We start from the raw sequence: 144,179 nt of genomic DNA on the forward strand, positions 1-144,179 counted from the left end.
TTTTCCAACTCTCAGTGGAGATGGTAGTGTGTGAGAGATTTCACTTTTCTCTTCCCTCTACTCTAAAAAGGACAGACACACAAACATCAAGACAGTGCCACCTGAACTCTAAGAAGGGGAGACAGCATGGAATGAGGGTTCTATGGTCACCTGCACAGAACAAGTCCATCTAAGAGGGAAGCTACTCCGTACGCCCTTACTCTTTCCTCACTTGAGGCAATGAATGTGGGTTTAATTTTACTACAGTTTCAATTGTTTTGAAGAAAAAAGCTGAAAATATGGATTTTTAGGTGCAGCGTCCTCGTGTTTAAAAGTTATTAGCGGACACAAAAATTAGCCAGGGGTGCTGACTAAACAAGTTTGTCGGCAAGCTTTGGCATGTGATTTGCAACCACCTAATTGTGTCTTAACTTTTAAGTGATATCTCTCTCCTAAATTCCTGACCTGGGTAATCAGTGAACTACTAGCCTTCTCTACTGAGACGTGTACAGTTCTCATATGTTCAACATATGTATTCAGCCACACCACGGTCTTCCCCGTAGACCCCCCTCTTCTGCCGTTACTGCATCCAGCCAACAACAAACCTACCCACTTGTTTGCTTCAGTTTGTAACTGAAGTTGCTCTTGACTTCTCTACCTTGCCACCCACACCTGATCAATATGCACATTTTATTAATTCTTTTTCTGTCAAATTATTCCTCATTTCTCCATCTTCACCGCCCCCACCATGCCCACTGCCACCATCTGTGGTGTGGTCTGTCACCTCCATCTGCGCGATGACTTCCTCACAGTTTTCCAGCATGCCATTTTGCCGTTGCTTAGTCTTCCGCCAGTATGATCTTTGAAACTGAAATCCGATCATGTAGCTTTCTAGCTTAAACATTTAGACTTCTGATGTTAGGATGGAGTTGAAAGTTTAACCTGGTTTTATGGCCTCCACGATCTGGCCCCCATTCAATCATTCACTTGACAAATATTTGTGGAGCACCTGGCAGACACATTTTAAGCTTCAACACCCAGCAGTGAAATAGACCAACATCTCTGCCTTCGTGTTGCTTTCTGAGTGTGACTCTGGAAGCACGGTTTATTGTACAAATACATTTATCAATTGATTTTCTATCCTTTATCTCACACTTAAGACCTATTATGGCCCAGGTAGTATTCTAGGTACTCAGGAAGCGAAGGCTAATAAGACACAGCCTCTGTGGTCTTTGCCCTAGTGCTATCATTTACACCTGGGACAGGAAAAAAAATATCTCCATGACCAACATTCCCATCACCAACAGTGGGCTGGTCTTCTAATATTTTCTTTTTCTATTTTGTTAGAAATGTTGGAAAATGTAGCTTTCATTAGTATGAGTCATTTCAAAAGTGTGAGTCTTTTTTTTTTAAAGGCAGTAAAAATTGATTTTATTTTTTTAATTTTTTAGTTTATTTTTTTTATTTTTTTTCTAAAGAATAATTTTTTTTTATTTACGAGGATAAGATCTGTAACACCAACAAGCATTGGTCTGCATCATATTATTTTGAATTGCCATTTTCAGCCTTAATGAGGTATAATTAACAAAAACTGTATAATCAAGGTATACAACTTGATATTTTGATATATATACATTGCAAAATGATCACCACAAACAAGCTAATTAACATATCTATTAGCAAATTTCAAGTATACAATACATATTATTTTTCAATATATGAAGTTTATTGTCAAATTGGTTTCCATACAACACCCAGTGCTCATCCCAAAAGGTGCCTTCCTCAATACCCATCACCCACCCTCCCCTCCCTCCCACCCCCCATCAACCCTCAGTTTGTTCTCAGTTTTTAACAGTCTCTTATGCTTTGGCTCTCTCCCACTCTAACCTCTTTTTTTTTTTCTTCTTCTTCTTCCCCTCCCCCATGGGTTTCTGTTAAGTTTCTCAGGATCCACAAAAGAGTGAAAACATATGGTATCTGTCTTTCTCTGTATGGCTTATTTCACTTAGCATAACACCCTCCATATCCATCCACGTTGCTACAAAGGGCCATATTTCATTCTTTCTCATTGCCATGTAGTACTCCATTGTGTATATAAACCACAATTTCTTTATCCATTCATCAGTTGATGGACATTTAGGCTCTTTCCATAATTTGGCTATTGTTGAGAGTGCTGCTATAAACATTGGGGTACAAGTGCCCCTATGCATCAGTACTCCTGTATCTCTTGGGTAAATTCCTAGCAGTGCTACTGCTGGGTCATAGGGTAAGTCTATTTTTAATTTTTTGAGGAAACTCCACACTGTTTTCCAGAGTGGCTGCACCAGTTTGCATTTCCACCAACAGTGCAAGAGGGTTCCCGTTTCTCCACATCCTCTCCAGCATCTATAGTCTCCTGATTTGTTCATTTTGGCCACTCTGACTGGCGTGAGGTGATATCTGAGTGTGGTTTTGATTTGTATTTCCCTGATGAGAAGCGACGTTGAGCATCTTTTCATGTGACTGTTGGCCATCCGGATGTCTTCTTTAGAGAAGTGTCTATTCATGTTTTCTGCTCATTTCTTCACTGGGTTATTTGTTTTTCGGGTGTGGAGTTTGGTGAACTCTTTATAGATTTTGGATACTAGCCCTTTGTCTGATATGTCATTTGCAAACATCTTTTCTCATTCCGTTGGTTGCCTTTTAGTTTTGTTGATTGTTTCCTTTGCTGTGCAGAAGTTCTTTATCTTCATGAGGTCCTAGAAGTTCATTTTTGCTTTTAATTCCCTTGCCTTTGGGGATGTGTCAGGTAAGAAATTGCTACGGCTGAGGTCAGAGGGTTTTTTTCCTGCTTTTTTCCTGCTTTCCTGCTTTTTCCTGCATTGAATGTGTAGATAGCTTTGGGTAGTCTTGACATTTTGACAATATTCTTCCAATCCATGAGCATGGGATGTTTTTCCATTTCTTTATATCTTCTTCAATTTCTTTCATAAGCTTTCTATAGTTTTCAGCATACAGATCTTGTACATCTTTGGTTAGATTTTATTCCTAGGTATTTTATGGTTCTTGGTGCAATTGTGAATGGGATCAGTTTCTTTATTTGTCTTTCTGTTGCTCCATTATTAGTGTATAAGAATGTAACTGATTTCTGTACATTGATTTTGTATCCTGCAACTTTGCTGAATTCATGTATCAGTTCTAGCAGACTTTTGGTGGAGTCTATCGGATTTTCCATGTATAATATCATGTCATCTGCAAAAAGTGAAAGCTTGACTTCATCTTTGCCAATTTTGATGCCTTTGATTTCCTTTTGTTGTCTGATTGCTGATGCTAGAACTTCCAACACCATGTTAAACAACAGCGGTGAGAGTGGACATCCCTGTTGTGTTCCTGATATCAGGGAAAAAGCTCTCAGTTTTTCCCCATTGAGGATGATGTTAGCTGTGGGATTCTCATAAATGGCTTTTATGACGTGAGTGAGTCTTTTGAGGTTTATTTAGGTTATGGAAATATAATCCTCTGCTGCCAATATGGAGATATTGTTCAGATTCGTAAAATGGCCTTGACTCCCCAAAGGGTGTTGTTTGACTAAAGGGATGAATAAAAGATTGAATCCATGAGTGCCACCTGAGCATCATGGCCAAAGAGCCATTGCTGCTCTTACTAGTGGAGAACACACATCAGACTTCTTTCAGCTCCACACTCTGCCCTGTGAGCCATCCACCCTTTCTTTCTTTTGGAATGTGAGATTCTTAAGCAAATTTTTCTGTATGCCTAGTATTGGAAAGACAGTGCTAAGCGAATCAGGATGATCATGAGCATTGGACGTAAGGAGGGAGGCAGATGAGGAAGAGATACTAAGACTGCTAAGTGCGTGTAGAGAGAGGGGGAAAGGCAGTTAGATCCAACCGAGGAGACTAGAACATGTGTATTTGACCTGGTGCCTACCAAACGTATAAAATTTCAACAGGCGGACAAAAAGAGAATTCCAGCTGGATGGACTATTCAGAGCAGATCTGAGCCGTGTGAAGTTATGTCCCATACTCAGGAGACAGCACCGTCTGTGAGATGCCTGCAAGGGCTGGGGAGGGTGTGGAAGTGGAAAGGCAGTGTGGGATCCAGGCCAGGCTGGGGTCAGATCATGTTACAGAGCCTGGAGAAGAAGGTCATAACGAGAAGTGAGAACAGGAGACACATTTGGGGATTCCTGGGTAGACAGCTTCAAGCAAATCAAAGTAGCCATTGTACATCTACAAGACCCTAGCTGCCAGCAGCTCTCCTGGCCTGCAGTCCTTAGGCGTGCAGTTTTTCTTTTTGAGTTACAGCATACTGCCAAATATCAATCCGGATAGAATAAACAGAAATATCCTTCTTGACAGAAGCCACTGACATGAATCATAGGGTAGTTCCCACGCATGATCTGTGTGGAGCATCCTGGTGGTCTGGCTGGTTGGAGGACTCCGTGGAGAAAGAAGGAGAACAAAGGAGTTAATTTGCTCCGTGAGGGTTCTAGGAGCACGGGCTTTGGCGGGTTTTAATAACAGAATTTACAGCTTTAATAAAACTGATAAAGTCTTTCTCACTTTTATACGTTGAAATATGATTTGATATTCACTGGAGATAAAGCTGATATAGTGAGAGTTTCCCCAGGGCTCCTGCTGGAAACTGAAATGGCATCATCTGTAATGAACCCAAGGATTCATCTTTGGATTAGGATCTGCATGAGTTGGAGAAGATGAGGAGTAGGTCGAGGGTTCAAGCATGAGGAGAACAAATATGAAATAGAGTTTAAGTCAGATGGCCATAAGCATTTCTTAGTTGCTCTTATGCATCTGAAAATCTGGAACAAAGTAAGAGAAGGGCTTAGAGGGGCCTTAGCTGGCCCACCTCCATCACTCACAGGCTGCAGGGACTCCCACGATACCTGACCCTGATTCTAATAGGGCTACATGTTCGTTTACTGAAAACAGGATATAAAACAATGTGCTATTTCATCTTCCGTATTTATCTCTCCCAGATCCAGCGAGAAGCAAATTTGCACATAATGACAGATCGCAGGCATCTAGCCCCAAATAGAGTGCCTGGTTGTGATCCATCATCATGACGTTTCAGCTTTAGCAAACATGGCTGCTCACAGAGGGACACAATCCCTGAGTGAAATTGGAGGGAGAGGTTTTTAGGAGCCATACATCAATAGAAGAAGGGATGAGGGAGCGTAATGATGGGATTCATCCTCCAGCAGTGGGCAGCTGCATGATTTCACCTCAAGCTCAATCAAAAGTCCTTTACATTGTATTTTTTTTTCTTTTCAATGAATATCCAAAGATCGTATATCTTTGTCACTTGGGAATCATATGGAGACTTACATCAGATGAAATCTAAGTTAGTGGTTGTTTCACCAAGATAGCCAAATCTTCCTTAAGGGATAAATCAGAGAAGGGGAGCATAGGGGATTTAATTTAATTAGTTGGCTATAAAATCAAAAGGAGTCGTTTTTGTTTGTTTGTTTTTTTGGTGTTGTTTTGAATTTTTGTCGGGGTTTGGATTATCACTGGATCAAATTTGGAGAGAGACCACACAAAAATTAGTTGTCATATACTTCAGTTATATTTTCAATCAAGGTAGAACCATTACAAAATCTTGCTATTGAAGAAAATATGAACAGATTCAAAATTTAGGCCATCTGTAAAGTGTTTATTTGACTAGCTTAAAAATAAAGACGTACATATTAAAGAATTAAGGCTGAAAGCTAAAAACTAAAAAGAAAACAGAAACATCAAAATTACAAGTGAGTAGAAAGTAATTGGAGAAAACACTTAAAATAAGGTATTTACTCTAGTCAGATCCTAACTGCCAAATTAGGTGAGTCAGTGGATATGCAAATGACTCAGGTCTCTAACACTCAATATCCCAATCGAGGTGCACCACCTGAGTCTTTAGCTTGAGTTGCTCAGATAACTGCTGAACCCTCTGGGGTACTCGCCACAGAGTTAGGAGAGAGAGTCAAACTTGAATCCAGTACTAGTGAAATCACCACCCCCCTCCCCAAGTTAAAAAGCTACTGGGAGGTGATCTAGAGTGCTCATTGGTTCATGCAAGAACACTGTGCCATCTGGTGAGGGGGATGGTCACTACATTTCTTCTTCAAGACACGTCATGCTGATTGATTAGTGGTTCTTTCCTATTGCTCCAGGAAGCAGTTAAATACAACCTCTCATTTTGGTAAAGTAAAAAATGAGGCATAGACAGTGTAAGCATTGATTTTATGCCATAAATGAAGACCACATTAACATGAGAGCTGTAACTTTTTCTGACTTTAGGCAAATAAATAAGCCCCCAAAGTGTTGTGCTGTTAGAATAGAAACTCCATTTGAACAACTACAGTTAAAAGGGAAGGATACTAGGTCTCTTGAGACTTTAAGAGCAGGCATTCTGCATGGCCTTTGGAGGGCCAGCATGAACTGGAGTGCTGTAGAGACCCGTGAAACCCCTCTGTGCATATATTTTATTCTCCTTTTGTTTCTGCAGATCACTTTTCTCTGTTTCCCAGTCCCCATGGTAGTTTCAAGTACATTAATGAAGGCCCAAGAGTTAAATACAAGGACTGGTTAAAGATATACTTAAGAAAATCCAGAAAGGTGACACAGGATTCTGGAGGTCAGTGGATGAGAGCAACCATAATGGAAGAGGTTAACATAAATTCATAAAAAGAACTTAAAACAGCACAATTAACCAAAACAACAAATATTACAAAATCCAGAGATGGGTAAGAGAAGGTGATTGCTTGCTGAATTTTAGCACTGAAATGTATGCAATCCTTTTTTTATTGTTTAATGCCTTAGGGATCTACTTTCACTGGAAGAGTTTAAGAGGGGACACTGTATCTCCAGGGAGAAACCAGACTTCATCTATGGTGAGGAAGCAGAGTGATTGATCTCTGATGAGTACTGTTCATAATTCTGCGATGCAAGCATTTGCGGAGACACTATGTGGGGTTTGCATAAGAATGCAAGTAAACAAGAGATTTCTACAGACAGTTGACCTTTCCCATCAATCTTTTTTTCTTTCTTCTTTTGTTTGATTCACTTTTATTATTAGGAGCAAAAAGTGAGCAGATTAGAATTTTATTTCCTTTCATAATTCATAAAAATGATAGACATGACTAAATAGTTTGGAAATTTTCCATTTCAACAGGTATCCTGTGTTGAACACAAGAATCTTCCATTCAGCCACATTATTATTGAATTTCCATTGGTTTTTCATCCAGAAGACATGTTTGAGTGATCTATATTGTACTGTGTGTGATCCTCAGTACTAATTAGCACAGACCATGCAGTGCTAACAGTGTCTGGCACTGTTCTAAGAGCCTCACCCACGTGACTTCATGTAATCTATATCCACATCCAGCCACATTGACATTGTTAGTTACCTGTTCTTTTGCTGAGGAAACTGAGGCACAGAGATATTAAACAATGAGGCCTGGGTCACACAGGAAGGAAGTTGGATGTGAATGTCAGCATGGAGTCTCCAAAGCCTTTTCCTTAACTTGGTTATCTTTCCAAAGGTCACAAATATAAATATCTACATTAAGGAGCAGTTTATGATACACACTGACAGAGTGGTTTTCCAAAAGTAGAGAAGGCATTGCTGATTTCCAGGTGTTTGACCTGGCCAAAAAAAAAGTTGAATGATGGAGAATTATGAATGTTGAACTTAACTGTTAGACAATGGGGACCCACTAAAGAATTAGAGATTTTGCAGCAAAGAGGGAAAACCAAAGGTTTGATGCTTTAGTGGGAAGACAATTTGGCAGCCCTGTGAGGGAGATGGTTTCATCGGGGAGAACTGGGCCCTGGGATCTAGGGTGTTAGGGCCAAGGTGAAAGACTTCAGGAATAATCTCGCAATTGTGTAGGTATACAGGATTTGGGCTTACACCAATATGATTTTAGGAGACATGGAAAAGATAAAAAAGATAAACCATAATACTTTCCCTTTTTCTCAGCTTTCTTTCCTTACCACGAGTACACTTAATTTTTCTGTTTTGTTTCCCTGAGAGAATTTCCCAGGGCAGCAAAATAGTCATGTTTTGCCTTTGATATCTGAGTGCTAATCAGATGTTCAATGGCTTTGTTCTGCTGTTTATGACTTGAAAGGTAACCATATGGGACAAATGAAAGCATGATCCTCAGTCTATACTCTGTTTATGGTAGATCCAGTACAGTAGCTTCAATGGCTACGTTTGAGGGACTCTGAATATTTAAACATAAGCAAAGCCTTTGAAGGCCTAGATAATGTTGATCAGTCTCTAGAAAATGACAGGGATTGACACACGCTCCCATGGATTTACATAACAGGGTAAGATGTATCTTAAGCTCTTTACACTTCTGCCCTTTATATTAGAGGGTTGCCCTCTTGAGGAAAGGTCTGATTCCTTTATATCCTTCAGTGCTTTGCATTTAGATGTGTATTGCTTGACTTTTTTTTGCCGGTAATTCTTACTAGGACCTGTTGGAGCATGTGGTTCTTTGTGTGTTTTTTGTTTTATTTTTTTCATAGACCTCAGATCATCTCTTTTTATTTTATTTTTTAAAGTTTATTTATTTTGAGACACAGAGCACAAGTGGGAGAGGGGCAGAGAGTGAGAGGGAGAGAGAGAATCCCAAGCAGGCTCTGCCTGACATGGGGCTTGATCTCACAAAGCATAAGATCATGACCTGAGCTGAAATTAAGAGTTGGACACTTAACTGACTAAGCCACTCAGGAACCACAGTCAGACTATCTCTTTTAAAAAATGAGTCATCCCTGGGGCCCCTGGGTGGCTCAGTTGGTTAAGCACCCAACTCTTGGTTTTGGCTCAGGTCATGGTATCACGGTTCGGATTGTGAATGTGAGAACTGTCAGTATTTCTACTGTCTGTGTGGAGCCTGCTTGGGATCCTCTCTCTCTCCCTCTCTCTCTGTCCCTCCCTTGCTTGCTCTTTCTCTCTCAAAAAATAAAAAATAAAAAATAAATGAGTTATCCCAACAACATACTAAGTGAACCAAGTCAGACATAAAAGGACAAATAATGAGTTTTTTCATTTGCAGAAGTTACTTAGTATAGTCAAATTCATAAAGACAGAAAGTAGAATAGTGGTTACCAGGGGCTGGGGTGGGTGAGGGGGAATGGGGATTGTTTAATGGATACAGAGTTCCAGATCATTCTATGGGACGATGGAAAATTTCTCAAAATGGCTAGTGGCGATGGCCACACAACAATGTAAATGTAGTTTATGTCACTGAAACTTACACTTAAAGATGGTTAAAGTGGCAAACTTTATATTGTATATATTTTATCATGACCAAAAAGAAAAAGAGTCATACTAACTTACCCTAGTTCCCCCTTTCAAGACTGATATGTTGGTGGCTATGTTCCAGGGAGCTCACTAATAATTCTATGTTGCTTGAAATTCCTTTTTTGAAATGTGCAATCTGAGAATTTATAAAAATGGGGCAGGCCCCATCACTTACTTCCATCCAGGTAAATAATTGATCCTGTTTGCCTAGTGGCATTTCACAAGCCATATTCTCTTGAAACTTAGATCTACAAGGTGTTAATAAATGTCACTGAAAAATAATTGAGGGAATTATAGAGCTTGAGAAGCTGTGAGTTAACAGTACTAAGAATCTTTCTTACTCTCAGACTTCTCTCAAATTTTAGCATACTAATGTGCATAAAGAATATTCGAGAGAGTAGCAGAGTATGCATATCTCCCCCCAAACTTCTGGCCACACACCTGTCTAATAACAGAAAATCTTTTGGGACTAGAATTCCTTGGATAACAGTTTGGGGGAATGGAGAGTGGCAGGATAAAGTCCAGCTATTTAGTATGGATTCCAACATCTTCCATGGCGATTCCACTAAAATTCCAACCTTCTACATCCCCACCCCCCACTCAGATAGTGCGTAGCCATGTTATACTTCTTGATTAGTGTAATTTGCACTCTTGGCTCCCATGTACTTGTTCAAGCTCAGTCTGGTATGCACTCCTCTCCTGTTTATCCTCCAGAGAAACTTGACCTCGTTCAAGTTTTTCTTGGCTTTCTAAGTGTGAAGGAGTTGCAAATGTCTTATTACATCTTTTGAAGCATTAATGCATACCTTAGCTACTTACGTGAGCAATTATGACATTTTACCTTTATTATTGCTAATTGTTCACAAGTCTCTCTTATCTACTACATGTTAAGTTTCATGAGTGCAAGGCAAGGCCATGTCTTATTCATCTTCGCATTTTCCCCACCCTGTTGTCATTCACGTCAAATAGGTATTCCCTATGTATATGTTTGCAAACTTGAATTTCATTACTTAGCAGTACCTATGGTGCATCAAACATCTGAACCAGGTTTAATTGGTAGGATTAAAAAAAAATATTAGTCACAGTTTCTGTTTGTTAGCAGATAGGAAACCAACACATGCAGAGCTGAAATAATTTTAGAAAAATTATAAAGTGAAATTGCTGATGCAAAAGGGGGAAAAGAAATAGAATACGTGGGTGAGGAAAAGCAAAACCTTAAAGACTAATGTAGGTGGCTGGGTTGAAGGATAGCACTTGAACTGAGTTTTAAAGGACGTGATGGACATGAATTAGTGGAGAGGACCAGAAGTGCTGCTTTCCTTTGCTGTCATCCTAATTTACATCATCAGCATCTTTATCAGAATTATTAAAACCCACCTTTCCTATCACCATTTTGTTATCAAAAAGCTGTCCATGGATGGTGCTGTCTGTTGACCTTTTCATATCTACCTGGTGTAACCGGGCTTCCTTGGCTAAGACGATGTCTATTTCTATAGTTTAGCATCTCACTGGTGAAGTTATTTTTTTCCTTTGATCCTGTGGATGGTGCGTAAGTGACAAAGGGAAATGACAGAGGTGTTTTTATACTTTAGCAAGTCATAGTATATTAACCACATGACGTAACTGTTGTTTTATGTATCATGACCTGAACCTTAATGCCATGTTGCCACCATATTCTGGTGGGAAAAAGACTCAGAGGCTTTTTCTGCTTTGGTATTATCTACTTAAATAATTCTGATTTTTAAGACTCCAAGAAAGTTGTCACAAGTCTTGCTTTATGGAAACCTACGGAAGGAGATGTTGCCTAACTGACGTCAGCCCTTGCTAATTACTTGGCAATCACTTGGCCTTCACAGGTACCATGGACGTTTCTGCCATTGCTGACAAATGGGAAGGGGCATGTAGTGACGTTCATTGTGCCACAGGCCGTCAACAGCAGGGAAAGACTGATTTGGCAGCTCCAGCGATGGAACTTCAAAAGGAAAAAATGTTGAAAAATTTAAGGTGCCTAGTTGGTTGAATTATATCACAGAAATAATGGGAACATTTAGGCCAGGCGAAAAAGAGACACATAACTGCATTTAAAGGATTGCCATATCATTCTACAAACCTCCAGCAGCCTACTTTCTCCAAACTGAGCATGCGGCTCTCTTACTAGGTGAAAGTCCAGCCGGGCATGTCTGCTTTCGTGAGCATTCAGCATGAGAAAGGCCAGCTCTCTTTAAGATTACAAACCACTAGGGGCGCCTAGGGGCTGGGTCAGTTGAGCATCCAACTTCCGCCGAGGTCATGATCTCACAATTTGTGGATTAGATCCCCGCCTCTGTGTGCCGACAGCGTGGAGCCCAGAGCCTGCTTCAGATTCTGTGTCTCTCTCCCCTTCCCCGCTTGCGCGCGCTCTCTCTCTCTCTCAAAATAAATAAACATTAAAAAAAAATTACAAACCACTAACATTTCCTTTCATTGGGATACTTCTTTTGAAAGAGATATTAAGCTGTTACATTTAACCAAATAGTACATGGGAAGGTGCTTTGTAAACAGTAATTTCCAGCAGCAATAACAGAAGAATATTTTATGCATTATAATATACTTCTAACACTCCATTCTATATGTGAATGCTCTTATTTTCATTATTTGAGGCAATTTCTCATCCTGGAATTTAGAGCTTACTTGCATTCGGTTTATAAGACAGATTTCCCATTATCATTTGATACAGGCGTGAGAGACGGGAGGAACATTTGTAAAAAATGTTAAATATGAACAAGGGGCAGTGGTGGTGGGTGATTGTGGTTATGGGAGTAGAAGGAGGTCATGATAGTAAGGCCTGTCCTGAGAATCAGTATCATTCAATTGCTTGAATTTCTGCTGCCATAGGAGCAAATGTCAATGCCTCATTTCAGAGGCGTAGCTTTGGACTACACTAATGGGCAAAATCACAGGGGAGAGGAAAGGAAACTGCAAGGGAGTAGCTGTAAACAAAACGATCGTTATTAAGTGAATCTGGCACTTTTGTTTTTGTTGCCCATATAAATAATGTTAGAAATAACTCTAACTTCAGACATAAATTTCAGTCTATTCTTGAGATTGTATCTTGAGATATTATTTGTTAAGCGGTTCTTTCCTCTAACTTCTTTCCCCCTGGTTAATCAGAGACTTCCATATTGCCCCAAGAAGTAGGAATATTGTAAAAGGAATAAAAAGAACTAGAAAGAGTCAGTGTTCAGTTTCCTTGACTTTCAATACAGGGCTTTGAGATTCAAAAGGGAAAACCTAAACCATTTAAGGAACAATTTACACCTGGAAGTAGAATGAATGAGGAAGTAGAAAATGAGATTATGCTTGACTAGGGTCGCCTCTACCCTGCCCCCTGGTGGGAAGATAGAGGAATGACACAGGAATAGTTCGGGAGATTTCGATTAAAGACTTGGGCAATTTTGGAAACCAAATCATTGATTCTTTGCTGAGGGAGTCTTGCATGCAACCTGTATGAAGGAGGTACGACAGTGGCCTATCTTGTCCCTGAGGGTCCTTTTAATATTAGCTGTCTACATATTGCTCCCTTGTCAGTTTGCAGAAGGATTTCAGGCTGTACCTAAACTGCCCCATGTAGATAGATACCATCCTACCCCGACCTCTTTAAATAACCCATTACAAATTCTCAAGTTGACTAATATGCCTAAGGGAATACAGCCAGTCTATTGCTAGTATTCACCCCAAACATACAGTTAGGATTCAAACTCAGACTATTTAATGCAAGGAACGAGCTCCATTTAACCACTAGGAATTACAGAGAGATCCAAGGAACTGAGTCATAAGAACTGTCATCAGAGGATGCCGAAACTGTGACAAGTTACCTCTGAATTGGGCAGCCTGCTGCTTAGAAGGACACTTTCCACTAGTCATAATCTTGTGAAAAATAAAAACAAATCTTTATTTTATTTATATTTAGAATGGCTTTTTATAGATGTTAATGATCATAAACTCGTGTCTTATTTGTACCCTACTCAAGAAATGATCAACAACCTTCTGTCTTTTGTTTTTTTCTGAGGTTAAGTTTTTTTTCACTTATAAAATTAAATAAAACACTACTATACAGGGTTACGAGGATTAAATTGGGTAACATGTCAAATGTCGAAGCACTTAGCACAGTGTCTGACACATACAAGACCTAGAAAACTTTAGTGATTGTCTTAGAAAAAAAGAAAAAGAAAAAGAAAAAATGTTCTAGGGCTATTTTTATGTATTAACCACATAAAAAGGTCAGGTGCCAAAATAAAATATGTATCATTTCTATTTAATGGCTCTACGTCTTAATTTCCCTGGGAGATTTACCCAAAGGCACTTTTTCCCTGATATTATGATTCTGTTGAGATCTTGAGGAGGGATTTCAGTGATTTCACTGATGCAAATGAAATAAGAAGCAGGGGAGCCCATTTTCATGATCCTTTGTAAACTTCATTCTGCATGAGCTAGGGTATGTGCATATCATCCTGTCCCAAACATACCCTAAGTCTTTGTCCCCATGACGGCCAGAGCCAGAGCTCAATGCCTATCTTTGAGGAGACTGTGTTTTGAGTCTCCCAAACCCACATATCTGATTTCTTTAAGATTGGTATACCTCTGTACAATCTTTCTTCTGAAGAACTCATGGCATTATCATTAGAGAATGTTATCCCATTTCTTTCTTTGGTTTGCAGAATAGAGGAGAAACCGTTATTGGATGTTATACAGGTTATTTAGCAAAATCCTGGTCTCTCTAAAGGGTAGCTCGGAGTTCACATAGGAGGAAGTTTGATGCTACGCAAAGGGGCATCTCTGGTGACGAAGAGGGCCATTGTATGTATTTTTTTTTTTTTTTTTTTTTTTGCTTAATTGGGATAATCACTTTTCATTACCTGCTGCTTAATTCAATGTTTCTAAAATTCAAGGCCCATATTAATCTCATTTAACACAATAGCAACATTCATTAGAAAACATTTCTTATTTAGTCTTGATGGGCTCTTCACAATTGTCATATTATAGATAATGTAGTAGGGATAATTTTGTTTCAATGCCTAGACCTATAGTCCCATCATTTTTGTTGTTATTGGTGCAGATAATAAACTGCTATTAAATCCCAATATTCTAAAAGATTGCTAAAATAACTGAGCATCTGTTAGTTTGAGCTTTTTTCCTCCAGGGCAGCAATTTGAATTTTTTGTAAGCTAGCTTTTGCTTGGTTATTTGTGTTTGTTGAGGCAGGAGTATTTAAATCTTGATACAACTTTTTTTTTCTTCATGTGAAGGAACTCCAAAACAGTTTATATTCTCTTTCCACCTCCCATCTGCCCTGCCTTAGGCACCTAAAAAGATTCTGGTAAGGAAAACTAGAATCTTCTTTACTTTGTTGTAAGAGGCAAGAGACAAGCCTTCTGGGGGAAGAGAAGGGCTTGGCATTGATAATATTTTCCCAGTCTTTTGGCTTAAGCCCTCCTAAAATAAATAATTCAAAATGTTAGGGATGTTTCAGTGCATATCAATCCAAGGTGCGGAAGGGTGTGTCTGGTCTTTGCACAGCCAACAGCTAATCAAAGACTTGCTTATCATAAATGTATTCATGTAGGAAATAAGAACCTGATCTGTTTAAATCTTACAGAGCATATAAGACCCAGTTCACAGCTTTGAGTAAAATTCCTGACTCCCTTTGATAAGATTGTGGGGACAAATGTGAAATATTTTTAGAAAAGTAGAAATAGGGGCGCCTGGGTGGCGCAGTCGGTTAAGCGTCCGACTTCAGCCAGGTCACGATCTCGCGGTCCGTGAGTTTGAGCCCCGCGTCGGGCTCTGGGCTGATGGCTCGGAGCCTGGAGCCTGTTTCCAATTCTGTGTCTCCCTCTCTCTCTGCCCCTCCCCCGTTCATGCGCTGTCTCTCTCTGTCCCAAAAATAAATAAAAAACGTTGGAAAAAAAAAATTAAAAAAAAAAAAAAGAAAAGAAAAGTAGAAACATCGTAAAGACTGCAGGTACTTCACTGGTGTGTTTCTGGAATTTTCTGTCAATAGCATTGCTAGAATTAATTGATTATATACAGCTACATTGCTGTCCCCTCAATTCATCTGCACACATGTTACAATCACCTGTCTTGATAGAAACAAGCAATTGCTTCAGGATTGTTTTCTATACCAGTGTTTAGTAGAACTACTCTACCGGTTAGAATATTTCCTTACTCTTTGAATTTTGAGGAAACCATACATTATACTTTATTTTACCCAGAATGTCTCAAAAAAGTGAAACAGGTCATCTTCATAGTTTCTTGTTGTCTCTTTTTTTTTTTAATTTTTTTTTAACGTTTATTTATTTTTGAGACAGAGAGAGACAAAGCATGAACGGGGGAGGGTCAGAGAGAGGGAGACACAGAATCTGAAACAGGCTCCAGGCTCTGAGCTGTCAGCACAGAGCCTGACGTGGGGCTCGAACTCACGGACCGCGAGATCATGACCTGAGCCAAAGTCGGCCGCTCAACCGACTGAGCCACCCAGGCGCCCCTCTTGTTGTCTCTTAAGGTTTACAAAGTGGAGGAATTCATATGACTTGGATGAAATGTGCAGCTATTGGTTTTGAGGAGTTTGTTAAGTGCTGGTTTTATCCTCCAGTTTATTTGGGGATCTATTTATTTCATATAGAGGAAAGGAAAGTGGATTAGGGCACTGGTATAGGAATAGAAGAAATTGTAATTTTTCTCCTCTCAAGTGTTGAATGTTTTGTATACATTTTCAATGGTATGCACCTTCCTAGTATTTCTCTGTCAGTTATATATCTTTTACACTCTTATAATGTAGCCTGCAAATCTCCTCATGCAAACACAGAACTCAATGAGTGAAAATGCTAACCACCCGAGGGCCAGGGGCTGAGAGGTGGGAATTAATTTGTCTTTACGTTTCCTCATATTGAACTTTACTAGATGGACCGTGCTGACCCTTGCTCTTATTAATTCATTGACCTTACATTATCCCATAAAAAATTACTTAAGGAAATTTTTATTTGAGAATTTGAGGATGTTATATGACTGTCAAAAGCAAATTATACAATTTCTCCTTCTCTAACATTTATGCTTTCTTGCAGTTTTTAAGTTTTGTCAGTCAACATACGTTTCACTAAGTTCCTTTTGTGGGTAGGAGGCTTCTAGAATTTCCTTTACAAGGGACAAGAGGATGCATGAAACATAGTTCCTTCTTAGAAGAGGTTTTAGGGGGAGCTAAGGTAGCTACTCTAGAACATTAGACAGTCATTCAGGTAGGTGCACCTGGGTGGGTCAGTCGGTTAAGCATCTGACTTTGGCTCAGGTCATGGTCTCATGGTTCATGGGTTTGAGCCCCGTGTCCGGCTCTGACTGCTTGGAACCTGGAGCCTGCTTTGGATTCTATGTCTCTCTCTCTCTCTCTCTCTCTGCCCCTCCCCCACTCACACACACACACACACACACACACACACACTCTCTCTCTCTCTCTCTCCCCAAAATGAATAAACGTTAAAAAAAAATTAAAAAAAAACAGTCATTCAGGTATTGTTTGGTTAACTACCATGGAAGTGACATAGAGAATTCATGTTACCCTTCAGAGAGAGGGTTGTCAACAGGCTGGAGCAGTTGAGATATGGCACTTGTCCTAGGCTTTAGAAACAGTAAGGGGTGCCTGGGTGGTTCAGTCAGTTAAGCATCCAACTTCTTGATTTCAGCTCAGGTCATGATCTCAGGGTTGGTAAGTTTGAGCCCTGTGTCTGGCTCTGGGCTGACAGTTCGGAGTCTGCTTGGGATTCTCTCTCTGCCCCTCCCCTGCTTTCTTTCTCTCTCTTCCAAAATGAATAAACATTAAAAAAAAAAAAAAAGCAGCAGCTATGGTGTAGGGTGAAAAAAACAGTAAAACGGGCTAAGCAGACCTTGGTTCTCACTTTAGACTAGACTTGAGTGAGTTATACAATCACCCTGTGTCTCAGTTTTCTCATCTGTAAAATGAAAAGCTTAGATATAATTTTAGTGTCTATCTAGAACTAAATGTAATTATTTGGGTGAGAAGGACTCTTCTGGGTAAGGCAGCTTCTGCAGTGTCTGCCAATGATCCCTGCCTTCTGTTATTTATGGCAACATTGAGGGAATGTCACTTCAATGATTAGATTATGAAATATTGGGACTTTTTTCTTGCTAGCAGGCTCCCTCTATTGCTCTTTTGGCTTGTGTGTTGATAAAGCAAGTTGCTGTGTTGGAGAAGCCCCGAGGCAAGAAACTGAGGGCCACATCCAGACAAAGAACAATCGATGAATTGAGGTCCTCCGCCCAACAGCCAATGAAGAGCTGAACGCTTCCAACAACTACTGAGTGACATGCTTCCCCAGGAGAGCCCACAGATGAGATTGCATTCACTGAGCCAACACTTTCACTGCAGCTTTGTGAGAGACCATGAAGCAATGAGGACTCGGTCACGCCCAGATTCCTGACCTACAGAGACTGTGGTGTAATAAATGGGTGTTGTTTTAACAGGCCATATTGTCGGATAATTTGATACTCAGTAATAGACAATGAATACACCCATTTAACTAAAATATATTGTTTGGTATCACAAATACTGTTTAGTTATTATGGAACTTTTATTACAATGTAAATAATGTAGTTAATTTTTACTATAACGTAGATGAGCAAAGGAGGTGTCTGTACGACTTTCTATGTTGAAATAATCCCTGGTAAAACCTTGATAAAGCCATTAACCATCATTAAACCTGTTGGACCTCTTTCAGCGTACACGTGCATGTGGTTTTGTTTCTCCATGTATCATTTGGTGTCATCTGTTTTCTTTCAGGAATCTTTCTTTCTTTCTTTCTTTCTTTCTTTCTTTGTCTCTCTCTCTCTTTCCCTTCCTTCCTTCCTTCCTTTCTTCCTCTTTCTTTCTCTCCTTCTTTCTCTCTTTCTTTTTCTCTTTCTTCCTTCCTTCCTTTCTCTTTCTTTCTTTCTTTCTTTCTTTCTTTCTCTTTGTCTGTCTCTCTCTCTTTCCCTTCCTTCCTTCTTCCTTCCTTCCTTCCTTCCTTCCTTCCTTCCTTCCTTCCTCTTTCTTTCTCTCCTTCTTTCTCTCCTTCTTTCTCTCTTTTTCTTTCTTTCTTTCTTTCTTTCTTTCTTTCTTTCTTTCTTTCTTTCTCTCTCTCTTTTCCTTCCTTCCTTCCTTCCTTCCTTCCTTCCTTCCTTCCTTCCTTCCAATACTGGCTGAAAATGAACTCATATTACCTTTACGTATGGACGACTCAGCAGTGCACGCTTAGCCTGATTTGGTGCCAGTTCTTTAGCCTTTGCCTTTTCCAGCTCAGCAACACAAGCCACTGACTTTGGACCCAGGACGATGCCTCCCCAGAGATGGTGGATCTCATCATATATGTCATTGTCATTGGTCCTCATAGCTTCCACCTGCTTGGACAGACCTCCTTTGTCTTCTGAGTGAACCTGTGTGAGGTTTTCCTGTGGACCAGATGCCCAGCTTGGCCTTCCTCTTGATAATGCAATGGGGAACACCCACCTTATGACACAGGGCAGACAGGAAGACAACCAGCTCAGTGGGGTCCACAGAATGTAAAATCACTATCAGCTGAGACTTCTTTTCCATTAAGGTGGGGACAGTATTAACCCCCACTTGAAGAACAGGTGGCCTCTTAATGGGGTCATCCCCTTTGCTAGCAACTTTGTTCTCAATTCAGGCCAAAATTTCCTGCTTCTTCTCTTGCTTGGTCTCTGGTCTGAATCTGTGGATGAACTTAAGCAATTGAATAACTGTTTGGTGGTCCAAGGCCTAGGTGAACTGGTTAATGACAGAAGGAATTTTCAGATGTTTAAAGGGAAGAGCCTTTGCCATTGCAACCAGATACAGAGGGGACATTTCACAGAGTGAAGTCCCTTTGAGGCTGGATGTCCTGTCCCTTGTTTTAACAAGGGACCGACCACCTTTTTTTGGCCTCTGGCTTCTTCCTGACAGCAGGGTCCAAGACCGCCTTCTTCCCTTTAGCCTTCTTTCCTTGTGGCAGCTGTGATAGCTGGAAGAGAGAGAAAGGAAAAGGAATTATCTCTTTCAGGAATTTCTTAAAATTCCTGTTCCATTGGTAGTACTTTTACAAAATACATGGATTTTTACAAAATAAAATTATTTATGTCATTGTTTGGGTTTAGGGTTGGTTGGAAGGCAGATGTTTGTGCTAGATCATTCATTCTTGCTGGTGCTTTCTTTTCCTAAATTCCTTCTCTCCTGGGTTCAGTGGCAATTCTGTGTCTAGCTTTTCTCTGGCCCTTTTAGGTCCTGCTTCTCAGTTCAGGCCAGGTTCTAGTCACCCTTGTTGGCTTTTTTTTTTGGTTCACTTCTTAAATATGAAGGTTTTATTTTTAGAACTTTCCTGTTCTAAATCTGCATTCTCAGAGTTTATCTAGCTTGTACTTATGGTTTAAACTAGCATTTCCTGAAGTATGGGATAGGAATCACTGCCAGAATGGAATGATTTGGGGGGGTTCATGCTCATATAGGTAACTAATACTGAATCACATGTTGAAAACCTTAAATCCATTTTAATGCTTTTTCTATCCAGAGTACATCAAGTTAGGTATGAAACTTGAACACTCTTCTAATATAGGCTAACCATCCTTGGTAATAAAGGAATGCAGTCCTTATGAGCAAATTTATTTTTAGGTAAATAAAACTTAAAATATGGTTTGTTTCTTTCTTTTTCTTTTTCTTTTTCTTTTTCTTTTTCTTTTTTTTTTTTTTTTTTTTGTTTTTGAGGATTTCGGGGATCTATCAGGCAAATTACTTAACTAACAATAATCAGGCAATTTCTTTCTTTCCTTTTTTTTTTTTTTTTGGTCCTGTTTTATTTTATTTTATTTTTAATTTAAATTTTAGTTAGCATACAGTGCGATACTGGTTTCCAGAGTAGAAGTCAGTGATTCATCACTTATATACAACACCCAGGGCCCATCACAGGTGCCTTCCTTAATACCCATCACCCATTTAGCCCATCCTGCACTCACCTCCCCTCCAACAATCTTCAGTTTGTTCTCTATTGTTACAAGTCACTTGTGGTTTGTTTCCTGCTCTTCTTTCCACCCCCTTCACATGTTCATCTGTTTTGTTTCTTTAATTCCACATATGAGTGAAATCACATGGTACTTGTCTTTCTCCAGTTGACTAATTTTGCTTAGCATGATACACTCTAGCTTCAACCATGTCATTGCAAATAGCAAGATTTCATTCTTTTTGATGGCTGAGTAAGATCTCATTGTATAAATATCACATCTTCTTTATCCATTCATCATTCGATGGACATTTGAGCTTTCTCCATAGTTTTGCTATTGTCGATAAGGCTGTTAAACATTGGGGTGCATGTACCCCTTCCATCTGGGTTTTTGTATCCTTTGGGTAAATACCTAATCGTGCAATTGCTGGATTGTAGGGTAGTTCTATTTTTAGTCTCTTGAGGATCCTCCATACTGTTCTTTAGAGTGGCTGTACCAGTTTGCATTCACATCAGCAGGGCAAGAGGCTTCTCCTTTCACCACATCCTCACCAACATCTGTTGTTTCTTGTGTTATAAATTTTAGACATTCTGACAGGTATGAAGTGATATCTCACCATGGTTTTGATTTATATTTCCCTAATGATGAATGATATTGAGCATCTTTTCATGTGTCTATTAGCCATCTGGATGTCTTTGGAAAAGTATCTATTTATGTCTTCCGCCCATTTCTTACCTGGATTATTTGTTTTTTGGGGTGTTGAAATTGATATGTTCTTTATAGATTTTGGATATTAACCCTTTATCAGATGTGCCATTTGCAAATATCTTCTCCCACTCCATAGGCTGCCTTTTAGTTTTGTTGATTGTTTAATTCACTGTGCAGAAGCTTTTATCTTGATGAGGTCCTGATAGTTCATGTTTGCTTTAGTTTCCCTTGTGTTTGGTAGTAAGAAATTGCTGCGGCTGAGGTTAAAGAGGTTGCTGCCTGTGTTCTCCTCTAGGATTTTGATGGTTTCCTATCTCACATTTAGGTCATTCATCCATTTTGAGTTTATTTTTGTGTATGGTGTAAGTAAGTGGTTCAGTTTCATTCTTCTGCATGTCGCCATCCAGTTTTCCCAACATCATTAGTTGAAAAGACTGTCTTTTTTCCTTTGGATATTCTTTCCTGCTTTTTTGAAGATTTGTTGCCCATATGGTTGTGGGTCCATTTCTGGGTTTCTATGTGTCTGCTTTTGCACTTGTACCATACTGTCTTGATGACTACAGCTCTATAATATAGCTTGAAATCTGGAATTATGATACTTCCAGCTTTGCTTTTTTTTTCAGGATTGCTTTGGCTATTTGGGGTCTTTTGTGGTTCCATACAAATTTTCGGATTGTTTGTTCTAGCTCTGTAAAAAATGCTGGTGGTATTTTGAAAGGGATTGCATTAATGTATAGATTGCTCTGGGTAGTATAGATATTTTGACAATGTTCTTCCAATCCATGAGCATGAAATGCTTTTCCATTTCTTTGTGTCTTCTTCAATTTTTTTCATAAGTGTTCTACAGTTTTTAGAGTACAGATCTTTTCCCTCTTTAGTTAGGTTTATTCCTAGGTATCTAATTGTTATTGGGGCAATTGCAAATGGGATTGATTCCTTGATTTCTTCTTCTGCTGTTTCATTATTGGTGTATAGAAATGCAACAGATTTCTACACATTGATTTTATATCCTGTGACTTTGATAAGTTCATGTATTAGTTATAGCAAATTTTTTGGTGCAGTCTTTGGGTTTTATACATAGAGTATCATGTCATCAGAGCATAACTTTTGACAAATAAGGGTAGAATCTGACATTGTATTTTTCTTTGTAGTTAGCTTTTAGTCACAGCAAGTGGTACTTTCTGGGGATGGCAGTAATATAAATTTGTCCTTTAATTTATTAAAATAAAAAAGGGAATTTATTTAAGGAAAAACTTTAAGTAAATAATATGTGTGTACAATATGTGATGCATGGTTGGAGCAGAATTATGAAGGTAGTAACTGTGGTATGAGAATTTGAGAAGTGGTACACTAGAGATCTAGAAAACCACAAATGCATCATTATCCTCAATTGATCTATTTAATGGTTGTCAATGAACTGAGCATGGTTCTAAAAGGCACCGTATGGATCTGGATAATAAAAAAGAATAATAGATGTTATTAGATGTAAGAGCACTGAGTTGGAAATGATCCTACTTACATTCTCCTGATTGCCTCAGTTTCTTTGCTGGAGAAATCTTGTGCATGGCCCAAAGCAGTGGTTCTCAGACTTTAGGTAGGGGCATCAAATTCACATGGAAATTTCTTAAAACATAGATTAGTCCCTTGTACCTTAAGAATTTCTGCTTTAGTAGGGTCTGAGAATTTGCAGTTCTGAGTTACTAGATCTGGAGACCATACTCAGTCTAAGCTAAATCTTGGACAAAATGCTTATAACATTCTGGGGGCTCAAATTTCAAAGGAAGCTTTTGGTTAAATAGCATAGACTTATAGGGTTTTAGAAATGGAAGCAATTGATCCTATGTGTCCTAAAGTGTGGTATAGTTTTCATTGCTGGTATTTAAGAAGACTTAGATGCATTTTAATTTTAATTTATATGTGCTTATATTAAGGTGTAGTAGAAAAGCACAGTGTATCAAACCTATTATTTTTCTGCTTAGCATGAGGCTTAATGTGAGTCAATAAAAATTACTGAGTAAAAGATAGTAGTGGGTTTTTCTTAGATTGTGATGGAGAACATGAATAATGGAATTGGGAAATGCTGATTCTTTTTTTTAAAATTTTTTAGTGTTTATTTCTGAAAGGGGGCGGGGAAGTGCGAGCAGGAGAGGGGCAGAAAGAGGGAGACACAGAATCCAAAACAGGCTCTGAGCTTTCAGCACAGACCCCCATGCAGCAATCGGACTATCGAACCCGAGATCATGACCTGAGGTGAAGTCAGATGCTTAACTGACGGAGCCACCCAGGCATCCCAGGAAATGCTGATTATTAAAGCCTTACCTCTTGACTGCACCTCCACTTTCATCTCCATTGGTTGCAAATAACCAATAGTTTCTTGATTCCTTTCCATGGTTTTAGTTAAGAGCGTTGACAACTCTTTCCTTGCTCATAGTGTTTCCTAATTGTTTTTTCTTCTACTCCATTCATTGTCTACACTGTTTTCAGTGACATCTCCCTGAAACACAAACTGCAGCATGTTATCCACCCTCCCCAACCACCCCCCCCCCCCGCCCCAAATCCATCAATGGCTTCCGAGTGGCTCAGAATACAGTTCAAATTCCTTAACATCTTACACAGGCCCCACGATCAGCCTTCTACCATCACCCTCCACTCTTCTACCATATCCACCTAGGATTTGCTTTTACCAAACTACCACACATAATGAATACCTCTCCTCCTCCTAGACCCCTGTGCCTTTGCACATGCTAATTCTCTGCCGTAAGTGCCTTTCCTCTGCTATTCTGTCTGACTGATTCCTGCTTAGTTATTAAGTCTCAGAGGGTCCCATCTTCCATGGTTAGAAACTGCATATGTCTATCATAATATCTATCATGCTATTTTTTAAAAAGTCATAAAATATATGATTAGAGATTTTTCAAATATTACAAAAGTGTAAAGAAAGTCCTCCTTCCCAGCTTTCCCAGCCTCACCTTTCTCCCTGAAGGAAACACTATTAATAGTCCAGTGTGTTTTTTACACCTTTTTAATCTGGATTTACAAACATACATATAAATAATGAAATCTATCTAAGACTATGGTTTAAGAGGTTTTGTTTTGTTTTGTTTTTTTTTCATTTCAGATCTCATGGGCATCTGTGCACATCAGGGCTTGAAAATCTACTACTTTTTTTTTCTTTTTTTAGCAATTGCCTTTTATTTAAGAAGAGATCAAGGAAAGAGACTGACTTTCATGTCTCCAGGGTTTTTTTATAAATGTTAGAAAATCTTCATTTCATGCAGCAACTTGTCTTATTTTTATCCTTATTTTATGTCCTTGAATAAAAAATATCTACACTGTTTTCCAGGAGTGATTTCAAGCAAAACTTAGTAACCGACATTTCTTATGTTATTTATCTATGTAGTCATTTATTTTTATCATTACTCTTATCCCATCTGAATGTTTTTTGTCCTTATAACCCTTGCCACACTTCTAGGACCCATTCTTTCTTTATTTTTTTTATATTTGAATGAAACACTTGAGTGTTTCAGAATATTATTGAATTTGATTTTCACAGTGACTCTGAGAGCTAAGCAGGACAGAATCATTCCTCTTTTACAAGGAGGAAGTTGAGGCATAGAGAAAGTGGTCTAACTATAGCCTGAGCATTCTGTCCTACATCAACAACATGTCCTCTGTCCCTTGCTTGCTCAGGACTCACCATTGTGATGTCCCAGCAGATATGCTCTGAATCTATACTCTTTGAAATAAAAAAATCTAGTCTGTTTAGTTTTCCTTAGATGAATTAATTTACACTAAAATATTTGCAGTAATTGTGACTTATTGTGGTACCACTCCCAGATATGAGTGATTATCATAGGAGCTGGTGAGTTAATCTAAATGAATGATAAATCCCAGTAGGAACTGTTGGAGAAAAGAGTTTTAATCAGAGTAGACTTTTTGGTGTACTCCAAACAATTTTATATGAAAGATCCTTTGAATCCACATCTCCGAATGAAATCATACCTATTACTTATGTTTTAGGAGGACACAGCCAGCTCTTAGCAGACTTCTTTTTTTCTTTTTGCATATTCTGCTTTATTTTTTTCACATTTTTTCCCCTCTGATCCATCTCAGCCAGTTCTTCAAGTAATCCTGAAAGGAAAGTCAGACTTGCCTGGTTTCTTTGAAAACTTTTCTTCAGAATAGCTGACAAAGTTTTTGAACTGTTGGTATTCATTTTTCATAATAACCCTTCATGAAAATGACCAAAATATTTTCAGAAAGTAGACTACTGGGGGACCTCTTTACTATGCATTTGCCACTTGACTCTTGAGATCTCAATTTAATTCTGTGAATTGAGATTTTTATTGCTACAGGGTGATTAGAAAAATTAATAGCAATTTCCTCAAAGCACTTTGAGGTCCTAAGGGGCCATTTATTGTTTCAACAAGATATTCTCCTCCTAATGTGTGCGTATTATTGTTTATGAAACAATGAGGGCCCAATGAAGAATAAGATTTGTTGTTGCAAAGAGTTTGCCTTTCTTCCTTATCTGCATTGAAACATGATTTTTTTCAAGAAGGATATTAGCACTGAAATCTCTAATCTTTATTCAGAAAGATGGCTTTATTTTTTTTAATAAAGGACTAGGCTGCATCTTTATCAGCCTGATTTTTTTCCATCCCTGTGGTGCTTTTAAATATACATAGAAAGATGGTCAGAGACTCTAGAAAGAAGGCAGAGCAGTTTCCTGATGGGAGTGAAGGAAGGTCAATAACATCTGTCCTCTGAATAGGGAAAGGGAGCTGCAGGTAGTGTAGACAAGGGTCTGAGCAAATTAATTAATACATGAGAGGACATCAGGAAATGGCTTCTCTGGTTTGCTGTAAATGGGATTTAATGAACTTTCGAAAACCAACAAAAAAAGAAAATCTGGGAATTCCTTAGAAATAGATCTCCCAGTTTCCCCTATTATCTCAATCTGTGAAACAATAAATTATTTGTCTTATAATGATTTCTATTATTAGTAATAGTAGAGATGATCATATAAAGAGTATCCACAATTAGCTCTGTGCTATGCATGCTACCTACATATTGATTCTTTTGTTTTTTGGTTTTTTGGGGGGGTTTTTTTGTTTGTTTTTAGGTAGGCTTCATGCTCAGCACGGAGCCCAGCACAGGGCCAATGTGGGACCCATCAGGGAGCCCAATGAGAAGCCCAAAGTGGGGCTTGAACCTATGATCCCCACATCAAAACCAGAGCTGAGATCAAGAGTCAGATGCCTAACGGACTGAGTCACCCAGGTGCCCCCAGATTGATTCTATTCAATCCTTCACATGGTCTTTGAGGTAAACGCTGTGATCCTCATTTTACAGATGAAGAACCTGAGTCTCAGTACTAACAACCTGCTCAAAGATGAAGAGCTAGTAAGTTCAGGAGTGTGAGCCAAACCAGGTTGTAGTCAAACTAGCCAAACACATCCCCTCAAGTACTTTAATGCTTCTTGACCTTTCCAAACTGTGGACTGAGTTGCAATGTTCTTCACATGAAATGACAACAATGGAAAACCAGAGTTGCAAATGAGGAACTCCCTTGGCATGCCAGAGCTGAACACTCTTTGCAGCATTTACAGTAGTACTAATAAAATAAATATTCCTGGGGGCAATGGTTTGATGTTTTAGTATATTCTCTGTGCTATTTCTCATTTAGTCAACCAAATTTAATGGACATCTGCTTTGTGAAACTGACTTAAGTGTTGTGTGCACTTGCAAGGGAAATTGCAGATTCCTGACCGATGGCCGGAAAGTTGTGTTGAGATGGTAATCCTGGGGAGGTGGGGAAGACGTGAGGAGATATAAGAAGATGGGACGAGTGGATCAATGCTTTTCACATTTATGTTGTTGATGATGAGAACATTCTAAAATTGGTTAGTATTGCATAAAACAAAGCAACATGTGGCGATTGCTCAGTTAATTTCACCACCATCACCACTTTAACTGAGTAAGCTTTGTGATCTGAATTACCCTGTGTGACTTCCTTATCATCTTCCCCTGCACACCCTCCCCAATTTCTACCTCCATTAGCTTCCCCTCTTCCTTCTGTTTGTTTGCCCTGATGGAAAGAACACTGAACTACAAGTGAGGGGCCATGAGCTGTGCTTCGATTGCCACATACTACCAGTGTGATCTTAGGAGAGGCATTCTAGGGCTGCAGTGGATGGCAAAGATGGCCATAGATTTATCATCTTTTACATTCACACCCTTTGCTTATATCCTCCCACACCGATTCTGGGCTGGACCATGTGACTTGCTTTGAACAAGGGACTTTAGCAAATGTGACATACACAGAGACTTGCAACATGCTTGCACATTTGGCATGTGGTTTTGCTGCTCTCAGAACTCTGCTACCGTCACGTGAAGAAGCCTGAGTTAGCCTGTAGAATGATGAAATATGTGTGGCCCAGTTGTCCTGTCATCCTGGCCAGACAATGAGTGAGTGAGGCCATCCTAGGTCAGCCAGTTGCTGGCTGACTCACTAGTGAGCCCAGCTAAAATTAGCTGAACTAGCCCAAACCAGAGGAAGCTGCCTAGCTGATTTGCAGAATTGGAGCTTCATAAAGGTTGCTTCACTAAGTTTTGGGGTGAGTTATTCATAGCAAAAGGTAACTAATAAAAAATCCAATTAAAAAAACGCTCAAACAATGAATAGCAACATATCCACTGCCTACCCCGGAAAATTGTTGGAGATTATATGGGATAATGAAGTAACTATGCCTATGATAGGCAAAGCTTCTGAGGAGCAGTACCCAGCGGTGTCTTGTGTTTGACCAGCAACTCGATGTTCAGTGAAGAAATTACTGGATAATAAGCTACACAATTATAAGGTGGCAGTAGCAGCAGCAACAGAATAATACAAAATTTAAAATAATTTTTTTAATGTTTATTTATTTTTGAGAGAAAGAGAGACAGAACGTGAGGTGGGAGGGGCAGAGAGAGAGGGAGACACAGAATCCGAAGCAGGCTTTAGGCTCTGAGCTGTCAGCGCAGAGCTGGACTAGGGGCTCAAACTCATGAACTGTGAGATCATGACCTGAACTCAGATGCTTAATTGGCTGAGCCACCCAGATAAATTTAATTTAATTTATCAGCTACGTAGAGAGAATTGAAAAGAACAAGAAAGAGCAGGAATGGGCAATCTAGGCCACCAGTGCTCTGGTCACAGGCAGGACAGCAGCCTGTAGCCCTTAGGGTTTTGGGTTTTCTCACTGTTGTCGGTAAGATACTGCCAATTGTTATCCTTGCCATTGGCTTTAAAATATTCCCAGTTATTTGACTTTTTTCTTTTTTTATTATAGCATGTCTAGATTCTATCTGGATATCATTCCCATGACAATAGTTAGTCTCCATAATGAAAAGTTTCTGAGAGCCAAATTTAGAGGTATAGAGAAGCATTTCTAGCCTATAAAAATGCAAAGACTACAAGATAAGTAAATCAAAAGAATTCTAGTGGGAGCAAGTATTTTCTGAGCTAAAGGTAATTGATCCAATGGAATCTATAAGGAATAAGGTTATGTACTTTGATTCACATTTATCTAGTGGAAACATTTTTTTTTCCAATCTGGTTATACTGTAAAGTAAAGCCTATGTAGAGAAAAGTATGCAAAACCTAAAGGTACCGTTTATTGAAAAATTATAGGGGCACCTGGGTGGCTCAGTCAGTTAAGCGTCCAACTTTGGCTCAGGTCATAATCTCACAGTTTGTGGGTTTGAACCCCACATCAGGCTCTGTGCTGGCAGCTCAGAGCCTGAAGCCTGCTTCCGATTCTGTGTCTCTCTCTCTGATCCTCCCCCACTCATGCTCTCTCTCTCTCTCTCTCTCTCTCTCTCTCAAAAATAAATAAACATTTTTTTTTTACAGGAACAATTACAAAGTGAATACCCATGTAACCACTACCCAGGTCAGAGATGGAGCCTTGCCTGAACACCAGAACTCTCTTACTATTCTCATTTTCTCCCTCACACTTTCCCCTTCACTTACCCTGTTAAATTGACCACAATGCTTAATGATGATCAAGTCCTTGTTTAGTTTTAGAGCTTTACCACCTCTGCAGAGTTAACCACCTATGTGTGTAACTTTAAACACTACATTTTAGTTTTGCTTGCTTTGAATTTTCTATAAATGAAGTCATTCTGTATATACTCTTTTGCATCTTGCTTCTTTCGCTTAATGCTATTACTTGCTTTGTGTAGTTGTAGTTCATTCAATTTCATTGACAGGTGGTCTTCCATGTATGAACACACTAGACAATGTACTGTTAAGATACATCAGTAGCTTCCATCCTGTGGATCATTATAAGCAATGTAGCTGTGGCTGTCCTTACGTACCTCCTCCTGCACATGCATACAAGTTTCTCAAGAGGGTGCCTTTTTTGGGTCATAAGAGAGGCATATCTTCAAATTCAGGAGAAGAGGCCAAAATATTTCCGAAAGTGGCATGACCATTTTGCCTACTGCAAGCGGTGTGGGTGTTCTCAGTGCTCTGTGTCCTTGTCAGCACCTGATACTGTCAGTGCAGTAGTCAGTCGTTTTTGCCAATCTGGCAGATGTGTAGTGGAATCTCCTTCTGATTCACGTTTGCGTTTTCTCATTATTTATGAGGCTGAGCATTCTTTCACATATTTTTAGCCATTCATTTTCTTTTTTATGAAGTGTCTGTTCAAGTCTTCTGTCCTTTTTCCTTTCTTCTTTTTCTTCTAATGTTAATTCACTGTTGAGAGAGAGAGAGAGAGAGAGAGAGAGAATGAATGGGGAAGGGGCAGAGAGAGAGGGAGACACAGAATCCCAAGCAGGCTCCAGGCTCTGAGCTGTCAACACAGAGCCCGACGCAGGACTTGAATCCAAGAACTAAGAGATCATGACCTGAGTCAAAGTCGGACACTTAACTGACTGAGCCACCCCGGCACCCCTTCCGTCCTTTTTTTCTAATGTTTGTGACTTTTTCTAATGTTTTGTAGGGTTTTGCTTTGTTTTGTTTTTAACATGTTTTGCATATAAATGTCTCATTTTACATGTTACAGTAGCTTTTCCCATTCTTGGGTTTGTTTGTTTTGTTTTTCACTCTATTAATATGTATCTTTTAAAAATGTTTATTTATTTGTTTTGAGAGATACAGCGAGAAAGAGAGCATGAACAGAGAGAGGTGCAGAGGGAGAGGAAGAAAGAGAATGTTAAGCAGGTTCCATGCTCCATGTGGAACCTGATGCAGGACTCAGTATCACGACTGTAAGATCATGACCTGAGCTGAAATCAAGAGTCGGATGCTTAACCAACTGAGCCCCCCCAGACATCCCTTAATATGTATCTTTTGATGAATTATAAGTTCTTAATTTTAATATACTTAAATAGATCTAATTTCTTCTCTTTTGATTGCTTTTTATGTCTTATTTAAGAAAATTTTTCCTATCCTGAAGACACAAAGAAGTCTCCTATGAGCTCTTAAAAGCTTTACAGCTTTGTCTTTCACCATAAGTGTATAACATACAAGGTATGATTCTTATCTGCGTATGAGTTAAAGCTGTGACTTCGTTATTTTCCATATGAATGCATACTTCTTCCAGAATCATTGATTGCAAAGGACATTATTTCTCCACTGCCTTGCCATGACATCTTAGTTATAAATCAAGTGCTCAGGATGTGTGGGTCCATTCTTGGACTCCTTATTCTGCTTCATTGGTTTACTTCTCTATTGCTGCACTAATGCCATATTTTCTTTTTTTTTTCTTTCTTAATTTTTTAATGTTTTTATTAACTTTTGAGAGAGAGACAGAGTGAGTGGGAAGGGGGCAGAGAGAGAGAGAGAGACACAGAAACTGAAGCAGGCTCCAGGCTCTGAGCTATCAGCACAGAGCCCAACACAGGGCTCAAACCAGGTTAGAGTGGGAGAGAGCCAAAGCATAAGAGACCCTTAAAAACTGAGAACAAACTGAGGGTTGATGGGGGGTGGGAGGGAGGGGAGGGTGGGTACTGAGGAGGGCACCATTTGGGATGAGCACTGGGTGTTGTATGGAAACCAATTTGACAATAAATTTCATATATTGAAAAAAAAAACCTCACAAGCTGTGAGATCATGACCTGAGCCAAAGTGGGACGCTCAACTGACTGAGCCCAGGCACTCCCACATTTTCTTAATTATCACAACTTTATAATAAGCCTCGATATCTAGTAGAACGAAAGTCTTTACACTTGGTTCATCCTCAAGAAAGAGGGTTAGCTATTGCACCAGGGAAACCAGAAAGACAAGTTTGGAATCTACGGGAATCATTAGAGCAGAAGATGATGAGAGCCTGTATTAGGATCATGGAAATAGCAATGGGGAGAGGGGCTGGTTTTAGAGCAGTTCAGGAGATCGCTGGAAAGAATGCCAAACAATTGCTTCTAAATGATGTAAGGAGATAAGCTTTGGTGGAAAAAGATTATATGAATAGATCAAAGAGAAAATAATGAATGGATAGCAACATCTTCAAAACAGGCTACCACAGGCTCTGTGGAAACTTTTACAACAGTAAAATTTCAGAAAGTTAAAAAAAAATAAAGACGAAAAATCAGAAATTGTAGAGAACTTTGAAGGAACCAGAGACCTGCAATTGATATGAAACTGGTGATTGATGATAAATATATTAACAGGAATTATGCATGGCTCCACTTTGTTTAATATTATTTTTCAGTTTTTGACATTCCTTGCAATAAGTTTTTCAATTTCTACATCTGGTGCCTTTCAGGTAACTCGATTTCAGTTTGTAACATCATAAGTCTTGCTGAAAATGCATTCAATATTTCCCAGTTGATAGTATCTTCTAGGGCTTGACTCAGCCTGTGTTTTCTAACAAACTCTCTTATCATTTTTTCTCCTATACTGAATTTTTTCTGATATGTTCTTTAACAAGTTCAAGAAAAGCAGATCAAACAATAACTAGACTAGTGTGGTTGGACTTCATATTTGGTGTCATTCCTGTTAAGAGATTAATTAATAAGATACATACTAGTTTGTGACTGCCAGTTGATTACTAGAGAATTTTCATTTGCTTTGAAATGTAGGAACATTTAATGTAGTAATTCACAGCTGAATATTTCACACTCAAGATCACACCTTCTTATTTCTATTCCTTGTCCTTCTGAATTTTGCACTTTTGAAAGAAATGGGCCCTCTGGAGCATGACAAATTTGATTTAAAGGTATTTGCCACAGGATGTTATTTTCTGTCAAAAGTTAATGTAACAGTAGGTTCTCTCTTCTTAGTTTGGAACTCATGGGCTGGGGAACTGCTAATGTAAATTCTAATCTTAGACCTGTTGGCATGGCAAATATGGAAAAAAACCCAGATAATTGCTCAAGAGGTATAGATTAAGAAGGCCGCAGGACCTATAATTAAGACATTTTTGAATTTAGTGAATTATAACCTGATTTTCAAAAGTAATAGTGGCATTTGCAAATGAGAGAAGAAAAAAATGATAGGATGTAGGAACAAATGCAGCTAGAACTCAGATGTACCAAACTCTGTGTGCGTGTGTGTGTGTGTGTGTGTGAAAGAGAGAGAGAGAAAGAGATTGGTGTGGGTGAAGAAGGTTGTTTTAACTTTTTAGCTGTTAGCATTTCAGAGTGAAAGATCAAATCTCTGAAGCATTGGTGATAGAATGTTTAGAGAAGAAAGAAACAGACCCTGAGTGCTCCCTTGGAATGTATGGCATGTTAATAAACATGCCTACAGATCCAGAAATTCCACTTCTGGATATTTATCTGAAGAAAATGAAAAAACTAACATGAAAAGACATCTCTACCTCTATGTTCATTGCAGCATTATTTACAATAGCTAAGATACGGAAGTAACCTAAATGCCCATCGATGGATGAATGGATAAAGAAAATGTGGGATATATATATGTGTGTGTGTGTGTGTGTGTGTGTGTGTGTACACACACACACACACACACACACACATACACACACACACATATATATACACATATATATACACATATATATATATACACATATATATATACATATATATACACACACACACATACACACACACACACACACACACACACACATATATATATATAAAATGAAATATTATGCAACCATAAAAAGAAGGCGATCCCACCATTTGCAATAACATGGCTGGATCTTGAGGGCACTATGCTAATTGAAATAAATCAGGGAAAGACAAATACCATATGATCTTATTTATATGTAAATATAAAAAAAACACCTTAGACCACAATCCACCTCCCCCAATACCCTGAGCTCATAGATACACAGAAGAGATTGGTGGTTGCCAGAGGTAGGAGGTGAGGAATGGGCGTAATGGATGAAGTTTGTCCAAAAGGGCAAGCTTCCAGTCATAAAATAAATAATTAATGAGATGTAATGTACAGCATGATGACTATAGGTAATAATACTGTATTGCATATTTGAACGTTGCTAAGAGAGTAGACCTTAAAAGTTCTCATCACAAGAAAAAATATTTGTAACCATGTATGGAAATGGATGTTAACTGGACTTGTGATCATTTCACAATATATAAAAATATCGAATTCTCATGTTGTACACTTGAAAGTAATATAATGTCACATGTCACATGTACCTCACTAACAAAAGTAAACATGCTTACATAGTATGAAGGTGTATCATCTCAGTTCAGGTTATAGTGAAAGTTACAAAACTTAGACTCAAAGCTTGATTATGTTTTTGGATGTCTCATTTCATCTCTGTGTTTTGCCTTTCATAGAAAATGATTTGCTCTGTATTTGTAATTCATCCTTTACTGTTTACTCAGCGAGGAATTGAAGGAAATTCTTTAGTCATTTAAGATCTGGTTTTGAATCTATTGCAGACCCCTATGGAAGTTATTCTATCTGCCCAATGTTCAGCATTCATAAAGTGGGTGTTTCCAAGGAGTGAAGAAGTGACATATTCCTCTGAGAAAAATGGTGTTAGGAGTGGAGTTTAGTATACCAAACTACTTCAAAGAGTCTGTAACAGTCTGGGTCTAACTGGGAGATAGAAACTGCATAGTAGGTTAAAGAGGAATTTTGATATAAGAATTTGTAACTCTAATAAAGAGTAACTATAAGACAGAGGAAACTTTATATAGTACATAAGGGCTGAGGGGGAATACTCAAGGAAAGACATGTTTGGAAGGAGTTCAGGCTTCTTGGATAAAGTGTGCTGTGGCCACCTAACAGCAGGCAAGTTGGCAGGAGTGGAGTTGTAGGCAGACATCAGGCAGTCCTCCAGGTGCATGCAGGTGGGGAGCAGACGACTGGCAACAGGTGGTGTGGACATGCAGTGGGGGTCTTGATGTTAGCAGGGGCAGAAGGCTTTCCAGATGTAGGATGCGCTGGGAATGGGGGTGGGTGAGTGAAGGTTTTCAAGAGAGGACGAGTTATCACCAGGCCAAGCTGCAAGGTAGTGAGGGATCATGTTCTGGTTACATGGCTTGGGCAGGCTCCATCCAGACAAGGCAAACACCCAACTGTCTCCCCTACCTGTGCTGAGAATTTCCAGAAGCCTCTTCCTCTTGCATTGTCTCTTCAGTACCCTCTATTGGGGAGGCTTAGTATCATACTCACCCTAAAGGCAAAATGCTTCTAGGAATTCCTGGGTGGTTTATCATAAAGCGTTATATTCAGGGATGTGTTTGGCAATGAACCGATAACCAATGCAGAGCTCAAGGGCAGTAAAGAAGGCCAATACCAGCATTACAAAAACGACTGGTGGCTCTTTTCAGTCTTTGAAAGGAGAGCCCTTAAGGGAATGCAGGCAAACAACCTTTTTTTCCTGTTGACAAAAGACTCAAACACTTTGATATTTTTTCAACGTGTTATGGCATATTAATTTGTGCATTTAGATAAAGTGGAGCAAGTTTTTACCTGTATTTTTAAATTAAAAATTTTTAATGTTTATTCATTTTTGAGAGAGAGAGAGAGAGAGAGAGGAGACACACACACACACACACACACACACACACACACACAAAGTGCGAGCAGGGGAGGGGCAGAGAGGGAGGGAGACACAGAATCTGAGGCAGGCTCCAGGCTCTGAGCTGTCAGCACAAAGCCCAACAAAGGGTTTCAAACTCATGAACTGGGAGATCATGACCTGAGCCCAAGTCGGACACTTAACCACCTGAGCCACCCAGGCACCCCATTTTGTCTGTATTTTTAAAGACAAATGCAAACCTTAGAGACAGTCATATTCAAATAAGCATGTCCAAATAACCACAAGTACTAAAGCACTCAGCCCCTGGAAAACAATAAAGGGGACGCAGTTCATAAACCCAGGGAGCACTTCTCATGTCTCTTTTCCATCTTCGGCCTGATTCTTTTTCATATCATTTTATGCTGGAGCCTCTCCTCTGTGACCCTCTACTCCCACAGAAAAAATCCTCTTTTTCTCTGAACCCCATGACTTACTTTTTCTCTCCCATTATTCTCTTTCTTTCTCAACTTTGTCTCTCGCTTTCTGCTCCTTTTCCTTTTCTCCTTAGGCTTTCCTCTCTGGATTCTTAGCTTCAATTGTCCTCTGCTCATTTTCTAATTCAGCCTTGCAGGATTCCTTGAACTAGTTTGTCAGAGAAGCTCCTCAGAAGGCAGAGGAGTGAGGGGTGCCTCATTCTCTTCACTGAGGTGGGTGGGGAGGCTGGGAACATTAACAGATTATAAATCCTGTCCCCTTCACACTTTCTCCTCATCAATCTTTGTTGACTCCTGCAAAGAGATATTCAATGTTCAATATTTAAATGTTCTTCCAGAAGTTCTTTGAATTTACAGCCTAAGGCCACCCTGTTCTTTGTTCTCTTTACAGGGCTGTACATCATTTCTCTTGGTTCCTTGGAAAGGACAGGCAGGTGAAGTGTGAGCATGCAAGCACGTGCACACACACACACACGCACGCACGCACATTCACACATCATTCTCCCTTCTGGAAACCTTGAACATCCATATTAGCATTTAAACTCTTTGCCCTCTAGCATCTCTGCTCCTTAAAACTTGCAAAGAAAATGTATTCCCTACATAACCATATTCACAATTCGATGTTCTTTTTAGGTGCTCTTCTGCATAAGCAAGCATCTGTGCGAGTGCCAGGGAGTGGCCCCCGGTGGGCACTGAGACACTATTTACATACAACCCTGCCAGATTAGAGGCACATGAGAAGGCACAAGAGTTCATGCTGAAACTTCAGGCAGCTTTTACTTACCTGCAAACCAAGAAAATAAAGTTGCTAGGGTTTAAATACATCTGAGTTCATTATTCTTTTAAGAAGTATATAGGATTTTACTGTTTTAATGGAAATCAGCTAGGATTTACTTGCTAAAGGTGGTAGTCATAGTCTGATGGTGTTATTTCATAAATATCTCAGTTTCCTTTCTCTTCTGCACATGTAATAAGATTGTGCTGCCAGTAGATCTGATGACTGGAATTTCCAAGCCAGAGCATTTCACTGCCACTGCAAGACTCTGCAAAGCTGTCTTTCTTCTTTGGCATGGTGACTGGTCACATTCAAGATGGTGGCTACTCTCTCAGTAAGGCTCTAGTGTGTGAAGCAGAAAACTCAGCCACTCTGTGATGGACATGTCATCTAGGAGAGAAATAAGCCTTTGTTGTTCTAAGGTACTAAGATTTGGGGTTTTTTGTTACTTAGCATAATCTTATGCTATTTATGTAATTTAGCTCATCTTGACCAATTCCCTAAGCACAAATATTTCTCCTTGCCCTACTGGCAATATTTTTTTGTCTTGGATAAGCATCTTGACTTACTATAGAACATTGGAACTGTTGTGCCAACTTCTCCACTTTGTGATATTTCTGTCATTGTTTTTTGGAAGAGACATTTATGAACTTAATAAAAATAAAATTATTTTTATAGCAAAGATTCCCATATACAGGTCATGAATTTAATGTATTAAAATTATTGGAAAGAGAGAGATTTTCACTAGTGTAGGTCTTATCTAATTTTCTATATTAACTTCTGTGTGATTTCTTTCATTTGCTCTCATTCACTCATTCATTCATGTATTTATTTATTTCTGTTTTTGTTCAATAAACTATATTGAATGCCAGGCACTGAGCTAGGGTGGAGATATCAGTATGAATAAGAAATATTCCCTAATACCATTTTTATACTCAATAAATAATTCATTTCTTGTTTCAAAAAAACAAAGGATAGTTAAAAGTAAAACACAAGGTCACTTTAAAATAATTTTCCTTTTAATATGTGAATACTTTCTACATAATGAGCAGGTTTAAAGCTGTTTCAAACTATTATGAAACTGTTGTATATTAAACAGGCAAGGAGCCTCTTATTAGTTCCACCTACTTTTAACTCTTACAAATTTAAGATAGCTAACTTGAATTATACTCTATTTGTGATACTAATTTGTATGTGTATTTGGTATAAGTGAAATAACTGATCTAGAGATACATCAAGAGTGTTGTGTATCCACAAGTAAGTTGTGGAGGTGGATGACTTCTATTGTGAATTTATTTCATTTGCACAGACCAAATGAGATGATGTTGCATATTTTCCCATATGTAAGGGTGCTTTAAAAATGGTCCTACAAGTGGAGAAATGGTGTCCTCCAGTGGTTGAAATTATTCATTTAAGGGGTATTTGGCTCTCATGGGATTATCTTGGGAGTATCTGGTGTATTCTGTCACTGGATAGCTCCCCACCATTGAGTATTGAGTTTGGTTTAAAAAACTGCAGATGGTGTTTACTAAGATAAAAAAATATAAATTACAGAAAAGCAACACAAAAAGAGTAGAGCCCTTCCAGGTCGAGCCCTAGTAGAGAAGAATATAGAGAAGAAAATGTATTAGAAGATGTTTATGTGTAGGGGAGGAGTTTTCAAGATAAGAAATGAGGTGGTTGGGTCAAGGGCATGTGATAAGAAGTCTCTCTCAAAACATGCATCCTAGGCTGATTTTTAGGGAAATGCTTCTATTGAGGCTGTCATCGTATCTTCAGTGAGGTACATTGTGTGTGTGTGTGTGTGTGTGTGTATCCCCTCATCTCAATGATAATCCTAAAACTTTCTGAAATATGACATAATATATTCTATAATGTATACCTCAATGTCATATTAACATTTGGGAAGAAAATATCATTCTATAGTACTACATTGAAACATTTATATGTGAAATAAGAATTTATTACTCTTTTTCTACATTTGCCACCAGGGATGCTCTTGATTTTTCCAGTGAGTTTTTAAATGACTTTTTATCTCACATTCCTGCCAGTACTTCATGTAACAGTTTGTTAGCTCATAAGTTCAGGAATATCACAGGGTAGACTAGGTCCTCAGGGATATAGCAATGAAATACAGTCTATTATATTGATGTGAATCTTGTCCACTGACACTAGAATTATAAAAGCATTATATTACAGTAAATTTGGCTCATACCAGTTAAGTACAAGTGGGAAATATAGTATAAAGGTCATGCTGTTTCCTACTTATTTTTTTGTCTAATAAGCCTATAGAGAAGCAGTTTTGATCATGGAGAGTGAGAAAGATGGGGAGAAGGACAGAGGGCCATGGCAGAGCATTGGTAATATCACTCTTCTGATGGATGGCATTTTGTAGAAACCAAGAAATTGTTAATATTTCAATATATATAATATTTACTATCTACTAAAAGTAGGATTTAATTATATTAGAGAAATATAAAACTATCAGGAAGATCATGGACCTTTTTGAGAGCTATGGATACACACTGGTAATGATACCAAGTGAGAGCCACAGATGAATGAAAGAATTTGATTTAATTTCCGGCTTCTTTTTAGAGAAAGCCATTTGAATACACACACACACACACACACAAGCACATTCATTAACCATCTGCTCTAAAATCAAGCAGCATAAACATAAGCCTTTAGCCAATATATCCAATAAATGCTAAAAAGCACATTTCAATCCTCTGTGGGTACCATTTAAAGGCGAGAAAGAACATCGGAAATGGAGAGAAGACACAAAGCTCTGTGGTGTCTAATGAGCAATGTTCTCATTCCAGCTGGCTGGGCTTGGAATTCAAGCATTACCTAGTACCAATGCAGATGGAAATTATGGCTTTCTCATTGAACTTTGCTCATGGTTCTTTAACTAATATTATTCTTTTTAAAAAAAATTATTTATTGTCAAGTTAGCTAACATACAGTATAGTCTTGGCTTCAGGAGTAGATTCCTGTGATTCATCACTCACATACAACACCCAGTGCTCATCCCAATAAGTGCCCTTCTCAATGACCATCACTCATTTTCCCTGCTTCACCAACCCCTCACCCCATCAACCCTCAATTTGTTCTCAGTGTTTAAGAGTCTCTTATGGTTTGCCTCCCTCTCTGCTTGTAACTTATTTTTCTTTCCCTTCCCCTATGGTCTTCTGTTAAGTTTCTCAAATTCCACATATGAGTGAAGCATATGATACCTGTTTTTCTCTGAATGACTTATTTCATTTAGCATAATACCCTCTAGTTTCACCGATGTTGTTGCAAATGGCAAGATTTCATTCTTTTTCATTGCCAAGTAGTATTCCATTGAGTGTGTGTGTGTGTGTGTGTGTGTGTGTGTGTGTGTATACATACATACATACCACATCTTCTTTATCCATTCTCGGTTGATGAACATTTGGGCTCTTTCCATAATTTGGCTGTTGCTGCTAGTGCTGCTATAAACATTGGGGTACATGTGCCTTTACAAATCAGCACTCCTATATCTTTTGGATAAATTCCTAGTAGTGCTGTTGCTGGATCATAGGGTAATTCTATTTTTAACTTTTTGAGGAACCCCCACACTGTTTTCCAGAGTTGCACCAGTTTGCATTCCCACCAACAGTGCAAGAGGGTTCCCCTTTCTCCACATCCTTAACTAATATTATTAAGTTAAGAGGCTACTTTGAAAAGGATAGTTTCAGTCAGCCATCACTCATGGAATGTATTTCTTGTATATACTGATTTTGATACAGGGATACCATGTCACCAGACACTTGCAAAGGGTGGTTGACCTCAAAATAAAGGTGGGAAAAGGTGGATAAGCTGAAGATCTCTCCTAACCCCCTTCCAGACCTGCCCCTTCTCCAGTCTATGGACCATCTAATGGAAAATTCTTGCCATAAGAATGAAAATTTTTGCTGTGTCCATGTTCCAGCAACGTCACAGTCACTCTTGGGGGTGGACTGGTCTATTTATACTATAAAAAATGGAAGTTAATAATGGTGCACTTTCTTGCTTGCTGTATCATGTTGTTATGTTAAAGCACTCTGAATAGCTTTAGAAGTCTTTAAGATGCAAGGTCATTCCTAAATCAATATTACCTATGTACATTATTCATAATTTAACGATCCACAGATATATACTGAGTGCCAAGTATGTGCCGGGCACTCTGTGAACTGTTGGGATAAATGAGTGAGCAAACATAGATATGTACATTTTTACCTCTGTGCTTTTCCTAGGCTGGAAAGCCTTCCATCTTTCTCCCAGTATTTGTTCTATCTGAACTCCAAGCCCAAGCTAGAGTCTCCATCTACCCTTTAAAGCTTTCATTCACTACTGCTTCTTAAAGCACTTTGTCTACCACATATTGGTATTTAATTATATGCTTTCTGAGCTCCCTTCATGTCTCCTACTTCACCTAACACAGTGTTGGCCATGTAAATAGCTCAATAGCTACTGGTGATTGATTACTTTCTTCTCTACACCATACTATTATCATAGACAAATAAGATAATAAAAAAAGAAGGTGCTTTGGACACACACAGATGAAAAAATGCAGTTACAAATCTGATATCTGGTAAGAATTTCATGATCTATAATAGGAAAGAAAAAATAACTTGCCTGTCATAGCAAAGTAACAAAGGTTCTGCAAGCTGCTACAGTTTTGTAAGAAAGATAATGGTCTTCTCTAATTTGGTTTGAAAATTCTACATTTGTACCTGAACTGTGTTTAGTTTAGTTGCAGCCTCTATGCGTGAAAGTAGACAGTATCTCCCAGCCTTACTCTTTGTCTTTTGACTCTTTTACTAAATGACTGCTGCATGCAAATATGTTTTCTGTGCCCAAAGCAATAACTAGATGTTTTAAAAAAAAGATACCCCTGCCAAAAGAATCCTGCTTAGCTGTCTATCACACAAATTAATTCCTCTGAAAACAGGCTATTTTCTCATTTGTTTTAATGGTGCTCAGAACAGGTAGTTGTGATTTTTTGCTAGGTCTTATGCTCATGCACCCTATGAGCATTTTGTTTTGTTATGGACCGTTAAAGAGTGGGGATGATAATGTTCCATCATTAGGCAGTCATGCAGAAGATAAATTTCTCTTTCAGACAAATGGAGTTAAAAGACTATTATTCTTTCCCCACTTTCTTCCCCCAGTCATAGATCATTCAAAAGCCATTGGGGTATAACACTTTAAAAATCTCTAAGAAACATTTTTAACAACGATAGTATAGTCTTGCCCAATTTATAACCAAAAAAAAAAAAAAAAAAACAGAAAGAAAAGAAAAGAAAGAAAAGAAAGGCATAAGAAATCTTAGGGGAAAGTTTTCACGTTAGTGATTTCTTCTTTGTTCTTCCCCAGGGTGTGGTTCTGCCACAGCATTCAGTGGAACCCATGCAGGCTCTCCAGTGTTGGGAGAAGAATTTGCAGATTTCTGATTGGGTATTACAATCATTAAATCTATAAAGATAAGCCAGACTACTTGAATTAGAATGAATAAAGTACTGCAATTGTCAGACTTGCCCATTTGTATTTAAACCAAATGAATAATAATGAATTAGCATAATTCAAAAAGATTGAAACTAAGAAAGATGATTTGGCCGTTTCAATATTTCCTAAATGAAATAAGTCACTTTCAGGACAATACTTTGCATTCATATTCAATGGTTTTGAACTTAGTGTGTTTTAAGAAAGGTTAAAAATAGTATTTTCACAATGCCTTGCAACTATAATATATTAGACGCTTAATATATTTCTTAACTCAGGAATATTCTCCTTAGTGAACATAGAACTTGTCAGAGAGAAGTTTTGAATAGTAATGCTGTGAAGAGCACAGACGCTGGGGTCAGACACCAGGAATTGGCCCCTTACTACCTGTGCGGACTGGGGGAAATTGTCCAGCATCTCTAACGGGCCGACTGGTGCCCCCCAAAAAGATATGTCCACGCCTTAACACCCGGAATCTGTGAATGTGAGTTTATTTGGAAGAAGAGTTTTGTGGAGGTACTCAGATTAAGGATCTTGAGATGAGATCATCCTGGATTATTTGGATGGTCCGTAAATCCAATGACAAATGTCATTATAAGAGAAAGGCTGAGGAGGGATATTTGAGAGAGACACATCTAGAAGGTGATGTGAAGACTAAGGCAGAGATTGGAGTTATGCATCCATGAGCCCAGAGCCACCAGAAACTGGATAAGGCAAGGAAATGTTCACCACTAGAGTGTTCAGATAGAGTTTGGCCCCGCTGACACCTCAGTTTTGGACTTCTGACTACCACACCTGTGAGAAAAAAATTCTGTTGTTTTAAGCCATAAAGTTTGTGGTAATTTGTTACAGTGGCATTAGGAAACTTCCCTAAACTGGAGTTTCTTTAGCTATAAAACAGGGATAATCCTAGTATAATAACAACCTCAAAGGGTTGCAATGTGGACTGAGTGAGATTTGTAATGTAAGAGCTCTGCACAGGGTAAGGCATATAGTCAGTATTCTTAGAAAGTACTGTTGCTACTCTTCAACGAATTGTTGTTCAGGTGAATTAATTTCACACTAACTAAATCTAAGAATGACTAAAATGTACAAACTTTGATAATCTTAATTCTCCTTGTACAAAATATTCAGAACTTCTTGGTCTGACATTTCTTTTAGAAGCCATTGCCCCACTTATGTCTGGAGTGTACAAATAAGTAATATCACTATTCTCCATTATAGCCCTCCATTAATATTAGAGGCCCAGAATTAGGAAGAAAATATTAAAGTTTTCTGAATCCCTTCTACTGTTATAGTCTATAGATTTTGTGATAATCAGGCTCAATGGGAAAAAAATTTCACCCATTTTTCCTTTACTTCTCTTCTTGGAGCAACAAGTTTTTTACCTGTTGGAGTATGTGTATATAATATATACTATTGGAGTGTATATATATATATATATATATATATATATATGCTATAATATATATATATAAATTTTAACTATATAAAATTATAATTTTATATATGTCCCCTTCTTCCAGAGATGCCATTTACTAGAGGAGCTTTATTTTATTTTATTTTATTTTATTTTATTATTTCATTTCATTTCATTTTTTTAAAGTTTATTCATTTATTTTGAGGGAGAGAGCGCATGTGTAAGCAGGGGAGGGACAGAAAGAGGGAGAGAGAGAATACCAAGCAGGCCTTGTGCTATCAATGCATGAAGTCCAACCTGGGGCTCATCGGGGTGCTTGGTGCAGGGTTCCAACTCACAAACCACTCACAAACTGGAAAATCATGACCTGAGCCTAAATTGAGAGTCCAATGCTTAACCGACTGGGCCACCCAGGTGACCCTAGAGGAGCTCTGTTTTTGTTTTTGTTTTTTAAAGAATATTTAATGTTTATTTATTTTTGACAGAGAGAGACAGAGAGAGATGGAGAGAGAGAGACAGAGACAGAGAGCATAAGCAGGGGAGGGGCAGAGAGAAAGGGAGACACAGAATCTGCAGCAGTTTCCAGGCTCTGAGCTATCAGCACAGAGCTAGACCCGGGGCTCCAACTCACGAGCTGTGAGATCATGACCTGATCCAAAGTTGAACGCTTTGTCCAGCATCTGTAACAGCCTGACTGGTGCCCCCCCAAGTGCCCCAAGGAGCTCTGTTTTAAAAGGAGGCTATTCTCAGGGCATCTGGGTGGCTCAGTCACTTGACTCTTGGTTTCAGCTTAGGTCATGATCTTGGTTCGTGAGACAGAGCCCTGCATTGGCCTCTGTGCTGACAATGTGGAGCCTGCTTGATATTCTCTCTCTCTCTCTCTCTCTCTCTCTCTCTCTGCCCCTCCCCCTCTCTTTCTTAAAAAACATAAACATAAACATTTAGAAAAAAAAAAGGATATTCCCAAGCCATCACACAATACATTTGCTAACAATCACTGACCAGTAAGAGATAATTCACTATTCTCATCTACTCTTTCCATTTGAGTTCCTGGACAGGATATAATAAATCTAACATCCCAAGATTGAGAGCTATGTAATCTTTGTGTTATACACTCTGTACTCACAATATACAGCAGGGTATCTGGCCACTCCATAAATGTCCTTTGAATAGACACATTTGGGAAATCTTTGGTCTGGTACAAGAAACCACTGTTTCTTTTACTGTTTTTATCTCTAGGGAAAGCATAGACAGGTTTCCTTTTGCTTTTTCTGCTTGCGGATTATGATCAATATCCATGTCTTCTTCAACAAAATGGGAACACGTATGAGCTATGTTAGGACAGTTAGTTTTTAGGCTTACTCTAAGAAGAAAGAAGTGGATTATCTTTGGCCATCTCTTTATATATGTGGGGAAGACAGCATTCCTATTAAGGGTTAGCTGACTTGGGGATTCAGAATTGAATTCTGCGGTCTTTTCACCTGGGGGCTGAAACATGGAAATCACAGTTATGAGGGAGCTTTGAAAAAGATAGGAGATACAGTCTTGTCTGTGGGACAAGCTGAGCCTTTATCTTGGTGCCTAAGGCCATGCTTTCTTCCTTACTTTTCAAGTCCAGGCCAAGATGCAATAGAGAACATGGACAATCATCTCTTCTGGATTTGGATGTATAAAAATAACACTCACATGGGTGCTAAAGGATAGTTCAGCTTGATGCAAGTCAAGAGAGATGCTACTAAATTGAGGGAAACCACGTGTTTGTACAGTATAAAATATTCTGCATTTGTGGAACATGAAGATCTAAAGTCCCTGGGAGGTGTAGAAATACGTAGGTAATCAATTAATAGAAACAACCAAGATGTCCCTCAATAGATGAAAAGTTTTAAAAAATGTGATAAATCCACACCATGGATTACCTACTTAGCAATAAAAAGGAACAGATTATTGATAGATACAACTTGGATGAATCTCCAGGGAATTATGGTGAGGAACAAAAGCCAATTACTAAAGTCACATATTATGTGATTTCATTTATGTAACATCACTGAAATGACAAAGTAATACAAATGGAGAACAATTTAGTAGCTACCTGCGCTAAGGAGAGGTGGAAGGAAAGAAGGTGTGCCTACAAAAATGCAACATGAGAAGTCCTTAGGGAGATGCAAATGTTCTAGTTCTTGACTGTATCAATGTCAAAATCCTGGTTGTGATATTGTGCTATAATTTTGCAAGATGTTGCCATTGGGGAAACCTGGGGAAAGATTACATGGAATCTCTTTATTATTTCTTATGATGGATATGAATCTAAATGATCTCAAAATAAACAGGTTACTTCTAAAAATTAATAATGATGGGAGGATGTGAAGAAGAAATACCACCAAATGGAGTAAGTAGATTGTCCTCTACTTCTTAGCTATAAGTAAAAGTGATAATTGTATTAAGCATTGCTTTACAGTTAAAACAATAGATGTGAAATGGTATAGAGTGGGAAACTCAGGTGTCTGATCATATTGATTCTGGCAGGGACAGAAGATTTATACACATAATTTCAACTGTAGCCAAAGTAAGACAGGACCGTAGCATGATTAAATAGCATAATTATTGTGCCTTATTGTGGATTAGCGGTATTTTTAGCTGCTTAATACTCTGCCATTTCTCTTCTTCACTTTATATAGATAAAAAGCACTAGTGGTCCTATTGTACGAGAGGAAATTTTAGTTTGAGGTATATTTATAATAGTACTAAGTCAAACTGAAATGATGCAGAAATGGGGATTATTTCTAAGACACTTCTACAAAACTGAGGAAAATATAATTCTATTGATTAAATATGATTCTATTTAATCAAAAGTCAAAATGATGTGGAGCAATTTGAATTTGAAGGTTATTGCCAGTATAAGTGATGTTGCTGGTTACATACAGTTTAGGGTGCGGGGATGGGATCTGGCAATACAAAATGGGCTCATAACCTGCAACTGACTTTTGGGATATATGATATCTAAAATTTATTTTTCAGATAGAAAATAACGTATTTAAACTTTAGTCACAATATCATACACAAACATGCACTCGACATAGAAACATCTATACATCAGGGAGAGATTATTTGCATTTATAAGATACTTGGATCTTTCTAGGGCAAAAATTAAGAAACTCACGTGGTATGATTGCTTACAATATAGAACATGCAATGTTGAAACATACCAGTGTCTGAACTCAGAAATAAATTTCCCTACACGTGTGCAACATTTTTACTCATTTTTCTTTCCTTCTAGTATATAATCAGTTAGCTTGTGGTTCTCTCTCTCTGGTGACAATTTTATATGCCACATATATCCTACTCAGCTGCATAGAGGCATCAGACCAAAATAGCAGGTCAAAATAGCAGGGCATATTTATTGCCAGGCACTGTGCTCAGCATTCACATGGGGTTATCTCATTCAATTTTCTCAGCCTCCCTATGAAGAGGACACTATTATTATCCCCATTTTCCAGATAAAGAAATGATGACAGTTTCAACTTTGGTAGCTTACCCAAAGCCACACAGCCCCTTGATCTAATAATTCGATGTGTGATTTAATGTGGCAATTTATTTTCTTTATACCTATTTCTTCAAAAGAGAGGGGGGAGGTTATTTATTGTTACCTGATAGTAATGTTGGGGTCACAGGTCTGGATTAGAACCCAAACAGGTCAGCCACACTCATCTTCACTTCAGACAGTACCCCTCCAAAAGTAAAAGGAGCTATGGAATATCAGTTATTAGAGAGAGTGTGACTTAAATATCTAAGAACTCCAGTTATGGTGACAGTCACATGGAAGTCATATTGGGGGGGGGGAGTTGTTGGTTGACATTTTTTACTTAGTTTTGCAAACGGAATCTCTGAAGTCTTATGAGAGAAACAAATCAGAAATCATGAACTCTATTTTCACCATTATAAGTGATTGAACTATATGATTATGGGAAAGTTAATTATGAATAGTCTAGCAAGTCAGTTTCCAAAAAGCTTTAGGGACAAAAACTACATGCCTACAAACCAAATGTTACTGACCACAGTCTGGTTTTCAGACGTATTTCACGGGTGACCTTCTTGTTAAAATCTTGCCATCTGAAATGTAGACTCTTCCATCAACACTTATAAGACTAATTTTCATTTCTCCTGTACAACTACTCTGCATTTCTATGTATCAGTCCTGCTTTGTGCTGTTTATGTCACACTGTAAAGCTTTTCCACCTCCACATCATTCTTTAAATCGTTCCCTCTGCTCATTTCTTTTTTTTTTATTTTTATTTTTTAATTTTTTTAACGTTTTATTTATTTTTGAGACAGAGAGAGACAGAGCATGAACGGGGGAGGGGCAGAGAGACAGAGGGAGACACAGAATCGGAAGCAGGCTCCAGGCTCTGAGCCATCAGCCCAGAGCCCGACTCAGGGCTTGAACTCACGGACCGCGAGATTGTGACCTGAGCTGAAGTCGGACGTTTAACCGACTGAGCCACCCAGGCGCCCCATTCTGCTCATTTCTTCCAAATGCTACACTTTCTTTCCTGTTTTCTGGAATACAATATCACCTTTCTTTGAAATACAGCAGTTAAATCGAGTGTCACTAATAATAGTAACATGGATTGTTTCTAATGTGCCAGTATTGAGTGTACAAGTATCCATTCATTTAATCCTCACACAGGGCCTGTGCTATATATATTCTATCATTGCCCCCATTTTCCAGAGGAAGACAGGGAGATACCGCCAGATTATGTAATTTACCCATGCTCATAGAGCTGGCAAATTGCAGCTAAGGAATTAGAACCTCTGACAGTCTGGCTCCAATTGCACTGATTACTTTCTACCTTGTAATATGATTACCCTTAAACTTTTTATACCTCCTTCTGGATCACACAATCTTTGACAAATAAACTTCCCTTATCCTTCTCTGTGTCCCTCTGGAAATTTATAGTAAGGGCCTCACAGATATTGTTGAATTAAATTGAATTTCTTTCAATGGCTATGGTAATAGCTCTTTAGGAAGTAAAACAAATAAAAACTGGATGTCTTCTTTAGAGAAGTGTGGCCAACAGACACATGAAAAGATGCTGGACGTCACTCCTCATCAGGGAAATACAGATCAAAACCACACTGAGATATCACCTCACGCCAGTCAGAGTGGCTAAAATGAACAAATCAGGAGACTATAAATGCTGGCGAGGATGTGGAGAAACGGGAACCCTCTTGCACTGTTGGTGGGAATGCAAACTGGTCCAGCCACTCTGGAAAACAGTGTGGAGGTTCCTCAAAAAATTAAAAATAGATCTACACTATGACACAGCAATAGCACTGCTAGGAATTGACCCAAGGGATACAGGACTGCTGATGCGTAGGGGCACTTGTACCCCAATGTTTATAGCGGCACTCTCAACAATAGCCAAATTATGGAAAGAGCCTAAATGTCCATCAACTGATGAATGGATAAAGAAATTGTAGTTTATATATACAAGGGATTACTAGTTGGCAATGAGAAAGAATGAAATATGGCCTTTTGTAGCAACGTGGATGGAACTGGAGAGTGTTATGCTAAGTGAAATAAATTATACAGAGAAAGACAGATACCATATGGTTTCACTCTTATGTGGATCCTGAAAAACTTAACAGAAGACCATGGGGGAGGGGAAGGGAGAAAAAAAGTTAGAGAGGGAGGGAGGCAAATCATAAGTCACTCTTAAAAACTGAGAATAAACTGAGGGTTGATGGGGGGTGGGAGGGAGGGGAAAGTGGGTGATGGGCATTGAGGAGGGCACCTGTTGGGATGAGCACTGGGTGTTGTATGGAAACCAATTTGACAATAAATTTCATATTTAAAAAAAAGTTATGTTTATAATTTACTGTAGTCTATTTAGTGTGCAACAGCATTATGTCCAAAAAATAATGTACATGCCTTAATGAAAACTACTTTATTGCTAAAAAATGCTACCTATCATCTGAGCTTTCAGCCAGTCATACTCTTTTTGCTGGTGGGGGGGTCTTGCCTTAATGTTGATGGCTGGTGACTGGTCAGCGTGGTGGTTACTGAAGTTTGGAGCAGCTGTGGAAATTTCTTAAAATAACACAGCATTGGGAGTGCCTGGGTGGCTCAGTCAGTTGAACCTCCGACTTTTGACTTTGCCTTAGGTCATGATCTCACAGTTTGTGAGTTCAAGCCCCCCATAGGACTCTGCACTGACAGTGTGGAGCCTTCTTGGGATTCTCTCTTTCCTCTCTCTGTCCCTCTCTCTCTCAAAATAAATAAATAAAAATAACACAGCAATGAAAAAAAAACTTTCAGGTATTTATAATAGGTAAAAAATGTGTCTGGAAACACATAATTCACACTGCATGATCTTTGGGAGAGTGTGATCCTACATATTGAAATAAAGTGGAATATCAACATAAAAGATAATGCTTTCTATTCTTTCCTTGTTTTTCATTGTCTTCTTTTAGAGCCAAGGCAATTACCTGGCTTTGGTCCTACCCAATTGCTCAGTATGATTGTTCTTATCAAATATAACTGTTTTGTATAAAAGAATATGAAAGAGTGTTTTCATATTCTTATATAATAAACAGACTTGATCTTTGGCAGGTGTCCCCTCCCCCATTCCCCAATTTCTAACTCTCACTTAATAAGGGGCAGAACTCTACTTAGCAGCCTGAAATTCCCTGCTGGTCTTTACCATCTGGCACATTTTCTTGAAGCTCATGACATAGATTTTTGAATGTCAGCGCAGGAAAACTTTTTGCTTAGAGAGACAGGTTAGATGTCAATCATCATTAAAATAAAGATCTTTAGTGACTTAAGTCAATTCCCACAAATGGAAGAACACCTGCCAATCGGTGATGGTGTATACAGTTAGTATGGTGAGAGGCAGGACGGCTTCTGATACTGGTGCACCCATGTGGGGGTTAGTGTCAGTCAGGTTCTCATCTTCTCTGTGATCTCTAACCTCGGGCCTTCACTACTGAAATTCTCATGAAATTCTTGTATTAGAGGACTACTTAGGAATTCATAGTTAACTTTCTATTACCACTGTCATTATTAGAGAAATAACTAAAACGTGTAGCATACCTAAAAGTGTATAATGGTGTTCTAATCCTAGCAATTTCCCACCCCAAACCTAGTCATGAAGGAAATCATATCTAACATTTTCAAATCTACCAGAAGATGATTAAAGGATATCCACTCCCCAAGGAGTAGCTGCAATCATACTCCTTACTTCTTTTTTTTTTTTTTTTTTTTTTTTCATACTCCTTACTTCTTACTGAGAATCTTCTATGTGCAAGATTTTCCACTCAATGACACAAGGGGCCACTACCCAGGATGATTTGTGCAGGGTCCCTGGCCTCCAGAGAATGTAATCTTACTAAGGAGTTTAGAAGTATATACATGTTAGCATGTGATAATTTTGTAGATTTGAAGTGATAGAGCAGTTGTTTTGGTTGACCAAGTTGTTTGTTTGTTTGTTTGTTTAGTGTATTCCACTCGTTAAGGTCAAATTCTCTATGGCCCACCTAGGTCATTCATTGTCACTTTCTAGGAGAAAAGAAAAAGGGTAAAATAAAGGGACCAGAAAAGAACTAAATGAAATCTTTTGATACCAACATATGTGACTCACTTATAAGTAAATTTTTGAGGATATGGGTTCATGCTTTTAATTTTTATAAAACAATGCTCTAAAAACTAATTAACAGTTTTATTACATTCCATTTGGCAATATATTACAAATTATTAAAATAGAACAAGCTCACAGATGACAATAATGACATATCAGTGTAGAGGCAAATTTTGAGGAGATTATAAAATCATCTATTTTAACAGTGGTGTAATGGGTGAATAAGAAATAAGGTCTTAAGTTCCAGTTAGTAGATCATCAAAGACCCAAACTATTCATGCAAATATCTTTACTACTCACTATAGACTTAACCAAATAATAGTACAAAAGCTATATTAAAATAACGATAACGGACATTTATTAAGAAGCCACTACGTTCTAACCCCTACTCTAAGTGCCTGACATGTCCTTCCTTTAATTCTATGAGAAACTGTATAAAGAAACTGGGGATGAGAAAGGCTGACCAGTGTGTTCAGCACCACAGCTATAGGTGGCCCACTCTAGAGCTGATACGCTAACTTCTGTTGCTAATGTCCAAGGATGATAAGGAGTTAATAAAAGAAAAGTGACAGCTGAAGACAAAGGTATAGGCAACAAAAATAATATCACAGTTATCAATGACCAAAATCGCCTGACACCTGGAGAAATTGAAAGAATGGTTAATGATGCTGAGAAGTTTGCTGAGGAAGACAAAAAGCTCAAGGAGTGCATTGATACTAGAGATTAATTGGAAAGCTACGCCTATTCTTTAAATAACCAGATTGGATATAAAGAAAAACTCCCCTCTGGGTAAGAAGACCATGAAAAAGCCATAGAGGAAAAGACTGAATGGCCAGAAAGTCACCAAGATTCTGACGTTGAAGATTTCAAAGCTAAAAAGAAGGAACAAGAAGAAATTGTTCAGCTAATTATCAGCAAACTCTATGGAAATGCAGGCCCTCCCCCAACTGGTGACAAGGAACCAGCAGACCAACATGAGTTGTAGACATTGCTGTGCTAGTGCTGTAATATTGTAAATACTGGGCTCAGAAACTTTCATCAGGAGAAAATTGAGAGCTCGAATGTCATTGGAATCTTTGAGGAGGGCACTTGTTGGGATGAGCACTGGGTGTTGTATGGAAACCAACTGGACAATAAATTTCATATTTAAAAAAAAGAGGAATACAATAAAGAAAGAAGGAAAGAAAAGAAAGAAAGAAAGAAAGAAAGAAAGAAAGAAAGAAAGAAAAGAAAATGCTATAGCCCAAGTGCCTGTTTACCGCTTTTCATTATCAGTTGCTCACATGTCTTGCAGTGGAGGGAAAGAACTGGCTATCTTAAAAAGTGGGTAAAAGGGGCGCCTGGGTGGCGCAGTCGGTTGAGCTTCCGACTTCAGCCAGGTCACGATCTCACGGTCCGTGAGTTCGAGCCCCGCGTCGGGCTCTGGGCTGATGGCTCGGAGCCTGGAGCCTGTTTCCGATTCTGTGTCTCCCTCTCTCTCTGTCCCTCCCCCGTTCATGCTCTGTCTCTCTCTGTCCCAAAAATAAAAATAAAACGTTGAAAAAAAAAAAAAAAGTGGGTAAAAAAGCTGGGTTAGGGCATATGTTCACCTTGGAAATGTTCTATTTAAAAATTGGGTCATGAGCATCTGGTGTAGGAACTTTTTCTACTATAAGTGACACCACCAATAAATGTTTGTTATTTACCAAAAAAAAAAAAAAAAAAGAAAAGTGAGAATTGCACTAACTAAATATCATGACCATATGAAAATGCTCTGATGATGGGTTAATAACCAAGAACATGTAATGGTGAAACTTCCTACTATTTTTGAGTGGGTGTTCATGAACAGGCTTGGTGTGGCAGTTCAGCTTGAATAGAACATTGAATTAGAGTTCTCTGCAAACTTTAGTAATGCATTTATTTTAATTTATCAATATGAAATTTTAGTACTTGTATCAATTCATGAAGTCCCTATACCTTAGTAGCAAGTAAAAATAAAAACACTTTTTTGAAGAAAGGCCTAGAACTTCTGGTCCAGTGAGTGGTACAGCAGAAGGGCCCAACAGCATCTGTGGATATTTTTATTTATTTATTTTTTTAAAGTTCAATTTATTTAAACTAAAAAAATAAATAAATAAAAGCAATTCATCCATTTCTCCTCTCCTTCACTTCCCACCTCTGACAACTACCAATCTATTCTCTGTATTTATGAGCTTGGTTATAAATATATATATATATATTTTTTCTTTTTGATTATACATATAAGAGATATCAAATGGTATTTGACTATCTCTGTCTGACTTATTTCATTTAGCATAATGCCCTTGAGGTTCATCCATGTTGTCTCAAATGGCAAGATGTCATTATTTTTTATGAATAATATTCCATTTTATTTTATGAATAATATTTTATTATATATTATATATATCACATATATATTGTATTATCACAGTTTCATATATACAGAATCATATACTACAATTATATATATATAGTTATACATATAGTATCATATATCACAATTTCCATATCTTGGCTATTGTAAATAATGCCGCAATAAACGCAGCATATATCTCTTTGAATTAGTGTTTTCATTTTCTTTGGATAAATACTAGCAGTGGAGTTATAGGACCATATGGTATTTCGTGTGTGTGTGTGTGTGTGTGTGTGTGTGTGTGTGTTTTATTTACTTTTAAATTACATCCAAGTTAGTGAGCATGTAGTGCAATGATGATTTCAGGAATAGATTCGTTAATGTCCCTTACCCATTTAGCCCATCCCCCCTCCCACAGCCCTTCCAGCAACTGCCTGTTTGTTCTCCATATTTAAGAGTCTCTTATGTTTTGTCCCACTCCCTGTTTTTATATTATTTTTGTTTCCCTCACTTATGTTAATCTGTTTTGTATCTTAAAGTCCTCATGAGTGAAGTCATATGATATTTGTCTTTCTCTGACTAATTTCGCTTAGCATAATACCCTCCAGTTCCATCCACGTAGTTGCAAATGGCAAGTTTCATTCTTTTTTATTGCCGAGTAATACTCAACCATATGGTATTTCTATTTTTAATCTTTTGAGGGAGCTCCATATTTATTTCTATAGTGGCTGTACCAATTCACATTCTCACCAACAATGCCTAAGTTTTCCCTTTTCCACAACCTTGTGCTGTTAATTTCAGCCATTCTGACAGGTGTTAGGTGGTATCTCATTGTGGTTTTGATTTGTATTTCCCTGACAATGGGTAAGGTTGGGCATTTTTTCATGTGTCTGTTAGCAATCTGGATGTCTTCCCTGGAAAATGTCTATTCATGTTTTCTGCCCATTTTTTAGCTGGATTATTTATTTTTTGAGTGTTAAATTTGATAAATTCTATATAAATTTTGTATACCAACCCTTTATCAGATATATCATTTACAAATATTTTCTTCTATTCCATAGACTGCCTTTTAGTTTTGTTGATTGTTTCTTTCACCAAGCAGAAGCTTTTTATCTTGATGAACTCCCAACAGTTCATATTTACTTTGGTTTCCCTTGCCTCTGGTCAGAGGTCTAGCAAGAAGTGGATGTGGCCGAGGTCAAAGAGGTTGCTGTCTATGATCTCCTCTAGGATTTATTCTTTTGCATGTTGTTGTCCAGTTTTCCCAATACCATTTATTAAAGAGACTGTCTTTTTTTTCCATTGGATATTTGTTCCTACTTTGTTGAAGATTAGTTGGCCATATAGTTGTGGGTCCATTTTTGTGTTTTCTATTCTGTTCCATTGATCTATGTGTCTGTTTTTGTGCCAGTACCATGCTGTCTTAATGAGTACAGCTTTATAATACAGCTTGAAATCTGGAATTGCAATGCTACCAGCTTTGCTTTTCTTTTTCAGGATTGCTTTGGCTATTTGAGGTCTTTTGTGGTTCCATACAAATTTTAGGATTGTTTGTTCCAGCTCTGTGAAAAATGCTGGTGGCATTTTTGTTTTTACATTTATTTATTTTTGAAAGAGAGAGACAGAGCACAAGTGGGGGAGGGACAGAAAGAGAGGGAGACATAGAATCTGAAGGAGGTTCCAGGCTCTGAGCTGTCAGCACAGAGCCCGACGTGGGGCTCAAACTCACGAACAGTGAGATCATGACCTGAGCTGAAGTCGGACCCTTAACAGACTGAGCCACCCAGATGCCCCAGGTCATATTTTGAAAGGGATTGCATTAATGTGTAGATTGCTTTGGGTAGTATAGAAATTTTGACAATGACTCTTCCTCCAATCCATAAGCATGGAATGTTTTTCGATTTCTTTGTGTCTTCAATTTTTTCATAAATGTTCTATAGTTTTTAGAGTACCAATCTTTTACCTCTTTGATTAGGTTTATTCCTAGGTACCTAATTGTTATTGGTGCAATTGCAAATGGGATTGATTCTCTATTTCTTTTTCTGCTGCTTTATTATTGGTGTATATAAATGCAACAGGTGCATATAATACATCAGGCTGCCTGTGAAGAGTGAAAGTTTGACTTCTTCCTTGCTGATTTGGATGCCTTTTATTTCTTTTTGTTGTATGATTGCTGAAGCTAAGACTTACAGTACTTTGTTAAATAGTTATGGTGAGGGTGGACATCCCTGTCACATTCTTGACCATAGGGGGGAAGCTCTTAGATTTTCCCCATTGAGGATGATATGAGATGCGGATCTTTTATATATGGCCTTTATGATGTTGAGGTATGTTCCATCTACACTTATTTTGTTGAGGGTTTTTAATCAAGAATCGATGCCATATTTTGTCAAATGTTTCCTCTGCATCTTTTGAGAGAATCATATGGTACATATCCTTTCGTTTATTTATGTAGTGTATCACATTGATTGAGTTGAAAATATTGAACTGACCCTGCATCCAAGGAATAAATCCCACTTGATTATGGTGAATAATTCTTTTAGTATACTATTGAATTCGATTTGCTAATATCTTGTTAAGAATTTTTGCATCCATGTTCATCAAGGGTATTGGTCTGTAATTCTTCTTTTTAGTGGGGCCTTTGTCTGGTCTTGGAATCAAGGTAATGCTGGTCTGGTAAAATGAATTGGAAGATTTTCTTCCATTTTTATTTTTTGAAAGAGTTTGAGAAGAATAGGTATTAACTCTTCTTTAAATATCTGGTAGAATTCCCCTGGGAAGCCATCTGGCTCTGGACTTTTGTTTGTTGGGAGACTTTTGATTACTGTTTCAATTTCTTTGCTGATTCCGTTCAAATTTTCAAACAGAAAATTTCTGTTCAAATTTTTTATTTCTTCCTGTTTTAGTGTTGGTAGTCTGTATGTTTCTAGGAATTTAACCATTTCTTCCAGATTGCCCAGTTTGTTGGCATATGATTTTTCATAATATACACTTATGATTGCATTTCTGTGGTGTTGGTTGTGATCTTTCCCCTTTCATTCGTGGACTTATTTTTTGTAAAAATTTTAAAAAATGTTTAGTATTTATTTTTTGAGAGAGAGAGAGAGAGTGAGCAGGGGAGGGGCAGAGAGAGGGAGACATAGAATCTGAAGCAGATTCTAGTCTCTGAGCTGCCAGCGCAGAGCCCAATGTGGGGCTCTAATCCATGAATTGTGAGATCATGATCTGAGCCAACGTCGGATGCTTAACTGACTGAGCCAGCCAGGCACCCCCTCATTTGTGGATTTATTTATTAGGGTCCTTTCTCTTTTCTTTTTGATAAATCTGGCTAGGGGCTTATTTTCTTAATTCTTTTAAGGAACCAGTACCTGGTTTCATTTATCTGTTCTACTTTGTTGTTTTTGTTTGTTTGTTTGTTTCTGTTTTGTTTATTTCTACTACAGTCTTTATTATTTCCCGTCTGCTGGCTTTAGGCTTTATTTGTTTTTCATTTTCTAGCTCCTTTAGGTGTAAGATTAGGTTGTGTATTTGAGACCTTTATTGCTTCTTGAGGTAGGCCTGTATTAAAATATACTTCCCTTTTAGGACTGGCTTTGTTGCCCTCCAAAGGTTTTGGATTGTTATGTTTTCATTTTCATTGGCTTCCATGTATTTTTAATTTCCTCTTAATTTCCTGGTTAACTCATTCATTCTTTAGTAGGATGTTCTTTAACCTCTAAGTATTTGTGGTCTTTCCAATTTTTTTTTCTTGTGTTGACTTCAAGTTTCATAGTTTTGTGGTCTGAAAATACTCATGGTATGATCTCAATCGTTTTGTACTTGTTGAGGGTTGATTTGTGACCCAGTATGTGATACATTCTGGAGAATATTACCTGTGCACTCAAAAAGAATGTGTATTCTGCTGCTTTCAGGTGAAATGTTCTGAATATATCTTTTAGGTGCATCTGGCCCAGTGTGTCATTCAAAGCCATTGTTTTCTTGTTGAATTTCTGCTTACATGATCTGTCCACTGTTGTAAGTGGAGTGTTACCATTGTATCAATGTCAATGCATTTCTTTATGTTTGTTATTAATTGAGTTATATATTTGGGTGTCCTCCAGTTGGGGGCATAAACATTTATAATTGTTAGCTCTTCTTGATGGATAGATCCCTTAAATATGATATAATTCTCTTGTTACAGTCTTTGTTCTAAATCTAGTTTATCTGATATAAATATGATTACTCTGGCCTTCTTTTGGCATCCATTAGCATAGTAGATAGCTCTCCATACCCTCACTTTTTTTTTCACTTGTCACACAATTTTTATTAAGTCAAACACTTATTTATATCTGTTTTGATTCATGTATACATATTCTGTACATTATTTTATTTTATTTTATTTTATTTTATTTTATTTTATTTTTTTAATTTACATCCAAATTAGTTAGCATATAGTACAACAATGATTTCAGGAGTAGATCCCTAATGCCCCCTACCCATTTAGCCCCTCCCCCTCCCATTACCCCTCTAGTAACCCTCTGTTTGTTCCCCATATTTAAGAGTCTCTTATGTTTTGTTTACCTCCCTGTTTTTATATTATTTTTGTGTCCTTTCCCTTATGTTCATCTGTTCTGTCTCTTAAAGTCCTCATATGAGTGAAGTCATATGATATTTGTCTTTCTTTGACTAACTAACTTCGCTTAGCATAATACCTTCTAGTTCCATTCACATAGGTGCAAATGGCAAGATTTCATTCTTTTTGATTGATGAGTAATACTACATTATATACAAATATACCACCTCTTCTTTATCCATTCATCCATCGATGGACATTTGGCTCTTTCCATACTTTGGCTATTGTTGATAGTGCTGCTATAAACATGGGGGTGCATGTGCCCCTTCAAAACAGCAAGCAAGTATCCCTTGGATAAATACCTAGTAGTGCAATTGCTGGGTCCTAGGGTAGTTCTATTTTTAACTTTTTGAAGAAACTCCATACTGTTTTCCAGAGTGGCTGCACCAGCTTGCATTCCCACCAGCAGTGCAAAAGAGATCCTCTTTGTCCACATCCTCGCCAACATCTGTTGTTGCCTGAGTTGTTAATGTGAGCCATTCTGACAGGTGTAAGGTGGTATCTCATTGTGGTTCTGCTTTGTATTTCCCTGAGGGTGAGTGATGTTGAGCATTTTTTCATGTGTCTGTTGGCCATCTGGATGTCTTCTTTGGAGAAGCGTCTGTTCAGGTCTTTTGCCCATTTCTTCACTGGATTATTTGTTGAGTTTGATAAGTTCTTTATAGATTTTGGATACTAACCCTTTATCTGGTATGTCCTTTGCAAATATCTTCTCCCATTCTGTCGGTTGCCTTTTAGTTTTGTTGATTGTTTCCTTCACTGTGCAGAAGATTTTTATTTTGATGAGGTCTCAGTAGTTCATTTTTGCTTTTGTTTCCCTTGCCTCTGAAGACGTGTTGAGAAAGAAGTTGCTGCGGCCAAGATCAAAGAGGTTTTTGCCTGCTTTCTCCTCAAGGATTTTGTTGGCTTCCTGTCTTACATTGAGGTCCTTCATCCATTTTGAGTTTATTTTTGTGTATGGTGTAAGAAAGTGGTCCAGGTTCATTCTTTTTTTTTTTTTTTTTAATATATGCAATTTATTGTCAAATTGGTTTCCATACAACACCCAGCGCTCATTCTAAAAGGGGCCCTCCTCAATACCCATCACCCACCCTTCCCTCCCTCCCACCCCCCATCAACCCTCAGTTTGTTCTCAGTTTTTAAGAGTCTCTTATGCTTTGGCTCTCTCCCACTCTAACCTCTTTTTTTTTTTCCTTCCCCTCCCCCATGGGTGTCTGTTAAGTTTCTCAGGATCCACAAAAGAGTGAAACCATATGGTATCTGTCTTTCTCTGTATGGCTTATTTCACTTAGCATCACACTCTCCAGTTCCATCCACATTGCTACAAAGGGCCATATTTCGTTCTTTCTCATTGCCCTGTAGTACTCCATTGTGTATATAAACCAAAATTTCTTTATCCATTCATCAGTCAATGGACATTTAGGCTCTTTCCGTAATTTGGCTATTGTTGAGAGTGCTGCTATAAACATTGGGGTACAAGTGCCCCTATGCATCAGTACTCCTGTATCCCTTGCGTAAATTCTTAGCAGTGCTATTGCTGGGTCATAGGGTAGATCTATTTTTAATTTTCTGAGGAACCTCCACACTGTTTTCCAGAGTGGCTGCACCAATTTGCATTCCCACCAACAGTGCAAGAGGGTTCCCGTTTCTCCACATCCTCTCCAGCATCTATAGTCTCCTGATTTGTTCATTTTGGCCACTCTGACTGGCATGAGGTGATATCTGAGTGTGGTTTTGATTTGTATTTCCCTGATAAGGAGCGACGTTGAGCATCTTTTCATGTGACTGTTGGCCATCCGGATGTCTTCTTTAGAGAAGTGTCTATTCATGTTTTCTGCCCATTTCTTCACTGGGTTATTTGTTTCTTGGGTGTGGAGTTTGGTGAACTCTTTATAGATTTTGGATACTAGCCCTTTGTCTGATATGTCATTAGCAAATATCTTTTCCCATTCCGTTGGTTGCCTTTTGGTTTTGTTGGTTGTTTCCTTTGCTGTGAAGACGCTTTTTATCTTCATAAGGTCCCAGTAATTCATTTTTGCTTTTAATTCCCTTGCCTTTGGGGATGTGTCGAGTAAGAGATTGCTACGGCTGAGGTCAGAGAAGTCTTTTCCTGCTTTCTCCTCTAGGGTTTTGATGGTTTCCTGTCTCACATTCAGGTCCTTTATCCATTTTGAGTTTATTTTTGTGAATGGCGTGAGAAAGTGGTCTAGTTTCAACCTTCTGCATGTTGCTGTCCAGTTCTCCCAGCACCATTTGTTAAAGAGACTGTCTTTTTTCCATTGGATGTTCTTTCCTGCTTTGTCAAAGATTAGTTGGCCATACGTTTGTGGGTCTAGTTCTGGGGTTTCTATTCTATTCCATTGGTTTATGTGTCTGTTTTTGTGCCACAGGTTCATTCTTCTGCATGTCGCTGTCCAGTTTTCCCAGCACCACTTGCTGAAGAGACTGTCTTTATTCCATTGGATATTCTTTCCTGCTTTGCCAAAGATTAGTTGGCCATATGTTTGTGGGTCCATTTCTGGGTTCTCTATTCTATTCCATTAATCTGAGTGTCTGTTTTTGTGCTAGTACCATACTGTCTTGATGATTACAGATTTGTAGTATAGTTTGAAGTCCAGGATTGTGATACCTCTTGCTTTGGTTTTCTTTTTCAAGATTGCTTTGGCTATTCAGTCCATCCCCTCACTTTCAATCCACAGGTGTCTTTAGGTCTAAAATGAGTCTCTTGTAGGCAGCATGTAGATGGATATTGTTTTTTAATCCATTCCAATCCCCTATATCTTTTGTTTGGAGCATTTAGTCTATTTATATTCAGGGTGATTATTGAAAGATATGAGGTTAGTGTCATTGTACTACCCGTAAAATTGGTGTTTTTGGTGATGTTCTCTGTTCTTTTCTAGTTTTTGCTGCTTTTTGTCTCCTCCTCACCCCAACTCAAAGAGTCTGCCTTAATATTTATCGCAGGTCTGCTTTAGTGGTCACAAACTCCTTTTGTTTTTGTTTGTCTGTGTAACTATTTATCGCTCTTTCTATTCTGAACAACAGACTTGCTGGATAAATTATTCTTTGTTGCACATTTCCCCCATTCAGTACATTGAAAATATCCACCATTCCCTTCTGGCCTGCCAAATTTCTGTGGAAAGATCTGCTGTAAACCTGCACTGTCTTCCCTTGTATGTTAAGGACTTTTTTTTCCTTGCTGTTTTCAGGATTCTTTCCTTGTCTGTATATTTTGTAAGTATGACTATGCTATGCCTTTGTAATGGTTGGCTTTTGTTGAATTCAATGGGAATCTCTGTGCTTCCTGGATTTTGATGTCTATGTCCTTCCCCAGATTAGGGAAGTTTTCAGCTACAATTTGCTCACATAAATCTTCTGCTCCTTTTTCTCTATCTGGGACTCCTTTGAGACGAATCTTATGTTTTAACAAGTTGCTGAGTTCCCTTAGTCTACCTTCCTGATCCATTACCTGTGTTTCCCTCTTATTTTCAGCTTCATTATTTTCCATAATTTTATCTTCTATATCACTAATTAATTCCTCTGCTTCTTCCATTCTCACTCATCCACCACAGAAGAACAAGGGACATAGGGCATTTGGCAAGAAAGTAGTTAAAACTACAGACTATGGATTTGAAAGTAAGCTCTACTGAAGTATACACAAACAGAAAGGTGAACATACCATAGAAATACAGCTTAGTAAAGTTTTACACACTGACCACCTGTGTAACCAGGACTAGGAGAGTAACATGAGGTATGGAATTTAGTGCAGAGCAGATAAGAGTGAGGACAGAAGAGAGAAAAGTACCAGGGACCATAGGATAAAATGATATTCTGATAATATTAAAGAACTGAGGCAAAAGTTGAATGAGAGGAAGGATAGGATGTTGTGACCACAGAAGAATGGCTACTTAAGTGTTTTATCCCAGGTTCCAGGTTTTAGTAGTAAGCTTGATGTGGTCTTGGGCGGGGGCGTCGCTCATTTGGTGTCATTGAAGCCAAGTCATTTGACAGGTTATATGCTCAAATATTTTGGGCATCCGGGACAACAGAAAGAAGGACCTCAAAGTCTTAAAAACATACACAGGAGTGACCTGGAGTCAATAGATAATGGCAAGGAAAAGTGGTAGAGGATAGAACAATGGAGGCAGATCTTAAAAGTACTAAAAGAATGAAGAAAGAAAGATAATGAAGGACAAGGGGCCTTGAAGCAGCAGTAGGGTTTGAGGAGGATGTTGACCCCACCTTCAGATTCTGTGGAGTTGGGTATAAAATTCAGTCCCTACTTGAAAGGGCTGTAAGGGAGGAGGAACACTGGAGCAAAGGTAGTTGCAATGAAGGCCAAGGAGTGAAGGGCATTCTCTGCATAAAGGTTGGAGTTGGGAGAGTTTGGAAACCTTTGAGTGGATCTCCAGTGAATATAGGGGTAGGTTGGGGTGGCACGGAGATGGGGAGGATGTGATAAGACATTTTGTCATTTTGGTCAGGATTACTGTTCACTTCTGGACATTGTTTCTGCCCCTTTGATTTTCTTATGGTAGGCCTTTTGTGCCCTCTCTTACCTAGGTGTCCTCTCTCTCACTTCATCCATTTTGTAAGTGTTCTTCAAGGTAACTTTCATTTCTTTCTCTGAGAGTCGGCATTTTTTGTAAAATTCTAATTTCTTCTATCTCCTTAGTTTCACCTCTAAATTTTATTTGACTTTTAATGCCTTGCTTGGGTAAATGAGTAAATTTCAGACATTTCAGAGGAAGATCTAGAAAAACTTGGTTATATCAATGAGAAAAAAGGGAGCCATGATCTCTGTTCAGTTTTTTGGGGTAATTTAGCTCCTTCCTTCTTTCCTCCCTTCCTCCTTTTCTTCCTTCCTTCCTCCCTCCTTCCTCCCTCCTTTCATTCTTTCCTTGCTTCCTCTCTTCTTTCTTCCTTACTCCAGCTATAACATTTTGGCATAAGAACTACATTGTCTTTCTGCTGTTCTCTATGAGTGGTTTATTATTTTAATTGCTACCTTATCACTCAACAAGTTAAAATTCTTACATCATTCTCTTTGCACAGTATAAAGATCCTCATGGCTATAAACTCTGCTTTGACAGAAGGTTGGCAGTTTAACTTTTGAAACTAAAAGGTGAATACCACTAACGAAGAACTTAAATTCATGTCCAGGATTCTGGTTTGAGGGAGAAAGCAATGCTGAACTAAATGAGGTAAATGGGGCCCTACTATCAAAATGAACCAACTGTTACAGGGGCAGGATGATAATGTTCAATAACACCTCCTGGTTTAATTAAGCATAATAAATACAGATGAAATCTAGGTTACTCTTTCCTGTATCTTATCATTATATGATATATTCTTATTTCTAGAGGAGTATTTAAGATACTTGCATTCATGTGATGCAGATGGTGTCTAATCTCTCAAATCTTCATGGAACATATTTATTTAACATCTAATTGAGTAAGGCAGCATGCTGGGTGTAATGTCAAGAAAAAAATATCTTATAATGTTATAATGTAGGAGGAGAATTATGGAAGCATTTTCACATTTCTTTTCCTCATATAATCTTACCCTAGTTTTTAAATATACCTTAAGGTTTTAAAACATGTAACTTATTTATTGCTCTGTTTTAAATAATGGTAGAATTTAAGAAACTTAATTTTTAAAGAGTCACCACTTTAACAGAGTTTATGCACTTGCTGCCTTCAAGACATCACGTACATTAATGCATTCATGAGTAGCATAAATAAACAAATATAAAGATGCATATTATAGACACATTAGAAACGTGGATTTATTATAACAGAGTATAAGATTCTTGAAGAGGCAGTTCTGTTAATATTTTTTATGTTCTTTACTTGTGGCATGGATGATATTTCAGCTCCTTATGAAGTATTAGGAGTTGTCTTATGTGAACAAATTATGCTCAAATTTAAGTTCCTTCCAAGTTTAGCCTTGAAGTTATTAAATGAATATTGAATTATTTTAATGTGAAAATGTCTCACATTTTGAAAGCAGGTATTCTTTTCTCCCTGAGTTTCCTATTTTCCAAGTTAAACAGTGCCAGGTTTCCCAATGGCCTTTTTACATGACACAGTTTTTATATGGCATCCTGATTCTCTTTGACCCAGAAACAAGTATAATACCTTTAATAAAGTCTGATCAATGAAAAGCACAAGTTTTACTTCCTACATCTGATATACTCAATGATTATTATTAATGGAGTAGAACTTCTATTAATTGGCTTATTTTGTCGATATATTATCATTTATTTATATTTTATTCATTGTCAACTAGAGCTCTTAAGGTTTTACAGCTCATGTTAATAAGTAATAACCATAACAGTTGTAGTTAATTGAGTGCTGAATAGCTGACAAACACTGTTTTAAACACTTTGCATGTCTAATGATTTTTGTCCCTCAGTAACCTCATGAGTCAGGTATGTTATTCTTTCTTCTTTAAAGATGAGTAAATTTAGACATTGCAAAAGGCCATGGAGTTAGCAGGTGGCAGATCCGGGATTCAAAGTTGGGCGGTCTGGATCTGGGCTCACGCTCTTATCTTACTTTTCCTATACGATTTAATTTACATACTCAGGAACTGTAGACTCAATTATTACTATCTTTAAATAAACATTTTATTTTGGAATAGTTTTAGGTTTACAGGAAAATTGAAGAGAAGTAGTTTTCCATATACTGTTCATCCAGTTTTTCCTATTTTAACATTTTACATAACCACTTGTAGAAACTAAGAAACCAACAGTGCATTACTATTAACTAAATGCCAGGTGTTCTCCTAATATCGTTAGTTTTTTCACTAATGTCTCTTTTCTGTCCCAGGATGTCATCTGGGATAGCACTTTATACTTAGTTGTTCTGTCTCCTCTGGGGTATGACAGCTTTCCAGCCTTTCCTTGTTTTCAATGACTTTGACAATTTTGAGGAGTGCTTGTCAGGTATTTTGTAGAATGTCCCTCAATTTGGGTTGGTCTGATTTTCCGATAAATAGACTGCGGTTGTGAATTTTGGGGAACAATGCCACAGAGGTGAAGTGCCCTTCTCATTACACCATACATGGGCACATGCTGTCAAACTGATTTATTACTGCTGATGTTAACCTCAATCATCTGTCCAGGTAGTGTTTGCTAGGTTTCCCCACTGCAAAGTCACTCTTTCTCCCTCTTTTTCCTATATATTTTTTTATTAGATATTTTGGTTCAGTGTTTCCCAAAGTGTATTATACAAAAAATACTAGCTCAGTGAGAAGTTAATTGGTATTACTTGAATTAAGGAATCCATTACCAAATAAAAGTGGAAAATATTGGTAAAACAAAGGTAATTTTTCTTTATTGCATTGCTTCTCAGAGCATTTTTAAACACCTATATGCATTATACTTCTCCAGGAGAAAATAATACCCAGTGTTTCCAAATTTTGTATGATATCATAATAGTTAAAGCATCACAAGGACGAGCATTTTGTAAAAAACGTTTTAAGAATAGCTGTTTAATCTTGCCTTCTAGTCTAAATGAAGCTCATTTTTTTTTTAATTTTTTTATTTATTTTTGGGACAGAGAGAGACAGAGCATGAACGGGGGAGGGACAGAGAAAGAGGGAGACACAGAATCGGAAACAGGCTCCAGGCTCTGAGCCGTCAGCCCAGAGCCCGACGCGGGGCTCGAACTCACAGACCGTGAGATCGTGACCTGGCTGAAGTCGGACGCTCAACCGACTGCGCCACCCAGGCGCCCCTCATTTTTTAAAAAAATATAATTTATTGTCAAATTGGCTAACATACAGTGTGTAAAGTGTGCTCTTGGTTTTTGGGGTAGATTCCTGTGGTTCATCGCTTACATATAACACCCATTGCTCATCGCAACAAGTGCCCTCCTCAATGCCTATCACCCATTTTCCCCTCTCTCCCACCACCCATTCACCCTCAGGTTTTTCTCTGTATTTAAGAGTCTCTTGTGGTTTGCCTCCTTCCCTCTCTGTAACTATTTTTTCCCCTTCCTTTCCCCCATGGTCTTCTGTTAAGTTTCTCAAGATCTACATATGAGTGAAAACATATATCTTTCTCTAACTGACTTATTTCACTCAGCATAATACCTTCCAGTTCCATCCACGTTGCTGCAAATGGCATGATTTCACTCTTTTTCATTGCCAAGTAGTATTCCATTGTATATATAAGCCACATCTTCTATATCCATTCGTCAGTTGATGGACATTTAGGCTCATTCTATAATTTGGCTATTGTTGAAAGTGCTGCTATAAACATTGGAGTACATGTGCTCCTATGAATCAGCACTCCTGTATCCTTTGGATAAATTCCTAGTAGTGCTATTGCTGGGTCATAAGGTAGTTCTATTTTTTTATTTTTTTGAGGAACCTCCACACTGTTTTCCAGAACAGCTGCACCAGTTTGCATTCCCACCAACAGTAAATGCAGCTCATTGATGTCTTAGAAGACATTGGCAGAGAGTCACCTGTAAAAGGGCAGCTACAGGAATTAATTTTACTATTTTGTAGTGTGTAAAGCAAATTATTCATGAGATGTCATGTGACTTCATCTTTAATGATTATTACTTACATTAACATTCCAAATGAATGAACTGAGTTCCAAATGAACATGAACTGAGTTCATGTTTTCCAAAGTTGTTTATTTATAGGCCATATAGCATTACAATAGTGTAGTCATAATTAAAATATATTTTTGGAACTGTTATTTTGGAGTTTCACATAGCTTGCAAAATACCTTTCATAAACTCATTGGCAACAAATTTCCATTCATAATTTCAGAAGCAACGAGTAACTCAGGGTAGGATGAATGAAGCCAGTGATCAAGAAGGGTAGTAAGTTTTTAATTTAAAAAATGCAACTGTAAAGTAAGGAAAGTGATTTTTGTGCGTGTCTTGAAAATTATTTCTGATGGTTATTTCAGGAAAAAAGTCCAAGCACTTTTGGATCATGGGAATAGTTATATCACTTCTAAGGTTTGAGACTACTAAAGATTGAGAGGTCATTAAATTGGCATGTGAGATAGACTCTTAGATAAGTTCACCGTTCAATTTTGACAGAGACTGACAATTCTCATGGACTGGGTGGGTAATTTGTCAAGTCATATAGTCACTTGGGGGTAGTGCTTCAATCTACTCTACAGAATCACTTTATGTATTACTACTGTGATATCATCTCTTGGTCAACCGTGGCACATAAAGTAAGGATATCTTTCCTCTCCAGCTAATCCCTGCCACACGTACTGTATACACTGGTGGCAGGTAGAAAATCAGGCAGCAATGAAATTGTCAGAAGTGAACCTGTGTGAGTGGAGTTAAGGGTCAGGGTAGGACTGTGTTGAGGGTAAAAGTTGGGAAAATGAAGCCATTTCTTGTGTGTATCTGACAGAATGTTGCTGGAGTTGAGATTCTGAACTACCTCTGCTTTCTCGTCTAAATTCCTTTCACCTGGTTATCCTAAACATTTAATTCTAGTGATCACAGAGGCTTTCTGAGTTCGCTAATTTTTAGTTACTATCTTTGAGTTTTAAAGTAACCCTAATAAGCACAGATTACCTCTTTATGTTTACTTTCAATATTTTTTGTCTACTGAGGAAGTTAATATAGCTACAAGTAATGCCATGAAATTCACTGAAACGACATAATTTCAGTGAAACCAATGTGATTTCATTCAAAGTAGGTTCATTCTGGCAGAGAGAATTACATTTTCCTCACATTTTCTTTTCCTTTCTTAAGGCATTCCTCTGTCTCTGGTCTAAAACAGTTTCTCAGTTTCTTTGCAGGAGGTCTCCTTTAAAGGCCTTTTTCTGCCACGGACTATTTTTATCCCTCTCTTTTGTATTTTTATATTATAGTACTGTTCCACTTCTCAAATTATCCAGAAGAATAAATCCATTTAGTTTAACATGGCTTCTCAGAAATACTTCTCTCCTTCAGTCTCACTTTGTTTTGTCTTTTTTGTTTTTGTTTTTGTTTTTGTGTTTTTCATGGACCACTAGGATGACTAGGACAACTTGAAGCCAATAAAGAACTGTGTTTGACATCAGGAGACCTGGGCCATGTTATTGAACCTCTCTGAGTCTCAGTTACCACATAGATGTCCCATGGTTAACAGTGAGGTTGGCTTAGATATTATATTCACAACATAGCTCATAGACTTAGAGGTTATTATTATGATTCTAGGAACCATAACCGTGAATATGAAAGACAATTTTAAAACAAGTGTTCCCTTTTGAACTATGAAAAGATTGTTAACCAAAGATGTTTTCTCATACTAGCAGAAGCATGGACTTCATGGCCCAGCTTTTTCAGAATTTGTTATTCTAAAAAGATATACTTCTCTCCCCTCCCCCAGCATTTCTATACTGATGGGTACATTCATTCACAAAACTCCAAGAGTTTTTAGATAATTTTGTTGGATAGTTTTAGCTATTTGAAATATAATAATTTTTATCTATTCAAAAACTATCAGCCAGTCTTAGAATTGTCCTCAATACTTCCATATTCAGTTACATATAATTACTTGGTTATTGTAGGTATTTCTGTAATTTATAAGCACACCAACTACTACTCATCAGTGTTCACAGAGTAATCATTTACTAAATTAATTTACAAGTATCTTTCCTACAGATAAGTCTTTTTTTAAGTTCATTTATTTATTTTGAGACAGAGCAGGGGAAAGGCAGAGAGAGAGGGAGAGAGAATCCCAAGCAGGCTCTGTACTGTCAGCATAGAGCTCACCTTGGGAATCCAACCCAGGAACCATGAGATCATGACCTGAGCAGAAATAAAGAGTCCCATGCTTAACTGACTGAGCCACCCAAGTGCGCCGTCTAAGTCCAAGTGCCCCTTATAAGTCTAAAAAAGTTTTGTTGAGGGGATAGTTCCTTTAAGTGGAAAAAAAAAAAACTACTTCTGATGAAAACTAAAATCTAAGACTGCCAAAATTTTTAGGGCACTTTCAATGGCTGTTATGTGACTATAAAACACTTTGTCATGTTTAACTCCCCATACCCCGCTAGCATTACTTTCAGCAAAACTGAAAATTCCTGTTGAAATCTTTATAGGGGGACCCCTCTTACTTAGCTGAGTCCCTCAGGGTCATGGGACAGGATGTAATGAGACACACAACCATGATGCACTTTCAGGCATCTGTAAAAGCAAACTGAACACAATACCCAGAAAACGGCTGACAGGGGCTGGAGGAAAAACCCATTCAGGGACACCCCGCTTTACCTACAGAATAACAGAAAGAAGAAATTCCGATGCCACTCAGTTTCCTTATTCAGAAGTGGAAAATTGTTTTCTGTTAGTTTGTAGATAATAGTAAACTAAACAGCTCCCTTGAATTCAGCTCCCTTGAATTCACTCTGTTGTGACACGTTTAGTTCCATATGGCACCCCAATCTCTACCCCCTTTCACTTCCTGCTTGAATTAGTAGTATATTTAATGTTACCTGAAAAACTATGGTGCAAATATGGACAGCCTGACTTCTCAAAGCAAATTCCAGCCCATTATATTTCCTAGTTTTGGCACATTAGAAAGTCTATTCCTTCTGAGGCATTTTGGTTGCTTTTCTTTATTTTCGAATAAGGGAACCAGGAGGATACTGATGCAGATTCTTTGCCTGACTCCCAGTGAAGGGGAAGGATCAGGACCCTTTAATTGTTTGGGCAGATTTAGTTTACAATTCAGCTAAGGCTTATATAATTTCTAGGCTCTATGAAAAACAGAGTGAAAAATATTTGTGTTTTTTCAGATGTTTGTATGTATTTGGGCATGTTTTAGTTAAAGTCATACTTACCTTGCTAAGCAGAAACAAGTTGCCTAATTTTCCCCTAAAACATCTGTCAGTATTAGTTTTGGTGGTTCTTTTTGATTCATTACTGTGTTTCTCATTACTCATGACCATTTTCATGGGAACTGCTCTGACACCTGTCATAGCCCAAAGATCAACTACCTGAGTGTTTGGATTTCACATCATAAATTAACCTTGAACCTAGGAGAAGGTTAGCACCCAATGCCACAAAGATGCGGTTGGTTTTCCTTTTCACTCTTAATTTCACACATCTAACACTCTGATCATAGAAAAGGAATCAGTGTCTTTCTTGTTCTATATGGGAAATGTTCTGCCTTTACATTAACACCAAGGGCTTTCTGAGTCTAGGAGATAAAAGGGGATAATTTCACATGGAACATCACTGATCAAGTGATACCTAAGAATTAAATTTTAAGGATTTTTTTCATGTACTCTTATCAGTAGATAGGAGCCAAATATCTATTTTACACTAACCCCCATCTCTACAAATGTTTCTTGATTACCTTATTGAGCAGCATGAATTAGATAGTATTAGCTCATCTAATTTCCTTTTTTATGTGGCAAGAATTATTATAGTTTTAAATTTAAGTAATTCAAAATTAGAATTGAATTTAAAATGAGAGTTGAGATTTCTGGAAATTTAAAGTTGAAATCAATGTCAGTTAGGTAAGCACCAATGCTCTGTAAGAAGGAAAACAGATCCATGCTCAGACCTTTGGATTCCCATTCTAGGATTCTTTTCTACTCTCCAGACTGAGAAATATCTAGGGTCATTAGTGTCCAGTAAATGCAAGTTTGTGGGACACAAAAGGAAACCTCATTCCATGTTCTCTCTTGGAACAAGGCACATCTTCCAGTGAGACTGGAACTATGCCTCATTAGAGAATACTCTCCATCTCCTCTCATACCACAGCTCTCCAGTTAATATGGTCTACAGCTATATTTCAGTACAGAGAAAAATGATTCTATATTCATATATATATTATATATATTCAGGTGTCCTCATGCTATTCTATGGGGTGTATAATTATCTGCACATCTTTTTCTTACAGATGAGAAAATTGAGGTTTGGAGTAATTGAGTAATTTTCTTAAGATCACATTTTCTTTTTTTTTTCACATTTACTCATTGTCCCAATGTCTTTATTTTATTTATTTATTTATTTATTTTTTAATTTATGTACAAATTAGTATATAGTGGAAAAATGATTTCAGGAGTAGATTACTTAGTGCCTCTTACCCATTTAGCCCATCCCCCCCCCATAATCCCACCAGTAACCCTCTGTTTGCTCTCAATATTTATTTATTTATTTATTTATTTATTTATTTATTTATTTATTAAAAAAAATTTTTTTAACGTTTATTTATTTTTGAGACAGAGAGAGACAGAGCATGAATGGGGGAGGGTCAAGAGAGAGAGGGAGACACAGAATCTGAAACAGGCTCCAGGCTCTGAGCTGTCAGCACAGAGCCCGACGTGGGGCTTGAACTCACAGACCACGAGATCATGACCTGAGCCAAAGTCGGCCGCTTAACTGACTGAGCCACTCAGGTGCCCCTGCTCTCCATATTTAAAAGTCTCTTCTGTATTGTCCTCCTCCCTGCTTTTATATTATTTTTGTTTCCCTTCCCTTATGCTCATCTGTTCTGTCTCTTAAAGTCTTCATATGAGTGAAGTCATATGATTTTTGTCTTTCTCTGACTAATTATACTTAGCATGATACCCTCCAGTTCCATCCACCTAGTTGCAAACAGCAAGATTTCATTCTTTTTGATTGCCGAGTAATACTCCATTGTATGTATATATATATATATATATATGTATATATATATATACACCACCTTTTCTTTATCCATTCATCCATCGATGGACATTTGGCTCTTTCCATACTTTGGTTATTGTTGATAGTGCTGTTATAAACCTGGGGGTGCATGTGTCTCTTCCAAACAGCACACCTGTATCCCTTGGATAAATGCCTAATAGTGCAATTGCTGGGTCGTAGCATATTTCTATTTTTAGTTTTTGGAGAAAACTCCATACTGTTTTCCAGAGTGGCTGCACCAGCTTGCATTGCCACCAACAATGCAAAAGAGATCCTCTTTCTCCACATCCTTGCTAACATCTGTTGTTGTCTGAGTTGTTAACGTGAGCCATTCTGACAGGTGTAAGGTGGTATCTCATTGTGGTTTTGGTTTGTATTTCCCTGATGATGAGTGATGTTGAGCATTTTTTCATGTGTTGGTGGGCCATCTGGATGTCTTCGTTGGAGAAGTGTCTATTCATGTCTTTTGCCCATTTCTTCACTGGATGATTTGTTTTTTGGGTGTTGAGTTTGATAAGTTCCTTATAGATTTTGGATACTAACCCTTTATCTGATATGTTGTTTGCAAATACCTTCTCCCATTCCATTGGTTGCCTTTTAGTTTTGCTGATTGTTTCCTTCACTGTGCAGAAGCTTTTTATTTTGATGAAGTCCCAGTAGTTCATTTTTGCTTTTGTTTCCCTTGCCTCTGGAGACGTGTTGAGTAAGAAGTTGCTGCAGCCAAGCTCAAAGAGGTTTTTGTCTCCTTTCTCCTCGAGTATTTTGATGGCTTCCTGTCTTACATTTAGGTATTTCATCCATTTTGAGTTTATTTTTGTGTATGGTATAAGAAAGTGGTCCAGGTTCATTTTTACATGTGCTGTCCAGTTTTCCCAGCCCCATTTGCTGAAGAGACTGTCTTTATTCCATTGGATATACTTTCCTGCTTTGTCACAGATTAGTTGGCCATACATTTGTGGGTCCATTTCTGGTTTCTCTCTTCTGTTCCATTGACCTGAGTGTCTGTTTTTGTGCTAGTACCATACTGTCTTGATGATTACAGCTTTGTAGTGTAGCTTGAAGTCTGGGATTGTGAAGCCTCCTGCTTTGGTTTCTTTTTCAAGATCGCTTTGGATATTCAGGGTCTCTTCTGGTTCCATACAAATTTTAGAACTGTTTATTCTAAAATAATAATTTTAGAATATTAGCTCTGTGAAGAATTCTGGTGTTATTTTGATAGGGATTGCATTGAATATGTAGATTGCTTTGGGTAGTATCGACATTTTAACCATTTTTATTCTTCCTATCCAGGAGCACAGAATCTTTTTCCATTTTTTGGTGTCTTCTTCAATTGCTTTCATAAGCTTTCTATAGTTTTGAGTGTATAGATTTTTCACCTCTTTGGTTAGATTTATTCCTAGGTATTTTATGGTTTTTGGTGCAAATGTAAATGGGATCTATTCCTTGATTTCTCTTTCTGTCACTTCACTGTTGGTGTAGAGGATGCAACCAATTTCTGTGCATTGATTTTATATCCTGCGATTTTGCTGAATTCATGAATCAATTCTAGCAGTTTTTGGTGGAATCTTTTGGGTTTTCCATATAGAGTATCATGTCATCTGTGAAGAGTGAAAGTTTGACCTCCTCCTGGACGATTTGGATGCCTTTTCTTTCTTTGTGTTGTCTGATTGCAGAGGCTAAGACTTCCAATACTATGTTGAAGAACAGTGGTGACAGTGGACATCTCTGTCTTGTTCCTGACCTTAGGGGGAAAGCTTTCAGTTTTCCCCATTGTTTGGAAAAAGTTTGGAAGTTTTTCCCCATTGAGGATGATATTAGCACTGGGTCATTCATATATGGCTTTTATGATCTTGACGTATGCTCCTTCTATCCCTACTTTCTTGAGGGTTTTCATCAAGAAAGGATGCTGTATTTTGTCAAATGCTTTCTCTGCATCTATTGAGAGGATCATATGGTTCTTGTCCTTTCTTTTATTGGTGTGATGAATCACGTTAATTGTTTTGTGGATATTGAACCAGCCCTGCATCCCAGGTATATATCCCACTTGGTCGTGGTGAATAATTTGTTTAATGTATTGTTGGATCTCGTTGGCTAATATCTTGTTGAGGATTTTTGCATCCATGCTCATCAGGGAAATTGGTCTATAGTTCTTCTTTTTAGTGGGGTCTCTGTCTGGCTTTGGAATCAAGGTAATGCCGGCTTCATAGAAAAAGTTTGGAAGTTTTCTTTCCATTTCTATGTTTTGGAATAGCTTCAAGGGAATAGGTGTTAACTCTTCCTTAAATGTTTGGTAGAATTCCCCTGGAAAGCCATCTGGCCCTGAACTCTTGCTTTTTGGGAGATTTTTGATGATTAATTCGATGTCTTTACTGGTTATAGGTCGGTTTTAATTTTCTATTTCTTCCTGTTACAGTTTTGGTAGTGTATATATTTCTAGGAATTTGTCCATTTCTTCCAGATTTCCCATTTTAGTGGCATATAATTGCTCATAATATTCTCTTATTATTGTTTTTATTTCTGCTATGTTGGTTGTGATCTCTCCTCTTTCATTCTTGATTTTATTTTGGGATCCTTTCCTTTTTCTTTTTGATCAAACTGGCTAGTGGTTTATCAATTTTGTTAACTCTTTCAAAGAAACAACTTCTGGTTTCACTAATCCGTTCTACTGTGGTTTTTTTGTTTGTTTTGTTTTTTTTTGGTTTTTTGGTTTCAATAGAATTAATTTCTGCTCTAATCTCTATTATTTCCTGCCTTCTGTTGGTTTTGGGTTTTACTCATTGTTCTTTTTCCAGCTCCTTAAGGCATAATGTTAGGTTGTGTATCTGAGATCTTTCTTCCTTTTTTTAGTAAGGCCTGAGTTGCTATATACTTTCCTCTTATGACTGCCTTTGCTGTGTCCCAGGGGTTTTGGATTGTGGTGCTATCATTTTCATTGACCTACATATACTTTTTAATTTCTTCTTTAACTTCTTGGTTAGCCCATTCATTCTTCAGTAGGATGTTCTTCAGTCTCCAAGTATTTGTTACCTTCCCAAATTTTTTCTTGTGGTTGATTTCAAGTTTCATAGCATTGTGGTCTGAAAATATGTATGGTATGATCTCGATCTTTTTGTATTTACTTAGGGCTGATTTGCGTCCCAGTATATGGTCTATTCTGGAGAATGTTCCATGTGCACTGGAGAAGAATGTATATTCTGCTGCTTTAGGATGAAATGTTCTGAATGTGTCTGTTAAGTCCGTCTGGTCCAATGTGTCATTCAAAGCCATTGTTTCCTTGTTGATTTTCTGATTAGATGATCTGTCCATTGTTGTGAGTGGGTGTTGAAGTCTCCTACTATTATGGTATTACTATGGATGAGTTTCTTTATGTTTGTGATTAATTGATACATATGTGTGCTTTCATATTTGGTGCATAAATGTTTACAATTAGTGGGTCTTGGTGGATAGACCCCCTTGATTATGATATAATTCCCTTCTTCATCTCTTATTACAGTCTTTATTTAAAGTTTAGATTGTCTGATATAAGTGTGGCTACTCTGGCTCTCTATTGTTGACCATTAGCATGATAGATGGTTCTCCATCCCCTTATTTTCAATCTGTAGGTGTCTTTAAGTCTAAAGTGGGTCTCCTGTAAACAGCATATAGATGGGTCTTGTTTTCTTATCCATTCTGTTACCCTATGTCTTTTGATTGGAGCCCTGAGTCCATTGATGTTTAGAGTGAGTACTGAAAGATATGAATTTATTGCCATTATGATGCTTGTAGAGTTGGAGTTTCTGGTGGTGTTCTCTGGTCCTTTCTAATCTTTTGTTGCTTTTGGTATTTTTTATTTACATATATATTTTCTCATGTTTTCTCCCCTCAGAGAGTCCCCCTTAAAATTTCTTGCAGGGCTGGTTTAGTGGTCACAAACTCCTTTAGTTTTTGTTTTTCTGGGAAACTTTGTATCTCTCCTATTTTGAATGACAGCCTTGCTGGATACAGAATTCTTGGCTGCATATTTTTCTGATTCAGCACATTGAGTATATCCTGCCACTCCCTTCTGGCCTGCCAAGTTTCTGTGGATAGGTCTGCTGCCAACCTGATCTGTCTTCCCTTGTAGGTTAGGCTCTTTTTTTCCCCTGCTGCTTTCATGATTCTCTCCTTGCCTGAGTATTTTGTGAATTTGACTATGATATGCCTTGTTGATGGTCGACTTTTGTTGACTCTAATGGGGGTCCTCTGTGCTTCCTGGCTTTTGATGTCTGTGTCTTTCCCCAGGTTAGGAAAGTTTTCTTGTATGATTTGCTCACATAAGCCTTCTACCCCTATTTCTTTCTCTTCCTCTTCTGGGACCCCTGTGATTCTGATGTCGTTCCTTTTTAATGAGTCACTGATTTCTCTAATTCTTAAATCGTGCTCTTTTGCCTTAATCTCCCTATTTTTTTTCTGCTTTGTTATTCTCTATAAGTTTGTCCTCTATATCGCTGATTCACTGTTCTGCCTCATCCATCCTTGCCGCCACAGCATCCATCTGTAATTGCAGCTCAATTTTTAATTTCATTCTATTTTTTGCTTCTTTTATCTCTGCAGAAAGGGATTTTAATCTATTTTTGATTCTAGCTAGTATTCTTATTATTGTGATTCTAAATTCTGGTTCAGACATCTTGCCTGTATCTGTGTTGGTTAAATCCCTGGCTGTCGTGTTTTCATGCTCTTTCTTTTGGGGTGAATTTCTTTGTTTTGTCATTTTGAAGGGAGAAAAGGAATTAATGAGGCAGAAAAATTAAAATAAAAATTAAAAAAATATTAAAATTAAAAAATTAAACACACGCACACAGATGGAATAAATGATGGTAGATCATAGGTGTGTTTTGGTCTGGGTGTTGAAAGTGGTTTTACAGATTACAGGAAAAAGGGGGGAGAAAAAAAAGAAAATCGTTTGAGAATTTGAAAAATGAATACACTGAAGTAGACTAAAATGAGATGATGGGAGTAAAATAGATTTAGAAAAAATTTACACAAAAGTAAAGAATATAGTAGAGAAAATTAAAGAAAAATATTTTTAATAAAAATTGAAAATAAAAATGAATTTTTTTTCTTTCTGTATTCAAGAAAAAGAATAGTGTAAAGGAGAAAAAAAAAGAAAGAAAATTGAATAGATGGACCTGCTAACAGATTGAAATAGGATTGAAATTACTTCGTTTTCACCTAGACGTCTGAGTAGGAAGCACTTTATAGTCCATAAACTAAGCAGGCGGTGAGACTTGTATTCTTGAAGAGCCAGGTTGGCCCAGTTGGGCGGGACTCAGTGTAATGTCTCTGTTCTCCACTAGATGGCGCTGCTAGCCTACTGGGGTGGATTGTTGTAGCCCTCATTGGTGTGTATGCGCATGCGCGGAAGTGGGAAAAATGGCGTCACCCAGGTACGCAGTCTAGTATGGGAACTGTTCTCTTGGATCAGCAATTGCTCACCTGTCCTCTGTCTTTAGCTTTTGTCTGCTCCCCACTTCTTCACTGTCCGTGCCCAAGCCCCAGGCAGTACCTCTCTCCCGAGTTTTGTCTCAGATGCAGTTTTCCCCGGCCCCTTACTTCTGAAGGACTGTGGCTTTGACCGGTTCAGCCCCTCTGTGGGAGGGTCTCATGGAGCAATGGCCGAATGCCGGCTGCACCCAGGAATGCCTGCTGGACCCTGCTGCTGCCGGTACTCTGTGACTGTGGCCAGGTTCCAGCCAGCCCCAGAAAAGGTTCGTGAGATAGTGTAGCAGCAGCGTCTCAGGGTTTGTGGAAAATCATAACACACATCTGGCGCCAGGCTTCACCCTTAATGACCTTGTTCCAGCACCAGCGAATGTGGCCGTTTTCTGGGATCTGCTGGGACCAGGTGGTCTCAACAGTCTCTACCAAATGTCCTTCCAGCAGTGGAACTGCTTTTCCCCGTGTGGCCCAAGAACCTCCTGGACCCCACTCTGCTCCTGGGGATTCGCCCTTCCCATCAGAGCACCTCCAGGTATCCAGCTGCAGAGTTGCAGACTTTGCACTCCCCTTGTTTGCAGTCTTAATGGAATTTAAACCCTCTCCTTTCTCCTTTCTCCCTTTTTAGTTTAGTCCCTGCGGCTTTTTCCAATATTCCACTTTCTCTCCAGCTGCTTTTGGGGTGGGTGCTTTTCTCATATTCTCCCCCCTACCCCCACCCATCTCTGTCCTCTCTCTGCCCGCAAAATCACCTCCCTGCCTGCTGCAGCTTCTCACTCTCCAAGTTCACCTCTCTATGCCGAGAACCTGCTGAATTCTGTGGTTCAGGTTGTGCGGATTGTTGTGTTAATCCTTAGATAAGTTTTTCTAGGTGTGCAGGATGGTTTAGTGTTTAGGCGGTATTTCATGGACACAAGACGCCCAAAAAACTTCCATGCTGTTCTGTCATCTTGGCTCCTCCAAGATCACAGTTTCTAAAAGGAGGAGCCAAGATTTGTACACATCTGTCTGCTTTTATAGCCCCTCCTAACTTTATTGGTATCTCCATCACCATAATATGCACCAGATGAGACAGAACAGTAACAGTCTTTTGCTACGATCAAGTAAAATAAAAAATTGAAAACCAAACAAATTAAAGCGAAGTCCTGTATCTATCAGCATCTCCTCCATTCACCTACTCTCAAAACCAGGTGATTGCAATTAACATCAACAAACTTAGAGAAGTCACTATTTACAAATGATTTTCAAATTTTAATTGTCATTATTTAGTCTGCATTTCTGGACATCAGAATGATTTATTGCCTTGATTACACATGTTCCCCACAGATTACAAATTCTAGTAATTAAAGGATAAGATCAGAATATTAAAAAAATTTTTTTAATGTTTATTTATTTTTGAGAGAGAGACAGAGAGACATAGAGACAGAGAGCAAGCAGAGGAGAGGCAGAGAGAGAGGGAGACACAGAATCTAAAACAGGCTCCAGGCTCTGAGCTGTCAGCATAGAGCCTGACGTGGGGCTCGAACTCACGAATTGCGAGATCATGACTTGAGCCGAAGTCAGATGCTTAACCAACTGAGCCACGCAGGCACCCCAGAACATTTTTGTCTTTTGTCTATTCTGCATTTTTTAAATATAAGTTGAGGGAAAGCAGTGAATTGGTTTTGACCTACCGAATCATGGGAGTTCTGTAGGTCTCTTATTATCATTAATTCATATTTTCACTGGGGATTGAAATTTTTCATTTGGTTGGCTGAGCAAAGTATGTTGTAATTTTTTATCTTTTTATGAGTTTATTTTTCTCTGGGATGGTAACTTAGATCAGATGCAGGAAACCTCTTTGGAAAAAGAAGAATGTTTTTATTCATTCTAACTTGGGTATTCTGAAGTCTGTCATATTTGGAGCATTAAAGTATTATGTGCTTGACCAACCAAGAATGGCAACTGTTCAGCTACACAAAAATCTGTATGGCAAACCTTGTCCCTATGGCTTTTATAAGCACACACAGTGTAGTCAATATGACACAGTTCAATATTTGTTTTATGTAATCAAGTGAATAGCACATTTATCCAGAGAGTGCTAATGTAATAGTGCGATTATCAGCAAAGCAGAAGACTTTTATATCCATGCTATAGTACAATAATGTATGTGAAATTTCAATAATGGCCTTCTCATTCGGGAAAGGGTGGTCATTAATTGAGCTGGTTTCCCATCAGAGAGTGGTAATCATCAGTTTTCCAATGATGTTGATTTTTATATGAACACAAAATACCAATTCATTCTTAATGACATTTTCAGTAATAATAGGGATATTAATTCAAATTCCTTTTTCATTTCCCAGATCTTTATATTTACTGCTCAATCACTCTATTTCTGCTCTAAAGGAATATGTGCAGACCTTGAGGGAGACAGACATAAGACAAAGACAATGCCCTAGAAGGTTTATAGTCTCTTAAAGGCGACACATGTCAATAGATAATTGAAATGCAGTGAGTTAAGTGCTATGTCCACTTCTCACCTCCCTTTACTCCTCAGTCAAACCTACCATGTGATCAAAGCCACCAATAATCTCCCTAAAGCTAAACTCAATACATTTTTCTTAGTTGGCTTCCTGGAAATGTTTCCCATTGTGAGCCATTCCCACTCTCTCAAACATCTCTTGGCTCTGGGTTTCCATAGCATCACTTAATCTTGGTGTTGTTTTTTTGTTTGTTTGTTTGTTTGTTTTCCTATCTCTACAAATACTATTTTTATCCTTTTTTTTAAAGAGGGTTTTTCTGTCTATCCTGTGGTGGTCTCTAGAACTTTCATTTTACTATACACATTTGCCACTATTTCAGTTATTATCTTTGAACTGATGGTAAAATCTGAACAGCCACAGTTGTGAAGGCAGGTGGAGCCATGGGAATGGCGGGCCAGGGGACAAATAAGAAAGAGAGGAGAGAGAAGGGATTTAAGGGCTAAAGCCAATATACTGTGGGGGGAAGGGAGTCTCCCATAAAGAGCCTCAGTCTGTGATTCAGTTGGCCCTATGATTTTAAGGCCAGAGATCACAAAGCTGCTTCCAAATTGCCTTCTCAGAGGACTGTCTAGCTGGCTCAATCAGTACAGTGTGTGGTTTTGAACTCAGGGTTGTGAATTTGAGCCCCACTTTGGGTTTAGAGATTATTTAAAAATAAAATCCTTGAAAAAAATCATTAGCCAAATTGCTTTCTCAGATATGCTTACACACTTGTACTAGATACTAGCTATCTTTTCCGCAAAAACTTTCTTCTATTTATGAATTCTGCTCTTAAATTTAAAAATGCACAGTTCCTGGGGTGCCTGGGGGGCTCAGTCTGTCGGGCATCTGACTTGATTTTGGCTCAGGTCACGGTCTCAGGGTCCTGGAATCGAGCTGCAAGTCAGGGTCTGCGCTGAGTGTGGAGCCTGCTTGGGATTCTCCCTCTCTCCTTCCCTCTGCACCTTACCTGCTCACACTTACTCACTGTCCCTCTCAAAATAAATACATAAACATTTAAAAAGTAAATAAATAAAACAAAATCTTTAAAAAATGAATACAGGGGCGCCTGGGTGGCTCAGTCGGTTGAGCGTCTGACTTCGGCTCAGGTCGTGATCTCACGGTCTGTGGGTTTGAGCCCCGCATCGGGCTCTGTGCTGAGGTTCAGAGCCTGTGCTCAGAGCCTGGAGCCTGCTTCCGATTCTGTGTCTCCCTCTCTCTCTGACCCTCCCCTGTTCATGCTCTGTCTCTCTCTGTCTCAAAAATAAATAAACATTAAAAACATTTTTTTTAAAAATGAATACACAGTTCTTCTTTTCCTGTCAGACAAAATAAAACTGTTTTTATTCTGAAAGGAAAGACAATGCAACACATATTTTTCTTTTTCACTTGAAACTTGTGCAAAAAATGCCACCCAGAGTTGGTATGGAATCAGCAACTGCTGATTCAGGGAGCTGCAGAAGAGGGGTAGTGGTGAGCCAGGTAATGTGGGCGCCTCTACCTGGGGGAGCATCTGGAAAATGAGTGTGTATGTGTGTAGGTGTGTGTGTGTGTGTGTGTGAGACAGACAGCCTGAGAGACAGAGACAGAGAGACAACAACAGTGATTCTTTTACCACTAATTGCAGGGATTCTCAAGCATTCCCATTTAGCTATCTCTAATGAGGGAGGAGAGGGGCAAATGTGTAACCTAGGAGAATCCATAGCATTGTGCCCTTCTCAGATGTGAAGGTGAAAGTCTAAAAGTTCTTTGAAAGACTATGTTTCATTTTAAAAAAGAAATCAAAAGTATCTCACTCCCTATTTTAGCCATGCTTGTTTTCATATAAAAAGAATATTTCAAGTAACTTGCCAAAAAGATGCTATTGCATTAAGTCAAACAATTTCAGAAAATGGTGCTGAATTGATAAAAGCAATCCCATCTGATAGGTTCAGAATCCTGGCAGTTTTGAGAACCCAGTTTCACACGAACATAAACCTACTAACGGCAACAATTTTTATCATTGCTTTTCAAGCTTTGCTGCACTGGGGAGACATATTCTGAAATATTCTGCCAAAAAAGCAGCAGGGTGCAATGCTTTCAGTGCCTCTTGGTGGAAATTTTGATAAGTGTTATCTTCTTGTGTGTGTTATTTGGCAGATTAAAAAGACTTTGATGGTACTCTCTTATTGCCCTAGGTGATCATTTATTGATTTATCCCAACAAATACTTTTTCATCGCCTATGTGCCAGGCATTGTTCTCTAACTATCAGTGAATTTGGCAATGAGTTTTTATAGGGAAGAAAGACAACCAAAGATACTACAGATTATTTTAATTCCAATGCTATAGTTTTTAATTTCATGTAACTGACAAAGGTGACTGTATTTCTAAAATAAATCTCTTCATTTAATGTTCAAACATTTTCATCATGTTATGTGTACTGAGATCACTTATTTATTCTCTGCAATCATGGGCTGAGATATTCACTTTTAAAACACTATCTGATAAAAAAGTCAATTTTGAGAGTTGTTCCTTGTCATAGGATAATAGTGGTTTTGTTTTTCTTATCTGAATCTTTAGCTACGGGTCAGGATGAGATCATCACCTCTACTCAGCCCCTCCAGCATACATTTCAGTGATAGAGCAAATTTTCAAAATCACTTCCATTTTCACTATAAATTTAAATAAAAGTAAAAGGCATATTCTTTGCAGTGAAATATTTCTGGTGAGTGATTCAATGTCTGTCTTCCTGGGCCACAGGGTCCCTTGTGAGGGCCACTGCTCTCCTGGTTCAGACCAAACTGTGACCATCCATGCATATCTTCTAGTCCAAGCCTATGAGGGCTTATGAAATATCATTTATCTAAAATCTGAGCACGACTTTCTACAGGCTCTCTCAGGGCTAGAATATTCAGTCTTGTGCTCTACTGCCTGTATGAACTTGGATACTTGAATGAGTGGACTCACCTCCTTTTGTAAAAAGGGGATCACAACCACTTTACAGTGTTGTCTTAAAAATGCCATAAGCTTCTTAGTATAAAGTGCTGAGCACACTGTCCAGCACATAGAAAGTATACATAGAAAATTTTAGTATTATAGAATATATTAGCCTTTTTAATAATTAATTTTAAGCAAATCTCTTTCTTCATCCACACAAACTGAACATTCCTATTCTTGATAAAAACTGCTTTCCAGGGGTGTCTGGGTGGTTCAGTATGTTAAGTGTCTGACTCTTGACTTTGGCTCAGGTCATGGTCTCACAGTCATGAGATCAAGCCCCTCATTGGGTTCCGTGCTGGGAGTGGAGCCAGCTTGGGAATCTCTCACTCCATTTCTCACACTCAAAAAATAAAAATAAAATAAAAATAAATTGCTTTCTAAATCCCTCTTTCTTCTTTTCCCTTATTTTGCTCCACATTGTATGTTTAGAGATGATATTTGGTTAAGTAGTCCATATGTCAGACCACAGTGTAAGACCTAAGAAGCCTGCTAAAACAGAAAGCTGAATGCTGGGACAGAACCAAATGGCTGGCCCAGTTCTGGGAATTTTAATTCAAGGAGTTTTTAAAGTGTGTCTGAGTTGTTTATTCCCACACAACATTTGCTAGGCTGCAATCTAGACACTTTGCATACTCTCTAGTTTAATTCTCCCAACCTCTTGTGAGGTACATTTTATTACATATATCTTACAGATAAAAACAAAGAATGAAACCTCGGAGTCTTGGAGAGGTTAGTGGCTTTTTAAAGAACTTACGTTTAATCAGTGGTTGAACCAAGATTCGAATACAGGACATTTTGGGTTGAAGCCCCAGATAAATGTTGCCCTATTAAAACAGAGCAGAGAAGTTCAGATATTTTGACAACACTATCACAAACCTGATGAATTTATTCTTGTTCATTGAATTTTTAAAAAGTATTATCCTGTTCAAGACTAGTGAGAATCAAGGACAAACAATAATAAAGAGAAATGTATCTAGGCATTTCAATTGCCATGGAAGCTCTTTGATTTGAATGAATTATGGCTCAGGAAAAACACAATTTGTCAGAGATCATCTGGGGATGAATTAGTTTGGAAGGGGTTAGATGCTAGTAGATAGATTCAGTCCACTGAGCCATTCATTTAGAGTCTGAGACAGTTTTTACTGGGTTGGTCAAAAGGCTATGTGGCTCTTGCCAAGGTTGACTTAAATCCTCTACTTACCATCTCGAAAGTGTTCCAGAGTTAATTTAAAAAATAGCATCCATACCTTTAAACTAGAAAACAATATATGTTTATTGTAGAAAGCTCCTAAAAGAAATATACAGAGAAGCATTTTTCAAAGTTGTATCTAAATCATGCTGTTCAGAGATATTTCCTTCTAATTTGTTACAGTGCCTGTGTAACTTGTACAAAATTCAAGTCATTATATACTTTTTCCATATAACCACTATAACACATGCATTTTCTTTTTTTTTTTTTTTTTTCAACGTTTTTTATTTTATTTTTGGGACAGAGAGAGACAGAGCATGAACGGGGGAGGGGCAGAGAGAGAGGGAGACACAGAATCGGAAACAGGCTCCAGGCTCCGAGCTGTCAGCCCAGAGCCTGACGCGGGGCTCGAACTCACGGACCGCGAGATCGTGACCTGGCTGAAGTCGGACGCTTAACTGACTGCGCCACCCAGGCGCCCCAACACATGCATTTTCAATATCATTCAAAGATTCTTTGATATAGCAGGTCTTAGTTTATCTTATAATAATATTGTTTTTCTCATTTTATACACGTTCTAATTAATACTTATTGCAGACAATTTAGAAAACCCTAAAATGCAAATAAAAATTACCAGTAATCATACCATCCCAAGACAATCATAGCTAATGTCTTCCCTTAGAGATTTCCCCATGTGTGTGTGTGTGTATATATATATATATATATATATATATGTTTTATTTGTAATAATAGCTCATTTATGGACTGTGCCCTATGTACCAAAAGCTATTCTAACAACTTTCAGTCCTTAGGGCATCCCTATGACATGAATATAATTATAATCTCCATTTGCTTGGAAAAAACTGAGGCACATTAGGTTAAAAAACTTTCATAAGTTTACATACCTAATAACGACAGAGGTGGGATCTGAACCCAGGAAATCTGCTCCATGGATTATACTCTTATTTCTAATACGATACTGCCTCTCTCAATTTCATAATTGATTATATGGAATAATTTAGAGACAAGCCTTAAAAACTTAGCACCACTATATTTCATTTAATCTGAGATATCATTTATTCTGTTACACCATTATTTTACATATGACTAAGGAATAAAAAAGGCTATCAATTTTTGTTGTAAGATGCCATTGATTATAACATACATTTCAATTTCAGAGATGTTAAGATGTGGAAAAAATGCTTTTAAGAAAATATAAAAACCCATGTGATGAATATTTTCTGTCACCAAAAAAGCACCATTAAAAAGCATCCTTTACGGGTGCCCTACATGGCTCAGTCAGTTGAGCATCTGACTCTTGATTTTGGCTCAGGTCATGGTCCCAGGATTGTGGGATCATTATTTAGTTATAAATAAGTAAAAATCAAAATAAATAAACGCATTCTTAAAAAAAAAAGTACCATATAGCATTGCATCATATACATATACTCCAATTTGTTACTCAATCCCTTAGTTTTTACCTATGTTTTCCCAGCTAAAAATAATGCTGTAATTGTGAATAATACTCTGATTGTGGATCTAAATATTTTTGCACATTTCCTGTCAGTTCCTTAGAATACGTTTTTGGTTGTATAATTTTTTGTCAAAAGTGTCAATATTTTACTATTTTCATATTGTGAATTTTGGGTAGGAGATTTTACTAGTTATCATTCTCATCTTCAACATATATATACTCACTTTATCTTACTTTTATGGTGGGATTTTCCTTTCATTTGAACATTTTCTTCTCCTGATAAGCTCAAGTGGTCTCCCCAAAGCCTTAAAATGAATGCATTCTAGAGTTTACACTGGAGGCTAATGAAGAAATATCTTAAATAAATTTTAAAAAGTACATAGTCTAGGCTACATTTGTTAAGAAAGAAAAAAGGTCAGTTAATTGAAATCCCAGGCCCAGTTTTCATACTTTATCATGGCGTACATGCTTTCTTTCTTTCTTTTTTTTAATGTACACTTTCTTTGTTTTAGAGAGAGAGCACACACGAGTGGAAGAGAGAGAATCTTAAGCAGGCTTTACATTCAGTGTAGAGCCCAACTCCAGGCTCAATCACACAACCCTGGGATCATGACCTGAGCCCAAATCAAGAGTCAGACACCAAACCGACTGAGCCACCCAGGTGCTCCTATTAACCTTTATTTTAGAAGCCAGTTCATTTGCTGAACACTTTGAATTGGTCTAGACTCTGTTTTGTGCTTTGCTATTGCATATTTGGGGACAGCTTAAGTTATCTCCTTTGACTTGGACTCAACTTCCAACAACTGTGTCTTCTGCAGATCTCATTGGAACTTGGCTTTAGACTTTCACAGGCATGTCTAGAGTAGGTCTTATTAGGGCATGATCCTTACTTCTAAGGTGTGGTGTTTCTGATGTTCCATCCATGTAGTGTCTGTTAACAAACTCTGTCCATACTGCTGGGACCAAACTCCGGTTGTTCAATGGAGCTGCGATTTCTGTAGCATGGCTTCACATCTTGTAAGTCTCTTCTACTCTAAAACACAAAACAACCAATATCTCCTCTACCCTGTGTGGCCTCACCCTACATAGACAGCCCAGCTTCCAGCCATGGACTGACAGAAGGCCCATTGCTTCAACATGGACTTCATGGCTCCTTTTACACAGTCCCCATGTCTAATTCCTGCAGATCTTAGTCATTTCACTGACTTTAAATTCTATTCTCTGCCTCCTCAGCTCATGCTCTGCTAGGACTCCAGCTCTCTGTTGCTGTGACAGGAAATTGTCTCCAGGCAGAAAGTGGGGGGCAATAGTGGAGTTGCCTTGTGAGTTTCACTTCTTTCTGGGATTTCAGTCTTGTAACGTCTGTTGTTTGCTCTCTGAAACAGTGACTGCATACATTTTGTCCAGTTTTATAGTTGCTTACCATAAGAGATCTAATTCAGTACCAATTAGTCCGTCATGAATGGACATTTTCTGCAAAGGCTAATTTTACACCTCTTCTCAAATGTACTCGTATTTCTCTAGGAGACACAGGAGGACAGGATGAGGAGTAACTTATGTAAATTCACAGTCAGACTATTTTTAAGCAGATTTGTTAGTACCATGAGTTAGTGTCAGGGAATGTAGAAAAAGAATAGATAGGTATCCACAGTGACAAAGTCTTTTATGACCTAAATGTGCATCCCTTAGAGACCTGTCATGGTAAGTCTTAGTTCAGAGCCACTCATTCTGTTCACTTACTCCCTTGATGTTACAATCCTCACCACACCATCCTATAGCAACTGACTACTAACCTTTGTTTAATTATTTCCAGTGACAGGGAACTCAGTGCCTTGTGAAGCAGCCAGAATTCCTTTTTTTAAAAAAAAGGTTTATTTATTTATTTTGAGAGAGAGAGAGCACGTGAGCAGAGGCAGGGGTGAGAGAGAGGTGAGAGACAATCCCAAGTGGGCCCTGATGCGGGGCTCAATCTCATGAACCATGAGATCATGACCTGAGCTGAAATCAAGAGTCAAAGGCTTAACTGGCTGAGCACCCAGGTGCCCCTAACTCAGCTTCTCCTATCTTTGGATGGTGAAATTTATTTATTTATTTATTTATTTATTTATTTTTATTTTTTTTTTATTTTTTTTATTTTTTAATATATGAAATTTACTGTCAAATTGGTTTCCATACAACACCCAGTGCTCATCCCAAAAGGTGCCCTCCTCAATACCCATTACCCACCCTGCCCTCCCTCCCACCCCCCATCAACCCTCAGTTTGTTCTCAGTTTTTAACAGTCTCTTATGCTTTGGCTCTCTCCCACTCTAACCTCTTTTTTTTTTTTTTTCCTTCCCCTCCCCCATGGGTTTCTGTTATGTTTCTCAGGATCCACATAAGAGTGAAACCATATGGTATCTGTCTTTCTCTGTATGGCTTATTTCACTTAGCATCACACTCTCCAGTTCTGGATGGTGAAATTTAAAGCCAGATATTGTTTCATTTTTTTGAGCTGAACTCTGTCTCCTAAAGCCATCCCTCCGGTATCTTAGTTTTATTGGCTACCAATGACCACTAAGACTCATCTTTCATGACAGTTCTTCAAATATTAGCAGACAAGGAGACTGTTCCTACTGAATCTGCTGCTCTCTGTGGTTGGTTGGGAAATTGGTCCCAGGCAGAATATGAAGACAACTGTGGATTTTCTTCTTTCCGGAATTATAGACTTATATTGTCTGTTGTTTGTTTCCTGAAAACAGTTATTTTGTATATTTCTTCAAGTTTTATAGTTGCTTACTGTAGGAAGTCTAATTGAGTATCAGTTACTATATCATATGGGGTTAACATGCTTTACAAAGTCTAATTTTGCATTTTGAGAACTTAAGGTTTGAGAGCTTAAGGGTTGAGACTTAAGCGGTGGTCTCAAACCTTGGAATCATGCCAGTGTCAGTGAGGCTTTATTAACTTAATAAGTGCTCTTCATATCTCTAGGAAGTAGGTGTAATTTTATCCTCATTTTACATAGGAGGAATCTGAGGCACAGAGAGGTTACGAAACTTGCTTAATGTTACACAGCCAGAAAATGAACATTTCTGGACTATATAGACTGAGAAGTAATGTGCATTCATTGCAGATTTCTTTTTATTATCTCTTTTGCTGAGTGAAAGTCTGATTACTTTCTGGCCTTTTGATAGCTCTGGGAAGCTTGTATCTGATATCTCTTACTCGTCATTATTAAAAACATAAAATTACAAAATCATTTCATGCCAAACTACTCGTAGAGAATAGAACTGATTACAATTTGAAATCAGAAACCACTTTTGGGGATTATAAACCTCTGTACTGGGAATGCCCAGTCCAAAGAGCCACTAGTTTTCGTCTGTTTTGTTCACTGCTACACCCTCACAGTTAGAAAGAGCAGCTGGAAAGAAATGTACCCTTCATACATATTTGCTGAATAAAATTTTATATTGTTCAATTTCATTGACAATAGGACCACATTTTCAACCTTCTATTACTAAAAATCTATGTTTATCTTGCAATTACAAAGGATAACTGTATTCCAAATTTTTCACTGCAAGAATACTTTCTAAGACTCGTGATTTTTTGCCTTGTGTCAGGCTCCATGCAGGGCATAGAGTCTGCTTAATAGTCTGTCTGCCTCTGCCCCTCCCCCCATTCACATGCATGCTTGTGCTATAAATAAATAAGATAAAGCTAGTGACTCTTTCTGGTTTTTTTATTTACTTCTTTTTATACATACACCTTTTGCCTTACACAAATGTTACCTCTCATGTTACAAGGTGTCAATAACAAGGTTTGGTTTGATGATAACTTGATATTGGTAGAGTATTAGAGAACTCTCATTGCTTTGACATAAAGTAATACAGATGCAGAGATGGGCATATCTGGGTGCAGCATGTTTACAAGGAAGACACTTCCCTTAACGAATTAGTCTCTTGGATAGTTCTGGATTACAAAGATGAAGAGTACATTATTAAAATTATTTATGTATTTTTTTAACTAAAGAACTATTGCACTTTCTCCTATATGCCATATCTTTTCACTTCACTTTTCATATATTATCATTGTTCTATGGAGCTTGCTGGTGTGACTTCCTCATGAAATCTAATTTTCATAGCATGAAATGCCAAAGGCTTCATTCCCCAGGGATTAAAGGTACCCAGTATATTTCATGCAGTCACCAAAGGGAAAGCTTTGAAATATGGTCACATGGTGACCTTTTGTACTTGAGAAAATTGGCCAAACAAGCCTGGGCCTGACAGAGAAGAATGGCAAGTAAGATGAACAGTGTGCCTTTGTGCATTTATCCCGTAAGAGTGGGGAGTCTTGCAAAAATATACATACACAGCAATTCTCAGATTCTGGACCACCAGTTCTGGAAGCTATCTTTTTATTAAAGATAGCTTTTCTTTTTCTTCTTCTTCTTCTTTTTTAGAACAGCTTAATTAGGGTATAATTAGTATACAGAAAACTGTACACATTCAAAGTACGCAACCTGAGTTGTCTGGACACAAGTGGGATACTGAAACCATTACCAAAGTCAAGGTACTAAACATACTGTTAGTAGCTTTTCTTTAACTTTTTGTCTTGGTGGGAGGAATGTTCTTTGGTTAGTCATTAGTAAGGAGTATTGGGGTTGTAAATGGCCAAAGAGCAAGCAAAAGCTGCTTAGTCAATAAGAAAACAACATAAAAGAAGAGATGTTTCTGCTTAACAGCAGAGGCCTCTCACAAGACCGTTTAGATAAAATTTTTCTCACTCAAGAAACAAAATATCTGTTGTGGAAAATTATATACAACTTTATGCCCTTTTATTGTGTAAGGTAAATAAGAAGATATGCCAAAGGAACAGACATTAATGAAAACTCTCAACTATAACTGGCCTCATTGGAATAAACAATTTGTGCAGAAAATAAAATAAAATAAAAGCAACAGCAATCACCTGTCTTAGGACAAATGGCTGGAGGCAATCTTCTTCACAATGGAAGCCTTTGTCAGCTAGCATTCTTTATTATTCTTTTCCACCTTGCACTCATTTTGTAGAAGTTGCGTAAAGATAGCAGGTAGAGTGTCCAGGGTTTATGCTGAAGGATTGGATGAACTTTGAACCCTCCTTGGCTCCTCTCTCTCCACCTCACGCCAAGGAAATCCCAGGGGGTTTTACTCAGATCCGGTCATTTCTCAGCATCACCATTGCCATGACAGGGCACATCACCATTTCTCATCCGGGTTCTGTGCTAGCCTCCTTCAAGATCTCTCTGTTTCCATTCTTTGTACAATCTATATTTTTTCTTTCCAAAGTTTTGTTTAAATTCAAGTTAATTAACATATAGTGTAGTTGGTTTCAGGAGTAGAATTTAGTGATTCATCACTTACATATGACACCCAGTGCTCATCACAACCAATGCCCATCACCCATTTAGCCCACCTCTCTACCCACCTCCCCCCAGTGATCCTCAGTTTGTTCTACAATCTATACTCAGTGCATCGGTTGGAATGCCCTTGGATAAGTAAAACAAACCACATCACTCCTCTGCTCAAACTCTGTAGTGGTTCTGCTTCACCTAGAGTAAAACACGGAGTCCACAGGAGGGCACACAAAGTCCCAGCCCAGGGGATCTGGTCTTGGTTATTTCTCTGATCTCATTTCTTACCCTCTCTTCTACAATTATTCCACACCAACCCCATGGCCTTCTTGCTTCTTGACCTTATCAGGTATCTTTCTACCTCAAGGTCTTTACTCTAGCTGTCCTTTTTGCCTGAAATGCTCTTTTCCCAGATGCCCACCCAGTAGATACCTTCTGAAGGTCAAATCTTTGCTCCAATCTCACCTTCTCACTGAGGCCTTCCCTTCCACCCTAGTTAATATTGCAACCTAGTCCTCCTATCCTGCATTTCCTGTACCCAACTCCTTTTTCAAGTAGGTATCACCTTTTACCATACTATATACTCTTTATTATATTTACTGCTATCGTTAGTCTCTGCCCTGTAACTGCTTCTTCCCCCCAACCAAACATAAGCTTCATAAAGGACAGAGAATTTGTCCGCTTTATTACCTGATATATGCTAAGGACCTAGAACTATACTTGGCACATAATAAGGTCTCAATAAATGTTTGTTGAATGAGTGAATAAAAGTTATGTGGTTCTCTGAATAAATTGAATTCTATGGCTGCTATTTAAAGTTTCTTATCAAACTTTAACATTATTTTAAATTAGTTTTTTTGAATAAGCAATACAAACACATGACACACAATTTAGAAGGCACAAAGAATATATAATAAAATTAAGTCTCCTTCACACCTCTCCACAGATCATCTTTTGAGAGGAAACAAATTACTAGTTTTTTTTTTTTAATACGTCTTTTCAAAGGTATTCTATACATTTAGAAGTCTATAGGCATTTGTAACCTTTTATGTTAGCATAAATGGTAACATTTTATTTATCTTGCTTTTGGTATCTTGGTGATTATGTTATTATAATACACAGATGAACTCTCTTGCTCTTTAAAAAGAATTTTAATGTTTATTTTTGAGAGAGATACATACAGAACATGAGCAGGGGAGGGGAAGAGAGAGAGAGGGAGACACAAATCTGAAGCAGGCTCCAGGCTCTGAGCTGTCAGTACAGAGCCCCACATGGGGCTTGAACACACAAACTGGGAGATCATGACCTGAGCCGAAGTCAGACGCTTAACTGACTGAGCCACCCAAGAGTCCCTCTCTTGCTCCTTTTAACAACTACATCGCATTTCATTTATTTATGTACAATTGGGTAGATACTGTTTGCTCTTACATATAATCATTGCAGTGACTGTCATGTGCCTGTGTCAGCATAACTGCCAGATAGAGTTCTAGAGAAGGAATTGCTGGATCAAAGAACATGTGCATTTTAATTTTGAAATATACTGCCAAATACTCCTCCCCGGAAATGTTACCAGTGAACACTTTCTCCAACAATGTATGAGGATTTGTATACTATTCTTCATGCTGTGTTATGAAAGATTTTCGTCCTTAATTAATTGTATTTCAAATCAATATGGCTAATAGTAAAAAAATAAAAACACTACAATAGTACAGAATGTATAAAGTGGTCGATGAAAGCGCTCGAGTCTTTCAGAGTCTTCCTTTACAGGCTCCAAAGATATTCATGGTTCACAGCATTTTGCATATATTTTCAATACATACATAAGAATTATATACAAATGTATAAAATTCTTTTGTACACAAGTGTAAATACAATGTAATAATGCTCTATGACTTATTCATTTGACAATATATCATGGGTAACATTACAGTTAATACATATAATGCTGCTTTATTTTTTTTTAATGATTACACAGTAGAATATGTACCATGGTTTAGTCTGTACAGATGGAAGTTTAACACATTTTCATTTATTTATTTATTCATTTATTTTAAAATATTTATTTTGAGAGAGAGAGAGAGAGAGCCTGTGTGTGCCATGCACATGCTTGCATATGGGGGAGGAGAACAGAGCAAGGAAGAGAGATAATCCCAAACAGGCTCCATGCTGAGCATGCAGCCCAACATGGGACTCGAGGTGAGGCTCCATCTCACAGTTGTGAGATCACAGCCTGAGACCTGAGCCAATATCAAGAGTCCGACGCTTAATCAGCTGAGCCAACCAGACACCCCTGAAGTTTAGCACATTTTAAGGATTTTAAGTGCAAACGGTGCTGCAAAGGATGGCTTTGTGGATGCATCTTTAATTTGTTGTTTGTTAATGCAAATACATTTTTAACAGTCAAGAGATATGTGTATCTAAAATTTTGATAGTTCTTTCCAAGTTACTCTCTAAAAAGTTGGAATGCTATTCTTTAAATTAGAGATCTTGCTTCTCTACTTACTGTTGTCCTTTACCACTATTACGTGTGTGCAGAATCAGCATTTGTTCAACTGATGTGGAATGGTGTGTGTTCTAATGGGATGTGACACTGGGAAAGGAAACAACTTTTCCACTGCCAGTGGGGATCCTCCCCAATTCTGAGACTTCTGCAGAATGCCATGTATAGCAAACTCAGTATATTTCAGATCTCTGGAGAGGCCTGCATTGCAACTGGCTGCCTAGAAGGAGGCAATGCTACTGAAGTTAATAGAGAACTTTGTTGCTGGTAAAATTTTGTACACATAGGTTGCCATCCTACTAAAAATGTTTCCCATATGTGTCCTCAATTCTTCATTGTGACTAAGAGTTGCTATTACAGCAAATGAATTGTCATGAATTTTGCATTATTGTGATCATCCTTAAACATCTTTGCATGCTGCCTAAACTCGGGAGACACAATTATTTACATATATTTTCAATCTATTTAAAAAGGATATATACATGGTAATCCAACAGCTCATTTATTCTGTGGTCTTGATAGGAAAGCTGGGCAAACATAATGCAATAGTTTGCTAGTTGATTGCAAGTATACAATGGAGTGAACTACAAAATAAATTACTTCTTATAAAGATTTAAAGGTTGGCAGGAATGAAATCCAGAGAAGTTGTTGTTGTTATTTTGTTTTCCCCGAGGTAAGCAAACTATTTATTGAGTGTTTGTGCCCAACCTATTTTATCTGTCAAATGATTTCCCTTTGTTTACTTTGGAAATTGTTTTCTTCCATCATTTTATAAGGAATAGCTAGCTATTTAAAGCACCCTACTTTGTAGATTCTAGACTCTAAGGCATTGCTTGTGACAACATAACAGGGCAGTTAGTTATTTCAATACCAGGCCAGAGAATGGAGAACAGAAGCAATTATAAAGTATAGTCACCTTGTTATGCTAGAGATCGGGCAGCAATGGAATAGAGCTAGCCAGAAGACATGCATATCTGGCATTCTGGTAAGACCCAAAGTTCCAGCAAAGACAGGGGTCAAGATCAAATAAGGTGAAGCAGGAGGACCTATGGCTTAAGTCTAAGGCAGTGCTTCCCAAGTTTGAATGATCATAGAATTGTATGATGTTGTTTGTGAATAAACAGATTCCAATATCTCACTTTGAGACTCCAATTGAGAAGTCAGCGGCAGTGGGAGGGGCAAGAGGAGTCTACATTTTCACAAATGATCCTACTGCAGATAGTTTACCTACTGCATGTTGAGACACAGTCAACTACTGGAAAGTTGTCTCAGTCTAGGGGTCAGAGATTTAACCATTACATCACTGGTAGGCAGGGTTGCTGTGCTCCACTTCTACGCAGAAGGTGTTTCTTCCATTTTGTTGAATTTGCCTGATGGTGTGAATTATCCTTGCACATGAATCTGAGCTCTCATGGAGAGATAGACAGAGATCTTAGGAGAGTGCACATCTTACACTAGACAAAAGTTGTGTCAAATTAATAGTTTTATTTTAGTTGTGCTACTGTCCTTCGACATTTGTGACCTGGAGTCGGATCTTACCTTTGACAGCTTGTGTAGTGTTCACTTTTACTCAGTTTTTCCTGTTTAAGAAGTTATTTTGCCTTTACATTTAAATTCTTCCTGCCCAAGGGGTCCCTGGGTGGCTCAGGGGGTTAAGCAGCTGGCTCTTGACTTCAGCTCAGGTCACAATCTCATGGTTTGTGAGTTCAAGCTCCATGTCTGGCTCTGTGCTGACAGCTCAGGGCTTGCTTGGGATTTTCTCTCACTCTCTCTCTCTGCCCCTCCCCTGCTTGCATACTCTGTCTCTGCCTCTCTCTCTTTCAAAATAAATAAATAAATAAACTTTAAAAATAAATAAGAATACATAAAAATAAAATAAATTCAATAAATTTTTCCCACCCAAGCCTCCATTTGAACAGTTTCTATATGTTTTTCTTTTTTTTCATTCTCTTCCCCATGAAAGTTCATTTTCCTAGTAGGAATTGTGAATGATTTTAGATCAGACAATCTAAAGAATTACTGGTTTCCATGGGCTTATGATTGGCCTTAATCAGGGCGTCTAAACTCAAATGCATCAAAAATTGTGGGGAAGAGTGTATGCGGAGAACAGGGGTGTGAATCAAAAGGGAGTCACTTCAAACTGACAAGAGTACCACCAGCCTAAAAACATCAAAAATTCAAAACAAAGCACTGTGTTGTCAAAACAGAACACGTTTTCAGACCAAATTCTGACGTCTGGCCTCTCGTCTATGCCCTTGACTTAAAGACTTATATTGGCCAACGTGTAGGTCCTATCTCAGTTGGTTATGACTTCATGTTGATACGATATAAGTGACACTACAATAAAATGTTGTATGCACATTAGAGCACAGTATGATACAACAGAAATTTGGGGGATATATTGGGAAGAGCAAGAATAAGGAGGTGGGGAATAAAGAGAAAGAGAGAGAATATGCAAACTGTGTCAAACACCTACTGCCTACATGAACTTGAGTAAGCTACAAAGCCTCTCTGAGCCTGTTTCATGTATAAACTGGGGATAAAATATCTGTCTCAGGAGACTGTCTTAAGGTTTAAGTGAGATAATACTTGTTAAACTTTATACACTGCTTGATACATAGTAGGCACTAAATAGAGTCCCTTAATTGATTTATATGACAGAATTTGCTGAGAATATTCTGAAGAAGATGGGATTTCTCTAGAACTAATACATATATACTTGGTGTTATGATATATGATGTGGACCCATCTCCAAGGCTAAGCTGGAAATATTGGATGGAGATTGCTCATAGCTGAGAACAAGGCAAACTACATTCTCTGGCCACTAAATTCAAAGTCACACTCCTACTGTTCTTTGTTTTTCTTTTTTCTTTTCCCATTCCCCCTCACTTCTAGCCAAATCCAGTAATGGTACCTAGTCCTTTTCTTGAGTTTTCTGAATGGCAATCCCCTCCAGAGGTTATGAAGTGAACCACTGCTCTTGGTTTGGGAATAGGGTAGGTGGAAGAAGTCAACCTCTATAAGATGACAAACAGCAGGCTTCAAGGAGGGCTTAGCCGGGCACCTTAGACCCTCTCTTATGCCCACACAGAAGAGCCAGGGTCAGCTTTTTCTGGGAGAACAGAGCTTGAGTTCCTCAGCTTTGGAAGACTCCTGCAGCCTTGGAGCGGCTGCATAGCCAAATAAGGAGTGGCCTGAATCATTCGTCTTCCACCAACGTCCCATTACTTCTCTCCCACAGACGAGCATTGTGAAAACGGGGGTCACCAACAAGAGGGTGAAGAGAACTCTGGGGAAGAGGTAGTTACTCAACTGTGATAGGATTATCTGAACTTGATTATCTGTAGGAGATAAGGTTTTAAATTATAAATGAGGGAAAATTTGTTGGGTTGGATTGGACATACTGAAATGGGGAGAATAAGTGTTTTGGTCTGGGCAGGGGTGTGGGGATGGAGTAACGCATGCAGTTTTAAAAACTTAGCAAGCTTCAAGCAGCACATATCTGACGTTTTACTGTTTAATTCATACATGACATGCATATTCTCTAGCAGTTCCCCATTACGTTTTTGTGTTTACCCTGGTCTCTCTCCTGTTTATTGTCCTAATGTCTTTACAAATGCATGCAGGTTAAAGTGAGGGGACCACAGTGTGGGACTGGTCTGTGGTACTCATTTCTGCTTGGAACTGCCAATTTCTATGGTTATCACATCAGCAACATTGGCTTGATTAAGCTGAGAGTCAAAAATATTGGCTGAGTACCTAATGTGAGTCAAATACTGTACCACACTAATTTTTGCGTTTCTTCATTCAAGAATAATATTTATTGAAAGCCTGTTTTGTTCCAGATACTCTTCTAGGTGCTGGGAACACATCTTTGAACCAAACAAAGCCCCCATTCTTATAAAGTTTACACTCCAGTAGAGGAAAGCAGACCACACCTCCCCCACCCCCCAAAAAAACACCACCCCAAAACTTGCTATATTCTATGTCAGAAGATGTGATCCAGTGGGGGAGGTAGCATTTGAGCAAGGACCAGAAACAAACATTAGATGAAGCCATGTAAATATCCACATAAATATGCAAGGTAGAGGTAACAGTTCTACAATGGCTTTGAGACAGAAGAGTACCCAGTGTGTTTGAGAAACAGCGAGACCTATGTGGCTGGAGATGAAATAGTGGTGACACCAAAGTAGATATCAGAGGGATCCTCAGGGAACAATCACTGAAGGCCCTAGCAAGGGTTTTGGATTTTATTTTGCTGAAATGGAAAGGCACTGGAGGGTTTGAATATACAACTGGCATTTTAAAAAGATCATTGCTACTGTGTGTGGAAATGTTGATTTCGCTGACTATGCTATGATTAATACATTACCATTTTGTTTGCATGTAGGATGATAATGTACAAAATCAACCCATAGACTTTGTTTTCATATTTACAAGGCAAAGTGTGTTTCAATTATTATTCCATGGTATGATATGCCTCTTATGAAGATATGCCTTTTAAGAGGCAGCACTTGGATTTTCTGTTGTGGTGGTTGTTGTAAGGGTGTCTCTAGTTTGTCTGTAAAGTAGTTTATCCTACTTCAAAAGTTGTCATGATACTGAAATCTGGAACCTACCCCTCTGTTCCACCCTTTCATTCTTAACATCTCATAAATACCGTAGCAGACCACAGTCTGTCTGCCAGAATTAGGAAGTGGTGGTAGGTATCTTAGCTCAGTAGGTTCTAGTTTAAAGTACGATGACTTAAGGGGTGCCTGTGTAGCTCAGTCGGTGAAACATCCGACTTCAGCTCAGGTCATGATCTTGTGGTTTCTGGGTTCGAGCCCCCATTGGGCTTTGTGCAGACAGCTGGAGCCTGGAGCCTGCTTCAGATTCTATGTCTCCCTATCTCTCTGCCTCTCCCCCACTTGTGCTCTGTCTCTCTCTTTCTCTCTCTCAAAAATAAATAAATGCTAAATTTTTTTTAAAGTATTATGACTTTAAAAAATTGTATGTATAAAAACTGGGATGTTTTTCAAGTCTTATTAAGAAGATTTGCATAATGTCAAACTGACTAATAAATGAACAAGGCACCTTGTTTCTGCATAATTATAAATTAAAGTACCCCACAGATGAGCAAAATCAGATAGTTTAGGAAAAAAGAAAATAAACTTTAAAAGAAACAATCTTTTAAGAACACTGTAAGAAATAAATTACATTCAAGAGAGAGTGAGAGTCAAAGGCAAAGAGGAATATGTAAGCCAAGAAAAGGACTTCCAGGAGACAACAAGAAACCACTTTTAGACCATTTTTTTTTAAATGTCTTGGTGATCCTCATTAAATACTCTTTATTTTTAGAATAAGCTGAAATTTTCCTGGAAACTGTCATGAAATGGCTAAAAAATAGGATAATATATTCACCATACAAACTAAGAAGGCCTTAGAGAAAGACAATATGATGTTTTTCCCCCATAGCTGAGTTTCTTGGTGAATTAGGCTCAATGTCTACAAGAAATTATTACTGAAAAATGAGATAATACCCAAATATTAAATAGAATATATTGTCACTGAAGACAAACTTCCATATTTTATTCTTCCCTATAAAACAATAAATTATACCTATTTTGTCAGTAATGAACTTAATAACAAGCTAAAATTTAATTAAAAATGAGGGAATTAAGTCAATATATTTTATTCAGGGAACACTAAACTAGAAATATTAACTTCCCCACTTCAAGAGGTAAAAAGTTTCGATATTCTGATTGATGCCTTTTTAAAAGATGCACAACTTTTAGTGGTTTATACTGTTGCACACTATTTTTGACCCTTTCCATTAATAAGTCAAAATATTTTATAATGAATAATTTTTATACATTTCCCCCAAATACAATAGATATATTAGTTTGTCCATACAGTTATATTTATTTGTTTTAAAAATATGAAACTATATCTGGAATGACTTGCTACTATTGTGCTCCAAGGTGGTAGAGTGATTCCAAACCCCCAAATAACTGGGTTGGTAGGGCTAACTGAAAAGAAATCCTTGTGCAAATCAAGTAGATGGAAACCCAGGAACATATGTGGCCTCACGCGTTTGGTTTAACCTTTTTAATTATAATTTTCATCTATGGAAAGGAGGTTACAGAAAGAATAAATGAAATACTATCTACAAACATCTAGTATAGTAGGTGCTACATACAATTTGCATTCCTTTACTATCCAATGAATCAATTAAGGGATATCATGATGGTAGTTATATATAAAATATAAGAAATGGCCCTTGATTGGTAAATTTGCCCTATTTCATGAATTCAAAGCAACAGAAAATTGAATCACTATTTCCTGAACTATAATCTTGCAGCTGACATGACATAATTTTTAGCTCCAAGCACAGGCTCATTGGGAGTAAATGGCTTGTTTTGGTACCTTCAGCTTTTTAATTGTGCCCTCATTTTCTTGTTCTGTTGTTCTTTCTCTTGTTTGCTTTTTGAGCAACATATAGATTCACACAATCCTAGAGTATGAAAGACTCTTAGATTAGAACATGAGAAACCGTTGTTTTGATGTAGTAATTCCTTTGACAACATGCCTAATAGGTGGTCATTCATCCTCTACTTGCATACTTTTAACAAAAGTGAGTTGAAACCTGTCTCAACACACTTATGTAGAGAAGTAATTGTTTTCTCAGACTCCCTTGCAGCTGGGTGTTTACTACTTAATAAGTTTATTCCAATGGAATGTGAGCAAAAGTGATACACACCGTTTCAAATCAGAGATTTAAACTACAGAAGCATCCATCCTCCACATAATCTCTATGAACCAGAATGTGGGGATATGCCCTCATTGCAGCTTCAGTCAGGCAAACAAACAAACAACAACGAGAAAATGAGAAACCTCCAAACAATATTGAAGAAACCTGGCTCCAGAATGACAATCACCCTCTGTCTAGAACACTAACTGTGGATTGTTGTATAATAAAAAAATAAACTCCTGTCTTCTTTACACAGTTGAATTAACATTGAGTCTCTGATATATTATTATTAGGAATATTCTGTTATTACCCTAACTCATGCAAGAGACACTTCACTTTTTCTATTCTCTGGAAAAGGTTGCTTAAGATTGGATTTATCTATTTCTTGAATATTTCATAGAACTTGCTTATAAAATCATTCAAACTGATGTTTAGAGTTATCCATCATATTCTCTAAAGTTTTAAAATCATTCCTACATAACTAGAAAGTAGTTATGTCCCTCTTTCTACTCTTGATGTTGTTTAGTTGTTTAACTTTTTCCTTTCCCATTCTTACCAGTTATAATTTTAAATTATCTTTGTCATTTCAAAGGAACAACTTAGGCTTTATTGATTCTTTATTTAATTGTTTTTTAATTTAATGTATATTTATTTTTAACAGAGAGAGAGAGAGAGAGAGAGAGAAGGGGAGGGGCAGAGAGAGAGGGAGACACAGAATTCAAAGCAGGCTCCAGGCTCTGAGCTGTCAGCACAAAGCCCAATGCTGGGCTCAAGCTCCCAAACCGTGAGATCATAGACGAAGTCAGACACTTAACCGACTGAGCCACCCAGGTGCCCTGAATTGTTTTGTAATTTAATTCAGGCTCTTAAATTTATTATTGTATTCTTATTTGGGGGTGGGTTAATTCTATCCCTTTTATTCTAAGTTATTAAGTGAGAAACTTAACTAATTTTTAACTAGAAAGCCATAAATTACATACAAGTATGTGTTTAAGTTTCAAAATATAGAAATGAAGCAGTTGGGGTGCCTGGGTGGCTCAGTTGGTTTAAGTGCATGACTCTTGATTTCAGCTCAGGTCATGATCTCACAGTTTGAGGGTTCGAGCCCCGTGTTGGGTTCTGTGAAGACAGTGTAGAGCCTGCCTGGGATTCTCTCTCTCCTTCTCTCTCTGCCCCTACCCCCACTCTAAATAAATACATAAATATTCTTTAAAAAAAGAAATGAAGCAGTCATTTAAAGGAATTAGTATCAATTACTGAGAAGGACATATTAAAATCTCCTATTCTGATAATAAATTTGTCAGTTTCTCCTTAAGGTTCAATTCCCTTCTCCCCTTTTTTTTATTTTATGTAATTTGAAGCCATGTTGTTTGGTGCATATAAAATATATATATATATATACACATATATATATATACACATATATATGTATATATATATGTGTGTATATATACATATATATGTATATATGTATATATATGTATATATATATACATTTACTATATTTGATCTGTTTTGACTTATTGCTGTCTCCTTTTATTTATTCTAGATTTTCCATGTTTGTTTCTCTTTCTTCTTGCCTTTTCTTGGATTAAATTTTATTTTGCTTTTGTTCTGTTTTCCCTTCTTACTGGTTTGAAAACTGAACACTCTGTTATCCTAAAAGTTTTAACATGCATATTAAATACAACAAAGTTTAAAAGACTTTCTAAATGTTCTAACATCAACTGCTATTTCATATAGTCAATGTTTATTCATATTTCAATATGTTTACCATTTTCTGTAGAGGCCGCTTTTAGGCAATAGGCTTGAGCAATGGAAACGATCAAGGTAAAAGAGCCCACAGCTACCACCAAGCTGAATGCAAATAGGCTCATTAAGCAATCCGCTTTGAAATAGCCATAGGCTTTAACTAACTAATGTGCTACTTACAACCTGGCACAGTTACCAAAAACTGGAAAATTCCATAGTTCCCATATTCCTTCACTCCATGCTATAACTGTTACCCCTCACCCCCACCTTGTGGCAGTCTCTGCTTTGCTGTTCTGCCCGCAGCTCCCTTGTGGTGTATTCAGTAAACTTCTATCTCCCTTGTTCTGTATCAGGTGAATTCTTTCAGCCCTGGCACTATTGGTCTCTACCCAGGTTGCCCCACATTTAATGGCCCCCCATCCTATCAGGAGACCCCCACATTTTCTTTGTTTATTTGTCTTTTTCACATTTTACTTATTCCTTCTGGAATCATATTCTTTATCCCGAAACATTTCCTTTTATGCTGCAAAAAGCGTTATTGTTTCCATTTGGTTCATGGCTTGAGAGAGGGCTCCAGGGTGGTTAAAAAGCTGTCTAGTGGCTGCAGGGAGAAGCTCAGGCACAAGCCTTGGCACGAGAGGGATGCTAGAGGGGTCCCTCCAAGGCCAGAAGGCTTCAGAAGCTCCTAATTGTGCTTGAGGGGGAGCTATTTGAAGAAATACTCCCCCAGCCCAGCCTGGAGGGCCAGCCAGCCTGCAGTTAGTCAGATGGTCACCATCCTCTGGGTGACTTTTACCTCCTTATCAGGAAATGGCTCTCCAGGAAGTCACACAGATGGGGGCTTGCGTGGGCAGAACCCAGGTGCATGCAGATCCAAAAGGACTAGGTTCAGGCTCTTCTCTAGAACCAGGGCAGTTCTCATGGCATCCAGGGTTTTACCCCACTCAGTTTGGGATGGGTTCTGCACTGAGGAGGATGCCCCCCCACACACACACACACTGGGTTGGGCATCTTCAAGAGACTCAGTGCCCTCCCGCTTCTCTTCAGCCAGCTCGTGGAAGAAATGGCCCATGCCCTCCAGAGCCACATGGTTTGGGTCAAAGTAGAAGCCCAGAGAGGAGTAAGTGCAGGAGGCTTGCAGATACATGTTGACCAGGCAGTTGATCATGGCCTCCACATCGGTGGAATAATTCTGATGAATCTAGGAGCTCATGAGTGCTTAAGCTAAGCTTAAAATAGGGTGTTGGCTGGTCCCAGAAGCAGAGGGTCACAACTGGAAAAAAGGTTGGACCGTGATCAGAGGTTGGTGGAAGGGGCAGGCATCCTTGGGTCTGTTCTGTCCAAACACTGTCAAAGCAAGAGACAGATCTGCAGGACCGCTGTGCACACTACTATCCTGAAACATATTTTTATTTTATTTATCTTTTTCCTGAAACATATTTTTAAAAAGTTTAGTGGAAGTATCTTAATTGTAAGTTGTCATTTCTTTAACTGAAAAGGTATAATTTCATTCCTTTTTGAAAGGTAGTTTTGCTGTGTATAAACTTCTAAATGGTGAGTTATTACCTATCAGCATCTTGAAAATATAATTCTAAATTGTGTTGTTGTTACTGAGAAATCAGATGTCAGTTTCATACTCCTTCCTATGAAAGTAATTTCTCTTTTCTCTTGAGTTGACTTTAAGATTTTGTTTCTTTGTTATGTGTAGTAATACTGGGATATAATATTTTTAAAAAATGTTCTGCTGAGAGTTCATTTGGTTTACTGAATCTATGTCTTGGAATGTTTAGTCAGTTCTGGATTTTTCTCAACCATTATCTCTTCAAATATTTGCTCTACTCTGCCCTCCCATGGAGCTCCAATTTAATGAAGGCCAGTTGCACCCCCTTATTCTCCATATCTCATCCATGTAGAGATTGCTAACACCATTTCTCCCTCCGTTTCTCTCCTAGCTAAGGAAACCCAGCTTTAGAGATAGGCAAGAAGTTTCTGAGCAAAGATAAAGGCAAAGGTTTGTTAGTTGGAATCTCCTCATCTTTGTTGGATGTATAGACTCTTTAGCAGATACTTCCTTTTTTCTTATCTTCTCTTCTCTTGTCTTGTCTTCTCTTCAGATGCTTCCTTCTCTTCTTCTCTCCTCTTTCCTCTCCTCTCCTCTTCTCTTTTATTTTCTTTTTCTTTCTAAGTAGGTTTCATGTCCAGTGTGGGGCTTGAACTCAAAACCCTGAGATCAAGTGTTGCATACTCTACCTACTGAGCCAGCTAGGCACCCAGATGCTTCCTTTTCTTGATGGCTGTTTCCAAATTTGCCAATGATGAAGTTTAGACAATCAGTGCAAATACTTTTATATCTATTCTACTTTATTCTATTAATTCCCTTGCTGTCATATTTTTAGCTACTCTTAGTCCATTTTTGCCCAACTTTGATGGTTTCTGTACTCCTAGTTAAACAAGGTTCTTTGGCTTTCTTTGCTTGCTCAGATTAAATTCGCCCAGAAGACTCAGCAAATTAGACACCAGAGTACCTTTGAATAACAGGGTATCATCTCCTTTGTGTGTTTTTAAGTTAGGTTCCTAGATCTTTGTATGTTGTAACCATGTGCAACTATGTATTGATTAAAGTTAAAAAAAATGTTTAAGAAAGTCCTAGAGAATTAGGAATAATGATTTGACATGTATAAAGAGTTCTATTTTTAATGGTCTTTGGTGGGGGGATGGCATATATATTTGAAAGAGAATGCATGTGTGAGTGGGGGAAGGGCAGAGAGAGGGAGGATGGTATATTTAATATATCCCTACTTTCTTAAAGGACAATAAAGTTGGATTCTCTACTTTGTTTTGGCAACTTTTGAAGGTAGTAACCCGTACTATATGAGGGGACAAGACCAAATGAGTTAGCAGGACTTTAGTTTAATTAGGACAAACAGGCACTGAAGGAAAGGAGGCCTGTGCCTTTTGAATAGATTCCCTATTATTGGCTAATGAGGGCCATGAAAATGCACATTTATTCACTAGTTTTGGCATCTTAAATTTTAACCTATAATTTTTTTATCAATTAATTATAACTTTTTACTGGTTTTATAGGCCAACAATGCCATCTTTTTTAAATTTTTACTTATTTTACAATGAGTGAAGTTAAACATCATTTACCGACCATTACTGTGGTATTTCAAGGTACAAGAAACATGCTGGATGCATACTTTAGAAACCGCTATTTGAGTACCTGCTATTCATCATTGACTTACGGGTTCTTTTAGGTGCAGAAGTTAGTAGAAGGAACAACTCAATGTAAAAATCATGGAATGCTTCATGAAGGAGATAGTAACATGAAAGATGAAGATTCATCATCTGTATACTTGGTTCAGCGTTCTGATGCACCTGACATTGATTCACTAGTAAGTAGGGTCGGGATTTTTTACCAGAGCTGTTGGTGTGACCTTTGTTCAGAATGGGAAAGAGACTACAGTGAAAAATTTGATGCAGGAAGTAATCATATGTGAGCAAGAAATCTACAGCCAGCAAGTCAGCAAGCTGGGTCTGACAAGTTCCAGATAATCTGTTAAGTCTTAAGTAGCCCTGACCATGAGCTCCATTTGTTTAAAGGAGTCAGCCTAAGGAATTAAGTCTGGCCAAGGAGGATGGAGTTTCCCTGGGTTGTGCATTTGCTTCAATGTCATCAGAAAGACTAGCAAAGTGGAGTAGATGGGAAGGAGTTTACTCTGTCAACAGACAAGTCCTTTCTGCTCAGCCAGCAGAGCTCTTGTAGGAACAGGGTGAGAAGATTTTCAATTTGGAAACTGTACTTCTCTTGTCCATTTGATATATATAGAAAATAGCTCAAATCAGAGTGAAATGTTATTCTTGAAGTGGCTAGTCAGAATACTCAGAAACACTCAGATTTGGGGCATGACTGCACGTTAATTTAAGGGAGTAGGGCCTTGGGAACCATTACTTAGAATTCTCTTTATGTCTCTTGTGCCTCTGGAGTTTCTATTGCATGTAAGATGAAGGGTGTTTGAATACAGTGCTTGATCTTCTGATTACAGTTACCCTGCACGGCAGTATTCTTCCTTCCAAAGGCAAGGGAGGCAGCAGGGCAGGAAAAGAGAACTTTCCCAGGTAGACATAGGCAGGTAGAACCACACAATTGGAAATAAACCACACTTTGAACATTTGCCATCAAGGTATGATAGCAAATAGAAAAAGAAGTGCAAGCAAAACATCATTTTCTATGCTTAAGGGAACTTAGGCCATAAGACAGTGTTAGAGGTAACTATAAACTTTATACACCTTTCCATCCTTGTGGGTTTTTTGACAGCCCTGGTTAAAAACTTTTTGTTCAGCTTTTATCAGCTTTTATCAAGGAGGGAGATTGAACTTGTTGGCCAAGGCAATATTTTAGTCAAGTTTCTGACATCCACAATGATAACAGGTAAGCAACTTCCTTTGTGGAATTTTCCCTTGCACATGCCTTATTCTTCTGTGTGTGTTATTCTTGTAGGCATCACCATCGTGTATGATTCATACATTAAAACGCTGATGGAAGGAAATTTGGTCAAGGAAATGATTTTCTTTTTTTGTATAATGAGAAAAACAATAATATATTCTAGTGGTTTTTTTTTTCAGTTGGTATATTGCACTCTTCATGATTCTACTCCATTAAGTTTTATCTCTCTCTCCTTTTCATTCCAGTAAACTTTTCTTTATCTGCTCCTACTTATCCTGTTATCTCTTTTCTGCCTCTGTCCTCCTAAGTACTACTTTTATTTATTTAGATTTAGTTTTCCTCTCTTCTTTAAAACTCTATCTTAGGAACCACCAGGGGAGTCTGTGTTGCTATTATTGACTTACTGACATTGTTCTTGATCAAAAGTCTGAATTGTAGTTTCAATTACATTGTTGAAGATTTACCTACTAATTGACCTGGGATGTGAATTTATGCTTCAGCTGAAAGGCCTAAATATGGCAGGTGAAAAGCCTCTAATGGAGAGGGAAAAAAGCAAACAAAACAACATGGAATTCTTACTTGTTCATTTCTAGAGCAGTGTAGGCAAGATATGTAAATAATGGAGCTATTTATATCAGCTGTCACTCTGCTTTCCCTGAGAAGTAACTCTGCAGCTTTAAACAATTCTGCTTGGCATCTGTTTGGATGGGTGATAACTATAAAACATTTTCAGTGTCAAGAACTATACATTTTAATGTCAATTTTCATTTTAATGGAGTCGGAAGCTTTGAGAACAGTTCTGATGGATAGAAATCTTCAATCAGCCCTGAATCCGCTGTTACATTAAACAGTTAAACAGAAAACAACAGTTTTGTCTCAGCAAATACGTAATCATATGCACAACCAATTTGTAATTGAGAGTGAAACAAGAAAAATAACTTTAATGTTTTGGAACTGATTGGATGTATTTCCCACTGGATATAGAATTCTTTCCTGAATTTAAAAATGCAAACATTTGGAGTATTTAATACAAGTATGCTGTTGTTTTGCCAAATATTTGTTAAAACATTTATTTTGCTTTTCTGGAAAAACATCCTCTGCTCTAGGGTATGTGATCCTTTCCAAAGTTTCTTTTCTTTCAGTAAACGTTTTTATTGAGCTCATGGATCCTATGCTTGAGAACATATGTTTTTACAGTTTTAAAACTGATTCATTTCCTTTTTCTCATCTTTTATATGTTTGACTGTATTTAAAAATCCAAATCACATTAAGCTAGCTCACTGAATATGTATTTAGAGATAATGAATATAAAAATCAGATACTTAATTCTTTTCTTTGGCGTACTATATTTAAAAACTTTGTAAATAATTTTTGTTTTCTTTTGTTTCCATTATACAATTCCGTGTTAGAAAAATTGATATGCTTTGTAAATCATTTGGTTTTCTTTTGTTTCCATTCCGCAGTTATGTATTCTGAAAAATGATACAATGCCCCCACGAGAAAAAGCTCTCTTTTTCTTATCAGGACCAGGAATCCTGGTTTAATTCATTTTTCAACATGCATAATACAAAAAAGAACCATTCTGTCACTTTGAAAGTTATGCTGTGGAGTCAATGTTATGTCTTGAGAAACACACAATCTTTAGTGCACAGAATACATATAAAATGGTAGTCCTGTAAAACTGTATAGTAAGATTCCAGCCCTAGCTTCTTCAGCTGGGCATCATTTTATTTCTCTGGGTCGCATTTTCCTCATTGGTAAAACTTGAAGCCATATTTGCCTTAATTTGCAGAATTTTGAATATAAGATGAGGTAATCAGTGATAAGTGCTTTGCAGTACATGGCTCTTTCCTAATGCAGGACTCAGGATTGTCTTTGACTTTGCAGATCTTCACACAGTAGCCCTCCTGTGACATGCAAAACCCATGTGAAAATAAAAGCTGTCTGGTAACCCAGACACAAAAGCGTTTATACTAGCTTTCATACTCACCTGCTAGTAATGCTAGCAGTTTATTTCACCTTGCTGTTTGTCAGTGGATTCAAATATACTGTCAAGATTAGAAGATTGACTCATCTTACAGTACCACTGTGAGGCATAACCAATAAAAAAGAATTTCTCATTTAGCAAAATCACAAAAGACATCGTAAATGCTATGAAACAGTGTTATAATTCCACCTCCCCAGCATGACCTCTGGCATTAATGTATTCATGAATCCAAATAACGCACTGACTTTAGTACAGAGTAAGCAAATGTAATTTTCCTGCCCATTTTTCCCATCAAAGTGCTCTTACTTCCTGAAATGGTTCATCAGATTTTTCAGAATTGATGACAATCAGTCACATCTTCATTGTACATGTGTAAACTCTATTGCTTAACATTTTCATAAACCCAGAGAATTCACAAACATGTCATCCCTAATTACTCACTGCTGTAGGAACGAAAATAGAAGGCAAAACACAAGGGAAATGGTGTTTGGAGAACATTCTTGGAAATGACCTCTGATCATGGGGAGGTAAACAGAATCTTGCATGGTCAAACTACTTGAAATACCTCGCTTATGGTATATCATACAATAACATGAGGTAATTAGAAGGCTTAAGAGACGCGCAGGTCTACACTATAAATCTCCTAAAGGGCTAGGTGAGAAGTGGTTTTATTCATACTCTTACTGGAGTTGTTGGACATATTGGAATCGTGGTGAAGTGCTTTATTCCTATCCCGCATCCACCCTGAAGTGGAGCTCAGCAACTTGTCTCATCCTCTTCCCCCATGCCCCTGGCCAAAGTGGATACAATTTCACCACTCATTAGCAAGCTAAATATATTTTACTTAAGGTTTCATGGGGGAGTTGGGGAGAATAATTCAGACAATGAGAACAGCACAGGCAAAGGAGAAATATGAGTATTCAGGGAACTGAATGGAAGCCAGTGTGACTGGGGCATGGCAAGTTAAAAGCATGGTGTGAGATGACGGTCAGGCAAAGGCCTGTCTTGGCAGGTCCTTGCAGGCCAGTTTGAGGATTTGGGTCTTTAAGTCCTTTGAAGGTTTTTAAACTGGGACAGGGCATAGAGAAAAGGGATGTTTATATTTTGCTGCAACAGCTCTGAATAGAATTAGAGAATGAATTGAAGTGAGGAGCAGAGGGCATGTAGGGGTGGACAAATAGTTAGAAAGCCCTGAAGACATCCACTTTCAACATAATGGGACCTTGCACCTGAGTGGTGGCAGCTGAGATGGAGGAAAAGGAATACTTATGAGTGTTAACTGGGTTTGGGAAGAAATGGCAGAAGGGAGGTTTTAGAGATCCCTGATAGGCTTGAGGCTCGCATAACAGGTTGAAAGAAGGTGGCACCTTTAACTGAGATAGAGATACTGGAAGTAGATAAGATTTGGGAAGGAGGCCAGGATCTCTTGTTTCATATGCTGATCTGGAGATGCATTTGAGGAATATATATGGAGATTGGCTCTATGAGCCTGGAGTTCACAGAAGAGGTCTAAGTTAGACATAAAAGTTTGGATCATTTCCATATAGTTGGTTTGCCGTTAACTTTTTTTTTTTTTTTTTTTTTTTTAAGTAATCTCTACACCCACTGTGGGGCTTGAACTCACAATCCTGAGATCAAGAGTCACATGCTGTTCCCACTGAGCCAGCAAAGTGCCCCATTGTTATTACCTTAAAAAAATAGATTTCTTGAAATAGACTTAATATACTGTATAATTCACCCATCTGAAGTGTGCAAATAATCCCATGATTTTGAATGTATTACAAATATGTGCAGCCACCACCACAGTCTATTTTAAAACATTTTCATATTTCCAAAAGGAAAATTTGCATGCTTTAACTGTCACAGCAGCCTTTCCTCAATCCCAAGCCCTAAGCAACCATGAATCTACTCCAATGAATTTCCCTGTTCTGGACGTCTCACAGGAATGTGGTCTTTGTATCTGGCTTCTTTCACTTAGCATAATATCTTCAAGTTTTATCCATATCATAGCAAGTATCAGTACTTCATTTGTTTTTATGCCTGAATAATGTTCCATGCTACGGACACATCACATTTGTTTATCCAGTTCACATGCACTTACAGGTGTGATTATCTGAGAAAAGATCATGGTGTGAAAAGAAAATAGGGCTTCATGCCACACTTAAGGAATTTCTTACATTTGGGTGCCTAGGCGGCTCAGTGGTTAAGCATCTGACTTTGGCTCAGGTCATGATCTCATGGTTTGTGAGTTCGAGTCCCACATCCAGTGAACTCTATCCCCACTTTAGGTAAAACACGAGCCCCACTTCGGGTGACCCCTGCTTCTCTCTCTCTGCCCCTTGCTCACTTGTGCCCTCTCTCTCTCTCAAAAAAAAAGGTAGTTTCTTAGATTTAATAGCCAGATGGCAAAGAATGAGTTTGTAAAGGACATGGAGAAAGAACAATCAGAATGATAGGAGAAAACCATGGTGTTTTGGATTTGGTGTCTTGGAAACTAAACAGCAAGAGTATTTCAAAAGGAGGGAAAAGTCAACAGTGCCAATGTGAAGTCCATTGAGATGGGGGCTAGAAATATCCCTTAAGTTTGTGGATGGAAAGTTCATTAATGACCTTAGCAAGTGCTATTTTGGTGCAGTGATGAGGTCATGAACTCATACTCTAGTGGATGGAGGAGGCAAAATGAGGAAATGGGGATAGAAATGTTAATTACAACAGCAGCAGTTTTAAAGAAGCTTGACTTGGAAAGACAGGAGCAAAGGACAAAAGAAGCTTCAGAGTTGGAGGGAAATGTGTGGTTGAGGAAAGGTTTAAGGACTCAACCAAATCTGGATGATTTAATTGTGAGGAAGAGGTTAAATACACAAAAGAGATCTGGAACAAGTGAAATGGGTTCCCACACAAGATGACAGAAGAGACAAAAGAAACAATCCTTCCAGAGTAATGAGAGAATAAAATGGATACAGTCCTAGATGGGTGTGCCTATTTAACATTTGGAAGATGAGAGGATGCCCATCTACAGGCCTGTGTTTTCTCTGTGAAGCAGAGGTAAGGTCATCTTTTTGCCTTGAGGGTGGAGGCAGGGAGACCAGGGGTTTGAGGAAGGTAGAGAAGGTTTGCAATGTCACTGTGAGGGCACCTGGGTGGCTCAGTTGGTTGAGCATTCAACTTCAGCTCAGTTCATGATCTCCCAGTTCATGAGTTCTAGCCTAGCATCAGGCTCTGTGCTGACAGCTCGGAGCCTAGAGCCTGCTTCGGATTCTGTGTCTCCCTCTCTCTCTGCCTCTCCCCTGCTCATGTTCTCTCTCTCTCTCTCTCTCTCTCTCTCTCTCTCTCTCTCTCTCAAAAATAGATACACATTTAAAAAAAGAAAAGAAAATGTCACTGTGGATGTCAGAGGGTCAAATAGCAAGTGGAGCTTAGACTTCTGGGCAAGATGTGGGCTTAGTTTAGGTGGTGATTATGAATTGATGGTGGAATCAATCAGCAACCAGATATTTATTGTCACTTCCTCTGGAGGTTTTCTTTTTTTTTTTTTTTTTTAACGTTTTATTTATTTTTGAGACAGAGAGAGACAGAGCATTTGAGACAGAGAGAGACAGAGCATGAATGGGGGAGGGGCAGAGAGAGAGGGAGACACAGAATCGGAAGCAGGCTCCAGGCTCTGAGCCATCAGCCCAGAGCCCGACGTGGGGCTCGAACTCACGGACCGCGAGATCGTGACCTGAGCTGAAGTAGGCCGCTTAACCGACTGAGCCACCCAGGCGCCCCTCTCTGGAGGTTTTCTTACACTCCTTAAAAATGGGTCCCTCCCATCATGGTCTATAGCCTGGAGTTTGAGGTTTAGATCTTGCCTTTTACTCCTCTATTTCTGTCCTCTCCACCACCACTCATTTATTCATTCATTTATTCAGAAATATTTATTTAGTGCATATATGTGCTAGGATCTCCATTACTTCAACGATTACCTATTCTTCCCCCATCCTTACCTCTTTGCCCTTTATACTAGCCTTCTCCTGTTTCCTTCTTTTTAATTTTTTTTTAATGTTTATTTTATTTTATTTTTTTGAGAGAGAGACAGAGTGCGAGCCTGGGAGAAGCAGAGAGAGAAGGAGACATAGAATCTGAAGAAGGTTCCAGGCTCTGAGCTGTTAGCACAGAGCCTGATGCAGGGCTCGAACTCACCAACCGTGAGATCAGGACCTGAGCCAACGTTGAATGCTTAACCAACTGAGCCACCCAGGCACCCCTCCTATTTCCTTTTCACTTTCTTTTTCCCCCTTTGTTTCTCTATATCATGATGGGGAAGATGGAGTTATCAGTATTTCCCCCAGATTCTAATAGGTTTCATTCATGGATAGATGAATATGTCAAGCCTAGAGGTGCTGTGCATTGAGACCCACAATTAGGTGGGGCAGGATAGTCTGTAAGCCTGTGTTACTGTGATACCCATATAGGATATGCAGAATGTGTTATATTTGAATGGTTTATTTATGTGTTCTCCTTACTAGACTGCCAAGTTTTATGATAATTTCTGGATTTTAGTAACCACATTTGCTTGTTTAATAAATATTTATTGAACTACTATGTGCCTATGAATTACTATGCACAAGAGGGAGGGAGACAGAAATAGAGCATTGAAAAGAGGCAATCTTTTTTTTTTTTTTCAAGGAGCTCAGAGTCCCATAGGATAGATACATAGTTGAAGACATACATTATAATATGATGTGGCTAAGGGCATAATATAAGTATACAGGAGAAAAGAATTAATACAAAAGAGGGTGGGTCAGTCAGGGAAATTATTTGGCAAGAATTTGAAAGGATTGCAAGTGGTCAGTTGTTTACCAGGGAGGAAGAAGACAGAGCACATGAGTGACGGGAGCGCCTTTTAAGCAGATGGAACAATAAGCACTGCTAAGACCTACAGAATATGGGGAAGATTGACAGGAGAGAAGAAAGTAAACATAGGCACGGGCCAGATAGGGACAGGTCTTTCATCCATGCTAAGTGTTTGGGCTTTATTTTACAGGTGATTAAAAGAGGTGAAGAGCTTTAAGTAGTTGGAACGACATGACCTAAGTTGCCTTTTAGCACAATCATTCATGAGGCAATATGGAAAAATTATTTGGAAAGATTAAAACTTAGAATAAGGAGATCAGCTAAGAGTTTAGACAAGAGATAAAGATGTTCTGAAGTAGGTTGTGGGGGTGTGAATCAAAGAAAAGCACGGATTCAAGTTCATGGGGCAAAAAGAATCAACCAGACTTATGATCGACACACCCAGAGGGAGAGGAGTGGGAAGCGAAGATGAAAGGTGACTCCCAGATTTCTGGTCTGTGTGGCTGGTGGCATCACCTATGATGACTCTCAGTACTAGATGAGAACCAGGTGTGGGGAGAGAGTAAAAGATCCATTTTGAAGCTGTTTATTTGGAATAGCGTTGGAACATCTAGGTGGAGATATACAATAGGCAGATTTACAGAGGTTAGGAAAGTGATCTATGTAAGGAATAAAGAGTTGTGGCTTTAAAGCTTGAGAACAGTAATTAAAATTGTGAGAACAGATGAGAGTGCCAAGGACGAGGTAAGAGTGAAAAGAGGGAGACTGAAACATAGAAGCCTGAGAAATATAAGTAGTTTACGGTGTGGTAGAAGAAAAAGAAAAGAAAAGGCATCATAACAGCATAAAATGGCTATACAGATAGAAGAGAACTAGGAGAAGTCAGTAAAGGACACCGCTTCAAGGTAAAGGGTGATAAATATAAAAAATGGACAGTGGTAAGGATTTACTCTTGTTCGTTGGTTTAGGAATTAGCATTTGTTTGTTTGTTTGTTTGTTTATAGAAGTGTGTGTGTGAGGAGGGGAGGGACAGAGAGAGAGTGTGAGAGAGAGAGACAGAGAGAGAGAGAGAGAGAGACCCCAAGCAGGCTCCATGCTGTCAGCACAGAGCCCAATGAGGGGCTGGCTCCATCTCATGAACCATGAGATCATAACCTGAGCCGAAATCAAGAGTTGGACAGCTAAGCAGACTAAGCCACCCAGGCACTTCAAGAATAGCATATTTTAATGTCCTTTGTAAGTACAGTTCCACAGGTAGGCATGAAGATATTATATTCGTGTCAAAAATGATCAGTAATCAGCTATTACTGGATTGAGGGCTAAATGTTAAGTGAGGAAAATAAGAAGTGAAATGTTCTTTAAATACTTTTAAATTTTAGCACAGCTAGGATGATGAAAGGGTAAAAATATTTAATGTCCTCCAGCAAGGGCTCATTAGACTTTTTTTCTTTTAAATACTCCATGGCCAACAGGTGGGACGTTGGTTGTTCTTCTGTGTGGTTCTACATGTCACTACAATCAATGGGAGTGGATATTACCCAAAGAGAAAATATTATAATAAGAGATTTCTAACATAAGAACGTCCTTCTTAGCAAGGAAGGAAATTCATTACCCTAAGACATGTTAAAGAAGTCTGAGTAGCCACTTATCAAAACACTGCAGAGGAAAGTCCTGTGTCATTTAAATGTTTGAAAGAGTCTCTTTAATATGAGACTTCATTCAATTATTACCTTTTGTTTATAATGGGTAACAGTTGTAATTTGAATTTAAATTATAACTCTAGATGACAGGCCTCTAGACTTATTTCATAATTCCCGTCTTATGTACTCTCTCTTCCTGGTAAACTTTTGCTTCTGCTACCAGTTAATGCTCTCCCTTTGATCTCTATCTCATTTTGCACCCACCACACCCAATCGACTGAAATCGTCTCTTCTCTCATCCATGTTAACTTTCTTTCCCTCCTGGAGCCTTCTCAGACTAGCCTGCCTCAAGTTCCTGTCACACTGGTTGCTCCAGCAGACCCTCTCTTACTGGCATGTGCCAATCCACAGGTCAACGATACAGCCACTGCTTGTCAGCATGTCAGAAAATATACACATGCCTTTATATGAGTGGTTTCCTAATTCGTCAGGCAACTGCCATCGTATATCAGCATCCCCTGGGTTCATTCAAAAATATAAGAAAGGAAAGACTGACCTTGAAAACCAAGAGCTGATAGAGAGAAGGGGTTCTTTTATAAGATGAACATTTTTTTTTTTTGATATGTGTTGGTTTCCTGTGAGGAAAAAAACCACATTCAAATAAATAATAATAATGAAGGGATCACAACAATGGGGATATGATCACCATTTTCTATTTATATGTGTTAGTTGATTCATCAATGATAGTCCTGAACTATGTCTATTCCTGTTATATGTACATATTACCACCACTGTCTGCTCAGAATTTTTAAGGGTGGAGCTAATACAGGTAACTGTTTTCCAAATAGTTGAGGGCTTACCTGAGTATAAATACTGCTTTATCTTGTTGAAATATACATTAAATTGCTTTCTTAAAAGGAAACTACTGAAATAAACTTGGCATTTCATGGGTTCAGAGTTAACATTATAAGATCAACTGATATGCTTATCTCATTGAATTACTTCTTCCTTTTATGGAGCCCCTATCAGCCAGCAAAAACCAAGTTAGGCTCTGGGGCTGGAGTATAGTGCAACACAAGGAGGTGTGGGGGCTTGCTGGCACTTAATGGCCAGTGCTTTCTTTGGTTTCAGGCTTTCTATTTTAGCCTACCTTGCTGTCAAGACTCCCAGTTTCAACTGTTTTTGAAAGTAGACTCACCTCTAAGCAACCTCCTTCACCACCTCTGTTTTTTTTTTTTTTTTGATAGCTTTTCTGTATACATAATAAAAATGAATATATAAAGCAAGTACATAAATCAAATGTAAATCTGCTATGAGTGCGTGAAGGGGCTCTCCTTAGAGTAATTGCATAATTTTAGAGCACAAACATGTCATCAATTTTAGGTTCTGAGAGGCCACACATGCGTATATTACTATAGAATTAGATTGGTCAAGGGAGCGCAAACCATAACTGATTATGTAGCTGCTATTGCTTCTTGTTTTCATTTCAATTGTGGGTGTATAAACAATGTTTATTAAATAATAATTTCTGACTTTATACTCAAAACTAGGTGTTTTTTTTAGTGTCCTTCCATTTATTGGGTACAGCTGATGGCTTTACTGATGTTACCAAGATGGAAAAATTTTATTCATAGAATTTCAGGGAGTTTGGGCTTGCTTTGATAATGAATAGCTCCTTGAAAATAAGTAATATTATACTTCCCAGGCATTTGTAGGCAATGAGGAGGATGAAGTGGAGGGGCATATGTATAGTCTTTGGAATATAACCTGGCAGGAAAAGACAGGAGGAGCCAGGAGCCACTAGTATGGCAGAAAGTTGGGTGGTACATGATCTAAATGCCTCCCATAATGCCTTTAATCCTCAGGAAATTTACACTCTTAAAATCATGTGATCAGTTTTTTTGTGGATAGGACCACGAAAGGGATAAAGGATAGGACCGAGCTACGTTTCTGAGATAGAACCCAAGGAAATAAGGTTAAGAATTTGCAGAAACCATAGAAGGAAGTTCTGAACTTAAGAGGCCACGTATTGACTGTTCAATCCAAACTTACTTAATTTTTGTAAGGAAAAGAGAGTCCCAAAATGATTATTAGGTTACATATAAATAAGAATTAGTGCAAAAGTAAAAGACTAAATAGATATATTGTTCATGTTTTTGCAAATGGTTTTTAACTGCAAGTCTGCATACATCTGTAGCTACTATGTAGATAGATAATTTTCTTTATGTAACATAAACGTATGTGGGATTTTTTAAAGTTACTTGCATCAGATTGAATTGGTATTTCTGGGTGGGAATCTATTAGGTCTTCCATTCTTGCAACTTCTCACAGAGTGTAGTGTAGTTCAAGGGTAGGTAATCAATGTCATTGTTTGCCCTACTACCTGAATGACAGCAATAGTGGGTCCTCTGTTTGCATGAGTAAATCCAAATATTGAAGCGACAAAGGGATTGACAAGAGAGGTGGAAAAATGGAATAAAAGAATTAGTGGCAAGAAAAAGATATGGAGTACTCTAGATCTATATAATGGAATTATGTAAATATTAGGGTAAATACCCTAATTTTGATCCACATTATGATATGTCATTAAAGTTTCAATAAGCAATATATGTCATCCATCAGACAAAAAACAAAATTAAACAAAATCCAAAACTCTATGACTTAACTTAATAGAAAAAGGGGAGCATTTTAATGTGAGACAAGCTTAGGTGTGATCCAGTGGGATATAAATAGAAATGAAGTCTGTGTTTCTCAAAGTATCATTTGCAGACCGTCTGTATTGTAAGCACATGATGCACTTGTTAAAATACAGAGGTATGAGTCCCACTATAAAACACTTAGAGTTTCTGAAAGAGAAGGCCCCAGAATCTGCACTTTTAATCTGCACTTTAATTGTAATCTACTCAAGTTTGAAACCACCATCCTAGAATGCAGATTTCATTGTGGTTTCAGAGTTGATGGATAGGACTGATATTAGAGAGTAGGGAGAAATGACGAGGGAATATTTGTTGGTAACTAGACAGGGGGATGTGGCAGTGAACCCTGCTTTATAGTAAAACAGAACAGGATTTGGGGCGCCTAGGTGGCTCAGTCGGTTAAGCATTGGATTCTTGATATCAGCTCATGTCATGATCTTGCAGTTGTGAGATAGAGCCCCCGCATCAGCCTTTGTGCTGAGCATGGAGTCTGCTTGACATTCTCTCTCTCCCCTTCTCTCTCTGCCCCTCCCCTACTTGCATATGTTCTCTCTCTCTCTTTCTCTCTCAAAATAAATACATAAACATTAAAAAAAAAAAGACCAGGATTTTACTAGATGATACCTTGAGCAAATCATTAATTTTTCTGATCTTCTGTCTTCCTTCCTGTAAAATTCAAGTAAGAGTACTCCTGTAGGATTGTGGTCATGAATAGAGATAGTTTGTGTTAAAGAGTATGACATACGTAGGGCACCTAATAAGTCATGGCTATGATTGTTAACCCCATGGAAAGACATTTCATCGTGCTTAAATTCTGCAACCCTAGGTTTCAGAAAACTACCAGGAAGCACAGAGATCTCACATTTGAGGAAAATGTTTTGTAAACAGGTCCCCTAATGCAATCCAATCATCACCAATAACGTAGACATGGAGGGCAAATATGATTCCATAAGAAATCCATGGCCTGAGAGAAAAGGAAATAAAATCTGTTGCAGGGACATGGTAGAATAATGCAAACTTTCCACTGCTTTGCACCGGTACATGATTACAAAGGAAAAGTGTAACTTCCTAAAGAGGGAAAGAAATTATTTTGGCTAAATTTGATGGGCTAGAAAAGATAAATGCTGCAGATAACAAAGAAACTAAAATTATAGCTCCAAGGGGGTAGGAGACAAACATCAAGTTTTTGTTGTGTATGTGATTAAATCTCAGAGGAGCATGACAAGAAGACCTGAAGTGAGAAGAAAAGAACTGGTAGGTAAAATTTGTAAATGTTCAGTGTCCCTGTAGCAAATTGGTGCAGTTCTGTGTTTGTCTCTTTGAGGAAATAACTATTTCGGGCCTCAGGGCCTGATATAGTAAGTTAGAGTTGCACTATCATGTAATCGCAAAGACTTTAAGAAAAAAAATTTTTTTTACATTTATTTATTTTTGAGAGACGGAGCACAAGTGGGGGAGGGGCAGAGAGACAGAAGGAGACACAGAATCCGAAGCAGGCTCCAGGCTCTGAGCTGTCAGCACAGAGCCCAACATGGGGCTCGAACTCACAAACCGTGAGATCATGACCTGAGCTGAAGTCGGATGCCCAACCAACTGAGCCACCCAGGCGCCCCGCAAAAACTTTTTGAAGGAGGGAATGTACTTAATCTTTTTTCTTCTTAAATTCTCAAAGTGAGTATTTGGACAGTTGGATAGTTGTCAGAGGTAGATTTTAATTTTTACAGCTTTTTAAAAATGGGGGCAGGGGAGGGGCACAATGTCTCCTTAGAGAATCCTAACATCATTATTTGCCGCTTATTATGTGGTTGAGCCTCCAGTGTTGAACCACTGGAAAGAGAAATATTTTGGTAGTAGTTAGATTATTGGTATCAGGCAATTAGCAAAGAAAACAGGGCTTCTTTATGAATCAGTTGACTTAGTTTCTCCCCCACCTTTACTGAGATATAATTGACATATAACATTGTAGAAGTTTAAGCTGTACAATATTTTTATTTGATGTATGCATTTATTAAAAAATGATTACCACCATAACATCACATAATTACTATTTCTTTTTTTTTTTTTTTTGGTGGTGAAAACAATATCTGCTCTCTCAGCAACTTTCAGGTATATAATACAATATTATTAACTATATTCACCATGCTGTACATTAGATCCCCAGAGCTTATCCATCTTATAAATGGAAGTCTGTACCTTTTGACCACTGTCTCCCCATTCTCCTTCACTATGCTCCAGCCTTTGGTAACCACTACTATGGTCTCTATTTCTATGAATCTGGCTTTTTTAGATTTTACATGTAAGTGAGATCAATATTTGACTTTTTACATCTGACTCATTTCACTTAGCATAATGCCTTCATGGTTCATCCATGTTGTCTCAAATGGCGGGATTTCCTTCTTATTCATGGCTGAATATATTCCATTATACACACACACACATACACACACATATATACATTCTATGTATATACGTGCCACATCTTCTTTATTCACTCATCCATTGACAGACACTTGGGTTGTTTCCTATCTTGACTGTTGTGAATAATACTGCAATGAACATGGGTTTGCAGATATCTTTTCAAAATATTTATTTTGTTTCCTTTGGATGTATATCCAAAAGTCAGATTGCTGAACCATATGATAGTTCTATTTTTAATTTTTTTTTTTTTGAGGAAACTACTATTTTCCATAGTGGCTGTCCCTATTTACATTCCCACTAATAGTGTCTGAGGATTCCCTTTTCTCAATACTTTCACCAACACTTGATATCTCTCTCTCTCTCTTTTTTTTTTTTTTTTTTGATGACAGTCATTCTAGCAGGTGTGAAGTGGTATTTCACTATGGTTTTGATTTGCATTTTTCCTAGTTATTAGTGATGTTAAGCAATTTTACATGTACCTTTTGGCCATTTGTATGGATTCTTCAAAAAATATCTGCTCAATTCTTCTGCCCATTTTTAATTGAGTTGTTTTTCTGTTATTGAGTTGTATGACTTCTTTATAGATTTTGGATATTAACACCTTATAAGTTATATTTTTTGGAAATATTTTCTCCCATTCCACAGTTTGCCTTGTCATTTTGTTGATTGTTTCTTTGCTGTGCAGAAGCTTTTTAGTTTGGTGTAGTCTTATTTATTTTTGCCTTTGTTACCTTTGCTTTTGGTGTCAGATTAAAAAAAATCATTGCCAAGACCAATGTCAAGGACCTTTCCTGATATTTTCTTCTAGGACGTTTACAGTTCGGGTCTTACATTTAAGGCTTTAATACATTTCAAGTCAATAATTTTTGCAGTGATATAAGATAGAGATCCAGTGTCATTCTTCTGCATTAGATTTTCCAGTTTCCTCAATGCCATTTATTGAAGAAACTATGCTTTCCCCATTGAGTATTCTTGACTTCCCTGTAAAATATTAATTGACTGCATATGCAAGAATTTATTTCTGGGCTCTCAATTCTATTCCTTTGGTCTATGTGTTTATTTGTATGCCAGTACCACATTATTTTTTATTACTATAGCTTTGTATTATAGCATATATGAAGAAATCAGGAAGTGTAATGCCTCCAGCTTTGTTCTTTTTCAGAAGTGCTTTAGCCACTCAGGGTCATTTTGTTCCATAGAAATTTTATAATTGTTTTTTATATATCTGTGAAACATGACATTGGAATTTTCGTGGAATCTGGTTTTTTTGTTTGCTTTTTAATAATGCCATCCAAGAAATAGACTTAACATTACTACTCAAGAAGTTTTTTAATGACTGTTTCTGCCCAATTCTAGGAGTAATTTTTAGCTTAAACTCCAACCTAAAAGTCCTTTCAGAAACAAAACAAATAAGACAAAACCCTCTATTACTAATAAAGGAAGAAACCACGAGTAAAGAAAGCAAAGAGAGAAAACTGTGGACCACAGAACTCAACAGGGAGATCCTTCCTCAGTTATGTTCACTTGACAGTTCAAAAACTCTACTGAATAAAGGCTAACGTTGTTTAGAAATCAGTTCATGAGGATTTTGTTGTTTATGGTATTACCAGTAGATGACAATAGATAATCTGATAATTGTAGATTTCCATGGGAAAAATGGAAAACATCCAAAATATAATGATCAGAATCAAAAAGCAACATCCTAGAGTAGTCTAGAAGAAAATCACTCATTTGGCCATATCTAACCAAAGGTTTTCACCATTTGCTAGGGGTCAGATGTTTAGTATACATACTCCATAATATTATTAAGCACATAAAAGATACCTAGTAGATGCAAGAGACTCCGAATTAAAACACAGACTATGTTATCAAAGAGTCTAAGGAACTAGAATCCTACATGTTTTCTGTGTGTGTTTCTATGTGTGTATATTCACATGTGTATTAAACATGAGCTTAAGGTGTTCTGAAATGTAAATTGCCATTATTTCATAGAATAAACTTTTTATTCATTCTCAATTAATCTTTCCACTGTTTTTCTGCATAAACTGCAAGGCAATGCTATTGAGAAATAGCTAGAAGAGGCACATTTACTCAACTTTTCAGTGTGGATAGCAGTGACTAATTATGACCAGGCCACCTGTTATACCTTCTGAGGAACACGGCTTTAGGGGCCTTATTTGAAGCTAGAAGGGCTATACACTTTGAACAAAGACACATTGTTCCTTTAAAATAAGAAAAAAATCACTGTGAATGGCTGTACAGAAAAGTGATGTTAAATACAATAGCTAAAATAGTTATTAACTTCCTTTTAAGACATTTCAACAAGAATCTAAATCTTCTTTTTTATGAGGGAGAATCCAATTTTTTCATAAAGTATATCATTATCATCTGGGCCTAATTCATTGGCAGGGAATGATTGCTCACACAGATAGTGGTGATAATATAGCATTTGCATTTTTCAGAACTTTATGTTTAAAAAATGAATAACGGGTAAGAATAGAATCCTATTCCATCTCTACCTTCCCTGAGACACTAATACCTCTTTAGCATGACTTTGTCGTGCTAGTCCAGGCTGAATGGCCAGTTTGCTATTTTTAAAGGTATCTTTTCTAACCATCTCACTTCAAAGGTGATTATTTTAAACTCAGCTACATCTTCTTGGTGATTTCTTGTATTTTTGGTAGAGGAAGTTTGCTTTATTTTGACATGTGGTATAATGATCATATCCAAATGGACAATATGGACTTCAGTCAAAAGGCCTTGACTAGTTCCTTCTAAAGCTATTTAGTGTCCAAACCAGGCAGCTGTAGTTATGCTTTTAATTCTTCCATGTGACTTAGAGAGGAGGTGAGAAACCAGCTTGTACACACACACACCCTACATATAGTTTTTTCTCCCCAAATTCATACAAGTGGAGTCACATGTGAAAGAAGCACTTTCAGTTGCTTTCCATAATGATTAATTGCTGTGCAACAAAGGCTTCCCCAAATCCTCTGAAAGAACATCTTGCTGGCTTACAATTAATACATCTCTTTTGACAAAGTCACTAGCAGGAAGAGGGGGAAAGAGCTTATTTTAAATAGTGAACACACTTCCATTTGTCATAAACCCAAGCTAAGCTTTTCACAGCTGCTTTTCATTTTCTTTGTCTCTAGCCCAATAACCTCTAAACAAGGGAAATCTCACTTTAGTTATGACATTACTGAAGTGTTAGCTTTTTGTAAAATTCCAGCCCAATCTCCTTCCTTTCTTTTAAATACTAAGCATGAGGTCATAAATTAGAAAATGCATAGATTTTCGGTTATAATCCCATTTATTAAGGTTTGACAGAATAACTCCATCTAGTTAAATCTAGTTGCAGTGCACTAAGATTTATTAAAGGAAACTGTAATGCATCTCTGTCAAAGAAGAGCTAGGCACATCTACTATATTCGGAGTTAATGGTGATTTAGAAGAAATGTACAGAACATTTATTTTTACTTCTGACTTTATGACATTTTTGAAAGCCTCAAAAATAATAAACTATAAAATGTAATTTTTCTCTCTAAAAGATTGTCTTGTGGGTTTGGTATTTCCCACTATCTAAAATGCGTTATTGCACAAATTTTGCAGATACACATATCTCTGTCATAGCAGAATGCTTGATAACAAGGAAACAAATTGCAACAAGTCCATGTACTGTGGCATTAGAGGTGTTCTTCATTTCCTTTCTGATCTAAATTGTCCATAAGAGAATGTAATCCTGGTCCTTTGGCTCTTGCATAACAAACTATTAGAAAAATCATCTTAATGGTAGAGGTAATTCTCAAAGAGTGTACTGAAATAAGCAACAACAGACATTTAAATGGCTAAATAATGAGGATAATAGAAATTGCTAGTAAGTTGTTCTGTTTTCTTAATTCTACCAAGAAAAAAAAAATCTGCGATGCTGCAAAAGTTGTACGGTCATTTTGGCCATTCATGTAGGAATGCTTGGACTAGTAAGATCATTCAATGGCGTATGACCTAAGCATATCAAATAAATGTGAAAAAATATATTTATGGCATTCTGTGAACATTAAAAAATTACTTGTGCTTTGTTCTGTGGGCTTCTCTTGCTACCCTACACCACAGTGGCCAACTGTTCTAATAGGCAAGCATTTGTGAGCAGGTAACCCAATGTTTTCTGTATCTTTAGGGTCTAGTCTTATTGGCATACAGCACTCATTCATCCATATTACTCAAATCAGTGATGGAATGATAGAATAAGCTGATGGAATTTTTTTTTTAAATCTTTGGTTCTCTTAGCATTTTTAACTGATATATAAAATAAAGTATTGGTATTATGGAGAAAAAGCACTAATTCCAGTAGTTGGAAATATAGTAATTTACCAGTTCCTACATGTGAACTGTCTGCCCTTTGATTTGTACACACTGCCTTTGAGCTTTCCAGCTACCTTTATTTTCCTTGGGCACAATGTGTCCTTTCTACTTTTTCCATTGTTTCCATGCTTTAGATGCTGGCTTTCTAGTTACAGTCCAAGTTTGATGTGGGGCTCAAACTCATGAACTGTGAGATCATGACCTGAGTTGAAGTTGGATGCTTAACTGACTGACCCACCTAGGCACCCCCAGTTATTTTTTAAATAGGGATATAATTTGGTCTGAATAAAAATGAAATATTTCCATTATGTTTTGAGCTGAAGAGTTAAGGTCACAGAAATGAGGATTAAAAAAAGGTAAGTCAAGTGAGAAATAATAAGAATTGTCAATTCTTCATTAGCATTAGCTGATTATCCAGGCAAATGCACTTTCCTCTCTTTCATTCCCTGTTTCTGGCCAGTTTACAGAATAGAGACAAGTAGATTAAAGCAATATTCACAATTTCAGTATTTTTGTAATTTCACTCACTCATTTTACAAGTAACAAAGATTGCTACCAATTATTGGCAAATTCCTGTGTGTCTGTCTTTGTGGTGAGGACTTGACCCACATCAGCACACATTTAATCTTCACAGCAACTCTGTGAGTTAGACAAAATCTCTGTTTTACAGATGTGAAAACTGAGATTTATAGAGGCTGAGATCATATAGCTACTTAGCAGCAAGAGCTATATGGCTCCAAAATCCAAACTTGTAAGCGAACACTCATTTATGAATTTAATGAGCACTACTCTGCTGCTCTCTAACAGGATACCAACTATTTGGGGTACAGGATTACATTAATCATTAAAGCTATGTTTGAATTTATAACTTGATTTTATTCACTCTTTCTATCTAAGTTTTTTTTTAATCCCATAATGAGAAAGAATTAAGAGTATGGGTTAGGCTTACATGAATAATATCTATTCATAACACAACCATGACCATGAATCTACAGAAGCCAATCAACTCTGGCAAATCTATCATATTTCCATAGGTTGTTTCTGTCTCCAAAATGACTATCTTATTCATGCTCCTCTCTTTTCTTCTTTTCCACCCCCTGTCATATCACATCCCCTGACTCAGCTGATAAAGTTGATAAATGATAAAGACTCATTTTCTTTTTGGAAACCAGTACAGTTGGAACTCTCCCACCCTCCTGCCATGAACCCTACTGCACTTCCTGTCCTTGAATCTGTACTCTCTCCTTTTACAAAGGAGGAAACAATCTGCCATTGTCAAGAACCTCCTCTTCCACTTGTGACCTGGACCCCAATGACACTGTGTTTTCAAAGATTTTCCTCCTGTGTTTATCCTGTCTCTCCTGTCTCATAGGTTTCTTCCTTTTACTGAATTGTTCTTACTAGTATACAGACATGCTTGTATCTTTCGACTTAAAAAAGAATGCTCTATTTAGCCCTTATTTGCCTTCAGCTATCACTCGCAAATCTCTGCTCTTCACTAAAAAACTTCTTGGGTTTTCTGTATTAACTGCCTCTATTTTGTCACCACTCATTCTCTCCTCAATTCACTCCCATCAGACTTATGTTACCACCAATTCTTTGAAACTGCATTTGACAGGATGGCCAATGAAGTCCTTTTCTCAAATCCAGTGATCACTCTCTCTGACGTTGACTTGCCACAGCATCTGACATAGTTGACTACTCCCTTCCTTTTGAAGCACTTTCTTCTGTTAGCTTCCATAACATCACTTTTTTCTTGATTTCCTCCTACCTGGTAGTCACTCATTCTCTGTCTCTCTCGTCTTTTCCATTGGGCCTTGACTGTGAACTGATTGTAGGCTTTTCCATTTGCATGTCCATGGTAGGCAATTTCATGACTTATATACTCTCAAATATCTCTAGCCCAACCTTTCTCCAGAATCCACTCACCTACTCAACATGTCATGTATAATCTAATAAATATCTCAAATTTACATTTTTTCTACTCTCTGTTTCTATGATTTTGACTTTTTTCCTTTTTTTTAAAGATTCCACAGTTAGATGATACCATGCAATATTTCTGTCTTTCCTTCTGGCTTATTTCACTTAGCATAATCCCTTCAAGTTTCATCCATGAATATTGCAAATGACAGGATATCCTTCTTTTTTAAGGCTGAATAATGTTCCATTGTATTTTGTTCCACTTCATTTTCTTTATTTCTTTCTTTTTTAATGTTTATGTATTTTAGAGAGAGAGAGAGAGACAGAGAGAGCACAAGCAGTGGAGGGGCAGAGAGAGGGAGACACAGAATCTGAAGCAGGCTCCAGGCTCTGAGCTATCAGCACAGAGCCTGATGTGGGGCTCGAACTCACAAACTGTGAGATCATGACCTGAGCCAAAGTTGGACTCTTAACTGACTGAGACACCCAGGTGCCCCATATACACGCCATTTACTTTATTCATTTTTCCATCAACAGACATGTACATTGTTCCCATACCGTGCCTATTGTGAATAATGCTGCTATGAACATGGGAGCACAGAAATCTCTTTAAGATAATCATTATCTTTCCTTTGGATATATACCTAGAAGTGGGATTGCTGGATCATATATACGATAGTCTGTTTTTAATTTCTTAAGTAATCTCCATACCATTTTCCATAGTAGATGTATCAGTTGACCATCCTGCCAACAGTGTGTATGAGTTCCCTTTTCTACATATCCTCACCAGCATCTGTTATCACTTGTCTTTTTGATAATAGACAGATGTGGGTGACATCCCCTTTGGTGTTTTCTTTGGAAAAATATCTATTTAGGTCCTTTGCCTGTTTTTTTCTTTTTTTTCTTTTTTTGTTATTGAGTTGTATGAGCTTTTTGAATATTGACCCTTACCAGATAGATGGTTTACAAATGTTTTCTCCCATTGCTTAGGTTGCTTCGTTATTTTTTAATGCTTTCCTCTGCAAAGAAGCTTTCTACTTTGATGTAGACCCACTAGTTTATTCTTGCTTTTGCAGCATTTGGTTTGGTGTCAGATCTGAAAAAATTATTGCCCAGACTGATGTAAAGGAGCTTAATGCTAATGTTTTCTTCTAGGAGGTTTACTGTTTCAGGTCTTATGTCCATTTTCAGTTTATTTTTATGTATGTTGTAAGATAGTGGTTATTTCATTCTTTTGTGGCTATCCAGTTTTCTCAACACCATTTGTTGAAGAGACAGCATGTTCTTGGCTCTTGGCTCCTTTGTCTGAAATTAACTGACCATAAACCCATGGGTTTATTTCTGGGCTCTCTATTCTGTTCTATTGATCTTTTTGTGTCATTTACATGTTGTTTTGGTTAGTATAGTTTTACAATATAGTTCAAAATCAGGAGGTGTGATGATTCTAGTTTTGTTCTTTCTCAGGATTGCTTTGGCTATTCAGGCTCATTTGTGGTTCCATACAAATTTTAGGATTGCTTTTCTATTTCTTTGAAAAATGTTATTGAAATATTTATAGGGATTGTATTGAGTCTTTAGATCATTTTAAGTTGTGTGAAGATTTTAACAGTATTTATTTCTAGTCCATAAGTGTGGAATATCTTTGCATTTGTTTGTGTCTTCAAAACTATTGAGTGGCTGATGGATTAAAAAAAAAAAAAGACCTAGCTATATGTTGCTTACAGGAGATTCATCCTAGCTTTAACATAGACTTGAAGAGATGGAAAAAGTATTCCATACATATGGAAATCAAAAGAAAGCAGGGATATCTACACATAAAAAAAAATAGACCTTAAACCAAAGGTTGTAACAAGAGACAAAGATGGCCTTTATATAATTCTAAAGGAGTCAATTCATCAAAAGAATATAATACTTATAAATATTTATGCACCAAACATAGAAGCACCTAAATATATCCAGCAAATATTAATAGATCTGAGGGAAGAAATAGACAGCAATGTAATAATGGTAAAGAACTTCAACACCCCACCTTCAACAATGGATAGATCATCTAGACAGAAAATCAATAAGGAAACATTGGCTTTAAACTACATGTTAAATCAGATGGACTTAACAGACATTCACAGAACATTCCATCCAACAGCAACAGAGTACAAGTCCTTCTTAAGCACACATGGAACATCCCCTAGGATAGAACATGTGTTAGGAAACAAAATTTAAATTTTTTAAATTTAAGAAGATTGAAGTCACATCAAGCATCTTTTCTGACCATAATGGCATGAGACTGGAAATAAATTACAAGAACACTGAAAAATTTACAAATATGTGGAGATTAAACAAATGTGAACACACAATGGGTCAGAGAAGAAATCAAAAGAGAAATAAAAAAGTATCTTGATATTTTCTTCCAATGAAAATGGAAATACAACATACCAAAGCTTATGAGGTGCAGTAAAAACCAATCAAACAGGAAAGTTTATAGTGATAAATGCCTGCATTAAGGGAAAGAAAGATCTCAAATAAATAAGCTAACTGTATATCTCAAAGAACTAGAAAAAGAACAAACTAAGCCCAAAGTTACTAGAAAGAAGGAAAGAACAAAGATCAGAGAGGAAGTAAATGAAACAGAGACTAACAGGGCAATAGGAAAGACCAAAGAAACTAAGAACTGGTTTTTTTGAACTGTAAACAAAACAAACTGTTAGCTATACTTCCTAAGAAAAAAAGGAAGAGGACTCACACAAACAAAATTATAAATGAAAGAGGAGACATTACAACTGATACCACAGAAATACAAAATATCATGAGAGACTACTGTGAGAAATTATATGCTAACAAATTGGATAAATTACTAGAAACACACAATCTACCAAAACTGAATCATGAAGAAATAGAAAATCTGAACAGATTAATTATTAGCAGTAAGGAGATCCGATCAGTAATCATAAACCTCCCAACAAAGAAAATCCGAGGACCTGATGGCTTCACTGGTGAATTCTATCAAGCATTTAAAGAAGAACTAATACTGATGCTTCTTAAACCCTTGCAAAAACCAGAAGAGGGGAAATACTCTAATTCATTTTAGGATGCCTAGGAAGGACATCACAAGAAAAGAAAACTATAGGTCAATATCCTTGATGAACATAGATGCAAAAATCCTCATCAAATTATTAGCAAACTGAATCCAACAATTTATTAAAGGGATCATTCAGCACAATTAAGTGGGATTTGTTTTGGAGATGCAAGGATATTACAACATCTGCAAATTGTAATACACTACAATTAACAAAATAAAGGTAAAAAAATCACATGATCATCTCAATAGATATAGAAAAAGAATTCGACAAAATTCAACATGCTTTTGTGACAAAAACTTTCAACAAACTAGGCATAGAAGGAACATACCTCAACATATTAAAGGTTGTATATAACTAACCTACAGCTAGTACCATAATCAATGTTGAAATGCTGAATGCTTTTTCTCTATGATCAGGTCAGATTCTTTTCTTTTCTCCATACCTAATATATCCATCCATAGTTCTTGGTTCATATATTTCTCTAAAGTATATTCTTTCCAGGGGAGGAGCCAAGATGGCAGAACAACATGGAAGCTTTTTGCGTGTCTTGTGTCCATGAAATACAGCCAGACCAACACTAAACCATCCTACACACCTAGAAAACTGATTGGAAGATTAACACAACAATCTGCACAACCTGAACCACAGAATTCAGCAGGTACACAGCATGGAGAGCTGAACTTGGGGAGCAAGAAGCTGCGAAAGGTAGGAAACCCCTTTTGCAGGTGGAGAGAGGATGGAGACTGGGGAGAGGGGAGCATACGGGAAAACACCCCTCCCCAAAAGCAGCTGGAGAGAAAGTTGAAAATTGGAAACAGATGCAGGGACTAAACTAAAAAGGGAGAAAGGAGAAAGGAGAGTGTTTAAATTCCATTAAGACTGTAAACAAGGGGAGCGCAAAGGCTGGAACTCTGCAGCTCGATACCTGGCGGTGCTCTGGTGGGAAAGGTGAATCCCCAGGAACAGAGTGGGGTCCGGGAGGTTCTTGGGCCACACGGGAAAACAGTTCCACTGCTGGAAGGACATTTGGTGGAGACTGTTGAAGCCACCTGGTCCCAGCAGTGGGATAATTGCTCATTCAGCCATGGCTCAGCGAGACCCTCCCGCAGAGGGGCGGAGTGGGTCAAAGCCACAGTCCTTTGGAAGTAAGGGGCCGGTGAAAACAGCTGCATCTGAGACAAAATTTGGGAGAAAGGTACTGCCTGGAGCCTGGTCACAGAGAGTGGAAAAGCGGGGAGTGGACGAGAGCTAAAGATGAAGGACCTGTGCATGATTGCTGATCTGGGAGAACAGACTGGGTGGCTGGGTGGCGCCATTTTTCACCGCTACCGCACATGCGCACCGCCAAACACCGCAACAATACACCCCAGTATGCTAGCAGCGCCATCTAGTGGACAGCGGAGCTGTTACACCGAGCACTGCCCAACTGGGCCAACTTCGCACTTCAAGAACACAAACCTTACCACTGGCTTAATTTATGGACTATAAAGAGCTACATGGACTGACCTCTAGGGGAAAACGAAGCAATTTCAGTCCTACTTCAATCTGTTAGCAGGTTCATCTATTCAATTTTTTTTCCTCTGTCTTTCCTTTTTCTCTTTTACAATTCTTTTCTTTTTATTGAATACAGAAAGAGAAAAAATCTCATTTTTATTTTCAATTTTATTAAAAATATCTGTCTTTAATTTTTATTACATTTTTTACTTTTGTGTAAATTTTTTCAAATTCTACTTTACTTCCATCATTTTATTTTAGTCTACTTTAGCACACTCACCTTTTCAAATTTTCAATTTCCTTTTTCTTTCTTTCCTTTTTTTTTATTTTTTCTTTTTCTTGAATGCAGAAAGAGAAAAACTTCATTTTTACTTTCAATTTCTTTTAAATATATTTTTATTTAATTTTTATTACTATATTTTTTGCCTTTATGTAATTTTTTTCGAATTCTTACTCTCATCATTTTATTTCATTCTACTACAGTATATTCACTTTTTCAAATTTTTAAATGATTTCTTTTTTTGTCTTTTCTTTTTTCTTTATCTTTTTTCTCATATTCATTTCTTTTCTTTTTTCTTAAATACAGAAAATGAAAAAATTAATATTTCTTTTTAATTTTTATTAAAAATATTTTTCCATAATTTTTTTCTACTATATTCTCTACTTTTGTGTATTTTAGTCTACTTTAGTGTATTCATTTCTTCAAATTCTAAAACTATTTCCTTTTTTTTTGTCTCCCCCCTTTTTTTCCTATTTTTTTTTGTTTTTGTTTTTTGGGTTTTTTTTTTTGTTTTGTTTCTCTAACCTGTCAAACCACTTTCTACACTCAGACCAAAACACACCTAGGATCTAGCATCATCTATTAGATTTGGTGTGTGTGTTTTTTTTTTTTAATTTTTAATTTAGTATTTTTTTAATTTCAATTTTTCTACCTCATTAATTCCTTTTCTCCCTTCAAAATGACAAAACAAAGAAATTCACCCCAAAAGAAAGAGCACGAAGAAACAGCAGCCAAGGATTTAACCAAGACAGACACAAGCAAGATGTCTGAACCAGAATTTAGAATCACGATAATAAGAACACTAGCTGGAGTCAAAAATAGATTAGAATCCCTTTCTGCAGAGATAAAAGAAGCAAAATAGCCAGAATGAAATTAAAAATGCTGTAACTGAGCTGCAGTCACAGATGGATGCAGCAGCGGCAAGGATGGATAAGGTAGAACAGATTCAGCGATATAGAGGAAAACTTATAGAGAATAACGAAGCAGAAAAAAAGAGGGAGATTAAGGCAAAAGAGCACGTTTTAAGAATTAGAGAAATCAGTGACTCATTAAAAAGGAACAACATCAGAATCATAGGGGTCCCAGAAGAGGAAGAGAGAAATAGGGGTAGAAGGGTTATGTGAGCAAATCATAGTGGAAAACTTTCCTAACCAGGGGGAAGACACAGACATCAAAATCCAGGAAGCACAGAGGACCCCCATTGCAGTCAACAGAAACCGGCCATCAACAAGGCATATCATAGTCAAATTCATAAAATACTCAGGCAAGGAGAGAATCATGAAAGCAGCAATGGAAAAAAAGTCCTTAACCTACAAGGGAAGACAGATCAGGTTTGCAGCAGACCTATCCACAGAAACTTGTAAGGCCAGAAAGGAGTGGCAGGATATATTCAGTGTGCTGAATCAGAAAAATATGCAGCCAAGAATTCTGTATCCAGCAAGGCTGTCATTCAAAATAGAAGGAGAGATACAAAGTTTCCCAGACAAACAAAAACTAAAGGAGTTCATGACCACTAAACCAGCCCTGCAAAAAATTTTAAGGGGGACTCTCTGAGGGGAAAAAACATGAGAAAATATATATGTAAATAAAAAATACCAAAAGCAACAAAAGATTAGAAAAGACCAGAGAACACCACCAGAAACTCCAACTCTACAGGCATCATAATGGCAATAAATTCATATCTTTCAGTACTCACTCTAAACGTCAATGGACTCAGTGCTCCAATCAAAAGACATAGGGTAACAGAATGGGTAAGAAAACAAGATCCATGTATATGCTGTTTACAGGAGACCCACTTTAGACCTAAAGACACCCACAGACTGAAAATAAGGGGATGGAGAACCATCTATCATGCTAATGGTCAACAAAAGAAAGCCGGAGTAGCCATACTTATATCAGACAATCTAGACTTTAAAATAAAGACTGTAATAAGAGATGAAGAAGGGCATTATATCATAATCGAGGGGGTCTATCCACCAAGAAGACCTACCAATTGTAAACATTTATGCACCAAATATGGAAGCACACATATATATCAATCAATCACAAACATAAAGAAACTCATCAATAGTAATACCATAATAGTAGGAGACTTCAACACCCCACTCACAGCAATGGACAGATCATCTAATCAAAAAATCAACAAGGAAACAATGGCTTTAAATGACACATTGGACCAGACGGACTTAACAGATACATTCAGAACATTTCATCCTAAAGCAGCAGAATATACATTCTTCTCCAGTGCACATGGAACGTTCTCCAGAATAGACCATATACTGGGATGCAAATCAGCCCTAAGTAACTACAAAAAGATCGAGATCATACCATGCATATTTTCAGACCACAATGCTATGAAACTTGAAATCAACCACAAGAAAAGATTTGGAAAGGTAACAAATACTTGGAGACTGAAGAACATCCTACTGAAGAATGAATGGGCTAACCAAGAAGTTAAAGAAGAAATTAAAAAGTATATGTAGGTCAATGAAAATGATAGCACCACAATCCAAAACCTCTGGGATGCAGCAAAGGCGGTCATAAGGGGAAAAGTATATAGCAATCCAGGCCTTCCTAAAGAAGGAAGAAAGATCTCAGATTCACAACCTAACCTTATGCCTTAAGGAGCTGGAAAAAGAACAGCAAATAAAACCCAAAACAAGGCGACGACAGGAAATAATAAAGATTAGAGCAGAAATTAATGCTATCAAAACCAAAAACACAGTAGAACAGATCAATGAAACCAGAAGCTGGTTCTTTGAAAGAATTAACAAAATTGATAAACTACTAGCCAGTTTAATCAAGAAAAAGGAAAGGACCCAAATAAGTAAAATCAAGAATTAAAGAGGAGAAATCACAACCAACATAACAGAAATAAAAACAATAATAAAAGAATATTATGAGCAATTATATGCCAACAAAATGGGCAATCTGGAAGAAATGGACAAATTCCTAGAAACATATACAATACCAAAACTGAAACAGGAAGAAATAGAAAATTTGAACAGACCCACAACCAGTAAGTAATCAAAAATCTGCCAAAAAACAAGAGTCCAGGGCCAGATGGCTTTCCAGGGGAATTCTGCCAAACATTTAAGGAAGAGTGAATACCTATTCTCTTAAAACTGTTCCAAAAAATAGAAATGGAAGGAAAATTTCCAAACTCTTTCTATGTTGCCAACATTACCTTGATTCCAAAACCAGACAGAGACCCCACTAAAAAGGAGAACTATAGACCAATTTCCCTGATAAACATGGATGCAAAAATCCTCAACAAGATATTAGCCGACTGGATCCAATAATACATTAAAAAAATTATTCACCACGACCAAGTAGATTTATACCCGGGTTGCAGGGCTGGTTCAATATCTGTAAAACAATTAACATGATTCATCACATCAATAAAAGAAAGGACCAGAACCATATGATCCTCTCAATAGATGCAGAGAAAGCATGTGACAAAATACAGCATCCTTTCTTGAGAAAAACCCTCAAGAAAGTAAGGATAGAAGGAGCATACCTCGAGATGATAAAAGTCATATATGAGCAACCCAACGCTAATATCATCCTCAATGGGGAAAAACTGAGAGCTTTCCCCCTAAGGTCAGGAACAAGACAGGGATGTCCACTCTCACCACTCTTCTTCAACATGGAAGTCTTAGCCTCTGCAGTCAGACAACACAAAGAAATAAAAGGCATCCAAATTGACCAGGAGGAGGTCAAACTTTCACTCTTCGCAGATGACATGGTACTCTTTATGGAAAACCCTAACGATTCCACCAAAAACTGCTATAACTGATTCATGAATTCAGCAAAGTCCCAGGATATAAAATCAATGCACAGAAATTGATTGCATTCCTATACACCAACAATGAAGAGACAGAAAGAGAAATCAAGGAATCGATCCCATTTACAGTTGCACCAAAAACCATAAAATACCTAGGAATAAATCTAACCAAAGAGGTGAAAAATCTATACACTCAAAACTGTGGAAAGCTTATGAAAGAAATTGAAGAAGACACAAAGAAATGGAAAAAGATTCCGTGCTCCTGGATAGGAAGAACAAATGTTGTTAAAATGTCGGTACTACCCAAAGCAATCTACATATTCAATGCAATCCCTATTAAAGTAACACCAGCATTCTTCACAGAGCTAGAACAAATAATCCTAAAATTTGTATGGAACCTGAAAAGATCCCAAACAGCCAAAGCAATCTTGAAAAAGAAAACCAAAGCAGGAGGCATCATAGTCCCAGACTTCAAGCTACACTACAAAGCTGTAATCATCTGGACAGTATGGTACTGGCACAAGAACGGACACTCAGATCAATGGAATAGAATAGAGGACCCAGAAATGGACCCACAAACATATGGGAAACTAATCTTTGACAAAGCAGGAGAGAATATCCAATGGAATAAAGACAGTCTCTTCAGAAAGTGGTACTGAGAAAACTGGACAGCGACATGCAGAAGAAAGAACCTGGACCACTTTCTTACACCATACACAAAAATAAACTCAAAGTGGATGAAAGACCTCAATGTAAGAAAGGAAGCCATCAAAATCCTTGAGGAAAAAGCAGGCAAAAACCTCTTTGATCTTGCTCTCAGCAATTTCTTACTCAACACATCTCTGGAGGCAAGGGAAACAAAAGCAAAAATGAACTACTGGGACCTCATCAAAGTAAAAAGCTTCTGCACAGCAAAGGAAACCATCAGCAAAACTAAAAGGCAGCCGATGGAATGGGAGAAGATATTTGCAAACGACATATCAGATAAAGGGTTAGTATCCAAAATCTACAAAGAACTTATCAAACTCAACACCCAAAAAACAACTAATCCAGTGAAGAAATGGGCAAAAGACATGAATAGACACTTCTCCAAAGAAGACATCCAGATGGCCCACCAACACATGAAAAAATGCTCAACATCACTCATCATCAGGGAAATACAAATCAAAACCACAATGAGATACCACCTCACACCAGTCAGAATGGCTGACATGAACAACCCAGGGAACAACAGATGTTGGCGAGGATGCAGAGAAAGAGGATCTCTTTTGCATTGCTGGTGGCAATGCAAGCTGGTGCAGTCACTCTGGAAAACAGTATGGAGGTTTCTCAAAAAACTAAAAATAGAACTACCCTATGACCCAGGAATTGCACTACTAGGCATTTATCCAAGGGATACAGGTGTGCTGTTTCAAAGGGACACATGCACCCCATGTTTATGGCAGCACTATCAACAATAGCCAAAGTATGGAAAGAACCAAATGTCCATCGATGGATGAATGGATAAAGAAGATGTAGTAATTATATATACAATGGAGTATTCCTCGGCAATCCAAAAGAATGAAATCTTGCCATTTGCAACTACATGGATGGAACTGGAGGGTATTATGCTAAGTGAAATTAGAGAAAGACAAAAATCATATGACTTCACTCATATGAGGACTTTATGCGACAAAACAGTTGAAGATAAGGGAAGGGAAACAAAAATAATATAAAAACAGGGAGGGTGACAAAACAGAAGAGATTCATAAATATGGAGAACAAACTGAGGGTTCCTGGAGGGGTTGTGGGAGGGGGGATGGGCTAAATGGGTAAGAAGCGTTAAGGAATATACTCCTGAGATCATTGCTTCACTGTAAATGGATGTAATTTGGATGTAAATTTTAAAAAATAAAAATAAAGTTAAATTATAAAAAAATTAAAAATAAATAAATAAATAAAATATATTCTTTCCAATATTCTTAATCATTATCACTACTACTTTAGACCAAGATACTACTGTTGTGACTCCTGCTCTATTGTAGGACCTTTCCAGTCTCCTGTCTCTGTGGTCTTGTCTTCTCTACAAGTGACTTTTTGCATTCACCCATTTAAATCACAGGAATCAAAGAATACTTCCTTTAGGCGTGGGAAAAGACGTGCTCTTAAAAACAAACACTACCTTTTATTCCATGAAAGATTCAGGTGTGGATGTCTTTGTAGATGCCCCATGATTAGTACAGTTATTTTGCAAATTTCCCCAAAAGAGCAAGCCATCAAAAAGCACAGGGAGTAAGTGTCTGCGTTTTTATTCTTGGGGAAATAGACTTAGGTTTCAAATATTTTACATACAAATGACATTTTTATTATGATTTCTTTGCTGTGCAAAATTGAGAAACAAGCTTATGTTAACGGCTTCCTACTTAAAGGCCAAGAACACAGTCCACTGACTTCAGTGAATCTTTGTGCATTACCCTGATTGTGAATAAACAAAAGGCAAGCCACCACTTCTATGATTGTAATGTTCTTCCTATTTAATTTGGTTCTTCAAAAGACATCAGGTAAATATATCTGTCTCCATTTTCACTGTCTGACCATGATAGTAAACAAATTAGAACTAGACTCATTTCTACTATTTATAAATAACAATTTTTATAAATAATTCATTATTTTAGCTTGTGGATGAGAAAAACCATTTGACTTAAAGGCTAAACACGAGGGGAAATTAAGGGTATGCATCCCAACTAGATGTGTGTTTGTTAGTTAAGGTTCTATTTTGCTTCCTGATAGATGTGAAATCAATAACACTTAAAGCATAAGAGAGCTCAAAGACTAAACACTTCTGAGAAAAAAAAAAGATTTGTACGAGAGAACGGGGTTCTAAACATATTAAGAAGCAGAAGGGACAGTCGTTAATTTGGTTATGGTATGGAAATTAGGTAATAGAGATTCTGAAGGTGACCATTGGTAGCATTTTCATTTGGGTTTGTAGATTAGAGTCCTAAGAAGTCTTCCTCTCCTCCTCCTCCTCCTCCTCCTCCTCCTCCTCCTCCTCCTCCTCCTTCTCCTCCTTTCCTTCCCCTCCTCCTCCTCCTCCTCCTTCCCCTCCTCCTCCTCCTCCTTCTCCTCCTCCTCCTCCTCCTTCTCCTCCTTCTCCTTCTCCTTCTCCTTCTCCTTCTCCTTCTCCTTCTCCTTCTCCTTCTCCTTTTCTTCTTTATTCTTTCTTCTTTCTTCTTTCTTCTTTCTTCTTTCTCCTCCTCCTCCTCCTTCTTTTTTCTTTTAAGAAGTCTTCTAATTAGTGCCCCTCTGGCAGTGCACATGCACAAGATAGATATTCCCATTTGGGTATTCTGGGGCCAATTGCTCATTTTGTTTCTCAGTTCTTATATTTATTGACTCATCTTCCTCAGATCTTGGACATTACTAAATTAGTGGCTTCCCCTTTACTCCAATATTTAAGTCCTCTATGTACTCAGTTCAAACTGTGGGAGGTAGGGAATAATAGAAAAAGAAAGCATTAATATTGTGAAATTTCAATTGACTACATGTCTAAAATGTAAAATGGAAAGCACTTGCAACTTGTGATGTGATTTGATAAAATTAATTTGTGGTCACAATTTTCTAGAAATATGCCTATTAAGTGAGGAAGAATCATTTTACTGTTTCTTGGCAAACCAGCTAACTGGAAAGCAAATTTTTATCAAGGACTGCGTAGTGCTTATGCTACCAGAAGGGGTATTTTGACACCCTGCTCATAATGAAACGTATTTAATATCTTAAAGGATACATACACTATTTATGGTTATTTTTTAATTCTTTATATAAATTATTTACTATATAGGCCTCACTAAAAATTCATAACTAGCTTCTTGGTGAGGATGGCATTTTTTATATACACTTTTGGGCTATTCCTGTTAAAATACAAGCTAGCTGTGCTGTAAATTATTTTTAAAAAAACATCTTGGATATTTCGGTTCCAAACTCCTCCAGTGCTGACTAGGAGGGTCTCAGTTGTTTTTAGCAGTTCTTTTCAAAGAGGCAAATAATAATTCATGTTATTAGTGGTTACTATAGAATTTTTCTTGCCTTTCAGAATTGGAGAAAGTCCCCTAGGGCTAGAGTAGGACATTCACATGTCATGGTGAGACTTTTCTGTTGTTGTTTGTTGTTGTTGTTGTTGTTGTTGTTGTTAAACCTGCAGTTAGGCAGCCAGTACATGGGGAAAGAAAGATAGTTTCAGTGGTTCCTAGAATTTAAGTGTTCTTCTTGAACTCTTCTCTTACAGAAAAATTAACATGGGAGTTTTCTTGATTTCCATCCAGCATAGTAGGTGAGGGGTGATGGCTGAGAAAAATTATTTGACTTGCATCATTTTGAGCGAAAAATTAGGAACCCCTGTGAACCTTTGAGAAAATAATGTATGCAGACACTTGAGCCTCTTCTTTATGCTGTACACCCCCAAATCTCTCACAATATCATCTTTTGTTCCTTTTATATAAACTAACTCTCTTCTCTCTGATTAATGTGAATATTTTTGCTATTTACCTGTTTGGTTCTGTTACCTATTTTACTTCTTTGGTTAAAAAAAAATTTCTCTTTGCTATTATTCAAGTAAGTCACTTTATAGAGATGATATTGTCTCAATATAAGCAATGGTTCTCGATATAGAATGCAAGAGAGTACATCAGAAATTACAGAGGCACTTAGTATATGTACTCCCCCTTCCTTGTGTGTGCATATGTATGTGTGCGTGTGTGTGTGTGTGTGTGTGTGTGTGTGTATGTGTGTGTCTGTATTTTCCTGGGTATTAACCTGTTTCCCAGGCAATTCTTATACAAAGCACTATGTGAACCCCTCTAAATAATGTCACAATCCAAACCACCACATTTGACCCTTACGGAAAGATAAAGGATGTCTTCAGTTATCTATACTGGGTCAAGTATTCAGATAGTAAAAATTCTTTACAGGAGTTGTGAAGAGACAAAATTTTTTATCCTTGTGTAAAAATATCTTTCTTTGGAATTTTATCTTTTACAGGTTATTCTTGTGGGTTTGGGATACTAAAATGAGAGCACATCACTCCAGCTTGTGAGGATGTGCCAAAATGAGCTTAGGACTCAGAAGAAAAGAGGCAGGAAATAGTATTGAAGTGGGCTCTCATCTTGGGCAGGTCTTGGGTTAGAGTGGACAAGACCAGATAGGGTCCAGATGGCTTTCATGAGGTTCAGGGAGTGAAATCTGTCTAGTAATAAGATATCTCTTTGCTTGGAGGACATCATCTTTATTGAAAATACTCCTTGGGGAGGGTTCCCCCTGGGTGGCTCAGTCGGTTAAGTGTCTGACTTCGGCTCAGGTCATGATCTCACAGTTCGTGAGTTTGAGCCCCGTGTCAGACTATGTGCTGCCAGCTCAGAGGCTGGAGCCTGCTTTGGATTCTGTGTCTCCCTCTCTCTCTGCCCCTCCCCCACTCGTTTTCTCTCTGTCTCTCAAAAATAAATATATATATTTTAAAAAGGAATAAAATACTCCTTGGAGAAATTGCTGGTGCAGCTAACATCATAGAAGATCATGTGATACGGTAGGGTTAGGGTTCTGTTTCACGTCCTAGGAGACATGATTAACCAAGCATGCTACAGAGAGAAAACGTGTGTGGGGTGGTTAGCAGTAAGTCCGATGGTGCTTCTGAGTGTGTCACTATCCTCGGAGGCCCTTGACCTTTTTTACCTGACATGTCACATTAAAAAAATAAAACAAAATAAAAATAACGAGATCCAAACCTGTTATTTAAAAATCAAGGTTATCTGGGGCACCTGGCTGGCTCAGTCGATTGAGCATCTGACTTTGACTCAGGTCATGATATCACGGTTGGGGAGTTCGAGCCCCACACCAGGCTCACTATTGTCGGCACAGAACCCCCTTCAGATTCTCTGTCTCCCTCTCTCTCTGCCCCTCGTCCACACATGCTTTCTCTCAATAATAAACAACAACAACAAAAATCAAATTTATCGGTATTAAAAAGCCTTTTTAAAGTCTTCCCCTTGATATGTGCTTCCGGACTATCACAATGGACTATCTGTTCTTTAATTTTGAAAATGTAGTTTTGTTTAGGTTCTGTTTGACTCTGTGTTAACTGTGAGAGCCCCAGTACTGTACATGCTCAATGCAGCTTCAGCTCCTGAAATGTAGCCTGCACCACAGAGAGAAAGGAAGCCTTGCAGACCCTTTGCAGGTGTGAGCAGACCCATGGATGGGTTTGTGAACCCTCACAGAGGGATGGTTTAACCCACATTCATCCTATTTAACTTGACCATTTAAAGGGCTGACCTTTTTTAAAATGTTAACAACTTGAACAGATTCCACATCTCTTTTATGACTGAACTGCTTTCTTTCTAACTTGTTATTTTTTATGTGTGAAAGGCTTTAGATCAGATACTGAGAAGCTCATCACGCTAAAGGGAGCTTAATTAACGTCAATGGAAAATTCACAGAGAAAATAAAAGCAGCAAGCAATAGAAATCACACGGGCTAGATCTAGAAGCCCATAGGGAATAAGCCCAGGAGGCTTAATGCCTTCAGGACAGTCTATCAGATCAAGGGAGGGAGAATAAAAAGTTGAATCTAAGTTAAAAGAGAAATCCCTCACTGCTAACTCAAAATTCTGTATTCAGAATATCCTAAAGGACCAGATACCCAACAGAGCCAAATTCCTTTGCTTTTTTTCCTTTTTTATTTATGTTAAACTAGATTTTTGTGATGATGTGGCATGTTATAGAATAGGCATCACAGGTACACCTAGGGGCTTGGATTGGGAGTGAAAAAGTGCCTTGGAGTATGATCCCTTTCATGGCCTTTATCACACAAGTATGAGTGTTCTTTTGGGTGAAGCCAGGAGAATCATCAAGCACTTAGCATATGTTGGGTCTACAGCAATTGTGGTTTCTTTGGGTCACTGTTTTCTTTTAAGTGTCTAATGGCCCCTATCTTCTTATTCTATTCTGCTTGATTTGAGCCTTTGGTGATGTGACATAGCACAGTGGACCGATGCTAATGAGAATAACTCAAAAGGCTGAATCTCACAAGATGTTTAACGTTTAAAAATTTTCCTGACATCTCTGATTATGCTTGCCATTTCTTGATTATGTATTTTCCAAGGTCTAGGTTATAAAAGGAATCATACATTTTCCAAATGGCCATTTGGCTGTTAGGGGTTCCGATAGAAACTCCTACAGATTTTTGTGCATGTTAATATTGCTGTGGGGATGTCAAGAGCTTGTGGTCTCTTTGGTAACATAGCAACAGTTCCAGGCATGACTGTTGCTCAGCACACTCAGCAAAACGGCGTGTTCAGTGCTTTCCTATAAGGCAGTAATGGCTGAGCCAGTCTAAGGCCTGCCCTTGACCAATTATGCTGTTAGAGGTGCTAATCACATGGAAGGCAACTTTGAACACTGCTTCAAAGGATCCCCCTCTTTTTGCCTTAAGAATGAAGTTGTGTTTAAGGGTTTTTGTTATTATTTATGTCTATAGTGTGAAACACATCTTATGATATTAAGATAAATGGTGTCCTCTTACATTTCATTTAAGATGCTAGTTCCCAAAATGATCAAATATTTACTGAAAAAGGACAGCTGTCTGTCCATTAGTGTGACTGTCTGAACATTATCTTATAGTTATTGATTTAATTTGCTCTACTCCTCTTCCCTCAACAGTGATTTTTCTAAAACAAGGCAAAATAAACCCAAATCAAATCCAACTGAGGCAAGACAAAATAAATTCTTTAATTACAAGCAGCTAACATTTGGGCATCTCCACTATTTGTTTGCACAAACAAAACTAAGTATTTCACTAATGTCATCTGATTCTCATGAACTCTATGAGTTATTATCTCCATTTTGCCGGTGCAGAAACTGAGACTTCAAGAAATTAAAGATTTTATCAAAACCACAGAGAAAGTTAGAGGTGGGATGTGAGCCCAGGTCTATCAGACTTCAAAACTTGTCCTACAAGCCACCTTCTCTCCTTTGAGGGCTGTGATTTGTCATTGTATAGCCAGTGCCCACACAGTGCCAGTGCCTGGCATACAGTAAATATGTTTGGATTGATTTGATCCAGCTTGACAAGTATTTTCAGTTAGTCTGTTTGTACAATTGTGGAAAGTAAGAGATTGCTCTCTGTTTCTCCAGGTACTTTATTTGTTTTTATTAAGATTAAAAATTTTTTAATTCCAATACAGCTGACATATAGTGTGAAATTAGTTTCAGGTGTACAATACAGTGATTCAACAATTCTGTACATTACTCAGTGCTAATCATGATAAGTGTACTTTTTAATGCCCATCATCTCTAGGTACTTTAAATTATATTTGGAATTCTTTGGGGGAAGTCAGAACTCCAGGAACCTAATTTAATACTCGTGAACCCTTTAGATTTGGAATAGACAGTAGTCTTTCTTGGGGACTTAGTTTGTACAGCCCACATGACAAGTTGGCAAATGGGAGAAGTGAGGGACATTTTGCTGAAGGATTTGAATGAGGCGAGTAAGCAGGGAAAGGAAATGGATAAATTTGTTGTTGCCTCAGAGGTTAATGGAAAATATCCGTGCTTTGCTGAGCATAACTCACTGCATAAAAGATGTAGCAAAGTTGCTTAACAAGGTCACTCAGCTCTGGGGGGATTTTTGATCTATGTTCAGTCAAATCCTTTCACCTGCAGTGGCCGGTCAAACCTTGCAAATGGAGTCAACCAAATTAGTCACCCGAAATTCAAGCGCCTGGATTGCACTTTCTTAGGATTTAATTCCCTGTCACTGTCACCACCTGGGAGTGACACCTCCTAATTGAGTGTATTCAGTAATGCCCAGAGGCTTCTCAGCCATAAGCCCCAGAGGACACCTATTTATCTTATTTAGATTCAGGCTATTTGCTGACGAAGGCATTTGTGTCAGTGGAAGGAGCTGGCTTTGGAAAATAAGGAGAATTCCAACAGCGTAGGGGTCAGTTATCATTGCATCACTTTCTAGATAAACGAAAAATAATTTTTTTTAAACATTGAAAGCATAAGGATAGGGTTAAGAATTAAGACCACCATTTTTGGTCTCAGCTGCCATTACAACTCATAGTGCCCTGGCCCAATTCTGAGCCACTCAGTATGTTACTATCCAGAGCCCACAGTAATGAGAAGACATGTCAAAACCACCTATTCATGGTGATGCTGGATTACTTGAGGTCAGTCTCCTGGAAATACTTGAACCATACTATTTAAATATTATTATAAAAAGCTATGATGACATGCTTTACCTGATTCTGTTTCTGACTATATTACAACACATTGGTTACTTACGATGATGCTCTAGCAAAAGACTTGTTTTCATAGAATTAGATCTGTTGACTTCTTGTGGAGAGACAAAGTTCTTGAACAATTGTGATAACCATCTTGGTTGAAGTATTGGGTTTAATTATATGCTTCTCACCTGAACTATGGAGGCTACTTTTGCTTCTCACCTGAACTATGGAGGCTACTTTTTCCTTCCCAACTCTTGTTACTCCCCATACCAATTACTGCTAGTCATTACTGAGATATGAATCATAACTTTGTCCATGGCACTTTTTCTCTACGTGCAATTTTATGTCTCCCTATTGCCTATAGAATAAAGTCTAAAAATCTTAACCCGACACAACCTTCCAATTAGTTGTCCCACATATTTAACTCTTCTGCATTGAAATCCAGTTCTTTTCTTTCTACGCAACATATATTTTTCTTCCTTATTTTTGTCCATGCTTTTATTGTCTTCTGAAATTTTCATCTGCCCTGTCTTGTGGACATTCTTTCCATCTGAAAGGGTATCTTTTCCTTGAAGTTTTCTGTTGCTCTCAAAAAGGTC

The 144,179-nt window shown here is 37.9% G+C and overlaps 1 pseudogene; it reads right to left on the minus strand.

The window, feature by feature from the left end:
- Nucleotides 1-17,469: 17,469 nt before the first annotated feature.
- LOC107179818 lies at nt 17,470-76,798 on the minus strand (annotated as a pseudogene).
- Between the last annotated feature and the right edge of the window lie 67,381 nt (nt 76,799-144,179).

Source organism: Panthera tigris, chromosome B1, assembly GCF_018350195.1.
Source record: "Panthera tigris isolate Pti1 chromosome B1, P.tigris_Pti1_mat1.1, whole genome shotgun sequence".
Taxonomy (NCBI): Eukaryota; Metazoa; Chordata; class Mammalia; order Carnivora; family Felidae; genus Panthera; species Panthera tigris.